At 36.9% G+C, this 101,247-nt stretch overlaps 7 protein-coding genes, 1 long non-coding RNA gene and 1 pseudogene across 9 annotated transcripts; 3 read left to right on the forward strand and 6 right to left on the reverse strand.

Moving 5' to 3' along the window:
* Positions 1-10,062: 10,062 nt before the first annotated feature.
* On the forward strand, positions 10,063-10,572 carry LOC137742888 (uncharacterized). The gene has a single exon (XM_068482832.1). It carries the CDS (start codon positions 10,063-10,065, stop codon positions 10,570-10,572), a length of 510 nt encoding a protein of 169 aa, XP_068338933.1.
* An 11,011-nt stretch (positions 10,573-21,583) lies between these two features.
* LOC137742889 (zinc finger CCCH domain-containing protein 20-like) lies at positions 21,584-22,579 on the reverse strand. Its single transcript, XM_068482833.1, has one exon. It carries the CDS (start codon positions 22,577-22,579, stop codon positions 21,584-21,586), a length of 996 nt encoding a protein of 331 aa, XP_068338934.1.
* Positions 22,580-40,626: 18,047 nt separating this feature from the next.
* Positions 40,627-41,493, reverse strand: LOC137743820 (uncharacterized). The gene is made up of 3 exons (XR_011069535.1): positions 41,384-41,493; positions 41,142-41,284; positions 40,627-40,938 (listed from the first exon to the last, which is right to left on the reverse strand). It is a non-coding gene; the product is annotated as an uncharacterized lncRNA (long non-coding RNA).
* A 3,180-nt stretch (positions 41,494-44,673) lies between these two features.
* On the reverse strand, positions 44,674-47,720 carry LOC137742472 (reactive Intermediate Deaminase A, chloroplastic-like). 2 transcript variants are annotated; one of them, XM_068482351.1, is made up of 7 exons: positions 47,490-47,720; positions 47,174-47,289; positions 47,030-47,074; positions 46,367-46,440; positions 46,217-46,266; positions 45,232-45,368; positions 44,674-44,984 (listed from the first exon to the last, which is right to left on the reverse strand). In XM_068482351.1, exons 1-6 carry the CDS (start codon positions 47,671-47,673, stop codon positions 45,274-45,276), a joined length of 564 nt encoding a protein of 187 aa, XP_068338452.1. In that variant the 5' UTR covers positions 47,674-47,720; the 3' UTR covers positions 44,674-44,984; positions 45,232-45,273. The 2 variants fall into 2 exon arrangements, with proteins under 2 accessions (XP_068338452.1, XP_068338450.1); XM_068482349.1 differs by lacking the exon at positions 44,674-44,984 and having other exon boundaries at positions 45,079-45,368.
* Positions 47,721-51,583: 3,863 nt separating this feature from the next.
* Positions 51,584-51,703, reverse strand: LOC137743938 (5S ribosomal RNA; annotated as a pseudogene).
* A 19,512-nt stretch (positions 51,704-71,215) lies between these two features.
* LOC137742890 (uncharacterized) lies at positions 71,216-71,830 on the forward strand. Its single transcript, XM_068482834.1, has one exon. The coding sequence runs from the start codon at positions 71,216-71,218 to the stop codon at positions 71,828-71,830; it is 615 nt and encodes a 204-aa protein (XP_068338935.1).
* A 3,178-nt stretch (positions 71,831-75,008) lies between these two features.
* Positions 75,009-77,373, reverse strand: LOC137742473 (reactive Intermediate Deaminase A, chloroplastic-like). Its single transcript, XM_068482352.1, has 6 exons — positions 77,116-77,373; positions 76,797-76,912; positions 76,656-76,700; positions 76,005-76,078; positions 75,868-75,917; positions 75,009-75,336 (listed from the first exon to the last, which is right to left on the reverse strand). Exons 1-6 carry the CDS (start codon positions 77,297-77,299, stop codon positions 75,242-75,244), a joined length of 564 nt encoding a protein of 187 aa, XP_068338453.1. The 5' UTR covers positions 77,300-77,373; the 3' UTR covers positions 75,009-75,241.
* Positions 77,374-78,310: 937 nt separating this feature from the next.
* Positions 78,311-80,159, reverse strand: LOC137741422 (NEP1-interacting protein 1-like). Its single transcript, XM_068481139.1, has 5 exons — positions 79,965-80,159; positions 79,666-79,817; positions 79,447-79,530; positions 79,162-79,335; positions 78,311-78,602 (listed from the first exon to the last, which is right to left on the reverse strand). The coding sequence occupies exons 1-5, from the start codon at positions 80,152-80,154 to the stop codon at positions 78,447-78,449; spliced, it is 756 nt and encodes a 251-aa protein (XP_068337240.1). The 5' UTR covers positions 80,155-80,159; the 3' UTR covers positions 78,311-78,446.
* A 6,603-nt stretch (positions 80,160-86,762) lies between these two features.
* On the forward strand, positions 86,763-89,950 carry LOC137742891 (uncharacterized). The gene is made up of 4 exons (XM_068482835.1): positions 86,763-88,035; positions 88,198-88,283; positions 88,398-88,681; positions 89,572-89,950. Exons 1-4 carry the CDS (start codon positions 86,763-86,765, stop codon positions 89,948-89,950), a joined length of 2,022 nt encoding a protein of 673 aa, XP_068338936.1.
* Positions 89,951-101,247: the final 11,297 nt, after the last annotated feature.

Here is a 101,247-nt window from a genome sequence, read left to right on the forward strand (position 1 = left end):
AGTTCAGTTCTCGTTCGGATTAGGCAAAGCCATTTCGTCAATCCATTCTTGCTTAGTTTGCTCCCTTAGTAAATGCAGGAAAGTCCTTTCGATCTTTGGATCATATGGTACAAGCTCTAGACTCCGAGAATAGCAACCGTGCATGAACTTCAAAAAGTACTTGGAAACAAAAGAAAACAAAACAAAAACTAAAATCAACACAAATAACAATAAAAATAAGTTAGAAACATAACTAATTCAATCTTCGTCGACTGCGCCAAAAACTAGTTGCCAAAATTAGATTAACAGAAATCAACATAATTAAGTCCAAATTTTAATGCTTGAAATTGTAGGAATCGTAGTATAATATAGTAGGCAAGCACAAGATCGTTCCAACTAGGATTGATATAATTCTAACTAATTATCCAACTATATTTAAATTGCACTTGAATTGGAATTGAAAGATTGATGGTTTGAGAAAGAATTTTGAAATTGTGTTTGTCAATAAAAACAAAATAAGCTTAAATAAGTGATGCCAACGACAAAGGAAACAAATTGTAAATCAATCGCGAAAGACACTAAAGCATCTGATTCACCATAACCAATCCAACTCGATTTCAACAATCATTTATTAATGAATAAACATCCAACTTGATAGTCTAGTTCCTCTAATTCATATAGTATCCATGGTATCTAGATTACCATGTATACTTATATGTGTTAACAATCTATGGCATCTAAATTACTAAACATATATAAATTTATTATCGATTTGGGTGACATCTACATCAAGGAATTCATGGTGTCATTTGCAAGAAGCTTAAACTCGAACTAACAACATGACATCTAAGTTAACTCGCTCACATACACTCAATTCCAACCAAGGTGGTAGCTAATCACATAGACTACAATCAATCTCATATAAACAGCAAATGATACTCAAGTAATGCAAATTCATAAATAATTAAACTGGGAAATAAGAAATCATGGTTAGGCTACATCATAGCCCTAACAAAATAAAATTAGTTCCTAAACATAATCGAAATTGCTACTAAATCCATAAGAAATAAGAATAAAAATTTAGTTTAGAAAAGCCCGAAAAATTCCCTATTTTGCCGCAACTCTAGTTTCCAATTGTGTCTTTATGCTGCCCTGATCAGTCCTCATCTCTTTTTATTCTCCCTCCTGCTTCATTTACGGAAATATAGAAAAAAGCAGATAAGAAAGGGAACAAAAATTGAACTCTTCACCGGCCACTTTGTACATTAAAACACCCATTAACTTCTTCATCTGTTAACATCACTTATGCCTCAAATCAACCCCATGCCGCCTCTTCACTCTCCGCTTGATCAGTAACTAATATTTCATCTCCCAATTTGACTTCCAACAAATTTGGGAAAGCCGAACCTCCACTGCAATCCAACGGAACAAGCAGCCCAAATATGAAAACCAAATACGTCCATATCATGCTTTCAATGAAGACCCACAAACTAGAGATTGAAATGGGAATTTGGGTTTCGTCCCTCTCTCATTTTGATCAATTAGAGTTCTTTTTTTTTTTACTCGTTGCAATTGTGCCGTGACTTGCTCCTGGAGGTTAGGAGAGAAAATCCCCATTTTGTTGACGGTGCAAATGTATGGATAAGGCTTTTAGCCTTCCTAATCAATAACTCTGAAATGCCACGTGCTGATGAAGGGACAAGGAAAAAGCATTTGCTACTTTTCTTTTTGTCTCCTGCATAACATTTAGAGCAAGTCCACCCCATATTGAATCCCCCAGGGGATAACCTATTTATTCTTCCCCTCACCAAACCCACTTCACCCCTCCCAATCCACTAGGGTCGGCGGGAGCCCAGTTTCTCACCTAGCTGAAAATCCACTGACCCAATACCAGTTGATCTGCCGTCAGCCACACGTGATCTTTTTTTGCGCCAGGTGCTTGGGAAACATGCACGAGCGGGCGCGAGTTTCCGACAGGTTGCAGAGCAGGGACCCTCACTAGCAGGCCCATTTAGGGGCTTCGATAAAGGGGCAACGTGGCATAATGTTGGCCGTTGGATCCAACAGCTAGTTTTCTGTACCGTTGGATTTCTACCGATAAAAAAAAAAAATTGAATTTAAAACCAACAGCCAGTGATGTGGCACAATCTAGACCTTTTGATTTTCAGATCAATAGTCCAAATTTTTTTGGCCTAAAAAAAAAAAAGAAAAAAATAGGAAAAAGTCAGAAATCTTAGCGTTGGCTATGTGTCCAAATTTGTGCTGTTGGATTTCAATCTTTTTGAAATCTAACAGTCCAGATTAATTAACTTAATAAAAGTTTATAAAATATTATAAAAAATGTTAAAGAATACAGAAAGATAAAACAAAAAATTATAATTTTTTTCCCTATAAATACCTAACCATTATCTTCTACGTTACACCACATTTCAATATTTTCAATACTTTCAACCAAAGATTTCACATACTTTGCTTTGAAAAAAAAAAAAAAAAGGTTAATGAAGCAGGTTCAATTTGGTCAATCATCGAAGATGTTACATTGTGTGTAGGGGTGGAAAATTTTGCCATAAATCGATTTACCGACCAAACCATACCGGTCGGTTCATAATGGTAAGGTATAATTTTGGCATTTTATTCATAATCAGCTGGCATTATACTGAATCAACAATTAATGGTATGACTTTGGTGTTGGATTTTGTATACCGAAGGTATGCCATACCGACCAATATAATATATATATATATATATATATATATATTCTATTTAGATATTTTAGGTATTTTTTACATGCTTGACTCCTCAGTTTTAGGGTTTAAGAAAATAAAGGTTGTTCAGTTTTTTTTCTAACTCTTGCACGACTTCGAGCAGCCTTGATCTCTCAATTTTCTTCTTCTCTTAAACGCATACCTCCCTGGTTATAAGGGGATCTTATAACCAGAACCACTTTTGAGTTTTGAGTTTTTTGTTTATGCATTAGTTGCTACAATTGAATTTAGACAATTATATTAGTTAGACTTTTGAGTTTGTGAACTTATAACTATTTGGATTATGTTTGCTGACAATTGTTGTTGGCTTATTAAGTTTTGATATGATTTCCATTTTAATCTTTTAAGTCATGATTATGTTGGCTTATCATCAATTGAAAAATAGCGGCAACAACTTCTTTTTCTCTTTTCTGGTTTGTTGTTTACAAGTCGGTGCATGGTCTTGAGCTGTTGTTTTTGTACCTTATTTGCAAACCACCAGTTGTACCATTTACCAACCGAACCAACTAATAATTTTCTCAAAACTGATTTTTGGCAACCGCAAGAAGACGGTTGGCTAGCAGTAACTGATTTTCGGTAATTATGTATATATGGCTGGCAAGTGGCACAAGGAATTTGGCACGGTTTTCCAACCGAACCCAGCCCTGGTTGTGTGAATGCTGGGCTCAAGTTACTCATGATCCGATTACCAGTAATGAGATGCACTTGTGAAAAGTTTGGAAGACGGTTCATACCTTGTTTTGTGAGAAGATTAGGGCCAGAAGAATGGATCAATCTTTTTCTGCTCGTTTGGAAAACACTTAACCAATCGCTTACTTGTTGGAGAGACGCGAACCCTCAAGCTCTTTCTAATCGTCGAAGTAACAAAAATTTAGCAGATCAGGTGATAATATTTTATTATTTATTTGTATTACACCCAAATTGACATTAATTAGTTTGATTATAAAATTGTCTTCTCCTGCATTTTATAAACACTTCAAGCACAAGCAAAAAAATAATAGTCCTAAAATATAGAATTGTGTCAAAGATTGTCATTCAACCATTAGGAATGTTGGAACGTTGTCAAAGATTGTCCTAAAATACAGAATTGTGCCAATTGGTCCAAAAGTTTTCATGCACGGCATCCCTACACACTCTCCACCAGAACTCGACTCACACCAACATAAAGGCGATACATTAGAAGTGCTAGAAGTGACCCCTGAAGGAGTGTCGAAACCAACCTATCATTCACTAAGGCCTCAAGGTAAAAAGGCTACAAAGAAAAAAAATGAGTTCTTCCAGAAGTGAGTATACAAAATATATGGAAGAACTTGCTTGCCAAAGTGAACTAAACTTGGTGCGGGACGTGGCTAGAGATGAAGCTAAAGTTGTGAATATACAAGCAATCTTAACGGCTACTGAGAAACGTGATGCGGCGAATGAGAGACAACAAGAACTACTTAGGCAAGAAAGGGAGATGCTTAGAGAAAAAAAGGATGGCTCAAGAAGATCGTGACACTATGAACAAGCCTTTAGAAGGAATATCTCTGAATTCCAAATATTTTTGGAGATTGAAAAAAGAGAACGTGGTGAGAATGAGGCGTGCAAGAAACGAGGGAACAAGTGGAGGGGGTGCTAGCACCAAAGATCGGTATAGAGGTCACTAGGAAATTTGTTGTGAAATCAGTACCCATAATTTTCCATTCACTCTGGGTTGTAATTTGTATTTATTTTGTCGTATTTATGTAATTTCACAAATCTATTCACAAAAATTGTACTTTCGGATAATGATACATGGTGTGACAAGATTAGTTAAAAATCTTATCCGAAATTAAAATTAAAATTATTTTTTAGGGTAAAGTACAAAAAATTACCTCGACTATTGGTTTCATAACACTTTCATACCTCATCATCTAAAATTGACAATGTCATACCTCATCTTTAGAATTTGGTCCAATGTTATACCTTCCGTTATTTGGCCGTCTACTTTTTAGTTAAATGTTGACGTGGCTTGATCCGGATCCCACTTTCTATTAAAAAATTAATAAATATTATTAAAAACTAAAAAAAATCATTTAATAATTTAATAATATTAAAATAATAAAGAAAAGTTAAAAAAAAATAAAATAAAAACCTCTCCCCCCCCCCCCCCCGGCCCCTCTTCTCTCTCTTCTCCCCCATCTTCATCTTCTTCTCCCTTCCAGTCCCCTTCCAGTCCCCTTTCTACAACCCAGAAAAAAAAATGAGGAAGAAGAAGAAGAAGAAGAAGCAGAAGAGAAAAAAAAAAAAAAAACAAATCTGCAACCCAGAAGAAGAAGAAGAAGAAGAAGGAAAAAAAAAAAAAACCAAATCTGCAACCTAGAAGAAGAAGAAGAAGGAGGAAGAACAAGAAGAACAAGAAGAAAAAAAAAAAAACCCAAATCTACAACCTAGAAGAAGAAGAAGAAGGAGGAGGAGGAGGAGGAGGAAGAACAAGAAGAAGAAGAAGGAAAAAAAAAAAAGCCCAAATCTGCCAAAGAAGAAGGGGGAAGAAGGGGGAAGAAGGAGGATGAAGAAGAAGAAGAAGAAGAAGAAAAAAATAAAAAAAAAAGACCCGAATCTGCAAAAGAAGGAGTAAAAAAAACAAACCTAGATCCCATTGAGGTAGAATCGGGAAACCTTCATGACCTCCTTCTTCTTCTTCTTTCGCCGGGGGCGCGGGGGGGGGGGGGGGGGGGGTTTATTGAGCGTTTTTTTTTTTTTTAAATTTTTTTAACTTTTCTTTTAATATTTTGTTTTTTAGTTTTTAATAATATTTTATTAATTTTTTAATAGAAAGTGGGCTTCGAATCAAGCCACGTCAGCATTTAATTAAAAAGTAAATGACCAAGTAATGGAAGGTATAACATTGGACCAAATTTTAAAGATGAGGTATGACATTGTCAATTTTAAAAGATGAGGTATGAAAGTGTCGTGACACCAATAATTGAGGTAGTTTTTTTGTACTTTACCCTAGTTTTTATTATTTTATTAAAAAAAACACAATATTAATACGAATTGTCTAAGAAATTCAGTTTAGAAATGAAGATACACTTGAACAGTTACTATTCATTATAGGCAGTTAATATTTATTTGGGTGGATTGAATTAACTATTGCCAATGAGCTTTTTAGGGGTGGAAATGTTGTTACATGGTGGAAAGGTATCACTAACTGCATGACACATGGACAATATGCCAAACCCAAATGGTTTTACTAATTCAACTGATTGGTAAAAGACATTACTTTTGTACCACATAAAACTCAAGCAGCACATTTGACTAAACATTAAAGAAAATAATAGGAACTTTTTCATCTTACTAAGTTCGCCTTTAAAGTACAAAAACCATGTAATTTCTTTCATTTAAGTCCAAAATATCACAAGAGAATGTAGTCTTGGGGATAAAATACACAATACAATTTGTACTCATCAATTAGATTGTGATATCTAAAATAGTTGACACCGTAAGATTCAGTACTTTCTAGATGAGTGTACAGGAGGAGTTTGGATACCCTGCTTTTATTTCCATGCTGATGTTGTGATCAGGTCAAAAGCTATGTTCTTTCCAATGTAAACTCCCTAAAGCCTAAATTAAACTTTAAAATGATCTTGTTTATGTTATAACATCAATTTTTGCACACTATCTGCAATCCGTGACTATAGACGTAGATAAAGCACTCTTAACATTTTCTTTTGTGTCTTTTCAGTTGAATGCCACCGAAATGAGAATGAAAAGTCATTCTCTATGTGGGAGTCCATATTAAAAGAATGATTTTCTCTAAAAATGCCACCGGAATGCCCTCTATAAATCCAATCATGTGGCCGCGTTGGTAACTGGGAGAGACGGACGGAGGTGGTGCTGATGCTCGCAGGAGTGGGCGAGGTGGTGATGGTGGCGTCTGTGCAGCGAAACAGGGAGAGATTAAAAGTTTGTTTGGTATTGGATTTGAGTCCGATGTTTTTAACTTAAAAACAATTTTTAAGTTTTAAGGTAGAAAAACCTGTTTGGTAGGCCCATTTTTCAAAAATGGACTAAAATTTTTTTAAAACCAGCCCATTATAACTTGAAAACAACAAAAATCAGGTTTTAGGGTTTTTTTGTTTTTCACGAATTTGTATCCTGTGTCGGTGTGTCACGATGGAGGTCTGAGTTGCGCTGCGCAGACCACGAGCAAGCCTTGCGCCTCACCAATGACAAACGACCAAGAATAAAGACGAATAGGTAATCCCTTTTTTCGAGTTTCTGGGTCTTGGATACTGCAATTCCTCAATCCAATTCGAAGAGACCCTTTTCACCTTGGGTATTTGTGACTCCAATTTCAGATTTAATTTCCTGTAACTCTCTCTCTCTCTCTCTCTCTCTCTCTGCTTTCTCTCTCTTGTTTTCTATATTATTTGTTTGTGTTGAATTGCATGAATGTTTGATTGTTTGTATAATTGGTCAATTCTGTGTTTTTATTGGTGGTTTCAGATATCTGTTGCAGCTGGGTTTATTGGGTTTCTTTAGAATTAGGCAACTATTGGGAAAATTGGGGGAAAATGTTACAAAATTTGGAAAAATTGGGAATTATTATCTGTTATTGAAGGTTTTACTGATTGATTTGTGTGAAATTGGGTTTCTGAATGTGGTGCATAGTGTATAGGGGTGTTTCATTGAGATGACAGGATGCTTAATATACCTATTTTTCGATGTTAGATTGAAGAAGGAAGTTCAATTTATAGGATCAAGTTTTGGAGTAGCAAATGCAACGCCACCTTCGATTCGAGGTATGGAAAACTCGAACTTGGAATCTACTTGGAGTTATGCGTTTATCTGGGATTTACTTGGAGGCCCTGCAATTTTTTTCTCTTCAATTTTGTTAAAAAACGTATTGATATGATTTTTCTTGGTTTTCTGGGTAATTTGATGGGTTAATTCTTGGGTACACTAGTGGTTTCTCTGTTTGTTTCGATTAAAAGGTCTTTTTTGTTGGCATTGAACTTTTAACAACTTTCAAAATGTAAATATATTCACTTGTGGTTTACTTCTGTATAGTCTCCACCCATTTGTCTTTTGTGGAATTGTAGTATCGGACTTGTTATGATCATTGTTACTGTTAGTCACAATGACCATTTGTAGTATCGGACTTGATGTATTGGCATAGGAATAGGATGCTATTTCTTTGACCTGGTAACACCAAATTTAGTGAACTTAATATTTATGCAGAAAGATTGGATATTGGTTTATTATCTTTAGTAATTGCCTGAATTTTAACATTAATAATATGTACTACAGAAAATACTAAAGAATTTCTTTTTAAGTAGGAAGTGTGTGAAAGTGAATATCAATCTTTTGGTCTTAAAGACATTTTCTTGTTCATACTTGGGTTCTAATTGCAATAAAGTACATATCACAATGTAAGCAGTGACAATGCACACGGTGTGCATCTTTGACAATTCTGTGAAGGTTATCTATCCAAGCGAGACGATAGTTATGACTTGTCTTTGGAAATGTGGATGGATTGTGTTGTGTCAAAGAAGACAAATTATATTATAACTTATCTTTGAATTGGTCTGTCTCTCCTTATTAAGAATTGTTTTCCTATTCTAAAGTTGATGCCAAATTATCCAATTAGGAAGCAAAGATACATTCCCGTTGCATGTTGTGCCGTGCACAATTTCATTAGAATGCAATCAAGGAATGATACTTTGTTTCAACAATTTGAAGACAATGATGTTGATGTGGTAGATGAAAAAAGCTCGGGGGCGAATCAAGAAGGAGAAACCATGCATTTGAATGACGATAATGTTATGAATGATGTTAGAGACCACATAGCCAGATCAATGTGTTGATTACATCAATAACAATTAGTCTCAAAGTTTATTGGTTTTCTAGAATGTTTTAATATAATATTTATTATCTAAGACTTGAAGTTTAATTTGATTATCGAGCATATATGTGTTTTATTAGCACATGGATATGAAACTAGTATGTTTAAGGTTTAATTTCATATGTTTTGTATATCTTGAAACAAATACATGATTGGAAAAAAAAAATATTGTTTTCAAGAGTTAAACCAACAAGTTTTCAAATTTTTAGATTCAAAAATAGTTTTTAAGTTCAATGCCAAACACGTTTTTGAAACCTAAAAAAAAACCTATTTCTAAGAAATGTTCTTAAAAGTTAGTTTTAAGACCAATTCAAGTTTTTGAGTAGGATACTAAACAAGCCCTAAGGGAACTCGGTGTCGCTCTCGTTTTCTTGTTGTTCACCATTCAACATGGCGACAGTGGTGGTCTCGGTGTGGATTCGACGAAGAGAACGAGGAAGAGGTTAGAGAGAGACGTATTGCAGATAGAGGGTAAAGAAATAAAAGAGAGTGAGGAAAATGGAGGGCTATACGGGGTGGGAGGAGTTTTGCGTGGGTGCGTCTCACGGTAAACATGTAATTTGAGAGCAACTCCACCATTGCAAAGGCCCATTGGGTTATTCGCTATTTAATTCACCCAGTGAACAGTAACTGCCCTTAATGAATAATGACTGCCTTTTGCATCTCCACCCCTACACTAAATAGCCTTGGCAATAGACAATAAAATATTAGTATTTTTTTTATTTATAAAATAATACAAAATAATTTAATTTGTAATTTCAAATAAGATTTTTAATCGTTCTCGTTGCGCCACGTGTCATTGTCCGGAAAGACAATTATTGGTGATGGATTTCGATAAGATTTTTATCCAATGCTATCGTGACGCGTGTCGTTACCTTTTCAGAATCGTTGAGGATAAATTTTCGATAAGATTTTTAACCAATCACGTCACGCCATGTGTCACAATCTGTTTACAATCTTTGAGGATAGATTTTGATCAAATTTTTAACGAATGACGGCATGCCACGTGGCATTATCTACAACCTAATCCTTTCTGAATCCTCCATATAATCCACCATCCATCCTAAAAAATCTCACACCAATTTTCTCAAGATCTTTATCATTATTCATAGTTTTTGCTTCCTTCTTACAATGTCTTCTTCTTCAAGGATAATGTGGAAAATCGATCAGCAAGAGGAAGAATTGTTTAACCAATCAAAATGAATGTTCAATCTCCAAGCGGCCCAAAATGAGATGGAAGATGGTGATGAGCATAAAAGGAGAGATGACGAAGCAAGAATGGCCAAAGCCTCACATTCCCGTTAAGTCATCCAAGCTGTGGTTCAGATCTGCAGGCCCAGCTGTTCCGTAAACCTTGATAGAAGCAGGCAACGACGAGGTACGGAACTCTTGGACCATTATTTTGTCTGTAACAGTGCATTCCCTAATACGTACTTTAGACGTCGTTATAGAATGGAACGACATTTGTTCAACAAAATCATGATTTCTGTTTACAACCATGATTCTTACTGTGTGAAAAAGAATGATGCTTTTGGTGTTATGGATCTCCTTCCTAAGCAAAAAATTAATGATGCCTTGCGGATGCTTGCATATGGAGCATCTGCAGACCAAGTGGATGAGATAGCAAGGATGGGGAAATCAACCATTCTTGAGTCCCTGATGAGGTTTTGCGGAGCAATTGAATCTATCTACACCACAAAGTACTTCCGGAGACCTACTGAGATAGACTTGCAAAGGCTTCTGATGAAGTGCGCGATGCGAGGTTTTCCTGGGATGATTGGAAGGATCGATTGTATGCACTGGACCTGGAAAAACTATCCAAGTGCATGTCAAGGCACTTATGGGGACATAAAAGGAGCAAAAAGTATCATTTTGGAGGCGGTGGCATCTTTTGATACATGGATTTGGCACGCCCTTTTCGGGGTTCCAGGAGCTCAAAATGACCTCAATGTCCTTGTTTAATCCCCAGTGTTCAACGATGTTCTGTAAGGAAAGACACCAAAAGTCATGTACTGGGTCAACGAACATAAGTATGATGGCCATACTGCCTAGCAGACAACATTTACCCAAGGTGGTCATCGTTTGTCAAAACAGTGCCATGTCCATGAAGTGCAAAGGAAAAACACTTTGCAAGCTGTCAAGAGGGGTGCAAAAAGGATGTAGAGCGTTGTTTTGGTATCCTCCAAGTGGTGTTGCCAAAATGTTTGATTTAGAGTCACTTCGATCCATCATGATGACGTGCATGGATAACCCGTGCAACACAAGTCATTAGAAAGGGATGGACGTTACAATGAAAGGCTCATTCAACGATATACTGCACTTCAAAGGCCATATATGCACAATGCCCGGCAAATTGACTTAATAGAGCACCAGTGGGAATTGAAACTCACTCAAGATACTTAAGTTCATTTAGTGTGTTTTTTTATTATTTGGTATGTTTATGTAATATTATTTGGTGTGTTTTTTTTTAGTTCATTTAGTGAGTTTTTTATTATTTGGTATGTTTATGTAATTTTATTGGTGTGTGTTTTTTTAGTTCATTTAGTGAGTTTTTTATTATTTGGTATGTTTATGTAATTTTATTTGGTGTGTTTATATCCTTTGAATAAAGATTCTCTTAGTATAAATAAATTACCAAATTAAATAAATTTACTTTATTTCAAATAAAGTACTAAATTCAATAATTGGAAATAACATAAAGCACTCTATTCAATAAATAATAAAGTGCAACCCAAAGTGATTGGAAAATTATGGGCTCGTGAATGGATCATCATCACCTAACCAATTTGTGGTGCTAGGATGATCTTCTCTTGTCGTGCTAGGACCATCTCCACTTGCTCTCGCTTCTCTTGCACACCTCCTTCGCACCACGTCCGCTTTCTCCGACTTCCAAAAATATTTAGAATTTGGAGACTTCCCTTCTAAAGGCATGTTCATAATGTCACGATCTCGTTGAGCCATTCTTTTCTCTAACTTGTTCCTTTTTCTTGCCTAAGTAGCTCTCTTTCTCTCTCATTAGCTTGAAATTTTTTCTCAACAGCTGTAGCTTTCGCCTTCTCTCTATCCTTATCAGCCTCAAATTTAGCCATTTCCCGTACCAAACTCAATTCACCTTGGTGAGCAAGTTCTTCCATATACTTTGCATAATCATTGTTTGAAGCACTCCCTTTTCTCTTTGAAGCCTTCTTACCTTGATGCCTAATTGGATAACAGGTCGACCCCGACGCTTGTTTAGGGGGGAACGTTTCGGGCACTTCTTCTGCGTCATCTTCATGAACATATGAGGAATGATTGGGCGTAGAGTGTAGAGGGGTGCTGTTCATGAAAACTTCAGGACCAACAGGCACAACTTTGAATTTAGGACAATCTTTGACAATATTCCAACATTCCCACCGGTTGAATAATTTGTTTTTGCTTTTGGTTTTGCCATTATACCAAGCTTGTACTTGAAGTTCCTACACAATGCGAGAGAAGAAATAATTATAATCAAAGTAGGTAATGTAAATTTGGGTATAGTACAAACAAATAAATAATATATTGTTACTTGATCCACTAAATTTTCCCCACTTCAAAGATTACTACTAGCTTGTGCCAAGGCGTCTCTCCACATACTAAACGATTGGCTAAGTAATTTCCAACGACTAGACATCGATTCTTTGGTTCTTTCCCCACCAATTTTCTCAAGATAATTGGTATGAATAAGACTCCACATTTCTCACAACCAGTGTTCTAAAAAATGGCCTAGGCGCTGGGCGTAGGTGTGCCAATCCGATTAGGTCCAAATCGTTAAGAAAAATTGGGGAGCTGTTAGGCGTCCGCCTAGGCACTCTTAGGCGGCCTGGGCGGTCTAGGCGGCAGTCTAGGCGAAGTGAAATGGTTTCCTAGGAAGAAATTCCAAACACATACTTAGAATCGTAAAAGCTTTCTCACCACTTCGACTCCCTTTCTCTGTGCACCACGATCTTCTTAGCTTTTGCGACTCCCTTTCTTAAATCAACCGAAGAAAAGGAACTTGACAGCACAAAATAGAAGAAGAGGAAAAAAAGAAGGGAGAATTTACAGAAGGAAAACGGAAAAAAAGAAGAAGAACTGAAGAAGAGGAAACAGAAAGATAACGAAGACGATGAGGAGAAGGAAAGAATAAAAAAGAAGAAAAGTTTTCGGTTTTGTCAAAATGGTCTGGGAGTCTCTAGGCTGATTTGAATGATGGAAAGAATAAAAAAAAAAAAAAAGTTTCAAGTTTTGTCAAAATGGTTTGGGAGTCTCTAGGCTGTTGGGAGTCTCTAGGCTGATTTGAGTGATGGAAAGAATAAAAAAAAAATAATAATGTTTCCGGTTTTGTCAAAATGGTTTGGGAGTCTCTAGGCTAATTTGAGTGATGGGACTATGGGTGGAAGGGAGGGATCACGTGTGGTGTGCTTTATGAAATGGTGAAGGAAGGATGCATGCACCTCTCCATAATTGTCTCTTTATGATTTCTGACCTCAACAAGCTAAACTTTCAGACCGGTTTTTGGTGGGATTTTTACTTTTATGTTTCAAAAATAAGATATAACCATTTAAAATGTCTTAAGTTATATAGCATATATGTTTAATGTGCTTTTAAATTTTGAACACTTGTTGGATACTATTTTTATTTTATCATTCTTTTATTATCTTATTTATGGATTTCATACAAGTATAATTTTTTTATGTGTACTTATTTACGAGATATACAAGAAATTTATCTAAATCCGCCTAGGCCATCTAGGCGCCCACCTAGATCCCGACTAGCCACCTAGGCGCTAGGCACTAGCCCCCCACCCGACTAGCGCCTAGCGTTTTTTAGAACCTTGCTCGCAATTGCATCTCATTACCCATAATCGGATCATGAGTAACTTCAACCCAGCTAGTACACAACGCAACATCTTTAAAAAGCGTCCAATTCGTACCTTCATCATTAGTCAATTTGTTGGAAAAAAAATTGGATTGAAACTTTGAGAGAAAGATAGGAATGTGGTTGAAATTAGTTGAGAAAATACGAAATTGTGGTGTAAAGTAGAAGATAATGTGAAGGTATTTATAGAAAAATAAAATCAAATATTTTTTTAAAATTTTCAAACTTTTTTTCGGATTTTTTTTAAATTTTTATTCACATAATTAATCTCTGCCGTTGGATTAAAAAAATTTTGAATTTCAACACTCCAGATTGTGCCATGTGGCACAACAGTAACATTTCATAATTTTAAACTGTTTTTTTTATTTATAAAGTCGAATAACGTGGACCGTTGATCTCAGATCTAACGGATGAAATTAAATAAGGTTTTTAATTTTTAATTTTTTAACATTGGAAATCCAACGGTCTATAAAATATAGTCGTTGAAATCCAACGGACATGGGGATGCCACATGGCCTCCCCAACGGTAATATCTTATAAAAGTGTCGCAGGCCCCAGCTCTGAATTTGTGTCGAACAATGTGCGCCCACACGCACTTGAAGTGCACGCGCCTGATGCAAAAAAAATATATAAAATGTGTCTGACGTTGCCCAGACGTCAGCCTTGCGTCACGTGGCCTTAGGGCTGGCAACTCTTGCCGGGCCTCTCCCTTGGGTCCGCTCGGGCTCCATCACCAGCACACGCTAGACCTCCCCACTCGGGCTCTCTGGCCCTGTTTGAGAGCTAGTCCATCGAGCAATAGCCCACGGTGGAACTGCTCTGATAACAGTATCCATTGGCTTGCATGGTGAGGGAGGTGTCCCACGACATACAACTCAACAAATAATAAAGTAATTTAAATAGCATGTTGTAGCCAGCTAATATTACGGTTTGTGATATTATTCTTCATTGATAAATAAGAAATTTTAAATTTGATTCTCATCACAGTAAATTTAAACCATATTATTTATAGCTTAGTCGTGTTGCACACAGAGTAAAAAAAGAGCGAGGAAACTGGGGTTGCACAGTGAGAGTAGAGTCCCACAGGTCGGGTCCACAGTACATAGCAACAAAAAAAAAAGATGTGATATCCACATACCTTTTTTTTACTTCTCACACACCTTTCTAATTTTCGGCCGTCAGATGGGATGAAATGACGAAGATCAACGAACAGAAATTAATAAGGAGTGTGTGAGAAGTAAAAATAGGTGTGTGTGGATAGCATATTTCAAAAAATAATTCCAAATAACGTGTTGGAGAAGGAGGGAAGAAAGAGTGAGGAAACTGAAGGGCGTAATAAAGTCATCCAAATATCTTGTTGCAAGAAAGAGGGAGGAAAGAGGGAGGAACTGAAGGGGTAATAAAGTCATCCAAATAACGTGTTGTAGACGGAGGGAAGAAAGAGCGAGGAAGCTGCTGGGGTGCGGGGTGAAACAAAAATAATAGTAAAGTCATCCAAATAAGAGAACATTGTGTTCACACACAACGAGGAAGCTGCTGGGGAACACAATTCGACACACAATCCCACGGCACACAATTGGACAAAAATAATAGTAAAGTCATCCAAATGAGAGAACATTGTGTTGTTCGCACACAACGGTGAGAGAGGGGTCCCACGCAAGTCATATAGACATGAGTTGCATTCAACACAAGTCAGTCACGAAATAATAGAGTAATCCAAATAAGAGGGGATTGGTCGACCAATAAACAATAAGAGAGGATTGTGTTCACACACAATGTATGTAACAGCAGATGGATATTGCCATATACTCATTTAACGTTCACGCCCTCCATGATAAAATGCAGTCAGTACCTTCTTTCCTCTCCCTGAGAAACCCCCAGCGCCGTCTCGAGCTAAAGCGCTACAAGCTTGTCTCGTCTCAGCTTGTCTGCTGCTTCTAAGCTCAAGTCCAGCTCCAATCCTCCGCCAGAATATCGAACCCAAAGTAGGGGAACACGATCAACAGCCCCGGTGACAATAGAGACAACCAGACAAGGCGGTTGAGATCTTAAACAGCCAGCAACGGAGCAAGACTTAAAAGGTACAAAATTGCTTCCCTTTGCCAATTGTGACACGCCATCTGTAAATATAGTCCCTGGAAGAAGATGGATGCTCAATTGAGAGCCCTCCTCAGTCCTCACCTCATTTCCGTCATGCTATGGCCTGAATAGGGATAGGCAAATACCCATCGGTTATGGGTAATTGTGGTTACCGTCTATTTAAATTTCACGGTTATATATATGGATAATGGTTTAGATAAATAAAAGATTATGGGTATAATCGTTTACACTTAAAATTTAAATGGATGGTTATGGGTATTCACCGCGGTTATAAACAGATAACTGTTTATCTATTTATTTTATATATGTAAAATTAACACAAACTATGTTCCCTATCAGACAAAACTTAAATCAATGCTATGGACTATAATGCATGGTTTCTGTAGCTAATATAATATAGACTTAGCACAGTTTGAAGGATTTGTAACCGTTAGATCAAATTTTAAAAGTTCGGATCTCAGCATCCGTAAGACTTGGTGGGAGAGATCCGGCTGGGATCTCTGTCCCAGTTTGAGCATATATCATCTCACTGCATGTGTCTGGATATATGATAGAGCAGTGCAATTGAAAATTTTTAATTTGGAGAAAAGATGAACCTGCTCTTGCTTTTCATCTTCTCTCTCAACAACTCCTTCGGATTATCATGTAAGCAACAAGCTATCTCTCCCTCTCTCTCTCTCTCTCTCTCTAAGATTTTTGTTCAATTCAGTTGTTCAAATTTTGGTGACAATTAATATATGATGCAGATGGGTATGATCCATTAGATCCATATGCCAACATAACAGTCAGATGAGATTTTCTGCAGCAAATTGGAACATATTATATTTGTGTTGAAAAAACATGTAGCCTCCTCAATTGTCAAAATGACAAATTTTTCTTTTTTAATTTTCAAGTTGTTAAAAAAATATGTAACATGTGAAAAAGAGGTAAATGGTAAAAAAAGAAGGATAAACGGGTTAAAAATGGATAAATGGATAAACAGGTACTAAGTGGTTATGGTTAAATGGGTACGAGATTATGGGTATGGTTAACCATTTATAAACGATTGTGGATACGTTTAGACAAATACCCAACGGATAAATGGTTATGCGGGTATGAGTATAAACGGTTATGGATAAATAATAACAATTATCCGTCTGCCATAATCATTGTCCATCCCTAAGCATGAACCTGATGTGGTAGGTATTTATTTGTTTAATTGTTTACTTCAAGTTCTTTTTCTATTTCATTTTTCAGATCATCGGGAATGTATGCATATCAAGTTCTAGCACTAACTTTTTTTTAATACAATGATATATTTTACGGAAGAAGAAAGTTTTGGCTAAGTTTAATGGGCAATCTAATTTAATATTAAATTCATTATCTACGAGATTCGAATTTAAATTCTCTATCTTACAATTGAGAAGGAATACTGGCAGTAAAACAGTGGCAACCTCTCTTTTTATTTTTTTTTTTAATTTTTTTGGTCGAAATCTCTCTTTTTAATTTGTTTTAATAAATGATATTATTTACGCTGAAAATGAGAAATGAATTTAATTTTAAAATGAACTAGCAATAATTTAACATCTTTTATTTATTAACAAAAAGAAATACTACTAAATTGCAGTAGTAAATGATTTTTTTAATTTAGTTTGACGTCTTCGGGATTGATAAAGAAGACATACGAGAATCCGGTTTAAGGCAATCATCTCAATTTGTATGACTAGGATGTGATCGGACAATTTTAGAATTCAAAATCTTCTGCAGAATTTAATTAATTAATTCTCCCAATAATTAATACTGCTAAACATAAAAGAAAATGATAATTTGTTGAACAATGATATCTATTTCTACACACAAGCTATGTATGAGCTTTCATAATAAGTTGGAAAAAAATTCTGCGGTCGGTCTTTTTGTTTTAGAATCATTTTGGATGTTCACTTGAATCCAGTCTTTGCTTAGGTACCATTCTGAAGGGTGTCATCAGCGGTGCACCTCCGACTTTGAACTAATTTTGAAACAACCAAACTGAAAGCGAATACGACAGGCAAGGGGGACAGTTTGATAGGACTAGTAGCATGGCGACGGCTGAAATGATACTGCACTGCTGAGCAAATGCATTGAACAATGGCAAGAACTAATCCAAAAATTTCAGGGAATGTACCAAAAAGCATGTTATTTGGAGGTGGATAGTGAAAACACCATAGCATTCCCCGCCTCCTCAATACAACTCTTTCCTTTATAGCATTTTGAAGGAGCTCGCAGATGCAAACTAGTACAGCCACAATTGCCAACAGCATACCAATTAATGCGTAGCGAGGATTAAGTGGGGAGGAAACCTGATCAAAAGCCGATGCCAGAGTCTCGATGCCGCAGCTAGTGAGTAACAGGATCCACTCTGATGAAGTAACCTGCAGTAGAAGTTCTAGTGAGTAATAGGATCCACATTAAGTTCTAATTTTTTCATTAAGACCTGGTGTAGGATTAGATATTTGATCTTAGGCTTAAATATCAAAATGGTTTTTGTGTTATAGACATACGACTAAGTTAGCCCTCATGTTTATCTCTTATCACCAATTAAGAATATTTCATTTAATCTTTTTAAAAAATTCATAAGAAAAATTATGTTAGATATAATTACACTTTATCTTTACATAAAAACACAAATCAATGAGACATAACACATATAAGGGATAAAACTTCTAATATGAAAAATGATTAAGGTCGTGGCATATAAAAGAGGGGAGATAATGTTGGGGAGGAGGTCGGAGAGTTGGGAATAATTTTTCTTTTAATTTTTAATTTAATATTATTTTTAAATATTTTAAATCAAACAAATAATTTGGAAAAATGTACTTAATTGGCTAACGAAAATAAACACAATGATCAAAATGACTAAATTGAAAACATAAGGATTAAATTGATCCAGTAAGTAAAACTCACTGACCATTTTAACATTGCAGCCTTGATCATATTCCTCCATGTCATTATGATTAGTATAACTCATATTTTGTTGTTTTTGAACCCTTTAATGGCTCTTTTTGTTCCCATTGTGCCCCTATAATTAATTATTCGACCTTCTTGGTATGTTCCACATTATTAGAACTAATTTTGAATTTGCCTAACTTATGCTTAATTTCTTCCATGATTATAGTGCCCGGAAAGATTTTTCACGTCATCATGCCTAAATTACAACATGAAAAAAGTCAAGCCATCAAGGTATCGTTTGATGTTGCATCTTTAAATGGCGGATGCTCATTTTGAATTTAAAAAAAATATATCAGAAACCATTTAATAGCAACATTTAGGGGTAATATAGGAAGACAAAACATAGTGAATTACATAAAAGAAATTAAATATGACCTGAAATATAAAAGATGATTTGAACACGAGTTAAACGACTAAAATTAGTTTTTAATCTGATTTAGATACGAGTCAATCGACTAAAATTAGCTTTTAATCTTACTTAACAGTACTTATTTAAAAGTAATCATTTTTTGAGAATTAAAAGTTTTCTATTTTTTTATTAGAAAACAGAGAACCTTCCGATCCCATGGATAAAAACCAGCTGACAGAAGCTCAAGACCAATACCCGTATCACATGCCGTTGCTCGTCAACGACGGCCTGCAATCAAGAGTTGTAATCGCCCAAATTACTTCAAAGTTCTGAAATTATGAATGATAAACGAAATATTTGTTTTAAGACCTAAGACAAGGAAAGTTTAATCAAAGGATAAATTAAAATGGTGCGCACCTCTCCATCTGAACCACTTTCAGAAAGCTCAGATTCGGTCGACATGGTTAGGTAGAGTGAGTTAACACCCCCGCATGCTTGGATGAAGCCGTCGTGGCAGAAAGGGCATTTGATTTCGACTTCCACATCCACAGTGACCAGATGACAACAACTATAGCAGTAGTACCTAGTTGGAATTGCCTCCTCGGTTGTATTTATCTCGTTCATCTTCCAACTATCCTTTGCTGCACAACCGTATATGGACTAGAATCATACAGAAATAACTGTAACATATCGAGAAAAAAAAAAAAGCCAACCAACAGGCAATAGCCTTGCGTTTTTTAGAGTAACCGCACGCACCGTCCATAAATTGATGTGCAGCTTTGAAAAACAAGGCTGCGATCCGCAACTTGAGCCAGGGCTGGAAGTTGAAAGTTGAAATAAAATACGAAAAATAAGTTGGTAACGATGCATATGGAAATTTGGTATCGTGGAACTAATGAACTTAATTGATTGGAGGGAGGAAGGGAGGGAGAGGGAGGGGCGGGGGGTGGTGGGGGGAGGGGAGCGGTGGGAAGGGAGAACCTTAGCAGCAAGTTCGTGATTGGCAGTGCCATTGGGCGTCACTACTCCTCCGACTCCGACATTGCTGTCAGTGGGCGTCACTACTCCGACGACGGCACCAACATTGCTGTCTTTCAGGTAACCTTTCATCTGCATCTGCATCTCCATCACCAAGGCCTCCTCCTGCTGTCGAGGCTGTCAATTAATACGTTTATCCCTTAGTAATCTAGTGATCTATCTACATATGAAATCTTTAAGGAAATGAATCCTATTTTTTTATTTATAAAAATAAAGATTAGTTGTGAGATTCATACTACATCGATTTTTAATAATCCAAACTGTCTATTTTTCAAATTGCATCTCATAGATCATATATATTAATATAAAACCAACACAAATGAAGAATAGTATTTTTGATGTCACCAAACTTCAACAAAAAAATTTGAATAAAATGCTCCTAAAATAAAAAACTTCAAAGGTATCTCGAAATAATACAGAAATATTGTTATTTTAACAATATTTTTTTAATAATTTTTTTAAATTTTTTTAATTATTACCTCACAATAAGTTATCAATAATTTAATTCAATTAGTTGTTCATTCAACATTATTTTCTTTATTTTTATTCACGTTCAAAGCATTTAAAAAAATCTTTCAAATACAAATAATAATGTGGATTTAGCTGTTCATTCAATATTATTTACTCTACCGAGATCAATTTTATTGTGTGGATTAAGTTGCTTTATTTCTTCTATATATATAAAGCCAACACAAAAGATGAATAATATTTTTTTATGTCAACAAACTTCAACAAAATATTTGGATAAAAATACCTCAAATACAAAAAAACTTCAAAAGCATTTCAAAATAATGTAGAGGTATTTTCGTTACTTAACAGTGTTTTTTTAATAATTAATATTTTGTATTTTTTTAATTAATACCTCACAATATATTAGTAATAATAAGATTAAATCAATTGTTTATTCAATATTATTTTCTCTATTTTTAAACACGTTTAAAACATCTTAATAGGGGTGTAAGACCGATTATAAAAAAAAAATCTTTCGCACACAATTAAATTAATTGTCAAATGATTTTTTTTTTAACAAACAATATTATCTCAATTAAAATAAATGAATGTGAGCTTACCTCAAAATAAACTGAGAATAATGAAATTCATTCAGTTGTTTATTAATTTTTTTTTTTAATGCAAATCCGATAAAGATTGATTTTATTATATAACGTTTCTTTTAGTATGATCTAAAATTATTTATTTAGATCAAATATATAACTTTCTTTTTGTCAATTTATACATATAAATATATCTAAAACGTATAAATCACACGTAACAGGTCATAATTCAAAAAATACATTATGCACATGCTCATTATACATAAAACCAACAATAAAATAAATAGTATTTTTTGATGTTATAAACTTTAAAAAAAAATACCCTTCAAACAAAAACTTTAAAAACAACCCAAAATAATGCATTAAATTAAATGTAACAGTGATATTTTTATCCTTATAACAGTATTTTTTATCTTTTTTTTTTTTTAATTAGTATCTCGCAATAACCTAACAATAATACAATTCATTCATTCAAAATTATTTTCTTTATTTTTAAACGCGTTCACAATATCTTAAGAAGCGTACAATATCTTAAGAAGCGTGTAATGTTAGTTATAAAAAAAATTCGTAGGTGAAAAATAATGTTATTAAATTAGTTATTAGTTACCAAATAACTAATTCCGGAACGGGACGGGACTCGGGTCGGTGTTGAAGGCAGGCTGGAGAATTCGGGTCGGACCATGGACCCGCATGGTGACCCGAACCCTGGAGAGACTGGAGACCCAAACCCAGAAGATCCCCCCGTCCGAACATTCCGAGAAGAGGAAAAAGACTTGACCTTTCCGAACTGCAAGTTCCTACGCGAAGCTACCATTTCGTTAATAGAGCCCAACCCAAGAGGCCCGCTCATCGGAGATACCGGTGGCGACTCTTCCGGCCGGGAGGACACGAAAGGCATAGTTTTCACACACGAAGCAGCAGCGGCCTCCATCGCCTGCCTCAGCGGCGAGCCGTCATACGACTCGGCCTCGTTGAGGGAGTTGCCTCCGCCTCTGGGGCTCTGCTGAGGCAAAACCCTAAGCTGCTCCGGCGTGTGAGCAAAGAAACAAACCCTCCGCTTGCAGCTGGTGCCGTCCTTGCACGGCTGAGTACGGTAGCGAGACGGGTGGAGCCAGTACTCGAAAACCCCGTGCGCAAACTCGCACGCGTCGCCCTTCTTGCAATGACCCTTTCGAAAATCGGGGCAGCCCGTACCCGAATAGTGATACTTCCTCGGGTCGCGGCGCCTGGCCTTCTCCCCCGGGTGGGCGTACGGACACTCGGTCCAGTCATGTGACGGGCCACGTGCGCACCTCCTGACCTTGAACTCGAACATCCTGACGTGGTCGCAGGAGTAGGCGTCGATCGGCGCGTCCGATTCGCGGCCGGAAATATCTGAGTCGGAGTCCAGGTCGGTCTCGTTGGAAGGCAAGTAGCACTGGAGCGTCGTTAGGGCTTCGTGGAGGTAGTAAGGGCTGTTGAAGTCAGCGCCGTTTGCATTGCCGCTCAGGGGAGACGGTGAGTACATGTCGGCCGTCGAATCATCGTGTGGGAGCGACGGAGGGACGTGGACCGTTGGATTGGGACGGTGCAGTTCTCCGAGCGTCATTTTTTTGGTGGGTTTTTATTTTCCTTTTGGGGTGGATGGCGGTCTTTGGGGAAACGTGAGTGAGGTGTGAATTTATAAAGTGGGTTTTGAACCGTGGTTGGGTTAATGGGGCACCGTGGTTGGGTTAGAACTTCTAGGAGCTGCTGCTCCAGTTCGCACCGCGGTTAAGAGTACCGTACGGGGAGTTTCTCGGCCAATGGTTAACATTAATTTTAGGAGGTGCTGCTCCAGTTCGTACCGCGGTTAAGAGAACTGTGGCTAGATTAAGGAGTACAGAATAAAAGTTTTGAAATGTCAATAATAATTTGTAAACATAAAAAAGAAATATTAAGAAGATTTTATGTACACACTTTATCAACTTACAGTTTAATATTAATTTTCATATTAATATTATAAAATAATATTAAAAAAAACATAAAGTATTATAGAGTTCATAAATATTTAATTTTAAAGAGATTCCGCTTAGTATTTCCTAAACATAAGACAACAAAAAAATAAATGGAACAAAGAAACAATATAAAATAGAAAACTCCGAATAAATTCACAACAAATCTTTATATATTTCCATGCTCATGTTCTAATTGCCCAAATTACTTCGAAGTTTTGAAATTATGAATGATAAATGAATACAAGAAGAAAATATTTGTTCTAAGAGCAATAGTAAAACTAGAAATTTTTTACCGAGTGGACTAGCTTAAAAATTAAAATCTTTATAAATAAAGAAACTTGATACTGTATTTTTCATAGTATTAGCTAGCTTAAAAAAATTTACAAAGTGAGCCAAAAGTTTTGTAATTAAACAAATACGTGTTAAAATTGAAACAAATCCAAATTTATATATGTACAATAAGCGATGAGAAACATGATGTAAGAAAAATAGATGATTTGTAAACTGTATTATATAATTTTATATAGTTAAACTTAGAGAATTCGGATTAGTGATTAAATATATGGTAGGTTATATTCGAAAATCAATTAAAATTACATGTAAAATTTTATTTTTTACCGAAAACTACCTGGGCTACAAGGCAACCCTTAACCTGGCTCCACGGCTGTTTAAGAGCTAAGACAAGGAAAGTTTGATCAAAGGATAAATTAAAATGGTGCACACCTCTCCATCCGAACCACTTTCAGAATGCTCATATTCGGATGACATGGTTAGGTAGCAAGAGTTAACACCCTCGCATGCTTGGATGAAGCCGTCTTGGCAGAAAAGGCATTTGATTTCGACTTCGGCATCCACAGTGACCAGATGACGACACCTGTAGCAATAGTACCTAGTTGGAATTGCATGCTCAGTTGTATCTATCTTGTTCATCTCCCAACTACGTTCTACTGCACAACCGTATATGCACTAGAATCATACAAAAATAATGTAACATAACGAGCAAAACAGCCAACCAACAGGCAATAGCCTTGCGTCTTTCAGAGTAACCACACGCACCTTCCATAAATTGATATGCAACAAAAACAAGGCTGCGATCCGCAACTTGAGCAAGGGCTGAAGGTTGAAAGTTGGAAAAATGAGTTGGCAACGATGCATATAGAAATTTGGTATAGGGGAACTAATGAACTTAATTGATTGGAAAATGAAAGGGGAGAAAGGGAGGGGAAGGAAGGGAGGGAGGGAGGGAGGGAGGAGAACCTGAGCAGCATGTTCGTGATTGGCAGTGCCATTGGGCGTCACTATTCCAACTCCAACACCAACATTGCTGTCAGTGGGCGTCACTACTCCGATGACAATACCAACATTGCTGTCTTTCAAGTAACTTTTCATCTGCATGTCCATCTCCATCACTAAGGCCTCCTCCCGTTGTTGACACTGTCAATTAATATGTTTATCCTTTAGTAATCTAGTGATCTATATATATTAGGGGTGGGCACGGGCCGAGTTGGGCACAAAATTGAAGGAAACCGAACCCATTTATAAATAACACGGGGCGGGTTTTGGATTTTTCAAAATGAGATTCGGACCTAACCTAGCCCTTTTGAAACAAGCCAATTCCTACGGGTCATACGATAGCAAGGTATAGACATCAAAACCTTCTTCTTCCCTTTTCTCTCCCTCTAGAACACACTTTCTCTCTCTAAAGCTCCCTCTTTTCTAATGGAAGACGACGACTAATTTGGAGATCTCTACACTGACATTCTTTCATCCTTCTAATCGTCTGAACCATCGTCATCATCTGCACCTCAACCCCACCAATCCTCCGTCGTGCCCCAGTCTTTCCACCGTTCGATCGATCCCAACATCCTCGACGAAGAGGACAAGATCCTTTTTGCAGCTCCGCACTCTAATCCTTCTGTTTCTCACCCACCCAATTCCCAAACCCTAGCTCCCGCCACCTCTATTCCAACCAATTCCGCTAGAGATGCTGCTCCAGTTTGTGGGTCTAGGGTTTTGGAGGCTAAAGATGTATTGCCGAAAGCCAATTCTGTGGATTTGAATATTGGTGGTAAAGATTTGGATTTGACAGACAAGGATGTGAATTTCGGCATCGAGGAGGCTAACAGTGAAGTTGTGAACTGAGAAAGGCGAAGATGACTGGGACAACGACGAATCCCGAAAAGAACAAAGAGGCTGCTCATGGAGACCGACTAACCCCCGACGACTCAAGGGCGCTGCTGGCGACGACTCGATGGCACTGCTGGAGACGACTCGACGGCGTTGCAGGTTGATAACAAGCAACTCGACTACTACAACCACGACAACACCATCGACGACTACGTTTGAGCGGACGGAGCTAAGAGAATTCGAGATCTAGGTCGAAAGGAGTTAGGATTTGGAGGCCACTATGATCGAAGTCAGGATTTAGGACTCTAGAAGTCTGGAGAATTCTACATAACCTAAGAAATAAACGGTGGAGATTTAATCTCCCTACAATGAACGATGGAAACGGTTCGGGCCATGGGCCGGTTTTCTCTGAAATTTGTACCCGCCCTGCCCCACTAATAAAATGGACTTGCCCCACTTTGCCCCGTTTGGAATTTACAATATATGTACCCGCCCCGAATTGCAATTACCCACCCCAACCCACGAGTCCAGGTCCCATTTGCCTAGCCTTATAAATATATATATATATATATATATATATATATATAAGCAAAATGGTAAAGTTTTTAATAATTTTATAATCTATTTTTAAATTATTTAAAGAATAGATGCAATTTGGAAAATGATCCTCACCAGATCCTTTACCTGGGGATCATAGGAATTACTTAATCGTGACCGTTCATCATATATCGTGTAGTTAGAAATCATTTTAAAATTTAAAATTTAAAATTAAATATAAATAGTACCTAATGAAAATTGACCGCACGATGAACAGTTAAGATCATAAGATCCTTAGGATCCCTAGGAAAAAGATCTGGCATGGATACTTTTCCATTAAAAAGGAGGGAAGAGATCTTTTCCTAATCTCTTCCACCAAAGCCACCTAATCAAGTGATCAAGGCCCTTAAATTTTGTCGTTTAATCAAATTTTAAGGATCTGGATTACTTGATTATGTGACTTTAGTGAAAGATATTAGGAGATGATCTCTTTCATAAAAAGGAACCTTCCATGATCTCTTTCATAAAAAGGAACCTTCCAGCCAACTTATGGTGATTGGAGAGAGAGAGAGAGAGAGAGAGGAGGAGGGGGGGGGGGAGGCAGTGTCAGTGGGTGTCACTACTCCAACGACGACACTAGGACCACACAAATATTGCTCCATCTCCATTTCCGTCTTCCAACAGCTTCCTTGCAATTTCTTTTGCTGTTGATCCGATCAGTTAACGCGTCTATAGTTTATAGCAATCTTTCTTCCATATATAAAACGTCATTTACTCATGGTTTGCTCTTTTACATCTTATTGTAATTTTTTTTTATATAATATTATTTTTTTTTATTTTTCAAAATTTAAAATAAAGAAAGAACAATGTTCATGTAGTGGGTGGTTTTGTTCTGTTAATTTGATTTTGTTATTATTAAATTGTTTTATTTTAAATTTCAATTAAAGGGGGTAATTTGGGATTATGAATGAGACATATTTTTGTTTTCGGGCTTTATAAATATAGATATAGAAGAGGGCAATAGAAAGTATTTAAAATACTATAAACTGTTCTTCAACAATTTTAAAAATTACAATTGAACTAAAAGGAGTTAAAATAATTCAACACAGTTTAAATTTTAATGAATTTAAAATTTAAAACTTTTCTAAAAATAAAACAAAAACAAAATGAAACTGTTATTAGCACTCCAAAAATTTCTATTTACACTCTTCACAAATGTATTTTTCTTTCTAATTATAAAAAAATTTAAAATATTAAATAAAATTTTTAGAGTGCTAATAATAATTTCCAAACAAAAATCCCCACAGTAGTGATGACGAGAGTTCATTACGTGTAAAGAGAGGGGAATGTTGCTACTACCTTCTAGTGGCCAAAAAAATGCCCCGCCGTTGGAGTGCGGAAACCTTTCGTGGTATTTACCAAGAAATTCTGAGGGAATACAAAATCTGATAAAAAAATGAATAATTTTGAATTCAAAATAATATTGTTCTCTCCTCTGCAAGAACTGGAAACTTTCGACAGGATATCGACGTAAAATTTGGAGTCTAAATTATACGTCCTTTGGTCGATTGAAAAGGCTTTATCTCAATCTTTAGTCTATTTCCTGGTAATTCCACAATCTAAATCAAAAGAGTATCATAAAATTGACAAGTTGCAGATAAAAAAAAGAGAGAAGAGAGAGCGAGGAAACTGGAGAATGTAATTTCCACTCCCAGACTCCCAGTCCCACTCTCATGCTTTCTCTCTCTTAAAAAACAAAATATTTACCCACAGAAAGTGTGCCAATAAATGCAAGTAAAGTAATTAAAATAACGTGTTGAAGACGGATGGAAGAGAAAGAAGAAAGAGCGAGGAAACAGAAACTGCAGGGGTGCACGGGGAGAGAGGAGTCCATGGGTGAGTCTCACGGCACACAGCTAAACAAAAACAATGATAGCCAAATAATAAACACAATGGACAAAAAATGAAGAAAGGTAAGAAACTACCTGATAACGAAGACGGGACCGGGAGTGGTGAGAAAACACGGAGTGCAAGCATAGCGCCGTCTCGGGCAAAAACGCAACAGCCTTCTCTCTTCTCAGCTTCTCTGCTGCTTCCAAACCCATTTCCCATCGCCATTTTCTGCAAATGAAACCCATCGCCATTTTTAGCAAGCCAGACCCATAGCCATGGCCCATGTCTATGTGTTTGCAGGGGACAACCAGAGAAGGCGGTTGAGATCTCTTTCTAATTACATATTTTTATTGGTATGCATGTTTTAAATGGCTTCGTCACCCTCTGGTATCGGTCAGCACGTACCCATGCTATTATTAGAAGAATATCGGGATCGGAGCATGTCACCAATATCGCCGCCACTACATACCAAAATGGGTCCTTAGAGAAAAATGGGAATCTATGTCGGTTATAATTCGCTATTTAGAGCCCTTGACAGGAGATCTCTTTACCGCACGTTTTGCGAATTGTCACTTTGATGAGACAGTTTTCCCGTCGTTAGGGGAGATAAGCAGGCTAACGTTCTTGGAGAACGCCGCAAATTGTCGTGGTATACTCCCACTATGTCTCGTTTAGATCCCCGCATTACCCAGTTTGAAATTGAGGTGCGACGAATTATAGATATTCAGAACATTGCTCAGAGTATGCCAGATGCTTTTACTGATCTAGCAAAGGTGACGACATCATACACTATTCTAAAAATCCCCGCCAAGCGCTGCCTAGGCCCCGCCTAAGTGCTAGGCGGCCGGTCAACGCCCCGATTAATGCCTAGGCGTTTGAAAAGTAAGAAAGGGTGCCTAAACCTACTGAGGCACTCGCCTAGACAATGTAGGCACTCGCCTAGCCTGCCAAGACCCGCCTAGATTGCGACTCACTTAAACAGAAATAGATAACTTTCATTTTGCATTTTATTTTTTTCAATAAATTGTAAGAGACTTGTTGAATATTTAAATGAACACACATTATATGCTTGTTTCCCATGTTTTCATTATGTTCCAATAGTTCATACTATATAAGTCATTATATTTTGTAGTTTATGATGAAATTATATATATTTTAAGTATAAATAGACACTTATTTACATGAAATATAATAGATTTAATTAAATCCACCTAGCCACCTAGGCGCTAGGCCTGCCGCCCAACTAGCGCGTAGCATCTTTTAGAACCTTGAGATCATATATACCTAGTGCAAACGCACCTGCAAGGATAGATGTACCCCGTGTACATCATAATCCCGCCTAGGAAGGTCGGACCGTCCCGGAAGGTGGGGAGGACGCACCTTCCACACAACCCGGTATATTGGCAGCTAGCCAATCATCTACTCCGACCCTAAAGCATGGCAGACCCATTGGTTCAAAGGATTCACAACCCTGGAAGAGGAAATTGGCACCAACTAGTGACCCTAGTTTGAATCCGACCATCCCTTACTCATCTATTCCAACGCATGAGGTTATTCTAGATTATGGTGATGTCTTAAACGAGACAACCCGACCTCCTAAAAATTGCGAGATTTCGGTCCACTACGCAATATTGGATGAGGTTTGGAATCAAAATGAGATGGTCATTGACGATGCATTTGCGTGCACAGTAGCTACTAATGCTTAGCGATGATATTGAACCATATTTTGTTGATGAATGCCAACGTAGAACGGATTGGTTAAACTGGAAACAAGCAATCCAGGTCAAACTCGATTCGCTTTTGAAATGTAAGGTGTTTGGACCTATTACTCATACTCCACCACATAGGAAGCCCATAGGCTACAAGTGGGTTTTTGTGAGGAAGCGTAATGAGAAAAATGAAATATTGCGATACAAAGCACGCCTCGTAGCGCAAGGCTTCTCTCGGATCCCTAGGATTGATTACGAGGAGACGTATTCCTCCGTAATGGACGTCATAACGTTCTGCTACCTAATCAGTTTGGTAGCTTCCAAAAAACTGAATATGCAGCTTATGGACGTGCTAACTGCATATCTCTATGGGAATCTAGACCACGGAACACTTTCTCAATTAAATTGAGGAAATCACTCTACGGATTAAAACAATCCGAGCGGATGTGGTATAACCGTCTAAGTGAATATTGACAAGTCAGGGTTATTTGAACAACAGATTATGCTCATGTGTGTTCATAAAGAAATCACATTCCAGATTTGCAATTGTTGCAGTTTATGTCGACGACATGAACCTTATTGGAACTTCCGCAGAGCTTGAGGAAATTGCCACTTACCTGAAATCGGAATTTGAGATGAAAGATCTTGGGAAAAAACTTGATATTTCCTTGGCCTGGAGATCGAGCATTTTTCGGATGGAGTCCTAATACATCAATCGAAATACACCCAGAAGGTGTTGCGACGTTTTAAAGAGGATAAAGCGAAGTCTTCAAGCACACCTATGGTCGTTCAGACTCTAGATGCTAAACGAGATCCATTCCATCCAAAGGAGGATGAGGAAGAGATTTTGGAACCCGAAGTTCCATACCTAAGTGCAATTGGGGCTTTATTGTACTTTGCTCAATGCACTAGACCCGACATATCCTTCGTTGTTAATCTTTTGGCTAGATACAACAATGTGCCCACACACAGACACTAGAATGGTGTTAAAGACATTTTTCGCTACCTCAAAGGTATGACGGATTTGGGCTTGTTCTATACCCATGAATCCTTGAGAGTTGCTACCCTCATAGGTCACGTTCTCGGGTTGATTCTCGTCTTATTGGTTACGCAGATGCTAGATATCTGTCTGACCCACATAGGGCACATTCTCAAACGGGTTATGTCTTTACCGTTGGAGACATCGCTATACCTTGGAGGTCTACCAAGCAAACACTAGTTGCAACTTCTTCAAACCATGATGAAATTCTCGCCCTGCATGAAGCATCGTGTGAGTGTTTTTTGGTTGAGAGCAGTCATGGAACATATTCGAAACACTAGTGGTCTTACTACCGTTGTTGACCTTCCTACGACGATCTTTGAAGACAATGCAGCATGTATCGAGCAGTTAAAGAAATGATACATCAAGGGAGACAATACGAAGCATATAGCGCCAAAGTTCTTTTATTCTCATCCGCAACGACATCATCAGAACATTGAAGTCAAGCAAATCTGTTCCCAGGACAACCTGGCTGATCTCTTCACCAAGTCATTGCCCAAGTTTACTTTTCAGAAGCTCGTCCAAAGAATCGATATGTGTAAATTATCTGAATTGAATCAATTGTGGTTCTCTTATATGGAAGTTATGTCTAACTCAGGGGGAGTATCCTAAAGCATACTCACTTGATCTTAATGTACTTTTTTTTCTTAAGATTAGGAGCAACTTTCCCACTGGGTTTTTGCTACCTAACGAGGTTTTAACGAGGCACCCATCCTGGGATGATTGTACTCTGTTAAGCTCACTACTTTCGTCCTGTTTGACGTTTGTTTTAGACATTATGCATACTTCTCACTTTTCTCCTTAGTCTATGGGTTTTCCCCATACCTTGGATTTTACCATAGCGAGGTTTTGTGAGTTTTACTACCACTGCGTACTTTCTTTAAATTTGAGACTCGTATTCGCGCGTTGTGATGACGAGCTCATCAACTGTTCTACCTTATCTGCTAAAGATCTGATGCGATGTTTTGTTTGAGTATTTACACACTGAATGGGGAGTGTTGCGGTCATATTTAGAATAGGAATGTGATTATGTAAATCCTAGTGTATCTAGGGATATCTTTGAATATTCCCTTTAGTTGTTAATATCCTTTTAGAGTTGTAATCCTAAAAGGGTAATGATTTAACCTATCCTACTACTATAAAAAAAAGGCACAGTGGGATGATACAACACACACCTAACAATTAAATCTATCTCCTTTCTCTCTTATTGCCGTTGGCCTCCCCCTCTCTATTCCCTTATAATAACTCAGTTAAATAGACCTACAACATGAAGCATATTTTTAAGGAAGCGAACTTTGTGGCGGATGTTATTGCTCGTGAGGGTTTATCAGCTGTTAACCCTTTAATCTGGGAATATTGTCTTCCTTCATCCGCCACGGAAGCTTTTAGATTTGATTGTACTGGCACGGGTTGTACTCGTGGTTTTGTGCTTTAACATTTTTTATTTTGATAAAAAAAAATATATATATATATATATATAATTCTATAGAACCGGAAGTTCTAAATTGAAATAATATAAGAGTCTTAAAATCCGAAGTCCTAAAAATTAATTGGACTCAGACCTGCAATTACGAGAGTATATGAATTTGTATAATATAATTTTTAGGATTAAATACTTAAAACTCCCTAACCTTTTGGTATCATTCCAAATTGATCTCAATTTTTTAAACATTCCAAATAAGTACCCAACTTATTGAAAATATCACATCCATTAAGTCCTAATTTTTTTTTTTCGCTAAATATACATGTGGCAATAATGGGTCCCACTTATTTGCTTACTTGTACACTAAAATACTAGTAAAAATAACTTCGAAGGGACATGAAGATGAAAAAATAAATAAACAAATTCATGAATAAAATGGAAAAGGTCAAGAAACCGCCTAACAAAGAAGAGGGTTCAGAATTTAGATAGAGTTTCAAGGAGCTTGTTTCTGCTTAGGTGATTTCCTCATTCACCGATTCTTGACTTGTAAAGCTTTCAATTTTTCTTTGTAGGCAGTGAAAATGGTGGTGACCACATCATGGCAGTCCACACCATTTTAGCAACCTGCATGGCTTTCTTCTTGATGTTAGCAACTTAAGTTGTAGGGTGAAGTTTGTGGTTATGCGTTGGGTTTAGAGGTGATGACCTGAAGAGGGTAGTGGTGACCGTTAGTTGGTGGAGCCCATACTTCCATGACCTTCTATTTACATTGGAGACAAGTAAGCACTTTGGGATTTAACGTATGTGATATTTTTAATAGAATGGATACCCGTTTGAAATGTTTAAAAAGATTAAGACCAATATCGAATGACACTAAAAGATTGGGGGAGTTTTAGGTACTTCATCCTTACTTTTATTAGTACATTACACATTCAAATTATTTTGTGTATATTGAGTCCTATACACACGCTATCATGATATTGTATATTACTACATAATTATAATCAAAGATATCAGGACCTAAGTTCTTGATTTGAATCATGCTAGGACCTGAAATTTCTCAATTATGACTATGAAAGACAAGAAATTAAAGCCAAAAATAAAAAATAAAAAATAAAAAAAATCCAAACCTGGAGCTTATTAATCATTCTTACATAGAAAAGAAATATAAATCATGATTTGAAGTCATTTGATTCAAAAAAGAAGAAAGCTGAGGGCATTTGAATCTCACTATTCTTCTCACATAGACGATTCATGTCTAGAACTTGTAGTTCTGAAACTCTTGATTTTACGTTGTCTAGTTTTATTGTTATATTGTTCTATTAAGGATTCAATCTCCAATATCAAATTTATGCAGTATCTGTAAGAATTTGTGCAGAAGTGTAGGTGTATTTTGGCCAGATGTTTGATGTTAAATTGGTTTAGAAAAGTCTTATTGAAAGAGGTTTGGATGTTCTAGTTTATATATGATTGAAACTCAGAATGTGGATTCCTACAAGGATTCTAATAGGAGAATCAAAAGGATTGTTTGTCAATATAAATAATGGTAACTACTCTCACAGAAAAAAGCGCTCATTATTAGACTTACACCTATCTAAAGTCGAGCATATTCTTCTTTCGATAAAGATCAGATTATTTCTTACAGTATCTCTATAGAACTTACATCTAGCATAGATTTCAGTAGGCTTCTTGAATTATTTCAAATCAGCCAACCTGCATGGACTTAACAAACATCTAATTTCACCTCCAAAACTAACGTCTACAATCAAGATTGTGCAAAGATTGTACAACAAAAACAAAAATCCGTACAGTATAGTCGTTTTAAACCACAGAGAAATAGTTTGGCCCCGCTTGCTTCCAGTATTTCCCCCACATTTTTAGAACCTGCAATAGTTTCGTAAGCTTAAATCTGTCAAAACCAATCAGACAAACAATGCTATAAACCATCCTCTTTTGCAAAGATGACGACACAGAAAAAAACAGTAATTAGGGTATCAAATTTAACTTCTCCTTGATGATGGTTTGAGAGATTACAAATATTTTACTTAGTAATCTCTTTAAGACTGGGATTAGTGTCATCGTTACAGTACGTATTGACATTTCTGCAGATATACAAAACAGGATTCTCAACAATTTAAGACTCCACAACAACCAAGTGTTAAACAGTATACTCATTTCCTCCCACTGTCACTGACTTCTAAATCAAGAGGAAGTTAATTGGTTTTAAGGTTGTACTTTGACAATTATGCAGTTAAAAGTCAAGAATATTTCACCAACCAAATGCATAAAACTGTAAGCATAAAAATTTATTTACATATGATTATCTCAAATCCAATAAACATAGAACTATATCTAATACATGAGAATATCAGGAAAGATTTACAAGCCACAAACCGCAAGCCTACTCAGTCCAATCTTCAACATTGATAGACTTCCCAGCCCGTATTTAAACACACAACATAATGTTATATTAATATGTTTATGTATGCAAATTGTAGCATAGAAGCTTCCCCATCATTAATTGAAAGTAGGTTCTGCAAATTCATTTCTGTGCCTATATTTCTCAGAAAAACTAGCATGGAGGCCTTACAAAATAGGTCTTATATATATATATATATAGCCTAAAGTAAGTTAACTTGGGATGATGGGTCAAAACTTGAACCTAAGCAAACTCATCTTTTAGCCTTTCTTGATCCAGTTCCAGTGCAAAATTGCACGTTTCCAGATTGGAAAGTTCAGATTCTTTCTTCTACTCTAAGTTGATGTCACAACTGAATATATTTGGCAATGAGGAGCCAACAAAGAATTCCGTGGTAATTCGTATTTGTATCCATATTAGTATTATGACAATAAGGTACCGTTTGGTATGTGGGACGGAACGGAACAGAGTGGGACAAGGCGTTCCGTCCCACGTTTGGTGAGTCTAAAACGGGTGGAACGAGCTGTTCCACGGGACGAGTTTTAGGTGAATTTTCGTTCCACCTCACCCCCCTGGAACGACTCGTTCCACATCCGTGGAGCACAAAATTATAATCTCTTCGTCTCCTTCTTCTTCCTCCTTGTTTCCATCCGAGGGCATCTTTGCTCCCGTTCCGTTCCGTTCCGTTCCGTCCCGTCCCGTCCCATTCTGTTCCGTCCCGTCTCGTCTGCATACCAAACGATACCTGGACCAAGAGAAAAAGGAACGCATTCACCAAGACGGTGAAGAAAAGTCACCACAAAATCATTGAAGGAAAATAACATATATGAACAGTAGGAATTATAACAACTCTTCTGCCTAGTATTGCAAACTCAAAACCCATCCTAACCAACCCAAGAAATTGAATTTCTCAAATACACATGTCACCTCCAAAACCAACACAAACAGGGAAAATCTGAAAAAAAGCGGACCAAAATAGAATCACAGCAGGTGAAAACAACAGATTTTAACCCCCAAATACACAACTCATCCAATTATTCTAACAACTTAAACAGAGGTAAGACAATTGAAAAGAAGATGAAGTCTCATGTGGACCCTAACAAATGGAAGAACACATAAAATCGTAAAGCATAGAAAAATCAGTATTGATTATCCCTCCACATTGACAAGCAGAAAAATTCAAGAGAAAGAATCAGAATCACACGTTCAGCTAAAGCATCGCGGTAAAGCCAATAATAGATCAGCACAACCCATTCAGAATACTTCCTGTGCAGTCAAGTAGCAGGTCCTACGAACGTCAGCAGAAACAGTAAGTAATGGCATTGTTGACAAGACGAATCTGCATTACATATCTCAACATTGAGTCTGGATATCATACCCTGCAATTTCACGTCCAAAATAACCTGCTTATACTGAAAGCTCTGGAGCACCTACGCAAGAGATTACACAGTAACAATCAGTAGAGGAACCAGCGAACTATATTTGTTAAGATTTTTGCATTATTGACACATTTATATTTACAGTAGAGAAATTTTTTCGTATCCATAATTATAAGCATAGTGATTCTTCAATGCTGCAACAAGGATGGCTCTTAATTTAACCAGCAATTTTACGCAGCAAATAATTTGATATGGTATCATAGAACATTACGATCGATTTAGACAAAGAAGAGGCATTAGTTGTGATATCTGAAATAATTGACACTGTAAGATTCAGTACTTCCTAGATGAGTGTACAGGATGAGTTTGGATGCTCTGCTTATATTTTCCATGTTAATGTTATGATCAGGTCCAAACTATGTTCTATCTAATATAAAATGTTGTTTCTGTTATAACATCGTCAGGATCTTGAAGCCTACAAAAATGGGTAGAGAAGAAATGGTATCAGCGTTTCACCATTGAATGGCATACATAATGACTTTATTAACAATTTTGAGCACATACTTTATTGCTCAAGAGATGTGAAATACCCGAATATCATGTATTTATTTGCGACTTCATTTACTTGCTAGAGTGGTACAGATGTGGAACTATCAGTAAGACAACTGGTTTATGAATTTCCTAAATTTCGGGAAGAAGAAGAGTTCTATATGTTACAGATACAGGCTCATTTTTTTCATATACATACTTTACATTAAATGGATGAGGGATTTAGGCTAAGCCAAACAATGGGCCAGCATAATAAATTAGCATCAAACTCACTGTTCATGAGTCGAACTTGTATTTCATAAAATCTCCATGGCAATCATCTCATTTTGAATGACTAGGATGTGATTGGACAATTGTAGAATTCAAAGCCTTCCGCTAAACATAAACGATCTTGATAATCTATTGAACAGGGATCTTCTATTTCTACAAAGAAGCTATATATGAGCTTTCGTTATACGTTAAAGGTGACAACTTCAAGGCATGCTTCCCTGCTAAGAAAACCTTCCGCTGGTCGATCTTATTCTTTGAGAATCATTTTTGTGTTCACTCAAATCTAGTCTGTCTTTGGTTAAGCACCATTCCCAAGGGTGTCATCAACGGTGTACCTCTGAGTCTTAACTAATTTTAAATCAACCAAACCGAAAAAGAATAAAACAGGAAAAGGGGACAGTTTTATAGGATTAGTAGCATGCCGACAGAGGTAATAATACTGCACTGCCGAGCAAATGCATTGAACAATGGCAAGAACTAATCCAAAAATTTCAGGGAATGTACCATAAAGCATGTTATATGGAGGTGGATAATAAAAGCACCATAACTTTCCCCCTCCTCAATACAACTCTTTCCTTTATACCATTGTGAACGAGCTCCCAGATGCAAGAAGTATGCCACAATTGCCAATAGCTTACCAATTAGTGCATACCGAGGCTTACGTGGGGAGGAAACCTGATCACAAGCAGCCGACAGAATCTCTAGGCCAAGGTTAGCGAGTAACAGGATCCACTCTGACGAAGTTGCCAGCAGAAGTTACACGAACTTCAATTAAATTCTTACTTTTAAATGTGAAATGAAAGCAAAGAACCTTCCCAGAAAGAGGGAGGAAACTGGAGGTGTAATAAAGTATTCCAAATCCCGTGTTGCAGGCGGAGGGAAAGAGCGAGGAAAGAGGGAGGAAGCTGAAGGGGGTTAATAAAGTAATGCAAATTCGTAGCTGCTCATTTCTCCCTTATTAGTTTGGAATATCCTATCTCCCTACCTATTTCCAAGTTGCAGCTCCAATGCTCTGCCAAAGTCTCGAATTCAAGGCAGGGGAACCTCGATCGAGAGCCCTGGTGACAAGAGAGATAACCAGAGAAGGCATTTGAGCTCTTAATCATGAAAGGTATAAAATTGCTTACCATGTTCCATGGAAGAATATGGATGCTCAATGTAGAGATCTGATTCCTGCTGCCTCCCCACCTCAGGTGGCATGTCTTTTTGATCTATTTCAATTTTTATCGTCGGGAATTTGTGTTTATCAAGTTGTATTTCTAACCTCTCTTTTTAATTCATTTTCAGATCTTCCGGATTGATTAAGACAAACTACAAGGATATCCGTTTAAGGCAAATCCTACGTAATTCATTAAATAAGTCCATACAAGTAAATCTATAACAGAAATACATACAAATCTATATGGAATTATAGAATCCATTAAAATGTTTAATAATTAGTCACTTTATAAAATGTCATTTAAAATATTCTGAAATTCAAATCGATTACACCCTCCAATTGTACTTTAAAATCACCAAACAAACATAGAAATAGAGAGCCACGGGGGACAGTCTCATGGGATTACCAGTTTGCTGATGGTGGAAATAATACTGCTCTGCCGAGCAAACACATTGAATTACAGCAAGACCCAATCCAAAGATGTCAGGCAACGAACGATAAACCATGCTATTTGAAGATGCATCTTTACCCTTCTCCTTCATTCGACCGGGAATGAGCTCCCAGATGCAAGTAACCACACCGACAATAGCCAACAACAAACTGATTAGTGCATAAAGAGGCTTGCGTGGGGAGGAAACCTGATCAAAACCGGCCGACAATATTTCTAATCCGATGCTATTGAGAATAAAGATGCACCCTGATGGAGTAACCTACAAGGAAGTTATAATAATTTCAAATGAACCAGCTCACAAGAGATTTTTGAAAAAATGCTGGTTCAACAAGTATGATCAGTTAAATCATTACTCTTGGCCTGCTATGTGCTTGGTCGAAAACAGTGTTTTCACCGTGCAGATCACCAACGCTAATTGCAACATCCTCGCTGGGATTTGAACCAACACATGCCTGCAGCTATGAACTTTATGAGCCCTATTACTATCTATAAGCTTACTATTAGAAAAGAACAAAAATCACACGTATCTCAGAAGAAATAGTGAAGAAAAACAAAGGAGATGGTAAAAGCGAGTCGCTGGGGTTGAATTCATCAGAGCCCTGAGAAAATCAATTCAACTGAAGTTTTAAAAATATTGCAAGCCAATATGTCAAAGTTATAATTTTTGGTTTAATTATGGTCATGGGTTTTAATATCTTTCCTTACCACATTATCTTGCTCCTGATAGTCACCATCAGCATGAGGACCAGTGCAATGTAAAGATGACCTACTTGGAATGAAAACATCAGAGCCCTGAAAATGAAAACATCAGTTTTTACTACTACCACTGCCCTATTTCCCAGCTTATCATTGTCAGTGCAAGCACGGGGACTCACGCTGAGTGGACGCGGTTCACTGGAGTTGGTACCATCACAGACCCGAAATTGTATATGTTAAATGGTGATTTGTAATTTAGAAGATGTGTTCACCATGATTAGGATTAATAAACTTACCACCTGGTGTGATGCATAGTTGTTGTTGTTGTCATCATGGATACCTTCCGTAAGCAAAGATGACCTGCTGGGGTTCTCATAGGTGTACAAGCGATCAAATCCTGAAAAATCAAAACGAAATAATGAATAAAAATCATTCAAAAATGGAGTTTGACGATCTAACAAAGCCCATAATAAACAGACCACTTTTGATAGCAATTAAACGCCTTTGGTAAGGGAATTCTGCACCAAAGTAAATTATCAGCTATATGAAATTCTCTTTTTGCGAGTACAAATGCTAAACGGATCAGCATCAATCCCAGACTAATTTGCACCTTTTCTTCCATTCAGCACTATCTTGTGGCATGCTTTTTTTTGTCACAATCTTTGATAAAGAGTGTTTGTTTTCACAACCCTATCCACGATATTTTTCCCTTGCCTTTATTAGTACCATATATCCACTTTGACCTTACAGTCGTCTTGTGAAAAATATTCTCCAACCTAGAGCATCTTTAATGAAGTATGCAATCGAGTAGGCAAAGTTTGACTATATCTATAAAGTAGGCAATTTTGCCTACTCACACTATTGTAGGCAAAATGGGGTCATATGTCTCTATTTGCAATAAAGTATTTTATCTGGAGGAATAAGACAAGTGACATCTATGTCAATATGATACATTTTTGCCTTTTCCCTTTGTCTACCCAATGCTCTTAGAAGGAAAGTTAAAGTCATACAACAGACCAAAAAGGCTATCACCAATTACGTACTTCGCACTCTGATTTTTTATAACATTCTATTTATATATCACTTGTCCATTATGAATAATTAAACTTTTACGTACAAAAAAATGATCATTCTGAGGGATTATCTGGTCATCAATCCTTTACTGTGCCCTCTTCTTTAATCATTAGTTTTCCTAAAATTACGTAGATGATCCGTATATTCTCTTTTGTCTTGCTTAACCTAACACTTAAGATTCTAAACTAGTCTAGTCCTCCCTAACTGTAACTTAACACTTCGGCTTCACCAATTCATCTCTTAGGCCATCTCCAACCGAAGGTGGATCAAAAGACTCGTTTTAACCATCTGGCATTCCAAGAAATTAATATTTTAATGAACAATGCAATATCATATTTCTTACTATCTCCAACCGAGGGACCAGAGGGCCAAAGGCCAAACATAGTCTTGTGAAAAGAAATCATCTAAGGGTCATAGAGGCAAACATAATTTATTATTTTAATTGAATTACTATGGTTACTTAAATTAAATTACCTCAATAATTTTATGTTATGGATTGTTAATAATTTTCATGTTGCAAATTATTTTTTTTATGTTGTTTAATGTTATTTAATGTTGTTTAATATTATTTAATATTGTTTCATGTTATTTAATGTTGTTTAATGTTGGCACCTTGAACCTTTTTTGTCCAGTTCTTGGCCTTTGGTTAAAGATGATTTTTTAGTTATTTTCAACCCTTTGAACCCTTCAATTGGAGATAACCTTATATACTAGTCTAAGCCCACACACTGTGTGTGTGAAGCAGTTTTTTTGCTTTTAGGGAAAATGTGTAGGGGAGAGAGAAGATTACATTAGTACTCGTGATTTTATTATATGATATCAGACTAAATTGTCTTTTTGTGTTTTTTTTTTAAAGATTAAATTGTCTTTTCATTGTCTTTTAATTGACAAAAAGAATTTTGTTAACAAGTAGTTTAAATTAATACTCGTCCTTAATAAGGCAAAAGTACAAAGGCACCAATCACCACCCAGGCCGTCATACACACCCGACTTGTATCCACAAACTAGCTAGTTAGGCAGGAACTCCTTTCTCTCCTGAAGGCAAAAACATACAAAAAAGGATCATGTTTTCTCTAACTCAATGAACACCATATAAACCTCTCCCCTCCTTTTCTCCATATATAGCATTTGGTTAATCTAACGGACATTGCCAGTATCCTGCACAACGACCTTGCAGGCATGGGTCTGAACAGTTCGGATCAGACTACAAATAATAAGCTCCATCGTGTTCAATCAAAGGAATAACCTACACCAGTAAAAACAAAGTAAAATACAAATTGAATTCCTCCTCAAATTTGCAAGTGTATTCTACAGAACCTTTTTATTTAGGCCCCAAAGATTCAAGAACCAACAGAAAGAAAAACAAATCCATTTTTACGCTAATGAAAAAGTAAGCTGTTTATCCAATAATGTTGAGCTTTTCCAACAGAACAAAAGGCTCAGAGAAACCTGAATAGGGGGGAAAAGAACGGCAGCGCTGCGTCGCTCGCGGAGATTGGGATAGCTGAAAGTGATGATACAGTGACTTGCTGCGTGGTATGGCTTGTTGAAGACACATTTTGCTTGCTTCACGCACCAACTACTCAACTCAACTGAAACATAAGCAGGGTTCTTATTAAGTAAACAGTATCAGAGATCTTTTCGTTAAAATTCCCTTTAAAAAAAGAGAAAAGAGCAAGAAAGACAGATACCGGAAGGAAAAGAAGAGAGCAAGCAGAGGGAGCTGATGAAAGAAAGAAGTCTATGGACCTCCTTCACTTCTTCACTTCCAGGCAGAAGTGAAATAAATAAGAAATCTTCTTAGTTCATACGATAAATTAGATGTTGTTAAAGAGCCCTATATATAGTGGTTTGGTGAAAGCTTTCCAAAAAATTTCGAAAACTAAAGTTTCCAAAAAAAAAAAAAAGGAAATTTTTTTTCAAAAACTAAAAGGAAGAAAGAGCCAGGAAACTGCGGTGAAAGAGAGGAGTCCCACGTCGGTGGTTCCCAAATAACGTGTTGGAGAAATAACTGGGATCACCTCCGAATTCCAGCCTGCAGAGCAATCTAAGCAAAACATCTCGTTCTTTCATTTTTATCTTGTTTTGTTTTGCACGAGAATTTTCAATAATTTAAATTTGTTTCTGGGCACAAGATCACAAATGGACGGATGGGATCTTTTGCTAAGTTTGCTCCGTGGGATCCTAAGGTGATCCCAGTCCAAATAAAAGGAAGAAAGAGCCAGGAAACTGCGGGTTGTAAAGGGAAAGAGAGGAATCCCGCGTGGGTGGGTCGCACGGCACAGTGCTCAACAAAAATAAAGTAATTCAAATACTAGAGTATTGGACCGAACACCGACGAAAAAAAATGGAGGTGTCGATGCTCATAGAGCCACCAGTCCCCAATGCCTACCCCTGAGAAAACCGTGTTGCCGTCTCGAGCACATTTCTCCCTTCTTAGTTTGGAATATCCTCTCTACCTACCTATTTCCATTCTCTTCAGTTTCCCACTCTCTATTTTGTCTCCTTCTATAAAAAGATTATAAAAAAAAAATTAGTATAAGATATCGACGTGACCGTCTAAGTGAGGGAAAAGAATCCTGCCCTTCTTAGCTTGTCTGCTGCTCACAAGCCCAAGTTGCAGCTCCAGTGCTCTGCCAAAATCTCGAACTCAAAGCAGGGGAACCTCGATCGACAGCCCTGGTGACAAGAGAGATAACCAGAGAAGGTAGTTGAGCTCTTAATCAGCCAACCATGGAGCAAGAATATCCCCGTTTAAGGCAAACATCTCAATTTGTAGGACTAGCATCTTATCGGACAATTGTAGGGTTTATTTCAATACTCGCAACGATTAATACTGGTAAACATTAAAGAACTTGTGAACAATGTTCCGCTTCTATACAAGCATTATATGATCACTTGAATCCAGTCGTTGCTTATGTACCATTCTGAAGGGTGGCATAAACATAATCCAGCAATTTCAGGGAATAGACAAAAAATCTTGTTACTTGGAGGTGGATAGTAAAAACACCATAGCATCCCCCTACTCGTCAATACAACTCTTTCCTTTTTACCATTGTGGACAAGCTTCCATATGTAGACAAGTACAGCCACGATTGACAACAGCATGCCAATTAGTGCATAGTGAGGCATTGGAGCATCCTCAACAAGGGGCTCTATATAGGGCTGGAAAAGTGATGGATATATATCAATTTAGAGCTCCGAGAAATCTTTGGGGTTTATAAAAGAATCTCTCCCAATGAGAGGCAATATCTTTCGGATTCTATATGGGGTTATATATATTTATTTATGTAGTAATTTGATCAAGTGATGACCTTTTTTTTTTTTTTTTTTGTTAGTTTTTCTTAAGTTGATTTTTTGACGTGCTATCTTATTATTATTATTATTTTGTTTTTTGTGAACCCTTCAATAAAAAAAGTTCAAATTGTGACAAAGTTAAATTTCATCACTTATGAATCGTTCGTTGGATTAGATTCCCTTATATCAATCTCATCCATTGAAAGAAACAAACTTCCACTTCACCCTCTGAAATAATTTGATTTTCACGTATAACACAACAATTTACCTAGCACCAATTGGTAAATTGGTATCATACAATTTTGAAAAACAATTATTTGAAAATTTCACTTATCAATGGTCCTTTTTTTACAATTTTTTGCTTCTTTTTTTTTTTTTTTTTTTTTTTTTTTTTTTTTTTTTTGCAGATGGAGAACCTTCCCGTCGGATGGATAAAAACCAGCTGACAGAAATTCTAGACCAATACCCTTACCTCGCGGCGTTGCGAGTTAACCTCATTATTCACATCTTGGGAACCAAGGTTGAATGCAACAAAACCACCGGGACTTGAATCATAGAGACCCTGCAAATATGAGTTGTAATTAAGGCTGGAAATTTTTCCCAAAAATCTCAAACCAAACAAAAAAGATCTTGATCCCATACCAAAAAATTTCAAATTGTTATGAGGTAAAAAACCTAAATTTCAATTGATATGAAATTGGGTAACAAAATTTTAAGTCCAAAAAACCAAAATTTTAGACCACAGCCCAAAAATCTCAAAACATATATGCTAAAACTCGGTTTTGAAGTTAATGTTGATCTATAGTGTTTTGACGGATTTGCCCTTCAATTGTTATCTATTTTCAACCTTTTCCCTACACGTCACAGTAAATTTACTAATATGCCCCTCCTGTACATGTGTTGCACATCGTGTAAGGGAAGAAAGTTGGGAAAGCAGGGGCTCTTTCATTTGCTTCCGCAAAAGAATTTCTCGAGCTCTCCCCCTCCCCACTTTCTCCACGAAAACAACACCTCCAGCCCTTCGCCTCACACTGTGACAACTTCCTTGCCGATTCGAGCTGCTCAACCACGCATCAACGCCTCCTCAACACGTTGTCTAACTTGCTTTCCGTCTCTGACCCGTTCAACTTCAATTGAGCTTGAGTAAGCAGTCCACGCTTGCCTTCTTTTACGTCCAAGGATAATTGGTATCAAATATTTGCATTTTCATTGTTTGAAGTAGGAGACACCATTTTTTTCTAAAAATTCATGGCTCTGATTTCAATCATCTTGCAGAAGATTGAGAAACAGAAGGTTGGAGGACTTACAGAAGGGGTCATAACATACCACAAACCTAGCAATAACCTCCTATTTTAATTCTTGGTAACCAATGCTCTTATTATTGTAATAAGTATGTGTTAGATTCTTATTCCTTGTAAGCCTATAGATGCTTATCAAAGATAAAAGATACAAGTTTGGAGAACATTATTATATTATCATTCTCTACTCTCTACTATTTCCTCATTAGTTTTATAATAGGCATTACATTTTCTCCGAAATCTCAGTTGGGCTATAAATATCTATTGAACGGCGACAAATGCTACTAAAACTGTACTGTGGTTGCAACAAAGAATCTCTCCTCACTTGCACCAACTCTCTCATTCGACAAAAAAAAAAAAAAAAATTAGGGGAAAACAAATGGAAATGAAACATGAGACGTCTCTAACTCCGATTGAAGCAAATGGAGGGAAGTCAAGCTTCTATGTTCCTCAAACTAGAGGAATCGCCATCCTCCTAAAACGACGCGCCATTGTAGCGGCTTTTCAACGCTGGTTTCGTCTTCCCCTCCCTGATTTCTCCATTGGCGACACGACTTGGCTCCCTGATTTTTCCTCTAGAAACAGCATCAATCCAACTTCTGTGCTATCAATTTGGCTCTTTCAAATTTCAATTGTCTTCTTGTTTCTTTGATTATTGTCCGGGTTAAAAATCTGAGAAAGAGCCCTTCACATTCCTCTAACAAAATATAAACACAAATATAATTACAACGGAAAGGAAGGCATAGTATCACAAGGTGAAATACAAACACAAATATAATTACTCGACTTCATAAGGAAAAGCAGGGAAAGTTCCATTTCAATAACGTTGCTGGTCTCGATCTTTAGTTTTTAGATACAAAAACGATGTTACAATAACATCAACGAGCAGGAGGCCGGGGAGGAAATTAAAATGTGAAACCCAACACAAAGATGTCACCTCTTACATTATTATCTAAGTTGCTGAGAAGAAGCTGTATATTAGGAGGTTACAGTGCCGCAATGCACCCAGTTTCAATCTTGGCATCCAATGGCAGCGCCGCTATCTGAAATATTGAACGTGCTGGGGCTGGAGATGGAAAATCTGCAACACAAACTGTTAGAATCTAGAGACTATGATCTCAGAGAGTTGTAAGGAATGAATCGAAAATGAAGATGAAGGTTTCTGGGGAAATCTCAGAGAGTTGCAGAGAGAATATTCACAGAAGGATCCTTTTCATTCATTCACACTCAGCACACAAGACATGTGCGAGAGTAATACCGTTGGGAAGAGAGAGGGATTCTCTCTCACAAAGTTCAATCTCCACCATTCATGTAATCTACCCTATAAGATAGCTACAAGTGGCAATACACATTACTAACACTAAGATTACATCTCAGCTGTCCAATTGGAATATAATCCAATGGCTCACATTTAAACCTAAATACTAAGACTTAAACTAATATTTCTCTAGCACAAACACTTATATTCCAACAAATATAACATAAGTCAAGTTAAATGAACAAGTAAATGGTTGTCACCACAGTGTTGCACATAACTTGTTGAATCAACAGAGTCATAGACCGGTTGAACAAAATAAAGGATTGTGCGTTCAAGGAAGGAGCAGAGTTAAAGGAAATTGACATCCCCTTCAGGAAGAGAAGAAGATCCAACCACTCATCACGCTTCAAGCAATTTGTACTAAAAATTAAGCAGAGCCAAATCTGTTTCTACAAACTTTAACAGGCAATTTGAGCGTCAAATTGTGCTAAATGAGATTAGCTCAAATAAACTGAACATTGAAGAGCTAAAGTCAGCTCCATTCTATCTACCTGGAAGTCCCGTCGATACCTCGATACCCTTATGCCTCACAGTTTTGGTCAGATAGAAAACAAACAGTGTAATTAAGAATTCAATCTCAAATGTCAAATTTATCTCTCAATAAAACTCACATTTAGCATAGATTTCATTGACTTTCTTGAAGTTGTTCCAATCAGCCAACCTGTATGGACATAAGAGACAATTAATTTCCTCTCCAACACTAAAGTCTCCAATCAAGATTGTGCAAAGAGAAAAAAAATAAAATAAAATAAAATCCGTACAGAATAGTCGTTTCAACCACAGAGGAATAGCTGGCCCCGCTTGCTTTCAGTATTTCCCCCATATTTTTCAGAACCTGCAATAGTTTCGTTAGCCCAAATCTTTCAAAAGTAATCACACAGCAATGCTATCAACTATACACTTTTGCAAAGATGACAACTCTAAAACCCAACAATTACGTTAACAAATTCAACTTCTCCTTGATGAAGATTTACAAGATTACTCTACTTTATGATATGGTGTTGGAGATTACTAACGGCGAATTGGATTAGATATGTAAGAGAGATATAATTTAAGTTCTATAGTAAACATCTAATTGCACTAACATTAACCCCTATTTAGTTATCTCTTGACCACTTGGATTAGTGTCATCATCATTTTTACAACAATACAAAACAGGATTCTCGATAATTTAAGATCCTGCAACCGCCAAAATCTCAAACAGTACCAATTTCCATCAACTGTCACTTACTTCTAACTCATAGCAAAGGTTATCAGTTTCGAAGGTTATAGCTTTGACAACAAACCAGTTAAAAATCAAGGACATTTCACCAACCAAAAGCATAGAAATAAAATCACAAAACCGAATAACATATGACCATCTCAAATCCAAATTAACCACACAAGTATGAAGTATAGTCAACACATGAGAGCATCAGCAATACCTGCTCTGTCTGATCTACAACATTATCCGACACAAACTTCCCTGTCTGCATTTAAACACACCACATAAGTTCATATCTCCCACTTCATACCAACATTAATGGATTATAGTGGTAAAAACAAAAACAAAAATCCAAGACACAAACCTCAGGAATCAGACCAAGACAACCCGACACATGAACAAAGTCGTCGACTTTGATTGCCTGAGAATACTGGCCCATTGCAGCCGGAGCCTTGTCTGTGTGAACAGCTTCCTTAATTCCTAAAATCCAACCATACAAAAACTGCCCGTGTTAAATTCACACGCAAAGTACAGACCTTTATCCAGAATTGATCAAAAGGGGTTCCTATTATGCAACCAAACAAAGGAACCGGATTTCTAATCCAAGTAACCAAACAGAGGTAAATGGGAAATCCAATTAAATTAAAATAAACGAGAGAGATTAAAAAGTTGGAATTTACGAGCGTCGGTGGAAATGGCTGAGCAAGCGAAGCGAGAGGAGGGCTTCGATGAAGTCAAAGATCGCCAGAAACTGGAGCCAGCTACCGAGGCAAAGCCTGCGACGGCGGCTAACGGAGCACGGGTGCGTAATGCGCCCATGTCGACCGCCGGCATGTGAAAGCTCCTCGCCGCACACCATGCCATCTCTCTCTCTGGGAGTCTCTCTCTCTGTTGGACTCGTTGCCACTACTCGCAGTTTACACGTTTTGTTTTTGAACGTTCGGATACTATATTTTCCCTCTTTTCTTGGACTTTACTTTTATTTTGTTATTGGGCTTTTATTTTGGGCCAAATCTGGTTGGCTCTAACCATCGTAATTTTTTTTTAAACTAACAATATTATCTTTTGTTCAAAAAAAATAATAAATAAATATCTACATTAAAGGAGAAAGTGTGGGCTTAGTCTCATATTAGGCTAGCAATAATATGATTTAAATTCTCATTTGACGAGATTGTACTTAAGACCTCTCACTTACAAGTGAAGAAGAATATAACTAGATAGAAATACCAAGTGGCTCAAACCATCGTATTATTAATTAGTGAAAATGCACAATTTTTCTGTATAGGTGATCCAATGAGGTTTAAATAATTTCAACTTAATGTATACCAAACCATCCCGAAATACCTAAAATATTTCAGGAATCCAGAAAATTGGAATACCAAAATTTTGGTTTGAGATTGGTCTTCAAATTCTCGTCCCGAAAATCTTCGGTTTGAGATTTCATACTGAACCACTCCTAAAAATAAGTAGGATATTTTATTTTTACCAAACACTTTTTATTGCTTAACTTTAAAATGGAACAATTTTTGGTTAAAAAAAAAAAATAAAGCAATACCAAATGGAGCCTCAATGATGTGTTTTAGAAGTTTTTTTTTTTTTTTTTTTTTTTGGTGAAAATGTTTAATTAGGTTTGTGAATATATTAAATATGAAGATGATTCATGCGTATGTATGTTGATACAATAATTATTTTAACGAAAGAAATACAAAACTATTTAGGTGTAAATATAAAATTCTTACGATTTACAAAATTACAACCTCCTCTTCCAACAGTTACCGAGAATTTAACGATTCTTAGAACACCTCCACCAGTACTAACAATCCCAAAAATATACTACGTTTTCAATGTGGATTGTAGTCTGCACATAGGACAAGAGGCTTGTCGCTTTCGCCATTGGTCTATGCATGCCAAGTGAAACGTATGCCCAGAAATGGAAGTTTAATAAAAGTAGTCTAGATAGTTTGGTATATCTCTAACCTCATCAAGTATACAAATGAAAGATAGTCCACCATAATATTGAACAAATTATTAATGTTCCACCATCAAATAGTTGAACTTTAACGGGGATTCTCATTTTTAATGAGGATTCGTTGTGAGGGTCACACTACATTGAACTTTAATAGGGATTCGTTGTGAGGGTCACACTACATTGAACTTTAACGATCCAAACCATCCATTTTTTAAATTGCACCTATTAGATCTTCCTTACAAAATCTTAGCCAAATCGGAAATATTTGAGACTTCTAATTGAGTTCAAATAAATTAACAAGCACTTTATTCTATAAGAAAGTGAAATTTCATTGTGATTATTAAATAGACAAATGGTTTCTAATTGATTGAATTTTTTTAAGGATGATCAATGAATCGAGACTTACAAAGTAAACGATTGGGATCGTTGAAGATGGAAAATCTGCAACACAAAACCATATAGTATAAGGCAAGTTAAATGAACAAGTAATGGATGTCACTGCAGTTAAACAAAATAAAGGATTGTGTGTTCAGGGAAGGAGCGGCATTAAAAGAATTTGACATCCCCTTCAGAAAGAGAACAAGATCCAACCATTCATCATGCTTCAAGCAATCTAGATTAAAAATTAAAAATCTGTTTTGTAAGAACTTTAACAGGTAATTTGAGCATATAAGAATGTGGCGAATGAGATTAGCTCAAACAACCTGAAAATTGAAGAGTTAAAGCCATCTCCATTCTATCTACGTGGAAGTCCTATCAATGCTTCAGTACCCTTACATCTTACAGTGTTGCGCAGATAGAAAACCCACAGTGTAATTAAGGATTCAATCCCAATATCAAATTTATACAGTATCTGTTAGAATATGTGTAGGTGTAATTTGGCCATATGTTTGAGTTCAAATTGGTTTAGAAAAGTCTCATTGAACGAGGTTTGGATGTCCTAGTTTATATACGAATGAAACGGAGAATTGATCATATAATTACTCACTTACTATATTAAAATTGGGAAACAATATTGTTGGATTCCTGCAAGTATTTTAACAGGAGAATAAAAGAGATTGTTTGTCAATATAAAAAGTGGTCACTGATCTCACAAAAAAAAGAGGTGCTTATTATTAGACTTAGACCTATTGTAAGTCAACCATATTATTTTTGCAAGAGATGAGAAGCTTACTATTGACGTCGACTATGACTTCATTTTCTTCATTTGCTAAAGGTTAGGTTGTTTCTTATAGTATCCATAGAACTTACAGTTCGCATAGATTTCAGTGGCCTTCTCAAGTCTTTCAAATCAGCCAACCTGCATGGACTTAACAAACATCTAATTTCACCTCCTACACTAAATCCGTACAGATTAGTCGTTTTAACCAGTGGAATAGTTGGCCCCATTTGCTTGAGTATTTTGTTAAGAATCTGCAATAGAAGCACACCAGGTGAAAAAAATACAGATTTTAACCATCAACTACACGACTAATAGTCTAATACTACTTACTAATCTAACAACTGCAACAAATGGAAGAACACTTAAAAGAAATAAAGGATAGCAAAATCAGTATCGACCATCTCTCCAGTCCACATTGACAACAATTCAAGAAAAAGAATCAGAATCAGACATTTCAGCTAAAGCATCGTAGTAAAGCCAATAATAAATCAGCATAACCCATTCAGAATATTTCCTCTGCAGTCGAATAGCAGCTCCTACGAAAATCGGCAGAAACAGTCAGTAATGGCATTGTTGAGAAGACGAAATATGCATAAGAAGTAGAAACAGTCGATAAATGACCATAATAACCTGCTCGTACTGAAAGCTATCGAGAACCGCAAGAGATTACACCGTAACAGTCAGTAGATGACACAACAAACTTTATTTTAGACATTTAGATTTACAGTAGAGAAATTTTCACTTATACATAATTATAAGCATAGTGATTCTTCAATGTTGCAACTTTGGTAGCTCTTAAAGCAAACCTTTATGCAGCAAACAATTTGAGATAGGGTATCATAGAACATTATGGCTAAAAGTTGACACTCTTAAGATGCAGTACATACTCTAAAAAAAGACTAACCCGTAAGCCCTACAGGCTAAACTAATCTTTAAAATGATCTTGTTTCTGTTATAACATCTTCAGGATCGCGAGACCTACAAAAATGGGTAAATAAGGATTGGTATCGGTGCTTCTCCATTGAATGGCATACATAGTGACTTTCTTAACGATTTTGAGCACATACTGCATTGCTCAACAGATGTGAAATAACCGAATATCATGTACATATTCTGTGGCGTTATTTACTTACTTAGGGCTAGAGTGGTACAAATGTAAAATATCAGTAAGACCATTGATTTATGAATATAGAACTTCTTGGAAGAAGAAGAGTTCTATATATTACAGAGTTACAGGGTCATTTTTTCATATACATACTTTACACTAAATGGGTGGGGGATTAAGGCTAAGCCCCACAATAGGCCAACAAAGAAATTGGGATAGAACTCACTATTCATGAGTCGAACAAAAGACTTTTCATTAACAAGTGAAGATGAATATCACTAGATTGTAGTAAATTCTATTTCATAAAATCTCCATGGCAATCATCTCAATTTGTAGGACTAGGATGCGATCGGACAATTGAAGAATTCAACCCTTCTACTTAACATTGACAAACTTGATAATTTATTGAACAATGATCTTCTATTTCTACAGAGAAGCTGTATATGAGCTTTCATAATAGCTGAAGGTGACATCTTCAAGGCATGTTTCCCTTCTTCTTCTTCTTCTTCAAAGCCTTTTCCCACTAAGTGGGGTCGGCCAGATGCAACATGAGGACTTCTCAGGAGGTCACCCATCCTAGTACTACTCTTGCCCAAACTCGCTTAACTTCGGAGTTTGGATGGGATCCGGTGCATGTGAGTTGATATGAATCGCATCCTAAGGATTTGACATAAGATAGGAGTGCCGGCTGGTCGATCGTATTATCTAAGAATCATTTTCTATGTTCACTTGAATCTAACATTTGCTTAAGTACCATTCTGAAGGTTGTCATCAGCGGAGTACCTCCGATTCTTAACTAATTTTAAAACAACCAAACCGAAAAAGAATACGGCAGGCACAGGGGACAGTTTTATAGGATTAGTAGCATGGTGATGGAGGAATTAACACTGCACTGCCGAGCACATACATTGAACAATGGCAAGACCCAATCCAAAAATTTCAGGGAAAGTACCAAAAAGCAAGTTAGTTGGAGGTGGGTAGTTAAAACACCATAGCATTCCCCTTCTCCTCAATACAACTCTTTCCTTTATTTGCCAACAGCATACCAATTAGTGCATAGTGAGGCTTACGTGGGGAGGAAACCTGATCAAAAGCATCAGACAGAATCTCAAGGTCAAGGTTAGCGAGTAACAGGATCCACTGAGGAAGTAGCCTACAGAAGAAGTTACACCAACTTCTATTAAGTTCTTACTTTTTATGAGAAAACAGAGAAGCTTTTGCCAGATAAAAATCAGCTGACAGAATCTCTAGACTAATACCCTTATCTCATGGCGTTGCTCGTCAACCTCATTATTTACATCTTGGGAATCAATGCCAAGTGTAACAAAACCACTGGGATTTGAATCGTAGATACCCTGCAATTATGAGTTGTAATCAACCAAATTACTTCAATGTTCATTTGAAATTATAAATGATAAATATGAGCAGAAAATTTTGTTTTAAGAGCTAAAACAAGGAAAGTTTGATCGAAGGATAAATTACAGTGGTGCTCTCTCCATCTGAACCACTTTCAGAATGCTCAGATTCGGATGGCATGGCTAGGTAGACTGACTCAACACCCTCGCATGCTTGGATGAAGCCGCCTTGGCAGAAAGGGCATTTCATTTCGACATGCACAGTGAACGCATGGCGACACCTGTAGCTGTAAAACCTAGTTGGAATTGTTTGCTCCGTTGTATTTATCTCGTTCATCTCCCAATAACCTTTTGCTGCACAACCGTATATGGACTAGAATCATAAAGAAATAACTGTTAACATAACGAAAAAAACAGCCAACCAACAGGCAATAGCCTTGCGTTTTTGGTGAATTTTGGATGTATATTTCTTGTATGTAACATTTACAAGGAAGAAGCATATATAAGAGAAGATGACAGAAGGAGAGTTTTACAAGTAACCTCCAACCAATCTCCTTAAATCACTCCTATAAGGGCCACCAACTAATTATAAAAAACAAGGGAACACAATCCCTTAATTGTAGACTAAGACAAGCTAGAAACAATGTCATAAGACCCATGCCCTAGCCGAGAGTAAGGTACCCATGCCTTAGCCGAAAGGAAGGTAGGACTTGATTGATTTGCTCCATTTGGACTTCCATACCTTACATTAACTGCTTCTTCCAATACTCCCCCTCAAGCTAGATCAAGGGGGTTCGTTGAGCCAAGCTTGAACAATAAACGCTGAAATTGAGCAGTAGGGAGGTATTTTGTAAAAATATCAGCCAACTGATCATGATTACGTGTGTAATGGGTGTTAATAACTTTCGATTGAACTTGTGCTCGAATGTAATGACAATTAACATTGATATGTTTAGTCCTCTCATGGAAGACTGGGTTGGAAGTAATGCGCATAGCAGCTTGATTGTCATAGAACAAAGATATAGGCTGACTACTTGGAAACCCTAAATCTGAGAGAAGACCTTTAGGCCAAATGAGCTCACAAGCAGTGGATGTCATTGCTCGATACTCAGCCTCTACACTTGATCGAGCTATGACACATTGTTTTTTGCTTCTCCATGTGACTAAATTTCCACCCACAAATGTGCAGAAATCAGTGGTTGACTTATAATCAAGGGAATTTCCAGCCCAATCTGCATCTGTGTACCCCATGATAGCAGTGTTACCATTCTTTTTCATCAATATGCCTCGACCAAAAGAGCCTTCGAAATAACGAAGGATTCTTAACAATGCGTAAATGAGCTATGGTAGAAGCATGCATGAACTGATTGGCAAGGCTCACGACATAGGAAATGTCAGGACGTGTGATTGTAAGATAAATCAATTTCCCAACAATTTTTTATAGTCAGTGATATTTGTCAAAGCATCATTTTGTATATCGAGCTGAAGTTTACTGTCTAGAGGAAGTCGAATATCCTACATTGAAAATATATATCAAAGTATCAAAATTTTACCAAAATAACTAATATATTAATACTAAGATAAGGGTAAAATATATGGTATAATATGGACTCATCAATCTCTGAGATTGGAAATCAATAGAAATAGTTCCTGAGATTGTCCACCATCCATTATTTTGGTCCTTCCGTTAAAAACTCCGTTAAGTGTCCTTGAGCTCTAGGCCGGAAATTTGGGCAATTTTCAAAGCTTCATAACTCAATCGTTTCTTAACCAAATTCGACCCATAATATATCAAAATGAAGATAAGAAAGTGTAGAACAAGATTATATCTATTGGAAGCCTAATGGTTGCCGAAGATGGCCGCACAATAGCTTGAAATGTGACTAGTCCGCGGGAAAACTGGAAAACTCGCCGGAAATTGAGTAAACTTTAAACGTTCATAACTTCTTCAATACTCAACAAAATCGAGTGATTCAAAAACGAAAATCATACTTCTTGACAAGACGAAGAGTTGGTACCTTTCTTAACTGCTAACTCGTCATGGTTTGGCCAAAAAATGGCTCTAAAGTGGCTAACTTGAGACCAAGACAGCTGCTTTCGAGCCGTTTTCTGACCAAACCACGATGAGTTAGCCGTCGAGAAAGGTGTCATTCTCTTTGTCTTTTCGAGAAGTATGATTTTTATTTTTGAAGAGTTGGTACCTTTCTCGACGGCTAACTCGTCATGGTTTGGCCGAAAAACGGCTTGAAAATGGCTAACTTGAGACCAAGACAGCCACTTTCAAGGAGTTAGCCATCATGGAAGGTACGATTCTCTTTGTCTTGTCGAGAAGTATGATTTTCGTTTTTGAATCATTTGATTTCATTAAGTATTGAAAACGTTATGAACGTTTAAAGTTTACCCAGTTTCAGGCGAGTTTTCCAGTTTTCCCGCGGAACAGTCACCTTTCAGGCTATTTTCCGGCCATCTCCGGCGACCATTAGGCTTCCAAATAGGTATAATCTTGTTCTACACTTTCCTATCTTTATTTTGATATATTATGGGTCAAATTTGGTTAAGAAACGATTGAGTTATGAAGCTTTGAAAATTGCCTAAACTTCCGGCCAGGAGCTTTGGAACACTTAAACGGAGTTTTGAACGGAATGACTAAAATAATGGATGGTGGACAATCTCAGTGACCATTTCTATTGATTTTCAATCTCAGGGATCAAAATGATGTGTTATGCAAATCTCATGAACCATTTTAGCTAAAGAGCCAATTAAAAATAAATCTTGGACTTGGTTTCTAGAGCTACTGATCATTGATTTGCTGATTTGGGTATTGAATATGCACTTGCTTGGGTCATTATGTCAGACAAACAAAAGGGAGTTAATAAAAGTTGTGAATGACCTTATTCAGACTGCTGAACACAAACATTGTATTGGACCCTTATAGAGTGTTTACTAACCCGTTATCAAAATGAGAATAAAGAATCCGATTCCGATTACGGATTATACATGTGTTTACTAAAATTGGGAGGAATCAAAAGTGTGTGGGGCCCACACAAAAAATGGAACCCAATTCCAAGATTTGACTAATTTGGATTCCCAACATATAGAAGGTATTCGGATTCCGGATTGCCTAAGCAACATAATGATAATTTTTTCCCTTTATACCCTCACTTACTTTCATTATTTCCAAGATTATCGTTAACCCTATACGCACATTATGCACAACTCTATAAATATGCTGAAGAGAAGAAACTACAACTTCAGTGAGAAAATTTAGATATTAAAGTAAATACTTAAATTTATTAAAAAAAAAAACAAAATCATTTTAGTGTGTCTATGAAATAAAAAAGCAATTTATTATTATTTTTTTCTTACTATTATATACTATATCAAATTTTATTAAAAAAAATATATATATATATATATAATATTTGATTTGAGACAAGGGCATTTTAGTAATCATACTGGTTTATATTCCGATTCTTAGTAAACAGTTTTATGAAATTCTATTCTGATTCCAGACAGTTTTAGTAAACAAATTCAACAGGAATCTGATTCTGATTCTGCCTCATTTCAATTCCTCCTCAATTCATTTCCTCCTCAATTCAATTCCTCTCAATTTGATTACGGATTAGTAAACGAGCCCTTATATATCAATTTCAAGAAAGAAAAAAACACATTGGCATTGTGAAATAAATTCTTTAGTCAGCAGCTAGGGGTTAATAAAAGTTATTAAAATGATAGAAATAATCCTGAACATAAATTATTTTTGAATCAAAGCACATAATTTAGTTTGAATGAAAAATTTAAGAGGAGTTAGGATAAGATGATAAATTAATAATTTAAAAATATTAGAATAACAAATTACTAAAAATTTTCATTTATATGATAAATTAAAAAAAAATGTAAGTTAATATGACATTTTAAAAAATTTCTGAAAACAATAATAAAGTAATTCCCAATAAAGCGGTGCAGATGCGGAGAAGACAGAAAGAGCGAAGAAATCTCGCCGGGGGTGTTTTGAACACTGAAGGGTGAGAGAGGAGTTCCACGTGGGTATAGAGTCAACAAAACAATATTTGTAAGTAATTCGAAATGACGTAATCTAAATAACGTGTTGCGGAAGGACGAACGAAAGAGCGAGGAAACCGGAGGGATGCACGGTTAGAGAAGAATCCACGAGGGTGGGTCCAATGGCACAGAAGTCAACATAAAGAACAATAATAAATAATTCCACATAACGTGTTGCAGTCTTGCAGATGGGGGGAAAAGAAGAGGGAGAAACCGGGAGGGCAATAAAGTAATTTTACATAACGTGTTACAGATAGAGGGAAGAAAGAGCGGGGAAGCTGGGGGAGTGAAGGGTGAGAGATCGAGTCCCACGGCATATAGTCAACAAAAACAATACTAGCAATTCCAAATGACGTGTTGCAGAAGGATAGACGAAAGAGCGAGGTAACTGGGGAGGGGTGCATGGTGTTGCTATAAAACGCCTCTTCTTCTCAAAATGAACAGATGCTCTTCAAGTGTGAACCAAAAAATTCCTTCCATCCATTTCCTTCCAACCCTCCCCCTCGTCAAGTGTACAAGTTTAAATACCCACCCCCCCTTTTCCTCTCACCCCCCCCCCCCCCCCCCTTTCTTCCAAAAACGAAGAGATGCTCTTCAAGTGTACCAGTTTTAAAAATCCCCTTTCGAATTTTTCTTCTCTAACAACTCAAATGTACTTGAATTTAAATGATGAATGATGCTTTAAAATGTATATTTTTGTTGTTTTATATGTTTTTATTTGTCGTATTCATATCATAGTATCGTATTGCCGTATCAGTATTCATTTTTGATAGCTTCTCTTTGTCAATTGTGAAACGGCATCTGTAAATATAGTCCCTGGAAGAAGATGGATGCTCAATTGGGTCTAATGGGGTAGATATTTATTTGGATAATTATTTATATCAACTTATTTTTCTAGATCATCGGGAATTTATGGACATCAGGTTCTATTTTCTAACCTCTCTTTTTTATTCATTTTCAGACCATTTATGGCAATAATCTCAATTTTGTAGGACTAGGATGTCTTTGGACAGTTCTAGAATTCTAAGCTTTGTGCAGAATTTAGTCAATACTGCTAAACATAAAAAATAAAAATAAAAGATGTAATTAAAAGAAAGAAGTAGGTAATCTTTTGAACAGTGATATTTATTTGGATAATTATTTATATCAACTTCTTTTTCTTGATCATCGGGAATTTATGTACATCAGGTTCTCTTTTCTAACCTCTCTTTTTTATTCATTTGCAGACCACCTTATGGCAATCATCCCAATTTTGTAGGACTAGGGACTAGGGTGTGTTTGGACGGTTCTAGAATTCTAAGCTTTGTGCAGAATTTAATCAATACTGCTAAACATAAAAAAAGATGTGATTAAAAGAAACAAGTATGTATTCTTTTGAACAGTGATCTTCTTTTTCTGCAGATCTAATCTCCATATGAGCTTTCATAGTAAAGTAAAGGCAGGCCGACCCTAAGATTTCAGGACACTGTGCAAAAGTTAATTGGAGATCGTAAAAAGTACTTAAGAATTTTATTAATAGCACAAACAAATTTAACAAATCAACAAGTGGAAATGTCGCTTATTGTTTTTCCTTAACTATTTAGAGGGTCAATGTTCGAATTTTCATGTTATTATGTGGAATTTTTATATTATTTTGTGAAAACTTATGGATTCAATAAAAATAAACTGAAAAAAAAAAAAAAAGATGGAGACGAATTTCGAACCCATCATCTAGGTTAATGTAAAGAAGCGGTAATACCACTTGCATTTAGTCTTAAGTTTATAATATTCTACACATACTGTTATATATACATATATATACATACAAATTTAAAAAATCGGGGATCCTTTCGATTTGGGGATCTTTTGCGGTGGCACCACTTCCATTCCTTCCCGCACAACTTCCATTCCTTCAGTACCGGCCCTTAGTAAAGGTAACAACTTCGAGGAAAGTTTACCCCCCAAAAAAACTATCTAGTGTCTGTCTTTTTTCTTTAAAGAACATTTCTATGATCCCTTGAATCCAGTCGTTGCTTAAGTACCATTTTGAAGGGTGTCATCACCGGTGAACCGCTGATTCTTAACGAATTTTGAAACAAGCAAACCGAATAAGAATGCAGCAGCCACAGGGGACACTTTCATAGGATTGGTACGATGACGACTGATGAAATAATACTGCACCGCCGAGCAAACGCATTGAGCAATGGCAACGCATAATCCAGTAATTTCAGCAAACGTACCAAAAAGCCCGTTGTCTGGTGGTGGATGGTAAAAACACAATAGTATTCCCCTCCTCCTCAGTACAATTCTTTCCTTTTTACCTTTGTGAACGAGCTCCCACATGCAAACAAGTATACCCACGATTGCCAATAGCATGCCAGTCAGTGCATAGTCAGGCTTACTTGGGGAGGAAGCCTGATCAAAACCAGCAGACAGCATCTCGATGACAAGGCTAGTGAATAACAGGATCCACGTTGATAAAGTAGCCTGCACAAGTTATACCAACTTCATTAACATGAGTCATGTCAGAAAATTGAAGGATGATTACTCTAATGTCGAATAAGCCGAAAAGCATGATGGTATGAAACAGCTATGGGTTCTGATTTGGGAAAAAAAGTAGGGGCAACACAAATTTTTTAATAATATTAATATTTTAAGAGATTCTTGACTATTGTTGGATTGTTAAAAGAAAAATTATTGTTAAAAAATGCACGTGGCAGACATAGAAAAGAGTACGGAGTGTCCACCTAAGTTATTTTTGCTCATAATCTTTAAATGATAGTTAATGATTTTTATTTTATTTATTACTGTTAAAAAAATTTAAATTTTAAAATTTATGTAATAGATAAACAAAAAATATTAAAATTTAAACCTTTTTAATAGTAATAATTAGGATGGTGAAAACTATCACCACTTGAAGGTGGTGAGCTAAAATACATTCTAATAAAAAGTAATATAAGAAAGATTAAATTTTTTAAACTAAATTTACAAATTAAATGATATCACTAATAAGAAATAAACACGTTTTGAGTTAGAAAAAAATTGATCTTCCTAACATTACTCTCTAATAAAATAATGTTTTTTTTATTCCAATCAGTAGAAGATCCGCTCTCTAGATAAAAACCAGCTGACAGAAGCTCTTAGACCAATACCTCGTCGTGTTGCTCGTCAACCTCATCATTTTCATCGCGGGAGTTAATGTCAAGTACAAAAGAACCACTGGGATTTGAATTATAGAGACCCTGCAATCAAGAGTTGTAATCACCCAAATTACTTCAAAGTTGATTTGAAATTTCAAAAGATAAAACCAATACGAGAAGAAAATATTTGCTTGAGCGCTAAGACAAGGAAAGCTTGATCAAAGAATAAATTAATATGGTGCGCACCTCTCCAACTGCACCACTTTCAGAAAGCTCAGGTTCGGATGACTTGGTTAGGTGGCGTGAGTTAACATCCTCGCCAGTCGGAATTGGAATTGCATCCTCGGTTGTATTTGTCTCGTTCATCTCCCAACTACCTTTGGCTGCACAACCGTATATGAACTAGAATCATACAGAAATAACTGTAACATAACCCGAAAAAAAAAAAAGAAAAAAAAAAAAAAAAGAGAAGCCAACCAACAGGCAAACGCAGTACCGCGCACCTTCCTCAAATTTATACGCAGCTATAACAATCAAGAATGCGGTCCGCAACTTCAGCAAGGCCTGCGAGTTGAAATAAAAGACGAAAAATGAGTTGGGAACGGTGCACATACAAATTTGGTATAGGGGAACTAATGAACTTAATTGATTGGAGAGAGAGAGAGAGAAAGGACCTGAGCAGCAACCTCTCCTCCAACGACGGGATCGACACCAACATTGCTGTCTTTCGGATAACCTCCCATCGTCTCTGTTTCCATCTTACAAGAACTTCCTTCCCCGCCGGTGTCTTTTTTTTTTTTTTTTTTTTTTTTTTTTGTTTTTGTTGAGACAGGATTCTGTTTAACGTGGACAGTGCTCTCTTTCATCTATATATATAAAGTGAGAAGGATTAAAAGGTATAAGTAAGAAAAAGAAGACGTACTAAAGATCTGAGAAGTTTCATCTATGAAAAATTAGATTTTAATCCTTGAAGTTTCAAAAAATATCTTATTCAAGATTAAAAATTGATTTTAATTTAATACCAACATATATATCCGTTGTCTTTTTTTTTTTTTTTTTTTATATATATATTTATAATTTTATGAATTTAAATTTTATGAAAATATTATAAATTTTAATTCTCATTATGGTGAGCATCTTATATAAGAAAATATTTTCGTGGATATTTTCGGTATATTTATGATTTTGCATATTTTCTTATCTACCACTAATTCATTAAATATATTTAGGTACAAACATTTCGGTACACTGGGCTAGTATAATATGTTTAGGTACGAATATTTCAGTACACTAGTTTAATATAATATATTTAGGTACCGACATTTCGGTACACTAGTTTAGTATCATATAGTTAGGTACAGAATTTTTGGTACACTTATGTTTTTACATATTTTCTTATGTGTCACTAATTCACTACAATATATTTAGGTACGGGCATTTCGGTACACTAATTTAGTAAAATATATTATGATACAGATGTTTAGGTACACTAATTAGAGAAAGTTAAATAAAATTAATGAACTAAAATGTGTATAATAATAAATTTAAAATTTAATGTAATAACATTAAATAAGTTATCTATTAAATATAAAAACAAAAATATAATATGATTTTGATTTTTTTTTATGAATTTTATATGAATTTAAATGAAGTACACATTAAGGGACTAAAATCAATATTCAATCTAACAAGTTTTTATTAAATTTTAATCTTCTTGAATGATTAAAGTTCTAAAACCCTTTAATCTTAATACCAAATGTGCTTTATTGAAGGTATTCTTTGGAATATTCAGCATTTAAAGCAGCAATTAAGTTCGATTGAGTTTATTTTCACTCCCCGTGTATGAGGCTATACATCAAGTGATGTCTTATGTCACGCTTGTTGTGGGCTATCATATGTGGGATTGCTTTGAACTTGAGTGGTTATTTAACTCTCTGGCTTCTACTACAAACATTTCAATTCTTATTTAATAATATTTACTCTTTGACAAAAAAAAAAAAAAATATATATATATATATATATATATATATATCTCGTGAAAAATACATTCTGTGGTTATAGGGATACTTCGTGGTACTTACCAGGAAATACTAAGGGAATACCAAATATGACTAAAAATAAAGAAAGTTGAATTTAAAATTAATATTTATTTTCCTTTTCTTTTCATGGTTCTCGTATTCGAAACCGTTGCTCCGGGAAGACGAAGAAGATGATGGTTCATGGTTCAAGGGAAGCCCAAAAAGATGATGGTGGTATGGCTTTTGATTCGGGAAAAGAAGGAAGGGATACACAATTTTTTTAATAAAATTAATTGTTCTCTCCCCCCGTCTAAACTACGTATAACTAAACTACATTTTAATGAAAGATTGATGCAAAAGGAATGTGTAAATTAAATTGTATGAAAGTTGACGATTGGATTATTGTTTTTATATTTTATTGATGACACATCATTTAATTTGCAAATTCAGTTTACTTAACATTACTCTTAATAAAATCCTTTTTTGTCAATCAAAAGATGATGAATTTTTTTTTTTTTAATCTTCTATCACAAAGTAAAATTATAACAATAAATTAATTTTGCATAAAATAAATTTCAAGATTTTTTAAAAGTATCATCTACATACACGATCCTAACAAAATAATCTAAATAACGTGTTGCAGAAGGAAGGACGAAAGAGCAAGGAAACCGGAGGGATGAAATAGCGTGCTCGTCACTGGGAAAGACTCAACAGCCAGCCACGGAGCAAGACTGAAAATGTATAATTACAACCTAATTAATATAATTTCACAACAACAAAAAATCATAGATAATAATGTAATTCACAAAATTAAATTTTGTTATTTTTTTTATTTAAGTGATTCGAAGATATATTTAATATAAAACAATATGAATGATAAATAAAATTTTAGTATTTATGAGAATCAATAAATAATTACAACCTAATTAATATTCAAAAATTACAATTAAATTCCAAGGACTAGAGTTAGTTTATAATCTTAGACAATGTTTTATTGAAAAAGTAAGCTTTATCAAGGATTGGAATATAATTTTCTGTAAAATTAAGGACTGATTTGACATTAATGAAATTATTTTAAAAGCAGTTAAAAAAAAAAACTAAGGCTAAACTTGTGTTTGGTAAATGAAAAATGAAGTGCTTTTTGTCAAATCATGAGTCTAAAAGAAAGCCAAAAAAGTTCTACCCTTGCTTATAAAAAAAAATATCATTTTTTTTACAGCAGATCAACCCTAAACTAATCCTAAAGCTCAGCACCACAAATTTTAATCTTAATACCAAATATCATAAATTTCCCTTCATTTACAAATTTATAATGCCCTTTTGTGATAAGTTACAGTTGAATTAAAAGGAGTTAAAGGTAAACCAACACGTTTTTAAATCTTAAACAAAAGCTAAAAACCTTACGCGTTAGTGAAAGAAAGAGTGTTGATTACGGGTGGAAGGAAAACGGTTGGAAGTCGCCACTACTTCCAAGCACACAAGAAATAAAATAAAATAGAATTTAAAATTAATATTATTATCTTCCCCTTTGACCTGGAAGTCAAATGTTTACATCATGGACAATGACCTTTCTGATTGAGTCGCATCTTTCTCACCGATTGACAATGACCTTTCTGATTGATTCGCATCTTTCTCACCCATTATTGGGAACAGGACTTGGCAGCAGCCACTTCTACTTACATTTAATCTCAGATAGACACGTGTTTAAATTTTGATTAAAATTACGTCCAATCTTGGGTAGGCACGTGTCCAAAGTTTTGATTTTCCATCTAAAATTGGGTGTAAGTAGAAGTGACTGCTGAATGTTCAGCCAAGTTAATTCCATTTATTGGGATGAGATCGTTTCCAAATTCTTTAGAATCCTCACATTTTACTTGTTTGTTATTGCAAAGTCAATTTTCATTAGGTACCAATTTTATATTTATATTGAATTTATTTCTTTAGAGTGCAAGGAAGGTTTATAGTAGGAGTGTTTTTTTTTTTTTTTTTTTTTTTTTTTTTGAACAAACGATCTACACTAAGGGGGGAGTCGGCACAAAGCCTCATAATGAACTACTAATAATATGGTTCAATTTCGCCTTTAAGGATAATCGAACCTAAGACCTCTCACTTACAAGTGAAGACAAATACAATTAAATCGTAATATAAAGTGGCTAATTTAAAACCAATGTTAGGTGTGACGTTCTAATTAGTTATTTGGTCTCTATTCTTAATGAATACTAATATATGTTGAGTTCTAATTAGTTGTTTTGTCTCTATTAGTTTAAAGGAAAGCTAATGAAAAAAAACTTGGAAAACTTTGAGTTTTAACGATAAGGACAAAATAAAGGGTAAAGTGAATAGTATTAGGATTGACTTTTTAGTGTAAAAATATGGTTTTTCGTTAAAGTGAACAATATCGGAAATTTTTCGTTAAAGTTCCCTTTGTTTATAAGACTATAAGGAAGGGCTATTAGATGTAAGGAAGGGCTAACTTATAATTGACCTATTGTACAAAGGTATAATGTAATTGAAATTGGGATATATACGGTTGTAAGGAAGGACTAATTTTCCTTTTCATGAGAGTTTGAAGAGTTTTAAAAATCTAAATGACATGTAACCATGGTCTAAGCGCTAGGGATGCAATCATGAATGTTTATATATTCTTTTACATTTTTCAACTTGTGCATTAATTATTATGAATTTTTATTTATTTTGAACTCCCCTTAAAAACACTATTCATGAGGGTTTGTATAGTTTTAAAAATTCAAACAACGATGTACTCATCAAAGCGTAAAAGATGCGATCATGAGCGTTTGCATATTCTTTTCACATTTTTACACTTGTAAATGAATTATTATGATTTTTTAATGTAATTGTGGGGCCACACCATATCGACTTTTAACGATCTGAACCGTCTATTTTCAAGTTGGATCTCATAGATTATCCTTATAAAATATTAGCCAAATCGGAAATATTTGAGACATCTAATTGAGTTCAAAGAAATTAACAAATACTTTATTCTATAAGAAACAATGAAATTTCAGCATGATAATTAAATAGGCAAATATTTCAGATCAAATTGAATTTTAACAAGAATGATTTATGAATCAAGACGTACAAAATAGACAGTTTGGATCGTTAAAATTCGACGTAGAATGTACCCTACAACTAGTCCCTATTTTTACACATGGAAATCTCTTTGGGTAAAGAGCCTGATCAAGGCAATATTGTGACAGCCCGTCCCGAATTATTCATACCGTAGATGTAATTACGATTTTGCCCCTAGTGGTTATGTTTCATTTTGGGGTGATTGTTTTGTGGGCTTGTTGGCTGCATTTGGACCACACACACTCTCATCCTCATCTCCTTCCCGTATCCTTCTCTGTTATGAACTCTCTCTCTCTTTCTCTCTTCTTCTTCTTCTTCTTTTTTGTATGGACAAGACCCAAAACCCCTGAAAACGTTATAGATTGAGGTGGAAATCTATACCTTTGTGTTTGTGAGGACCATACAAGTTCAATCATACCAATTTCAGTTAGGAAATCCTTTGATTTCACGTTGAACCAAAGAATCCCGATTTTGGTCACTGTTCATGCACACGTGAAATGTTGTGTTTCAGGGAATTTGAAGCTTGTAGGAAGCTTAGTGAGGTCCTTAGGAAGCTTAGGGTGGTTCGTTGGAAGGATTTGGACGTCGGGATCGTGAGTTGCAGGTTTGGCCGGATTTTGTGAAGTTTTTACGGCGAGATTCCGTGAATTTCAGGGCTTGAAAGTGGTAAGGTTTTGTTCTACTTGTTGTAAACTTCATTTTGGTACCAACTTCATGAAATTTGGTTAAAAAACAAGTGAGAAATGAAGGTTTGAAAATTTTCCTATTTTCCGGCGATGGCATCGGAGGTGTGCTGGAGAAGAAGATAGAATATTTTGTCAGTTTGGACGAATATTCTTAATGGCATTGGTTAACTTTAATGGAATCTGTTAGTTTTAACGGAATGTTCCCTAACGCCGTTAGGGTTGCCACACGTGCGCCAGGCACGTGCCCGCGCATGGCCGGTGCGTCTGGTCGTGCCTTGGCCGGCGCGTGGGGGTGTGTGTGACATCAAAAAATTATTTTAAAAATATGGGGATGTTCGTGAGGTTGAGTAGATCACGTTGGTGTATTCACATACCCCATTTGAGCATTGTATGAGAAGTTATTACGTAGTTTTGGTTATGTACTTTAAATTGACGTTTTTATAGTTGTTTCGCATATAGGTGAGACCTATCCCCAAGACGAGCGCAGTTACTCGAGGCAAGGGGGTTACGACCCTTCCACATACCAGTGAGTGGGCTTTTGGTTTTCCGTATATACCTATATACTTATGGTTTTTTCCAGAAAATGTTATGGAATGTTTATATGTTTTAAATGCCATGCATTGCGTTTGCCTATTTATTTATGCATTAGTAGTTGCATATATGTATATTTGGTGTTGCGGACGCATAAGTAAGTGTCAGGTAAGTTATAGTTATAGTTGTGACGTAGTGGTTATATGAGATACATAGAGAGCTCATAACATGCACCCCCGGTGTTAGTGCTTCCGCCCAGAGTAGGGCACAGTCCTTTACGTGATGTTCACCTCCCGCACCACACGCTCATTTTGGATCCAAGTTAGGTGCACAGTCCTGTCGTACAGACCACTATAGATGGTTCCGACTTATAGGTGACCTGCGATTATTCGCCCAATCTTCACGTGATCGTAGCACTTGAGCATATTTATTTACACCCAGTCCTGTCGTACAGACCACTTTAGGTGGTTCCGACTTGTGTGCAGGTATAGTTAGTGAGTTGGGGATTTGAGCTCTAGATTCAGCCGTATAGGTCACGTTAAATGACTCCGGCTGACATCTTACTTGCATTGATTGACATTACCTAGGTTACTTACTGTTTTTGTAGAGACATGGCATATTTTTTCCGAGCATGTTTTCGATATATGTGTATATTCTATTTTATGGGAAATTGTACAGGTTTTACGGCGAGGGGTTAGAACTTTTGTAAATGAAATGATTTTGAAAAGCTTTGTTTTTGCCCACTCACACTTTCTGTTTTGCGCCCCTCCAGGTTCTAGTTTGGGTTGCTCCTTTGGTGGCTTACGAGGAATCCACGACATATTTGACAGATTATATCCAGTGTAGGACCATCTCTGGGTGTGTTTAGCTAGTGTTTGTTCCTCTGGACTACATTAGGCTTTCTGTACTCTGAATATTGTTGTCACACTTACACTTGCACTTGTAAGTTAACTACGTTGTTTAGTAGTTTGATTTTTATTTTTTCGTACTTTTACTATTATATTTTGCTTCTGTATTGTGCATTTGGCTACGTCACCCTCACGTGACGGCCATCACGCCTAGATTTCGGTCGGGGTGTGTCAGTTTGGTATCAAAGCATAGGTTTGGCAGTCCTGCATATTTTGTGAGTGTTCTAATTGTTTTAGTGTCTTCTGTCATAACTATGCCGCCTCGTAGGGAACCACATCGCTCTCCTGAGCCTAGTTTCCCCGATGTAGCCCAATTGAGGGAAGCTATTGCTACCGCTATTCAGTCGGCGCTCCGTCCTCCCTAGATGACTCATCTGGAGACTATGTACAATTTGAAGCTGGATAAGTTTGAGGGCCCCGAGGGTTTTGACGGAGCTGAGCGGTGGCTATATCATATTGAAAAGACTTTTCGAGTGTTGCATAATCAGGGGAATCTTCCTGTTGAGAAGTGGGTTGAGACCACATCATGGTTTTTGGGTAAGGAATCGTCATCTTGGTGGGAATAGGAGGTCTGTCGTTTGACCCCAGAAGAAAGGGTTGACTGGGAAGTGTTTAAGCATTTGTTTCGGAAAATGTTTGTGCCTCATGAGTACATTGATCGTAAAAAGCAAGAATTCACCGAGTTGAGGCAAGGGAAGTTAACGGTGAACGAGTATTATCGAAGGTTCACTGATTTATCTAGTTATTATCCGAAGGTTGCTGCCAATCCGAGTGAGATGCTTCGTCATTTTCGTTTGGGTACTAAGAAGAAGTGGCGTTCTATGGCGACCACTACCCTTTGCGAATCTTATCAGGAGTTCTATGAGATTCTGTTGAGGATTGAGGATTCCGAGAACATGCCTAGTGAGAGTGAGGAAAAAGAAAAAGATGGCAATCAGAGGAAAGACGACAAAGGCAAGGGTCAGGCATCTCTAGGACCTTGCAAGACCCAGAGTTTTAAGCGAGGTGGGACTAGTTCCAGTTCTTCCAGCGGTGGTTTTAGTGCCATTGGTCAGGGAAGAGGTGGTAGATTTGTTGGGGTCCTAGAGGCCAGAGACATGGTGATACTGGTAGAGGAAGGGTTCCGGTTTACCGCAGGTGTAATAATCAACATTTTGGAGAGTGCTGGAGGGGCAGCGGTGGTTGTTTCATTTGTGGGCAGATGAGACATCGAGCTGCAAATTGTCCCCAGAGTCAGTTGAGGCCCCAACAGTCTTTCTTGCTACCACCTGCATCGATCCAGCAGGTTCCAGGCCCTGGTCCTTATGGTCAGACGGGTCGTGGTGGTGCCTACTATTATCAAGCTGATGCCATTCCTTATGCTTTTGGACAATATTCGTATCCTTAAGATCCTTATTCTCAGAGTGGGTATCCTCTGTTTTCAGGTGGTTATATGTCGTATCCTCTTATTCCGGCGGGTGGATCTCAGTGGTACCAGGGACGACAGCTTCAACAGGGAGAGATTGCTACTAGTAATACGGGATCCTTAAGGCAGTCTGGTCAGCCTAGCTAGGGGCATAATGTGCAGAGTCGTGGTGGTCAGACTAGTAGAGGTCGTGGTGGACGACAACAGACCTAGGGACGTATCCACAATATTTCTCTACAGGATACTCAGAATAATCCAAACTTGATCATGGGTATGTGAAATATCCTTGGTTATTTTGCTAGAGTATTGATTGACTGTGGTGCTACCCATTATGTTATTTCTTATACATTTGCTCAAGTGACGCAACCTCACCCTTCACCTTTAGGGTATGATTTAGAGTTTGCTATGCCTAGAGGGGAGAGATGCATTGTTGTTTGTGTGTATCCAGGATGTCCAGTGATGGTGGAGGATGTGGTTATGCCAGCTGATCTTATCTCGTTAGATATTGTTGATTTTGATGTGATTTTGGGCACGGATTGGTTGCACTTCAATCAAGCCAATATAGATTGTTATAGGAAAACAGTCACCTTCCATCGTCCTGGATTACATGTGGTTACTTTTGTGGGTGAGCAGAGTGGGGTGAGACATAGCGTTATTTCTGTTGTGCGAGCAAAAATGTTGTTATCAAAAGGCTGCCAGGGATACATAGCTTATGTGGTGTTAAACGATGTTGCTCCTACTAGCGTGGAGATGTAAAAGTAGTCAGGCATTTTCCTGATGTTTTCCCTGATGATTTACCTGGATTGCCGCTAGACCGAGATGTAAAGTTCACCATTGATTTGCTTCCAGGTACTAATCTTATATCCTTGACTCCTTATCATATGGCTCATGCTGAGTTGAGGGAATTGAAAGTCCAGTTACAGGAATCAGTGGATAAAAGTTTTATTCAGCCTAGTACTTCACCCTGGGGAGCTCCAGCATTGTTTGGGAGGAAGAAAGACGGGACTTTAAGGCTATGTATTGATTACCGGCAATTGAATCGGGTAACAATTAAAAATCGTTATCCATTGCCGCGTATAGATGATTTGTTTGATCAGCTTTGAGGTGCTTGTGTATTTTCCAAGATTGATTTGAGGTTTGGTTATTATCAGTTGAAAATCAGTAGTGAGGATATCCCTAAGACAGCTTTCAGGACTTATTATGGTCATTACGAGTTTCTGGTAATGCCATTTGGGTTGACGAATGCACCAACAACTTTTATGGATTTGATGAACCGAGTATTCCAGCCGTATTTGGATAGGTTTGTCATTGTCTTCTCTGACGATATCCTGGTATACTCTAAGTCTAAATCTGAGCATGTTCGACATCTTACTTTGGTATTGAAGAGGTTGAGGGAACACCAACTGTATGCTAAGTTTAGCAAGTGCCAATTTTGGTTAGATCAAGTGGCATTCTTGGGACACGTCATATCTTCTCAAGGTATTTTGGTGGATCCTCAAAAGGTAGCAGCTGTTGAGAATTGGGAGCAGCCACGGATCGTCACTGAGGTACGAAGTTTTCTTGGTTTAGCAGGTTATTACCAACGGTTTGTTAAGGACTTTTTTTTCCGTGATTGCTTTACCACTGACGAAGTTAACAAAGAAGGATGTTAAATTTGAGTGAGATGATAATTATGAGCGGAGTTTTCAGCAATTGAAGTATTGTCTCACTCATGCACCTGTTTTGGCACTCCCAGATAATAGTGGTAATTTTGAAGTCTATAGCAATGCTTCCTTAAATGGTCTGGGATGTGTGCTGATGCAGCATGGTAGGGTGATTGCTTATGCTTCACGACAATTAAAGCCTCATGAGTTGAATTACCCTATGCATGATTTAGAGTTGGCGGTCATTATCTTTGCTTTGAAGATGTGGAGACATTATCTTTATGGAGAAAAATGCAAGATCTTTACGGTCATAAAAGTCTTCAATATCTTTTCACGCAAAGGGATCTTAATCTTCGTCAGCGGAGGTGGTTGGAATTGCTTAGTGTTTATGATTTCACGATTGATTATCACCCTGGTCATGCGAATGTGGTAGCTGATGCACTTAGCAGAAAATCTCAAGGCCGTATTAATGCGTTGTACACTATTCATGTTCCTCTTCTGGCAGACTTAAGATCAACTGGAGTGAGGTTAGAGGTAGAAGATCAGGAGGTAGCTTTACTTGCTAATTTTCAAGTTAGGCCGATTTTAATTGATCGTGTACTTGAAGCCCATATGGGTGATGAAAAGACCCAAGAAATAATTCAAGCGAGGAATCAAAGGAAAAGGAAAGACCTCAGAGTTCGTGAATCAGATGGCATGCTTATGCAGGAGAGTAGAATGTTTGTGCCGAATAATTTGGAATTAAAGAAAGCAATTCTTGATGAAGCACATGTCTCAGCCTATGCGATGCATCTAGAAGCTACTAAAATGTATCATACCATTCGACCATTTTATTATTGGCCGGGTATGAAAAGAGAGATAGTTGAGTATGTGAGTAGGTGTGCCATTTGCCAACAAGTTAAAGCTGAAAGGAATAAGTTGTTTGGGTTGTTCCAGCCGCTTCCCGTTCCATAGTGGAAATGGGAAAATATTACGATGGATTTTGTGTACAAGTTTCCTCGTACACATAATGGTTTTAACGGCATTTGGGTAATAGTTGATCGGCTTACTAAGTCAGCGCATTTTATTCCAGTGAGGGAAAAGTATTCTTTGGGCCGATTAGCTGAATTATTCATATCGAAGATTCTGAAGTACTATGGTGTTCCAGTGAGTATTGTCTCGGATCGTGACCCAAGATTTACTTCTAAATTTTAGGTGGCTTTTCAGGAAGCTTTGGGTACGAGAGTACTTTATAGTACGGCATATCATCCTCAGACAGACGGACAATCAGAGAGGACCATTCAGACATTATAGGATATGTTGAGATCTTCGATGTTGCAGTTTGCCTATGCATGACACAATCGGTTGGATTTAATGGAATTTGCCTACAACAGCAGCTTTCATTCGAGTATCGGTATGTCACCATCTGAGGCACTATACGGTAAATCTTGTCGTACATCCTTGTGTTGGTCAGAGGTCGGAGAAAGAGTTTTGGTGGGCCCTGAGATTGTAGAGGAGACTACTCAAAATGTTCAAGTAATTAGGTCTAACCTGAAAGCGGCCCAGGATCGACAAAAGAGCTTAGGGGACCGGCATACTACTGACAGAGTGTATAAAGTAAGTGATTGGGTGTTTTTGAAGTTGTCACCGTGGAGAGGAGTAGTGCAGTTCGGAAAGAAAGGTAAGTTAAGTCCCAGGTATATCAGACCGTATATGATCACCGAACGAGTTGGTGAAATGGCTTACAGGCTTGAGTTGCCTACTGAGCTGGTTAAAGTGCATAATGTTTTTCATGTGTCTATGCTTCATCATTACGTTGCGGATCCGTCGCATGTGATACCTCCTCAACCATTGGAAATTAACCCGAATTTAACGTATGATGAGGAACCAGTAACGATTCTGGATTGGAAGGAAAATGTTCTGAGGAAAAAGACTATGAGTTTAGTGAAAGTTTTGTGGAGCAATCACTCAGTAGAGGAGGCTACTTAGGAAATGGAAGCTCGGATAAGAGATTTGTATCATTTGTTGTTCTTTGATCACTAGTGGTTAGTTTGAGTTGTTTTGAATTTCGGGACGAAATTTTATTAAGGTGGGTAGGTTGTGACAGCCTGTCCTGAATTATTCGTACTATATATGTGAAATGACGATTTTTTCTTTAGTGCTTATGTTTCATTTTAGGGTGATTGTTTTGTGGGCTTGTTGGTTGTATCTGGACCACACATACTCTCATCCTTATTCTTCTTCTTCTTCTTTGTTGGTTGTATCTGGACCACACACATTTTAGGGTGATTGTTCTCTGTTACGAACTCCCTCTCTTTCTTCTTCTTCTTTTTTGTACAGACAATACCCAAAACCCCTGAAAACGTTGCAGATCGAGGTGGAAATCTATATCTTTATGTTCGTGATGACCATACGAATTCAACCATACCAATTTCAGGTAGGAAATCCTTTGATTTCACGTTGAACCAGAGAACCCTGATTTTGGTCACTGTTCATGTACATGTGAACTGTTGTATTTTAGGGAATTTGAAGCTTGTAGGAAGCTTAGTGAGGTCTTTAGGAAGCTTGGGGTGGTTCATTGGAAGGATTTGGACGTCGGGATCGTGAGTTGCAGGTTTGGCCGGATTTTGCGAAGTTTCTATGGCGAGATTCCGTGAATTTCAAGGCTTGAAAGTGGTAAGGTTTTGTTCTACTTATTGTAAGCTTCATTTTGGTACCAACTTCATGAAATTTGGTTGAAAAACGAGTGAGAAATGAAGGTTTGAAAATTTTCCTATTTTCCGGCGACTGTGACGGCACCGGAGGTGTGCTGAAGAAGAAGACGGAATATTCCGTCAGTTTGCACGGAATATTCTTAACGGCATTAGGTTAACTTTAATGGAATCTGTTAGTTTTAACAGAATATTCCCTAACGCCGTTAGGTTTGCCACACGTGCGCCAGGCACGTGTGCCAGTGCGTCTGGCCGTGCCTTGGCCGACGCGTGGGGGCGCATGTGATGTCAGAAAATTATTTTAAAAATATAAGGATGTTCGTGAGGTTGAGTTGATCATGTTGGTGTATTCACACACCCCATTTGAACATTGTATGAGAAGTTATTACGTAGTTTTGGTTATGTGTTTTAAATTAACGTTTGTATAGTTGTTTCGCATATAGGTGAGACCTATTCCGAGGACGAGCGCAGTCACTTAAGGCAAGAGGGTTACGATCCTTCCACGTACCAGTGAGTGGGCTTTTGGTTTTCCGTATATACCTATATACTTATGGTTTTTCCCAGAATGTATATATATTTTTTAAATGTTATGCATTTCGTTTGCCTATTTATTTTTGCATTAGTAGTTGCATATATGTATGTTTGGCGATGCGGACGCAAAGTGCCAGGTAAGTTATAGTTATAGTTGTGACGTAGTGGTTATTTGAGATACAGAAAGAGCTCATAACCTGCACCCCCCAGTGTTAGTGCTCTCGCCCAAAGTAGGGCACAATCCTTCACGTGATGTTCACCTCCCGCACCGCACGCTCATCTTGGATCCAAGTTAGGTGCACAGTCCTGTCATACAGACCACTATAGGTGGTTCCGACTTGTAGGTGACCCACGATTATTCGCCTAGTCTTCACGTGATCGTAGCACTTAAGCGTATTTATTTACACCCAGTCCTGTCGTACAGACCACTTTAGGTGGTTCCGACTTGTGTACAGGTCACGTTAGGTGACTCTAGCTGACATGTTACTTGCATTGATTGACATTACCTGGGTTACTTACCGTTTAGGCAGAGGCATTTGACATGGCATATTTTTCTGAGCATGTTTTCGATATATGTGTATATTCTATTTTCTAAGAAACTATACGTGTTTTATGGCGAGGAGTTAGAACTTTTGTTAATGAAATGATTTTGAAAAGCTTTGTTTTTGCCCACTCAAACTTTCTGTTTTGCGCCCCTCCAAGTTCTAGTTTGGGTTACTCTTTTGGTGGCTTACGAGGAATCCACGGCATATTTGACAGATTATATCCAGTGTAGGACCACCTCTGGGTGTGTTTGGCTAGTGTTTGTTCCTCTGGACTGCATTAGGCTTTCTGTGCTCTGAATATTATTGTCACACTTACACTTGCACTTGTAAGTTAACTACATTGTTGAGTAGTTTGGTTTTTATTTTTTCGTACTTTTACTATTATATTTTGCTTCCGCACAGTGCACTTGGCTATGTCACCCTCATGTGACGGCCAGCATGCCTTAATTTCAGTCGAGGTGTGTCAAATATTCTCTCAAGAGATTATTTTTCTAAATCTACCAACAGTAAAAGATATTTGCAAGAGAATTATTATAAAGGAAAACTAATGAAAATATATCGAAAACTTTGAGTTTTAATAATAAGAACAAAATAAAGGGTAAAATGAATAGTACTAGGATTGACTTTTTAATGTAAAAATATGGTTTTTCGTTAAAGTGAACAATATCGTGGGCTTTTCGTTAAAACTTCCTTATTATAATAGGTATTACATTTTTCTCCAAAATCTCAATTGGGCTATAAGTTTATAACCTAACCCAGCCAAGGTCGGATCCGTCACTAATATATGCATTTTTTTTTTTTTGGGGTCAAACATATGCACTTTTTGAACATGCGACAAATATCTATGGACGGGCAATACCACTAAAACTATACCTTGGTTGCAACAAAGAATCTCTCCTCACTTATACCAGCTCTCTCATCAAACCAAAAAAACCTAGGAAGAAAAAAGGAAAAAGAAACATCAACTGTCTCTAATTCCGATTCATAAGTTTACAATACATTACGATGTAGTGATATTGCTCTTCACTTGTAAGTGAGAGGACTTAGGTTCGATTCTCGCCAAAAGTAAATTTAAATCACATTATTACTAGCTTATTGTAAAGCTGGAAAGTCAAGTTTAGTCTGTGTGTCCATAAAACGGCATCGTTGTAGGCAGGCTTTTCAATGCTGGTTTCGTCTTCCCGTCCTTGATTTCTCCATCGGCGACACAACTTGGCTCCCTGATTTTTCCCTCTATAAATTTCAGTTTTCTTCTTGTTTCTTTGATTAGTGTCCTGGTTAAAAATCTGAGAAAGAGCCCTTCACATTCTCTAACAAAACGAGACGAGTTAAATCTAAGAGAGAGGCATAAAGCACAACGGAAAGGAGGGCATAGCAACATAGAGTGAAACATAAACACAATTATAATTACTCAAAGACTGGAAAAGCAGGGAAAGCTCCATTTCAGTAACGTCATTGGGCCTGCTCTTTAGTTTTAGATACAAAAACAATGTTACAATAACAACAGGAGGCAGGAGGCCATAGAGGAAATAAAAATGTAAAACTCAACACTCAAAGATGTCACCTCCTACATTATTATCTAAGTTGCTGAGACGACGCTGTGTATTGGTAGGTTACAGTGCTGCAATGCACTCAATTTCAATCTTGGCATCCAATGGCAGCGCCGCTACCTGAAATGTTGAACGTGCTGGGGCTGGAGATGGAAAATCTGCAACACAAAACCATATAAAATAGTCAAAGTTAAATGAACAAGTAAATGATTGTCACTGTTGTGTTGCACATAACTTTTCGAATCAAAAGAGTCATGGACCAGTTAAATTAAATAAAGGATTGTGTGTGTTCAAGGGAGCCTGATTATCCCTAACCCCAATGTGATTTTTTCTATTTTACTTGCTTCCCCGCCGTGAAGGAGCAGAGTTACAGGAAATTGACACCCCCTTCAGAAATAGAACAAGATTTAACCACTCATCACGCTTCAAGCAATTTGTACCAAAAATTAAGCAGAGCCAAATCTGTTTCTACGAATTTTAACAGGTAATTTGAGCGTAAGATTGTGGTAAATGAGATTAGGGCAAATAAAACGAGAATTGAAGAGTTAAAGTCAGCTCCATTCTATCTTCCCGAATGTCCTATCATAGCTAGACACCCTTATGGCTTACAATTTTGGACAGATGGAAAACAAACAGTGTAATTAAGAATTCAATCTCCAATGTCAAATTTATATCTCTATAAAACTCACATTTAGCATAGATTTCATTGACTTTCTTGAAGTCTTTCAAATCAGCCAACCTACATGGACATGAGAGACAACGAATTTCATCGCCAACACTAAAGTCTCCAATCAAGATTCTGCAAAGATAAAAATAGAATCCCTACAGAATAGTCGTTTTAACCACAGAAGAATAGCTGGCCCCGCTTGCTTTCAGTATTTCCCCCATATTTTTTAGAACCTGCAATAGTTTCGTCAGCCCAAGTCTTTCAAAAGCAGTCGCACAGCAATGCTATCAACTATACTCTTTTGCAAAGCCGACAGCACTAAAAACCAACAATTATGTTAACAAATTCAACTTCTCCTTGATGAAGATTTGCAAGATAGATATGATATTTAGTGTCGGAGATTACTAATTGGCGACTTGGATTAGAACTCTTAAAGAGATATAATTTAAGTTTTATAGTAAACATCTAATTGCAGTAACCCCTATTTAGTAATCTCTTGAAGACTTGTATTAGTGTCACCATCATTTTTGCAAGGATACGAAACAGGATTCTCAATAATTTAAGATCCTGCAACCGCCAAAATCTCAAACAGTACCGATTTCCATCAACTGTCACTTACTTCTAAGTTTCTAACTCATAGCAAAGTTTATCAGTTTCGAAGGTTGTAGCCTTGACCACTAAGCAGTTAAAAATCAAGAACATTTCACCAACCAAATGCGTAAAAATAAAAGTATAAAATCGATCACATAACTATCTCAAATCCAAATAAACAACACAAGTATAACCAACACATCAGAGCATCATCAATACCTGCTCTGTCTGATCTTCAACATTATCCGACACAAACTTCCCTGTCTGAATTTAAACAAACAACATAAGTCATCAAATCATCCACTTCATACCAACATTAATGGATTCAAGTGAAAAAAAACAAAAAACCAAGACACAAACCTCAGGAATCAGACCAAGACAACCCGACACATGGAGAAAGTTGTTGGCCTTGATTGCCTGAGAATACGGTCCCAATGCAGCCGGAGCCTTGTCTGTGTGAACAGCTTCCTTAATTCCTAAAATCCAACCAAACAAAAACTGACAGCCTTTAAATTCAAACGCAAAGTACAAACCTTTATCCAGAATTGATCAAAAGGGGATTCCAAATAAAGCGACCAAACAGAGGAACCGGATTTCTAATCCAGGTAACCAACCAGAGGTAAATTGGAAATCCAATTAAATCAAAATAAAAGAGAGAAATTAAAAAGTTGGAATTTACGAGCATCGGTGGAAATGGCTAAGCAAGCAAAGCGAGACGAGGGCTTCGATGAAGCCAAGGATCGCCAGAGAGTGGAACCGGCCACCGAGGCAAAGCCCGCGCCGGCGGCTAACGGAGCCCGGGTGCGCAATGCGGCCATGTCGAGCGCCGGCATGTGGAAGCTCCTCGCCGCACACCATGCCATATCTCTCTCTCTCTCTCTCTCTCTCTCTGGGAGTCTCTGTCAGTCTCTGTTGGACTTGTTGCAACTGCTGAAGTGCTGATGGTTGGTGAATGGTGACTGGCGTCACTCACTCGCTTTTTATTTGTTCTGTTTTTTCTGTTCAGATCCTCTAATTTCTTTTTCTTCTTGGGCTCTACTTGATTTTTGTTAGTGGGCTTTTTCTTTGGGCCAAATTTAGTTGGCTCTAACCATTGTATTGTAATAAGTGTATATTATTTTCTGCACATTTTTCTTTCCAGGTGAACAGTTAAGGTTTAACTGTTTAACTAATTTAAATTTAGGCATGTTTGTTGATTTGCCTCCAAACTTGTATAATTTCTCTCTAAACTTTAATTTTAGCCTATTACCTTCCTAATTTTTTATAAGTAGCCAATTTTCTGCTTGAACTTTAATTTTGGCTAATTACCCTACTGAAACTTTTATAAATAGCCAATTTACGTTAGATTATAAAAAATTTCATCCAATTTTCTATCCATTTTGATCATGCGGACAACACGTGACAATTGTATGGGGAAAAAAAGAATGGAAAATTGATGGATGAAAAATTTTAAAATCTACCACTAAGGGGGAATTAGCTATTTATAAAATTTTAGGGTGTAATCAGTTAAAGTTAAAGTTTAGGGAAAAATCGACTAATTATAAAACTTTAGGGAATAATCGGCTAAAATTAAAGTTCAAGATGAAAATTGACAGGTCTATACAAGTTTGAGAATAAACCGACAAATACCTCTTAAATTTAATTTGTTTAACTAAATTAGATTTAACTAAATCTTAACCATTCAGCCGTGAAAGACTTAAACATTGGCACATGTATTCACTTGGATACATGTAGTATATAGAAAATATCTTGGAAATGAAGATGATAGTGGTGTGTTTTATAGGTTTCTCCTTTTTATGTCAAAATGTTTAATTAGGTTTGTGAATATATCAAATATGAGGATGATTCATGCATATGTACGCTGATACAAAATAATAAAAGAAATACAAAACCATTTACTTAGGTGTAAATACAAAGTTCTTGCGCATTACAAAATTACTACCTCTCTTGCAATAGTTACCGAGAATTCAAAGACTAAAAATCTCAGTACATAGAACACCTCAGAAAATACTAGCAATCCCTAAAATCTACTACGTTTTTAATGTGGACTTGCAGTCTGCACATAGGACAAGAGGCTTGTCGCTTTAGCCATTGGTCTATGCAGGCCATGTGAAACATATGCCCACAAATGGGAAGTTCTCTTGCATTCTCTCCATCCTTAAATTCCTGCAAATATAAATATACATCAAAATCACGTTGTGATAAATAGTGATTAGCGTTAACCTAATTGGTTAGATTCTGGTTTGGTGGAAGGGACAAGACAGCAAATTCAATTAAATGAACATGTTTTCTAGTTTATGTTTGGTGATCTAAACAATGGTCCGGCTAGACTTATTAAATTGGATAATTATCTTGCGTATTAGAGAAAACAAATCACCTTCCAAAAGATGGAACTCTATGGGACGAACTTAATCTCAATATGTTTTGATCTGTCCACCAAACGAGGCTTATAAGTTTTAAGGACACTGTTGTAGTTGCAGCACATTAAAACTTTTTCTTTGTTACATTAGAGACGCATCTGAACCGTTTACTTAGTCTATTTTTAACTCATTTCTCCATCCTTCCTCGTTACTTGGGGGCTTTATTGGAATAGATTTATGGTTCTCTCACAATTGATTTCTTGAAAGGTTAGCTCATAGTTGTATAGGGCCAAATGCTGATCCAACAACTTTTCAAACCTTTTGCATACTAATTTAGATAGCAGTTAAGATATGTTGGAACCCACCTGTAAGCAAATTGAGCAGCAAAATTCACTGCAAGACTCGATGATATTGCTGCTCCTGCTGCTGTGAAATGTACTTTGAGGGAGCTTTTGGATGCAATCTTGCGATAACCCCTTCACTCCGCCAATGTCATAGATTTCAGAAATCTCTCTGTAAGCTGTTTCCAGATTGCTAACCTGCTCAGTAAGTTTGCCATTGTAAACTTAATTAACTATACTAATTAAATGTTTAAAAAGAGAAAAACAACTACTCGATGCTGGTTTAGGTAGAGAAATAATGCTACTTACTTGCCAGTGATAGGCTTTTAGCAATGCAGAACTCACCCATTCCATAAACGCCTTCCCATTTACCATAACTACCAAGAAAGCAACCTGTAAAGGAAATTTAAACAAGTATTATAAGAATTGAGATTTAGACCAATCTTAATATTCAAGTAGAACTGAGGACGAGAGTCGAACTCTGGTGGTACGTGCCATTATGTTCTCTTTACGTACGCAAGGGGTTACCTTAGACAACAACTCGCCGTCCACCGCCAAATCCATCAATTGAATGGCAGCAATAGCCCCTGCCAAACCGCCTATGCCGGCACCATTAAGAAACCCCGTCTCCGTTGTCTGGCCTTTGATCGCTCCATGAATTGCTCCCACTACAGCTCCTCCTACAAAACCCACATGGGATAGTTGAAAATGTCATATGTGGCACCAAATCATTTTTTTTTTTTTTTTTTTTTTTTTTTTGCTAAAAGAAACCTCGACGGTACAGAAATTCACCGGAAAACAATTAATCCAAGAGCTTAGAAACATACCCAGTGCAAGAATGCAGGTAAATGCGGCAAAAACAACTCGTTTTGTGACTTGAATCAAAGCTCCGCCGCTGGAATCACCAATTGCAGCCAAAACCCACAAAGAAACAACCTCTGTAGACCTGAATGTGGCTCTGAATAAGCCTGAAAACAATTCCTCCATCATCTTATGAGCAATGCAAAAACTAGGCATGAAGTGTTGAGTGGGAAGTGGGAGCTTACTATAAGAATTTAAAGGGGAAGGAGCATTTAAAGGTTAAGAAGAGGAATGGCTAGGTATTTACGAGAGAAAAAATTAAGTGCCACCATTTACGAGCAACTTTAGGCGTAAAAACACGGTGACATGACGTTAGAGCATCTTCAATTTGCAAAAGGATGTGTTATCTACGCATCTCATTTTACTTCTCATACACTCTTGATAATTTATGTTCGTTGATATTCTTCAATTCATCCGATCCGACGACCGAAAATTAAAAAAGTGTTTGAAAAGTAAAATGAGATGTGTAAATATCATACCTCATTTGCAAAATGTTTTGACATGTGTATTTTACATTTTTTATGGTTGAAAAACTCTCCAATGGCAAGATGTAAAATATTCATCTTAGTTGAAAAATGAAAATAAAAACCTAAATTTACATGTTTATATGGTGATGCTATCTATACATTATTTTTTTACCTCCCACACTCCCCTTCTTAATTTTCGATTATCGAATCGAATGATTGAAGAATATCAATAACAGAAATTAACAAAAAGTGTGTTGAAGGTAAAAAATTGTGTGTGGATAAAACTACCTTTTTTTCTTACATCTATTAGTAGTGGGTCCCACCAATCAAAGAGAGAAATTAAATAGATCTCAAAGTTACTTCTCTCCCATTGGAGTAGTTACCCCCATTTACACTCCCAAAAATGTAAAACAAGATGTAAATATAGTTCTTGTATCCTAAATTTGCATCTCTTCATTGGAGATGCTTTTACTATTTTACTTAAATTATAACAAGTAGATTGGTTTTTTTTTTAATTTATCAATATAACTTAGAAGTGAGATATATCAATCATGTCTCCGTCTTTGTTATAATACGCAAAATAATACACCACGAATTTGTGTTAATGATACTTATAAATATTTTAAATTTTGTTTTGTTTTGAAATTTTAATTTTTATATTATTTATTTAGGAGGCAACTAGGTGGACTAGGAATGAGACAACACGAAATGCTACTGACTTGAGCAAGAAACCCTCTACGAGTAACGCATTATGCATATTTAAGGACACCTCATTTCCCACTTCCCCAATCAAACTGTGTTGAACGTTGCTATTGCGATATATTAAAATGATTATAGTACAAATGGTTAATAATCTATCTCTAAGCAACCAATCTTCTATGTCATAATGATATCTTTTAACTTTATGGTGCAGGAGTGGTTATCAATCTGGTTGAGCCGACTAAACCAGTTGATCCGAATTGTACTAACCATTTTAGTTTGATTTGGACTAAATGGTCCATAACCAAATTCAACCATAATGATTTAGTAAGGTTGTAGTTTTGAGCTTTTACAAACTAGCTGAAATCGAACCGGACAGATCACTTATATATATATATATATATATATATATTTGTTTTTATTTCATTTTATTGGCTAATAACTATAGTAAGAATGTTGATGTCAAAATTCATAGAACTTTGAAGTTATTGATCTCTGAGTTGGAACTATATTAGTTACTGAATTATGAAGTTTTATGACATGTTGAATTTTAAGATGGTTTGATTTGATGTACTAGAAAATGAAACAATACCACCCCTCTTGGACAATCTAAATTATATATCTATATTTTAGATCCTCTTTCTCAAACTAGCTACCAAAATCATTTAGATCCAAAATTATTTGGTACTAAAACGTGCAAATAAACACAATCCGTTAGATAAGATTGAAATAAAAATACAAAATAATCAAATGGCTAAAATATTTTGGATTTTATTAATAGTAGTTGCATGAATAACCCTTCAAATAGAACCTAAAAACTCAACTAGTTCTCATTTAAATTTACGTCCCCAATAATTTGAGTTTGAATTGTCAACCAATTAAGTGGTATAAGATGATTGGAGTGAGAAAATGCTCCATTTTTTTATGTTATCAAGGACAAGAAAAATCGATCGAAGATTTTCTGCTTAATAATTAACATGAATATGCAATATATAGGATTGCATTCTATACCAATTCAAAAAATCAATTATTATCAATGATACGTCACATTTATTATGTAATGCAAGACTTCACTTTTTCAAGTGGGATAAAATTAATAAAGGGAGTGAGGAAAACAAATACTTACCAACTCAAAATATAAAAATGCATTTTCTACTAACTAAAACAAAACAAAAAACTGATTTAGGGTTTATCGAAGCAAAAACCAGACTAAGTGATTGTGTGCAATGCTTTATCTAGTTTCTCAATGGTGGTTTTTTAATACTAGCGGCATCCAAATTCAGACTGAATAATAATCCAATGTGCCAATTGAGCAGATATACCTTACAAGCTACCCAGTTACTATCTACAGTACGATCAAGTTGCAGGCCATATTTATTGTACAGTGGATAAAAGATATATGGGATTTGATACCAGTTGCCATCCCGATATATTTTGTCATAAAAAGGGCAAGTTAGGTTTGTCTTGTTACATCCATTAAAACAGAGCTACGGGGTCTAATTAAACTGAAGCAGGAAACTAAGCAAAACCAGGTGCTGGGAATAGGGTTAGAGCTTCTGTGGGCCGAAATTTCAATGCTATTAAGGGCAAGTGGTGCTATAAATTAATATTGATTAATTGAATTGTAGATATATACATTATTTTAGCAAAGTTGGCACCCATTTTTCTCACCCATTTGTTGTCTCCATCTTCTTTGATATTTCAAAAAAATAAATGCGCAGAGCGGCTGGGGTTCCACCTTCTAGCTTGTAATGCAGCTACCCACTAAAATAACCCCACAAAGATATTTTTCACTACATATGCTGAGAAAAAGAATTTAACATATATATCACCAAGTATAAGTTTTTGCATGAAGGAAAAACTACGACGATAAGCAAAAGGTATCCCAAGAGAAATTAAAACAAAGGTCCATGGCTACAAAACCAACCAATTAGTGGCATTATGGCAACTTTGTTTGGCAGTACAGTGCTTCTCCCCACCTTTATTTAGTTGATTATATTGGGATTAGGTTAATTAGGGTTAGGGAAAAGAAAGTGAAGGGAGCAACAAGAATAACGAGGAGGGAAAAGTGGATTATGATTTTGAACTTTAATGTGGGATCACATCAATTACAAGATTTCAGTTTCAATCCAAAAAATTTCAAAAATGAATATCAATTCCAATTTCATAATGGGAATTTTAGAAATTCAAAAACTCATGCCTATTTAAAACTAATCGGATTAATTTCATTTTTTTTTTCTTCTTCAGATTAGTCTATATCAAAATCAAAAGTATCCCATTTCTTGGGCTCTCTCACTACATAATATATATCTTTAATTAGTGTATGCAATATATTTAAAGAACTTGTAATTGTAAAAGTATAGTCATATTTAAGTATATGATTCAAGTGTCTTGAGTTAGCAAGTTTTAGAATTTTCGGATCAAATTCGAAATATTCAAGTACATTCTAGTTCTTATCCAATAATTTTTGGATGGTTCACATTTTGGAATTTTAGGTTTCGTGTTTATGATTGCAACCGTTAATATTATAAATCCTTTTGTAAAGGTCATCTCTGAAAAATCAATAATTAAAAAGATGACATCATTTAGTCATCAAATTGTATAAAAACATATTGATGGATTCAATAAAAGCATATTACAAATCATCTATCTATTTGATACAGTTGATTGACTCACTACAAAACTATGAACAAGCAGAGACCAATACATTTGCACCTATTAATTAGAAATTAGCATCTGCCTACACACTGTGTGTGTGAACATTTTTTATTTTTGTTCATAAAATGGGAAGGAGAGTAAGAGAGAACGTGGGAGTGGGGAGAGAATTTTTTGGTTTTTTATTTTTAAATATTAGATATACGCTAAAATCACATGTAGTTGAGTCTTACATAAAAAGCAGCAAACTTTAGGAGTATTTATTAAATATAGCCAAATATAAGCCTCTAATTTCAAAAATGTTAGTTTTTATAAAAACTTTCAAATATATCCAAAATATCACTTAAATAGACACAAATACCCTTAAATTTTAAACCTAATGAATTAAATGACCAAAACCCTTTTAGAAAAATCAACTCAAAAATGTTCAAAATGTGGTTTAAATGACCATTATAAGCAAACTTGTAGGAATCCTGTTCAACTTCATCCTACTTTGTAGAACCCTTTTAAATTTACGGTTTAATGAATAATATTTTCTTTCTATCATTTCATTGTTTATATTGGTTATACAATCCTTTAAATTTAAGACAAATAAAAGTTAATTCATTTTTGTTTGTTCAATCTCATTGTTCACTTGCTGCTATATGAAAATAGTATATTGCCCTTCTTCATCAACTTCTTCATATATTCCTGATTGTCTTTAGCACTACTTGATGTATTGTTCCATCTTCCCTGTCAACTATTGGATTTCTGTGACAGCCCGTTCCGAAAATTCTAAAACGTACGTGTGAAAAGACGATTTTGCCCCTAGTGCGATTTCTTTACGTTTTATGGTTGTTTTTGGGTTTTTGTTGGCATGTTTTGGGCCACACACACACTAACCTACACCCCACACCCTTTCCCCTATCCCTGCACCTGTCCCGAGTCCCCTTTCCCATTCTATTTTCCATACAACGTACGGACACACACACAAACCACCCAAATCGTCACAGATCGAAGGAACAAAGTACATATCCATGCTCGTGAGGCTCGTAGGAGTCCAACCATACCCATTTCAGCTTGTAGGAAGCTTGGTGAGGTCCCTAGGAGGCTCGGGGTGGTTCGTTTGAAGGGTTTGGACGTCGGGATCACGAGTTTCGAAGTTGGCCAAAGTTGGGGTGAATTTCCAGGTGAGATTTCGTGGTTTTTAGCACTTGAAAGTGGTATGATTGTGTTCCTCTCGTTGTAAGCTTCATTTTGGTACCAATTTTGTGAAATTTGGTTGAAAAACGAAGAAATTACAAAGGTTTGAAGTTTTTACGATTTTCTGGCGCCGGCGCCTCGCCGGAGAAGACAACGGAATATTCCGTCAAATCTGACGGAATATTCCTGACGCCGTTGACGGTTACCGTTAGGGATAACGGAATATTCCTGACGGCGTCAACTGACGTCGTCAGCGTGCCAGGCACGTGCCGGCGCGTGGGCGGGCGTGCGACGGTGAAAAATTATTTTAAAAATATGGGGATGTTTCTGAGGTTGAGTAGATCACGTTGGTGTATTCATACACCCCATTTGAGCATTGTAGTTGTTTCGCATATAGGTGATACCTATCCCGAGGACGAGCGTGGTCACTCGAGGCAGGGGGGTTACGACCCTTCCACATACCAGTGAGTGGACTTTTGGTTTTCCGTATATACCTATACACTTATATTTCCCCAGAAAATGATTTGAATTATTTATTCGTTATATGCCATACATTATATTGCCGTTGTTATGCATGGTTGCTTGCATTTATATATGTGTGTGTATTGGTGTTGCGGACGCACAGGTAAGTGCCAGGTGAGTGGTGATTTATATTTATGTTCATTAGTGATTCTAGATACATAGAGAGCTCATAACCTGCACCCCCGGTGTTAGTGCCCCCGCCCAGAGTTGGGCACAGTCCTTCACGTGATGTTCACCTCCCGCACCACACGCTCAGCTTGGATCCAAGTTAGGTGCACAGTCCTGTCGTACATACCACTTTAGGTGGTTCCGACTCGTAGGTGACCCGCGATTATTCGCACAGCCTTCACGTGATCGTAACACTTGAGCGTATATATATATATTACACCCAGGCCTGTCGTACAGACCATTTTAGGTGGTTCCGACTCGTGTGCAGGTCGAGTTAGTGAGATTGAGATTTGAGCTCTAGATTCAGCCGTACAGGTCACGTTAGGTGACTCCCGCTGACAGTTTATATGACATTGATATGATTTTACCTGAGCACTTGCATTTTACTTTAAGGTTTTGGCATAGCATATTCTTGAGCATGATTTATATATGTATATATTCTATTTTCTGGGAAGTATACAGGTTTTACGGCGAGGGGTTAGAACATTTTTACTAAATGGTTTTCGAAAAGCTTTGTTTTTGCCCACTCACGCTTTTATTTTGCGCCCCTCCAGGTTCTAGTTGGCTAGCACGTTTGGTGGTTTCCCTGAGGGTTTTTCCGGCATATCTGACATAAGATCACCAGCGTAGGACCACCTTCGGCTGTACTTTTGTTGCGTCGTTTTCTCCCGGACTGCTTTAGGCTTTATGCTCTGAACTTAGCGTCACACTTACGCTTGCACTTGTTTTTATTACTTTATGTAAGCTAGTTTTATTTATCCGTACTATTTATATTACTATTTTACTTGCTTCCGCACTGTGCACATGATTACGTCACTTCCACGTGACGGCCAGCATGCCTTGATCTCGATCGGGGTGTGTTAGTTTGGTATCAGAGCCTAGGTTTGGCAGTCCTGTACTTTTGTGAGTATTCTAATGGTTTTGGTGTCTTCTGTCAGAATTATGCCGCCTCGTCGGGAACCACGTCGCTCTGCTGAGCCTAGTTTCCCCGACATTACTTAGCTGGGGGAAGCTATTGCTACAGTTATTCAGTCGGCGATCCGCCCTCCCCAGAAGACTCCTCTGGAGACTATGTATAATTTGAAGTTAGATAAGTTCGAAGGTAACGAGGGTCATGAGGGTGCGGAACGATGGTTAGAGCATATTGAGAAGACTTTTCGTGTTTTGCACAGTCAGGGGAATCTCCCAGTTGAGAAGTGGGTTAAGACGACATCGTGGTTTTTGGGTAAGGTGTATGCGTCCTGGTGGGAACAGGAACTTCGTCGTTTGACTCCAGCTGAGAAGACTGATTGGGATGTTTTCCGAGAGTTGTTCAAGAGAAGGTTTGTGCCTCCTGAGTATATTGATCGAAAGAAGCAGGAATTCACTGAGTTGAGACAAGGGAAGTTGACAGCGAATGAGTACTATCGGAGGTTCACTGATTTGTCTCGCTATCATCTAGATGTTGCTGGCAATCCAGCGGAGATGCTTCGTTGTTTGCGTTTGGGCACTAAGAAGAAGTGGCGTTCGATGGCGACCACTACCCACTGTGATACCTACCAGGAGTTCTATGAGATTCTGCTGAGAATTGAGGATTCAAAAAACATGCCGAGCGAGAGTGAGGAAGAAGAGAAATATGGTAATCAGAAGAAGGATGATAAAGGTAAAGGTCAGGCGTCGCTCGGACCTCGTAAAACACAGAACTTCAAGAGGGGTGGCACTAGTTCTAGCTCTTCTAGCGGTGGTTTCAGCGCCACTGGTCAGGGTCGTGGAGGTAGGTTTGCTGGTGGTGCTAGAAGCCAGAGACAGGGTGATGGCGGTAGAGGTAGGGCCCCAATTTGCCGCAGGTGTAATAATCGACACTTTGGTGAGTGTAGGCGTAGTAGCAGTGGTTGTTTTACTTGTGGACAGATGGGACATTGGGCTACAAATTGTCCCCAGAGTCAGCAGCAGAAACTGCAGCAGACTTTCTTGCCGCCGCCTGCACCGATCCAGCAGATTCAGGGTCTAGGTGGTTATGGGCAGACAGGTCGAGGTGGTGCCTATTACTATCAGGGCGATGCTGTTCCTTATGCCCCAGGACAATATCAGTATCCCCAAGACCCGTATTCTGGCGGCTATATGTCGTATCCTCCAACTTCAGCAGGCGGTTTTCAGTGGTTTCAGGGAGGACAGATTCAGCAGGGAGAGATTGCTACGAGTAGTGCGGGGTCTTCGAGGCAGTCTGGTCAGCCCAGTCAGGGGCGTGGTACTCAGAGTCGTGGTGGTCAGGCGAGCAGAGGTCGAGGAGGACGACAGCAGACCCAGGGACGTATTCATAATATCTCTCTGCAGGATGCTCAGAACAATCCGGATTTGATTATGGGTACGTTAAATATCCTTGGTTATTTTGCTAGAGTATTAAATGATTGTGGTGCTACACATTCTGTGATTTCTCATACCTTTGCTCAAGTGACGCAACCTCGCCCCACACCTCTAGGGTATGATTTAGAGTTCGCTATGCCTAGAGGGGAAAGATGTATTGTAGATCGTGTGTACCCAGGATGTCTAGTGATAGTCGAGGGTGTTGTTATGCCAGCTGATCTTATCCCGTTAGACATTGTTGACTTTGATGTGATTCTGGGCACAGATTGGTTGCATTTCAATCGTGCCAATATTGATTGTTACGGGAAAATAGTTACGTTCCATCGTCCTGGACTACATGTGGTTACTTTCGTGGGTGAGCAGAGTGGGGTGAGACATGGCGTTATTTCGGCCGTGCGAGCGAAAAGGCTGTTATCTAAAGGTTGCCAGGGGTACTTAGCTCATGTGGTGTTGGATGAGGCTGCTCCTAGCAGAGTTGAGGATGTGAGGGTAGTCAGACATTTTCCCGATGTTTTTCCTGAGGATTTACCTGGTTTACCACCAGACCGAGACATGGAGTTCACCATTGAGTTACTTCCAAGTACTAATCCTATTTCCTTGACTCCTTATCGTATGGCTCCCGCTGAGTTAAAGGAATTGAAAGTTCAGTTGCAGGAATTAGTGGATAAGGGTTTCATGCAGCCTAGTACTTCACCTTGGGGTGCTCCAGTATTGTTTGTGAGGAAGAAAGACGGAACTTTGAGGCTATGTATCGATTACAGGCAATTGAATCGGGTGACGATTAAAAACCGTTATCCGTTGCCACGTATCGATGATTTGTTTGATCAGCTTCGAGGTGCTTGTGTATTTTCCAAGATTGACTTGAGATCTGGATATTATCAGCTGAAGATTTGTAGGGATAATGTTCCTAAGACGGCGTTCAGGACTCGTTATGTCATTACGAGTTTCTGGTTATGCCATTTGGGTTGACGAATGCACCAGCTACTTTTATGGATTTGATGAACCAAGTGTTCCAGCCATATTTGGATAGGTTTGTTATCGTTTTCATCGATGACATTCTGGTGTATTCTAAGTCTAAAGCGGAGCATGTTCGACATCTTACTTTGGTGTTGAAAAGATTGAGGGAACACCAATTGTATGCTAAGTTTAGCAAGTGCCAGTTTTGGTTAGACCAAGTTGCGTTTTTGGGGCACATCATTTCAGGTCAAGGTATTTTGGTGGATCTTCAAAAGGTTGCAGCTGTGGAGAAATGGGAGCAACCGTGAACCGTCACTGAGGTGAGGAGTTTCCTTGGTTTGGCAAGGTATTATCGACGGTTTGTTAAGGATTTTTCTACGATTGCTTTACCACTGACGAGGTTAACGAGGAAAGACGTTAAATTTGAGTGGGATGATAAGTGTGAGTAGAGTTTCCAGCAGTTGAAGTATTGTCTCACTCATGCACCTGTTTTGGCACTCCCGGACGATAGTGGTGATTTCGAGGTTTATAGTGATGCTTCTTTGAATGGTCTGGGATGTGTGTTGATACAACATGGTAGGGTGATTGCTTATGCTTCGCGACAGTTGAAACCTCATGAGTTGAATTACCCTACACGTGATTTGGAGTTGGCCGCTATTATTTTTGCGCTGAAGTTGTGGAGACACTACCTTTATAGAGAGAAATGTAAGATCTTTACAGATCACAAAAGTCTTCAGTATCTTTTTACTCAGAAGGAACTTAATCTTCGTCAGCGGAGGTGGATGGAACTGCTCAGTGATTATGACTGCACGATTGATTATCACCCTGGTCATGCAAATGTTGTGGCTGATGCACTTAGCAAAAAGTCTCAGGGCCATATCAATGCGTTGTATGCTAGTCGTGTTCCTCTTCTAGCAGATTTGCGTTCTACGGGAGTGAGGTTAGAGGCAGAAGATTGAGAGGTAGCTTTACTTGCTAATTTTCAAGTTAAACCAATTTTAGTTAATCGGGTGCTTGAAGCTCAGGTAGCGGATAGAGAAACTCAAGAATTAATCCAAGCTCGAGATCGGGGAAGGAGGAGAGACCTCAGAGTTCGTGATTCGGATGGCATGCTGATGCAGAAAGGTAGGATGTTTGTGCCTAATAATTTGGAATTAAAGAAGGCAATTCTCGATGAAGCACATATCTCGGCTTATGCCATGCATCCAGGAGCTACTAAAATGTATCATACCATTCGACCGTTTTATTATTGGCCGGGTATGAAAAGGGAGATAGCTGAGTATGTGAGCAGGTGTGCTGTTTGTCAGCAAGTTAAGGCGGAAAGGAAAAAGCCGTTTGGGTTGTTGCAACCGCTTCCGTTCCAGAGTGGAAATGGGAAAATATTACTATGGATTTTGTGTACAAGCTTCCGCATACACATAATGGCTTTGACGGCATTTGGGTGATTGTTGATCGGCTTACTAAGTCGGCGCATTTCATTCCAGTGACGGAGAAATATTCCTTGGGCCGATTAGCGGAGTTGTTTATCTCAAAGATTGTGAAATACCATGGTGTCCCTGTGAGTATTGTCTCTGATCGTGATCCACGATTTACATCTAAGTTTTGGGCGTTTCAAGAAGCTTTGGGTACGAGACTACTTTATAGTACGGCGTATCATCCTCAGACGGACGGACAGTCAGAGAGAACCATTCAGACTTTGGAGGATATGTTGCGGGCTTCGGTATTATAGTTTGGTGATGCTTGGCACACACGGTTGGATTTAATGGAATTTGCCTATAACAACAGCTTTCATTCGAGTATCGGAATTGCACCATTTGAGGCATTGTATGGTAGATCTTGTCGCACGTCATTGTGTTGGTTAGAGGTCGGAGAAAGAGTCTTAGTGGGTCCAGAGATTGTTGAGGAAACTACTCAAAATATTCAGGTAATCAAGTCTAACTTGAAGGCAGCCCAGGATAGGCAGAAGAGTTTAGCAGACCGACATGCTACTGACAGAGTGTATGAGGTTGACGATTGGGTATTTCTGAAGCTTTCACCATGGAGAGGCATTGTATGGTTTGGAAAGAAATGCAAGTTGAGTCCCAGGTACATTGGACCATACATGGTCACTGAGCGAGTTGGTGAGGTAGCTTATAGATTGGAGTTGCCTCCGGAGTTGGCTAGAGTACATAACGTTTTTCACGTGTCTATGCTTCGACATTACGTTGCTGATCCGTCTCATGTGATACCTCCTCAACCCTTGAAAATTAATCCAGATTTGACTTATGACGAGGAACCAATGACGATATTAGATTGGAAGGAAAAGGTTCTGAGGAACAAGACGGTGAACTTAGTAAAAGTTTTGTGGAAGAATCATTCCGTGGAGGAAGCTACGTGGGAAACAGAAAATTGGATGAGGGATTTGTATCCTCGGTTGTTCTTTGATCACTAGGGGTTGTTGTGTGGTTGTTTTGAATTTCGGGACGAAATTCTATTAAGGTGGGTAGGTTGTGACAGCCCGTTCCGAAAATTCTAAAACGTACGCGTGAAAAGACGATTTTGCCCCTAGTGCGATTTCTTTACGTTTTATGGTTGTTTTTGGGTTTTTGTTGGCATGTTTTGGGCCACACACACACTAACCTACACCCCACACCCTTTCCCCTATCCCTGCACTTGTCCCAAGTCCCCTTTCCCATCCCATTTTCCATATAACGTACGAACACACACACAAACCACCCAAATCGTCACAGATCGAAGGAATAAAGTACATATCCATGCTCGTGAGGCTCGTAGGAGTCCAACCATACCCATTTCAACTTGTAGGAAGCTTGGTGAGGTCCCTAGGAGGCTCCGGGTGGTTCGTTTGAAGGGTTTGGACGTCGGGATCACAAGTTTCGAAGTTGGCCGGAGTTAGGGTGAATTTCCAGGTGAGATTTAGTGGTTTTTAGCACTTGAAAGTGGTATGATTGTGTTCCTCTCGTTGTAAGCTTCATTTTGGTACCAATTTTGTGAAATTTGGTTGAAAAACGAAGAAGTTACAAAGGTTTGAAGTTTTTACGATTTTCCGGCGCCGGCGCCTCGCCGGAGAAGACGGCGGAATATTCCGTCAAATCTGACGGAATATTCCTGACGCCGTTGACAGTTACCGTTAGGGATAACGGAATATTCCTGACGGCGTCAACTGACGCCGTCAACGTGCCAGGCACGTGCCTGCGCGTGGCCGGCGCGTGCGACGGTGAAAAATTATTTTAAAAATATGGGGATGTTCCTGAGGTTGAGTAGATCACGTTGGTGTATTCATACACCCCATTTGAGCATTGTATGAGAAGTTATTTCTTAAGTTTGGTTATGTGCTTTAAAATTAACGTTTTTGTAGTTGTTTCGCATATAGGTGATACCTATCCCGAGGACGAGCGTGGTCACTCAAGGTAGGGGGTTACAACCCTTCCACGTACCAGTGAGTGGGCTTTTGGTTTTCCGTATATACCTATACACTTATATTTCCCCAGAAAATGATTTGAATTGTTTATTCGTTATATGCCATACATTATATTGCCGTTGTTATGCATGGTTGCTTGCATTTATATATGTGTGTGTATTGGTGCTGCAGACGCACAGGTAAGTGCCAGGTGAGTGGTGATTTATATTTACGTTCATTAGTGATTCTAGATACATAGAGAGCTCATAACCTGCAGCCCCGGTGTTAGTGCTCCCGCCCAGAGTTGGGCACAGTCCTTCACGTGATGTTCACCTCCCGCACCACACGCTCAGCTTGGATCCAAGTTAGGTGCACAGTCCTGTCGTACATACCACTTTAGGTGGTTCCGACTCGTAGGTGACCCGCGATTATTCGCACAGCCTTCACGTGATCGTAACACTTGAGAGTATATATATATTACACCCAGGACTGTCGTACATACCACTTTAGGTGGTTCCGACTCGTGTGCAGGTCGAGTTAGTGAGATTGAGATTTTAGCTCTAGATTCAGCCGTACAGGTCACGTTAGGTGACTCCGGCTGACAGTTTATATGACATTGATATGATTTTACCTAAGCACTTGCATTTTACTTTGAGGTTTTGGCATAGCATATTCTTGAGCATGATTTATATATGTATATATTCTATTTTATGGGAAGTATACAGGTTTTACGGCGAGGGGTTAGAACATTTTTACTAAATGGTTTTCGAAAAGCTTTGTTTTTGCCCACTCACGCTTTTGTTTTGCGCCCCTCCAGGTTCTAGTTGGCTAGCACGTTTGGTGGTTTCCCTGAGGGTTTTTCCGGCATATCTGACAGACGATCACCAGCGTAGGACCACCTTCGGGTGTACTTTTGTTGCGTCATTTTCTCCCGAACTGCTTTAGGCTTTATGCTCTGAACTTAGCGTCACACTTACGCTTTCACTTGTTTTTATTACTTTATGTAAGCTAGTTTTATTTATCCGTACTATTTATATTACTATTTTACTTGCTTCCGCACTGTGCACATGGTTACGTCACTTCCACGTGACGGCCAGCATGCCCTGATCTCGATCGGGGTGTGTCAATTTCCAAAGGGGAACTTATTCGGTTACTAGTAGCCGAAAGACTGGTATAAGAGAAAGCACCATTTTTAGGTTTAGCCATGGGAACTCTTCATCTAATAGTGCTTTGAATTTTTAATGTATTAGGTTTAAAGCTTAAGGGTATTTGTGTCTATATAAGTGACATTTGGATATATTTGAAAGTTTTTATAAAAATTGACATTTTTGAAATTTAAGGCTAATATTTGGCTATATTTGATAAATATTTTAATTTTTTGAATTATATTATTGCCCATAACTTTTTGTTGTGATAGAAGATTAGATAGTCTTTTCAGTTTTCACCCTTTTTTTTTTTTTTTTTACAAAGAAAATTTTATTAATAAGTAGTTTAGATAGGGGCAAAATTTGAGGATTTCCGCACCTAATAGTTAAGAGGGTGAATGTTAAAATTGCACCTAATTGTTTTATTTTACCATGATTGTTTTGGTTTTACCTTGAAGATATTATTGTCTTTGAGATGATGGATATCGCCAAAACTCTAGCTGAATACTTTCACTTGTGTATGGGTTGTAATGGGAAGCCTTCGGTTTCATAAAATGGTGAATGTGGAACTTGGTTATAACTGTGTTATCTACTATCTAGTAGTATGTTGAAAATGGTTTGCTAGAAAGTTGGCAGCTGGTAGAGAACTCTATGGGGCTGTATAGGTGTACGACTCCCCATTGAAAGATTTCGAAAGAATTTGAATAGTCTGGTTGTGTATAAACGTTCAAAATGGTGCGTCTATAGGTGTGTATAAACTGTACGTATTTGTGAGTTCTATTGCTCACAATTTTGTAGGGAAGAAAGTGGGGTAAAATTAAGAGTTGAGAAGTAAAAGGGAAGTCTCTTCCTCTCCATCTATCACTCCTACACCAGCCATGACGACACCATCTCCTCCACGTATCAAGCATCCCAGCTAGGCAAATCAACCGTTGATTTTACATAATCTCTAATTGTTAATTTGTCTATATAGCTGCTGCTAATTACATGTTTTCATTTATTACTTTTCGTGTAAAGTCACTCCTAGACTAGTATATCATCTTCTATTATTCCTTGTAAACAAATCAATGAAAGCTATTCAGCGAGACTCAAAACATTATATGGTATCATCGAGCCCTAAGCTCTAACGAGCAGTTTCTTAATGTTTTTTTCTCTCTGCACTCACAATGTCAGACGAGCAACCAACCAACTCCGGTTCCGTTGCCCACCCATCCAACTCTTTGCTTTCAGTTGACTCAAAACATTATAACAAGAGGAGCATGAGAAAGATTGACATAAAGAGAATTTAGTTTTATTGATATGCTCCAAAACTGGTCCGAAAGTGCAACTACTGCACCATTCTACTGGCTAACTATTTGGGTGTGTTTGATTCGATGCTTTTTTGTGGGACCTTAATCGTCACAGTTAGTAGGGTGCAAGGCTAGACGGTGTAAACTTGCATCCCGCTTACTCTTTGTTTTCTTTGATAACTTGTACCCCATTAGAAGGGTGGTGTTGTAGTGAATTAGTATGGCTACGCAAGATTTGTGAGGTGCTAGGGCTCGCGGGGTTTGTGTTTATAAATTTTTCTTGTCCACAGAGATTGCTGGATGCAGCTTTGTTCTTCCTCTTATCTAGGCTGGACTGCCAAGTACTGCCTCTAATTGGGTGGGATTGCAAACAATGTATTGCGCTTAACTTAAGCAATTAAACGAATACAGTGAATTCGATTCAATTAGCTGGAGCATAATAGTTGTCAATAGGAATTATTGATTAACTTGGCATCAATATCTTTGGTCTGCATAGATTTCAACAAAAGATACTAGTATATGTAATATATGAGAAGTAGGCAAACGGAGATCCATATATGCAATGTTGTTCAAAATTTGTGTATGGAACTTGAATATGCTTATTCTTAGGGATGGTAATGATTCGGCTTGGGGACGGAAATGTTATATCCATCCCCATAACCACAAAAATTAACCATATTCATAACCGCAAATTAACCATCGGGGATTATTCATAACCATACCCACTGGGTAACGGATTGCCCATCGGTTAACAGCTATATCCATCTTTGTCAATGCCAAAAATATATTAGTTCAATTGAGGCAATATAATATAAGGAAAACTAATGAAAAAGGCTTGAAAACTTTGAGTTTTAATGATAAGGACAAAATAAAGGGTAAAGTGAATAGTACCATGATTGACTTTTTAGTGTAAAAATGTGGTTTTTCGTTAAAGTGAACAGTACCGTGGGTTTTTCATTAAAACTCCCTATAATATAATAGACACATTGATGATGTTGGCTTATGTTTGATCTCTCCCATAAGCATCATTGGGTTCTTATTGGTTTTGATCCAAAACCTTTAAACTTTTTCACAAAATGCAACTTTTGTAATTTTCAAGGTAATGTGCTCGGTGAATATATATATATATATATATATATATATATAATACTTAATTTAGTGAATGTAAATTATCTTATATATATAATACGTATTATTCGGGTCGATGGGGACAGATACGGATCGGTGAGCCCAATAACCATATCCGTAATCATAACCAAATAATCTTTTTGGTTTTTCTCCATATCCGAAATATAACCGAATTTTCATCCCTAAATCCGTTTCATTTGGACGGTTATCGGGTTTAACGGTTTAAATTGTCATCTCTACTTATTTTGATTGACGAAACTTCAAGGATATTGGTTCTCTAGGGAGAACAAGGAGAGATTTAGAGGGGTGTATTCAATTGGGAATTTGAGAGATTTAAATGGATTTATAAATTTATAGATTTTTAGGGAGTTTAATTGATTTGTAGAGATTCCATGTAAAATTTGTTCTATTCTTAACTAAAGGTATAAGAAGATTGGCTGAACTAACTCATTTTTTTTATAGACAAGTAATTGAAGGAATTATGAATGGAGTCGGTATGGCGAGTTTTTTCACAGGAGAGGGTATCAAATATATAGGGGTGGTCGAATTTCTTCTTATCTTTTGGTGTACGTATCTTATATATTAATTTTTTTATTAATTTTTTTTTTTAATATTTCGAACTTTGAATTTTCTTGTTCTTGATTCCCATCCAGATAATAAGTTTCATAAACGGGTATTTTTTTATACAGTGTTTCTTTTAAGTGGAATTGATCCTTTGTTTTTCCTTTCCATTTACTCGGATCTCTTTTGTTTCATCGATTTTGTTCGTATCCTCATTTTCTTCTGAAAAAAAAGGGAAGGGGAAGGATCTTCTTCGGTGGATCCCTCTTGTTCCTATTTAGTCCCCTTTGTTTCGGAAGTTGTTTCTATTTCTACATCTGTTTCTTCCTCACTTTGCCCCATTTCTTCTATTTCTGAGGTTTCTTTCAGTTTCTTAGTAATAATGGGTGACGGTATTCTGCCTAAATAGTAAATACATGTAATAAATAAGATGCCATTCGTTTGACCTCCCGCAATTAACAAGAACACAGAATCACAACATGTAGGGTTTGAACCTACGACATCGGGTTTTGAACACCCACATTCTACCAAATTGAACTAAGAGCGCTTTATTATCACAATAAACATTTTGTAACCCCAATTTATCTTGCATGCATATATATACACATACACACACACTATAAAAAAAAAATTAAATATTTATTTAATTATGTATGCCCAATTTTATTAATTGATCTCAATTCATCCCTCGTTAATACTCAGAAGATAAGTAATAGGTAGGTATGACAAGATTTGAACCCGTCACATTTTGTACCCAAAATAAACATGCTACCAAACTGCGCTACATCCCTTTCAATTGGTCTACAGTGTCATTGTAGATCTCATGGAGATGATTGTATTAAAGATGATTCAACGTTATTACGTAAAAGAAAAAAAAAGAAAAAAAAAAGGAAGATGATTCAACATTGGCCACAAAGTGGGACCTTAACTTTCCAGTTGATAATATAAAAGAGTTTGATGAAGAAATATTTGAACATGAGTATCCAATTTTAGAAGAATGAACTCGTATAGAAATATTACAGTTAGATAGACCAAAGAGTTTAGAAGAATTATTACAATTAGCAGAACAAACTAAAATCATAGGAGAAGACCCATAGTTACATTGGAGTAAAAATAAAATATTAGTAAAATTAAATATAATTAATCCAGATTTAACCATTAAGACAGTTGATATGTCTTGTAGTTTATTAGATAAACAAAAGTTTGAGCAGCAAATAAAAGAATTGTTAAATTTAAAGTAATTAGACCACTTAAGTCTAGTTATAGAACAACAACTTTTTTGTGAGAAAACATTCAGAGCTAAAGAGAGGTAAGGCTAGAATAATTTATAATTACAAGAGATTAAATGATAATACATATGAAGATAGTTATAAGTTATCAAATAAGGATGAGCTTATAAATAAAATTCAAGAGAGTAAATATTTTAGCAAATTTGATTGTAAATTAGGATTTTGGCAAATATGATTAGCACAAGAATCAATTGAGTGAACAACTTTTACTTGTCCAGAAGGACATTTTGAGTGGCTTGTTATGTCATTTGGACTTACAAATACTCCATCGATATTTCAAAGTAAGATGGATCAAATTTTCAAGAAATATGATAATTTTTGTAGTACTTATGTAGATGATATTTTAGTACATAATAAAAATAAAAATGAACATAGGAAGCATTTAAAGATAGTTTTACAAGAATTTATCAATAATGGAATTGTGATTAGTAAAAATAAAATAGTATTAGAAAAGCAAGATATAGAATTTTTAGGTATGTATATCAAGTCAGGTACAATACAATTACAATATCATATAGCTAAAAAAGTCTTAGAATTTCCAGATAAGTTAGAAGATAAAAAACAGTAACAAGCATTTTTAGGATTGTTAAATTACTCAAGAAATTTTATCCCTGATTTAGGAAGAAAAATAACAGTATTACATAGTAAAACTAGCAAAACAGGACAAAAATATTTTAATAGTGAAGATATTAAATTAGTTCAAAATATAAAGGACGAAATTACTTAACTTAAGCCACTAACATTACTATTACATGATAGTTACAAAATACTTGAAACAAATGCTTCATCAATAGGATGTGCATGTATACTATATCAGAAAAAGTATAAGGAGTCACCAAAGTTTGACGAACAAGTTTGCAGATATTCATCAGGAAAATTTAGTGATGTACAGTCAAGATTACCGTCAACAGCTTTAGAAATTTTAGGAATAATTAACTTACTTGAAGCATTCTTTTTATTTTTACATAATGAAATATTTACGATTAGAACAGATTGTCAAAATATAGTTTCTCATTATAACAAGATACATGCTAATAAACAGGCGCCCGAAAATGGATTACTTTTATTGATTCAATTACAGGAAATGATTTTAAACCAATTTTTGAACATATAAAAGGTAGTGAAAATATATTAGCTGATATCTTATCAAGATTGATTCGTTGAATAGGAATGAAATATCATGGACCATAATCCTCAAATAGCACAATACCACAAGGCAGAAGAGCACATTTCAATAGCATAATGATGCACCATGGATCTCCACCATTTAGTGGATTCCAAAATAGCATAGCCAGACCAACATCACTACCAGTACTCACTTTCAACTTTAATGACACTCTTGTTAAATGAATCAAAAATCCAACTCTGAGTTATAGATCAAGGGTATCAAAACTCTCTGATACGCAACAGGTTCTCTTAGATAATTTTTGGAATATTCAAATCAAACAGCCAAGCATGAGGTTAGGTTATGAAAAATTAATTAAAGCCTTAGAACAAGAGTTTGATAGCTTTAATTTTAATTTCCATCAAAACCAGCATCATATTCATCCTTCAAGTCATTTCTAGAGATCATGAGTCATTACTTAGTAAGTTTACCAAAATGAACCAAGAACTCCAATCTCTTAGAATGTAGCAAAAGGCGAGTGACACCTTGAAAAGAGAATTAAAAATAGGTTTAGAAACTGATCATCATAAAAATAAAGAAAAAGAGGTTATTGAACCCATAGAACAAGAGGCTAATACGCCCACAGAAAAGATTAAGATTGAGCTCTTAGAAGAAGACAGTGAAATGGAGCAGCATCAAAATAATGAGCAGCATCAGCATCTGAGTGACAAAGAAAAACAAGAAAGATATAAAAGTTTTCTTTGGAATATATCTTTAGACTTAATAATAGATGATATCCGATTAGAATAAATTTCAAAAGCAAAATTAAGAATAATGCTACCAGATATGCAAAATGAGATCCTAAGCAGAGCATCACAGTCCATGAAAGAGTTACAATTACAATTACAATTACAATTACAATTACAATGTGCTTTGTATCAGTCCATCTTTGATCCAAAACTAGTGATGAATATTATTACAAAGATGTATCCACCATGTCTTTGTGATAGTACATAGAGTTGTATTTGTAAACCAAATTTTAGCATAGATGTAGCCAGGATTAACATGAGAGATTTTAAACCATGACATTTTAATTATGAGCATCATAAAAAGCATAATGTAGTAGAAGTTACCCCGGCCTTACTATTAAAGTTTGGTTTTCTTGATAAAATTTTTATTAACCATATTTCCCAACTAGAATCATTTCCTGAAAAGCTTATAAAAGTAGCAGAAGATTATCTAGAACAGTAGAAAGAAATTTGCATAAGTTTTATCAATAATCCTCCAGTTTAATATGCACAAATGCATAAGGAGAAAGCTAGGTATATAGCCATGATTAAGAAAGAGTCTTTCAGACTATCCTCTATCTCCCCACACATGTGGACTCCTTCATACAAAAATATTCTAAGATTTCAAGGGATCCAAATGCTAGCCTTAAATTAGTTTGAAGATTTTAGGTATGATATGTTACTAGTAGTAGAAGAAGAAGAAATGTATATTTACAGTAAGACAAGAATCAATCATCAACCCTACTGGAAGTCTCAAAATTTCACAGGAGAAACAACAGATATGTATTGCAAAGTAAAAGAAAATAGAGAAAGAGATGCAGAGCTAGTAGAAGGTGATGAACAGTACTGGAACAATTTGACAGAAGAAGAGCTGCATAACATCGACAACATGATGGAAGCATGAAGAGCTGATAGCAAATTAGGATAAGTTGAATAGCATCATGTAAAATAATGTATTTCCTGACAGAAATGTCAACATCATTGTGGACCCTGCTACAATAATGAAATAATGGCATAAGAGTTAATTAAGAAAAAAGCTTGACCCATTATGGACTTTACATACACAAAATGTCATTTTGATTAATAATGAATAGTGGAAATCCCTTTTCATTAAGACTCCCATAAAACTTTGAAAGAAGGGATGACTTCAATTAGGATCGGAACCAACATGAGCAACGCAGTTCCCCTTCACTAAACCTGGAAGATTCTTACCTTGTGGAAACTGAATCTTGTCATGACAATGTAGTTGAAAAAAAATTTGCTCATGATCTAGAGAGGACTCGTTCTCCATGCAAGGACAATAACCATTACCAAGGTGAGATAGATGAGTTGCATGAAAATAATTTTCTTAACCCCTCATCTAAAACTAAGTCCCGTCCATAATGAAACGAGAACTAAAGATTCTGCTAATTCACATAAGTTTCCTCTAATAGCAAATGCAAACCAGGGAGCTGGAAGGAAGAGCAAATCTCACATGGGTAGGCCAATTGATGCACCTTATGCTGGAAGGGCAAACAAATTTTATTCAGAGAGGTCACAATATGATTTAATTAA

Source organism: Pyrus communis, chromosome 8 (genome assembly GCF_963583255.1).
Source record: "Pyrus communis chromosome 8, drPyrComm1.1, whole genome shotgun sequence".
Classification (NCBI taxonomy): Eukaryota; Viridiplantae; Streptophyta; class Magnoliopsida; order Rosales; family Rosaceae; genus Pyrus; species Pyrus communis.

Excerpts from the sequence above, each read along its gene's own strand:
- LOC137742888 (XM_068482832.1), top strand. The coding sequence starts at position 10,063 with ATGGAACGACATTTGTTCAACAAAATCATGATTTCTGTTTACAACCAT.
- LOC137742889 (XM_068482833.1), bottom strand. The coding sequence starts at position 22,579 with ATGACGCTCGGAGAACTGCACCGTCCCAATCCAACGGTCCACGTCCCT.
- LOC137742472 (XM_068482351.1), bottom strand. The coding sequence starts at position 47,673 with ATGGCATGGTGTGCGGCGAGGAGCTTTCACATGCCGGCGGTCGACATG. Across the intron at positions 47,290-47,489 it reads AGCCATTTCCACCGACGCTC|GAATTAAGGAAGCTGTTCAC; the intron begins GTAAATTCCAAC and ends GTTGGATTTTAG. Across the intron at positions 46,267-46,366 it reads GTGGTTGAAACGACTATTCT|GTTGGCTGATTGGAACAACT; the intron begins GTACGGATTTTA and ends ATGTCCATACAG.
- LOC137742890 (XM_068482834.1), top strand. The coding sequence starts at position 71,216 with ATGGAATTTGCCTACAACAGCAGCTTTCATTCGAGTATCGGTATGTCA.
- LOC137742473 (XM_068482352.1), bottom strand. The coding sequence starts at position 77,299 with ATGGCATGGTGTGCGGCGAGGAGCTTCCACATGCCGGCGCTCGACATG. Across the intron at positions 76,913-77,115 it reads AGCCATTTCCACCGATGCTC|GAATTAAGGAAGCTGTTCAC; the intron begins GTAAATTCCAAC and ends GTTGGATTTTAG. Across the intron at positions 76,701-76,796 it reads GTCTTGGTCTGATTCCTGAG|ACAGGGAAGTTTGTGTCGGA; the intron begins GTTTGTGTCTTG and ends GTTTAAATTCAG.
- LOC137741422 (XM_068481139.1), bottom strand. The coding sequence starts at position 80,154 with ATGCCTAGTTTTTGCATTGCTCATAAGATGATGGAGGAATTGTTTTCA. Across the intron at positions 79,818-79,964 it reads TACCTGCATTCTTGCACTGG|GAGGAGCTGTAGTGGGAGCA; the intron begins GTATGTTTCTAA and ends TGGGTTTTGTAG. Across the intron at positions 78,603-79,161 it reads GCTGCTCAATTTGCTTACAG|GAATTTAAGGATGGAGAGAA; the intron begins GTGGGTTCCAAC and ends TTATATTTGCAG.
- LOC137742891 (XM_068482835.1), top strand. The coding sequence starts at position 86,763 with ATGTATAATTTGAAGTTAGATAAGTTCGAAGGTAACGAGGGTCATGAG. Across the intron at positions 88,036-88,197 it reads CAATCCGGATTTGATTATGG|ATCGTGTGTACCCAGGATGT; the intron begins GTACGTTAAATA and ends GATGTATTGTAG. Across the intron at positions 88,284-88,397 it reads TAGACATTGTTGACTTTGAT|AGTGGGGTGAGACATGGCGT; the intron begins GTGATTCTGGGC and ends GTGGGTGAGCAG.